This window comes from Anolis carolinensis, chromosome 3, assembly GCF_035594765.1.
Source record: "Anolis carolinensis isolate JA03-04 chromosome 3, rAnoCar3.1.pri, whole genome shotgun sequence".
In the NCBI taxonomy this organism is placed as follows: domain Eukaryota; kingdom Metazoa; phylum Chordata; class Lepidosauria; order Squamata; family Dactyloidae; genus Anolis; species Anolis carolinensis.
Genome location: NC_085843.1, coordinates 255742140 through 255851421, shown reverse-complemented (window position 1 = coordinate 255851421; position 109282 = coordinate 255742140). Strand labels below are relative to the sequence as shown.

At 40.4% G+C, this 109282-nt stretch overlaps 3 protein-coding genes across 5 annotated transcripts; all 3 read left to right on the top strand.

Annotated features, from left to right (window-relative positions):
- Positions 1-29092: 29092 nt before the first annotated feature.
- Positions 29093-62633, top strand: plscr1 (phospholipid scramblase 1). 2 transcript variants are annotated; one of them, XM_003226989.4, is made up of 9 exons: positions 29093-29363; positions 37396-37428; positions 41586-41735; positions 55155-55294; positions 56661-56703; positions 58634-58854; positions 59299-59460; positions 60569-60730; positions 62239-62633. In XM_003226989.4, exons 2-9 carry the CDS (start codon positions 37422-37424, stop codon positions 62293-62295), a joined length of 942 nt encoding a protein of 313 aa, XP_003227037.1. In that variant the 5' UTR covers positions 29093-29363; positions 37396-37421; the 3' UTR covers positions 62296-62633. The 2 variants fall into 2 exon arrangements, with proteins under 2 accessions (XP_003227037.1, XP_008118262.1); XM_008120055.3 differs by lacking the exon at positions 29093-29363 and adding an exon at positions 30076-30221.
- An 8066-nt stretch (positions 62634-70699) lies between these two features.
- On the top strand, positions 70700-87329 carry LOC100557646 (phospholipid scramblase 2). The gene is made up of 9 exons (XM_003226988.4): positions 70700-71057; positions 75173-75205; positions 76599-76727; positions 79631-79779; positions 81256-81298; positions 81977-82203; positions 83516-83677; positions 85804-85962; positions 86868-87329. Exons 2-9 carry the CDS (start codon positions 75199-75201, stop codon positions 86910-86912), a joined length of 921 nt encoding a protein of 306 aa, XP_003227036.2. The 5' UTR covers positions 70700-71057; positions 75173-75198; the 3' UTR covers positions 86913-87329.
- A 3108-nt stretch (positions 87330-90437) lies between these two features.
- LOC100557449 (phospholipid scramblase 2) lies at positions 90438-102626 on the top strand. Of its 2 annotated transcripts, none has more exons than XM_008120057.3 (9): positions 90438-90582; positions 93639-93670; positions 95728-95838; positions 96684-96808; positions 97302-97344; positions 98312-98538; positions 99042-99203; positions 100905-101066; positions 101621-102626. In XM_008120057.3, the coding sequence occupies exons 2-9, from the start codon at positions 93658-93660 to the stop codon at positions 101735-101737; spliced, it is 960 nt and encodes a 319-aa protein (XP_008118264.2). In that variant the 5' UTR covers positions 90438-90582; positions 93639-93657; the 3' UTR covers positions 101738-102626. The 2 variants fall into 2 exon arrangements, with proteins under 2 accessions (XP_008118264.2, XP_008118263.2); XM_008120056.3 differs by lacking the exon at positions 90438-90582 and adding an exon at positions 90808-91259.
- Positions 102627-109282: the final 6656 nt, after the last annotated feature.

Below are 109282 nucleotides of genomic sequence, written 5' to 3'. Positions count from 1 at the left end.
TCATTCCACAGTTACCATTGCTAAATAGGTGCTCCTAGGTGAATATGTACACAGTGAAACTACTCCAGTCTATTGTTTACATATGCAAATCCACTTATGAAGGCATAACTCTCATGCTGAATTCCTGTCAAAATCAGGAAACCTATAAAAAGCTTATTTTTGCTGTAGAAGAATCAATATGACTTCTCCCAAGCCAGATCCAATCTCATTAAAATGTTAGAATTATTTGTATAGACATAAAGATTATCTGATAGACATTATGTTCTTAGACTTTCAAAAAGCAATTGATCAACTGCCCTGTCATAATTTTGCCATAAATTCAGAAATTATGGGGTAAAAAGAGAGCCACTGTAGTGGATTGGCAATTTATTAAAAGCAGAAAGAAGAGCTTGGGAATAAGGAGACAGTCACCATGACAAAAAAAATGTGACCTTGGTTTCTGCCCAAGTATTGGGACTGCTCCTTGTTACCATGTCCATCCTTGCTCAGGAGTTAAGAGTGAGAAATGTCTTGGCTAATTTTGGTGATGACACGAAAAAGGTGGCCATCATATACGCTCTAGAACCTTATCCAAGAAAGAGATATTGGAGACTGACTGATATTTCTGTCGTATGGTGGGAGGGTTCTTTTTCAAGAATAGCCTCCTACAGCCTCTTTTAGGCAGACTAAGACCCTGAGTTAACACAATGAGACATTCACTTTATCCAGTCCCTTCTGGCTGATCTTATAGGTCAGGAAGGGCATGAGCCCAATACACACAGTGACTTTTATCTCTCCCTACCTTTCGACTACACAACTTGAAGATATGCTATCACAAAGGAGAAGCAGGAGCATCCAAATCAAAGTGAATCCTAGCAATTATGTCTGTGTGGTGTCTTGCACATTCTTTATAGTGGTTTGTCTACTGGTCTGCATTCTCTTCTTGTGGGGCAGAGCAGAAACAAGCCCCCTCCCACTATACAGACACAATGGTGGCAGATAACTATGACTTCTTCACTGCCACCAACACCATAACATGACCTTTTCAATGGGCTCTGGCTTCTGTTTGGACAGAACTGCACCAAATGTTATTCCGATCTGAAAGGTAAGTTCAGAAAAATACATATCTGGTGTTCATGAGGATTGTGATGATCAAAGTGGCTGTGTCCAGTCCCTTCCTTTAAAAATGCGGTTTTCAAGAAACTGGTGCCTCCTTCGATATTTCCTTCTCCCTGCCCCTTCCCCAATATCATCTTGTAATATTTTAAAGCAATGTCTAGAGTTCTAGACATTGGTACTCACCTACCATAGCTGTCACTGTTGTCTCTTATTTGGAGGTGGAAGCAATGGTGGAGAATATAAAGAACAAAGACCCACAGAGAATACTAGAAATGTGACCCTCCCTAATTTAATAGAATAGACACCCGGGTCACAAACAATGAGCCTCCATTGTTTTCTTAAGTATGTTGTTCCTAGAAGGCACACAAAGTCATACCTTCTTGGCTTTGATAGCTTGACTTCCCATGTCAGTAGGGAGGTGAATCCAATATGGATATTTGAGGAGTTACCCATAGTGTTGAAACTATTGTGGGGATAGGGCTCAGCACCTTGGATATGTTCTTGGAAGTTCGAACTAAAATCTAGAATGGATTCAATACCCCACTGACACAGAAGCCACCAACAATCACTGCTTCTTAAGGTCATAGAAGGTCACTTTGGACACCAAGGCTGTAAGAGCCATATGTAGAGTACCTGCTTTGTCCCTAGGTTTCAATTGTTTGGCTTCTCTCAGCAGGATTGGGAAAGACTTGCATGAAATTCAACTGTGGGGCCATCAGTCAGTATTGATTATCCTGATCTAAATCGACTACAGTCTGACAAACACAACGATGTAGTGTAAATATCTGCATGCAGACATATCCAGTGCCAGTGTTGCACAAGCCCCATGAAAAATAGCAACATTGTGTAATACATGTCAGTGACTGCTGTGCTGGCTGCTTCTGTGCAATGTTCCATGTATAGTGTGCAGTGCACAATGGTAATGTTCAATGCACAAGTACAATGAAAAATGTGTCATTGGAGTATGCAATATGGCTGTATTTGCAGCTCTGCTTCCACTATAGTCAGAAGAAAACATCTGTTGTTCAATGGTAAATGCTTGCATAGCACAATGTATATGCATGCATACATCAATAACAGGATGCAAGCCATCCTGTGCCACCAGGATGGGAAGACTGGCTCCAACTGAATTTCATGTCTCTTCACTGATTCAATAGCAAACCCATAATCCTATTGTAGTGAGTGTGGGCTCATCCAGACAGTGCCATGATCCCAGGAGCTCCCGCAGCAAACAGGAGGGTGGCCAGATGCCGTTCCCTCAAAATGCAGGAGGAAGCACTACAAATGGCAAAAACCACGAGGTTTATGAGGTAGGAATATCCCGGTTCAGAACCAAAAATGCAGATCTTCACATGTCTGTATGTCCCTGCAATCAGAAAGCATGGAATTTTTCATCTGGGTTTGTTCCTGGGTTTTAGATGCCTGTTTCTGATTGGTCAGTTCCTTAAAAAGTAGAAAGTGGAAACTTTGTCATGGGAAGAGGAATTTCATCCTTCAGCCATTTAAAGAAGTTTGTGGCAGAAAAATAAAGTTCCTGGGATGCAAGAAGTACTTTCACAGTAAGTAGTACACAATGAAACAGGAACAAATACTTTTAACCCAGGAACATCATCTAGCTGTTCCATGCCACAAGTACACCATAAAACCCATCTGCACATGGCTAAAAAGTGACAGTAATTACTGTTTCTGGCTTGAAAGTGTGTGTTCCTGTTTGATTGTGTAGTGTTGACTTGGGCAGAAATGGTCCTACCCTGCACACCTTGTTTGTGTGGTGGAAACTTCATTAAACATGTGAAGGGCAAAGTTTCTCTGGCCAGGACAAAGTTGTCACTCTCTAGTCAATGCTGTACATCTGTTCACAATAGCAGTAATGAGGAATAGACATTTATAACTCAGGAACAGCACCATGTTATTCCATGCCACAAGTACATGACCAAATCTGTCTGCACAGATAGCCAGGCAGCCTCTATAACCCAGGAACAACTTCTTCAATGATTCAGATATTCACATATTCGCATCTCAAGTTTCTTTTTAAAAAATGGCTGAAGTTTCCGGCAGCCATCTGGGGGTCTGCAAAATCCCTCAACAAAGCATAAAGTGTGGATGACGAAGGCAGAAATCCCAGGTCTGTATGTGGATCTTTTCTGAAGTCTCAGGACTGTTTGCCCCGCACAAAACCCATGATTTGGTGCTGTCTGAAAGCACCCTGTATAACTTTGCTTCTTTCTGGAGAGGTATTTCACACAGTACAGCAACTTCAAGGAAAGCAGCTAGCTGCTTTGTTCAAATATATCTTTTGGATTTAATAGATTAGCAAGTTCTGATCAATGGTCAGTTTACATTTCTTTTAAAAAAAAGTGTATCGCGTTTTTTTATTTTGATGTATTTTTTCCCTCAGAAATAAAAACCAGCCAAAGCTTTGAAAATATTACAAAACTATACTGTATAGCGTAAAGCTAACTATGACCAGCAGATGGCAGCATTGCTTCACAATTGCCACCCTAGGATTTGCTCCCTTTAAAAAAAATTACTCATATTAACTTAAAATTTATTCTTTTGAAATCAAATCTGCTTATGAACCTGAATGACATTGTTTTGGTTTTGGATACAGAGATTTTTTTCCTATTTGGAAAAAATTGCTATGTTACTCATCAGATGCAAAAGAAATATGATTAACCTGTGTTTGAAGTTTGCTGCCTCTTTCATCTTCTTTAAAGTTGTGCATTTTGCCCAAATTCAGAACTCAAGAAGGCTCATGTGTTGTTGTTTTATTTTAAAAATGCAATATAGTTAAACATATTTTAAAAGGTAATATTAAAACAGAATTAGAGCTGTAATACTATATATGAGTTATGATATGTAAGTGCATGCAGGAATTTGAACTGGGCAATTTTGTTTAGAGCCCATTTTGCTGACTTAGGGTGTTTCTACATTGTAGGAATAGTGCAGTTTGGCACCACTTTAACTACGATGGTTCAATGCTATTGAATCATGGGAGTTGTGGTTTTACAAGGTTTTTAGCCTTCCCTGCGAAAGAAAGCTAGTGTTTCACCAAACTACAAATCCCAGGCAATTAAAATGGTGTTGAACTGTGTTAACTCTTCAGTATAAATAGATGCAGATCATCTTACAAATGCCAGACTAAGGGCCCTTCCACGCAGCCATATAACCCAGAATATCAAGGCAGATAACCCACAATATCTTCTTTGACTTGGGTTATCTGAGTCCATGTTACCATATAAACCAGTTCAATGTGGATTTTGTGCAGCTGTGTGGAAGGGGCCTCAGTGAAAACTGGTTAGGAAAGATGAATAGAGAAGATCTGATCTAGGTTTTAGGGAGCTGGGAATATGAATAGAGTTTAGAGAATTTATGTAATGTTAAATAACTTTTTAATGGTTTTATTATCTACAACTGTGTCTAACTGTTTTCATTTGAAAATTTCCAAGGAAAACATGTCAAACTTTTTCCATATAAAATCCGATTTATTAGCCACTTGTTCAGAATTGTGGTCACCTTTAGGGAAGGCTTATGAGAGTAAAAAAAAGGGGAGTGATAGTATCGCAAGGGCTGGATCTGTGGGGCCATCCTGTATAGGGGTTCTGTCAAATATACTGGAACCTATCTCTTCATTTTCCAACTAGAGCAATGGTGGTGCAGTGGGTTGTGCCGGCAGAACTGCTGACCTGGATGTTGTGTTGCTCACCTGAAGGTTGCGGTTTGAATCCACGAGATTGAGTGAGCTTCTATCTGTAAGTTCTAGCTTGCAAGGACATGAGAGAAGCCACCCAGCAGGATGGTAACACCTCCAGGTGTCTCCTGGGCAACGTTTCTTTAGACAGCCAATTCTCTAACTTCAGAAGCAACTTGCCATATGTTCTCAATTTGCTTTTGACACAATTATTTTTTTTTTCCACATCTACTACTGCTCTGAATGCTCTGGCCTCTGAGAAAAATTTGTTCAGAAGATGTTTGCCATTGTCTTGCTCTGAGGTTGACTTGCAAAAGATCACCCAGTGGGTTCCATGGCTGAGTGATTTAAACTTTCTTCCAATGCTTAAACAATACAACACGTTAGGCATTTAAATGGACCTGAATAGTGCAGTGGAGCATTAAATGTGAAAAAATAAGCTTTGAGTCACCACTGGGTGGCAGTATGAGAATATAGAATATTAGGTGTTCCCAGACAGCTACAAGACATAGATTGGGGCTGAAAGATCCAAGTAATCGTTTAAAAAGGAGGGGAGAGGCATATGTATGTGTAAAAGCTTCAATAAGCACATAAACACATAATACAATGTAGATCTTTAGTCTGGATCTTCAGGTCAGTGAATTCAAGGGGCATTCATTCCTGTAAACATTTTTCATGCTGTTTTTTTCCTGTTAAGACACAGTACATCCCATAAACACTTTCTAGATGGCGGGGAAAATCCTCAACAATATGGAATGGGGATGTCAGGTTTCAAAATGGATTGATTCAAAGTCAGTTGGACTTCAGCTAGACTCCAAATGAATACTGACTAAAGACCTGAACTCTGAAAGTTGATTTTGGGCTAAAATTCCTTAAATTTTCCATACTGGGGATTCTGAGAGTTGCAATACAAAGAAGATTTTCCCCCAAGCATTGCTTTCAACATGGTAATTGGAACATCTTGAACAGCCAAGACTAGTTTGAATATCAGGGATGGCATCATCACTATTCGCTCTCCAAAGGTTTCCTTCTTACCTATGAACCGCCATGGCAACCATGGGGCTGTCCCAACTCGTATCTGGTCCCACCCACAGTGCGGGGCACACACTAGACCTGGTCTTTTGTCAGGGATGGGAGGAAGGTGGCGGTGTGGAGGAGCTCACCATCGCTCCTTTGCCATGGACCAACCATCATCTGATCAGGTTTAGACTTACTGCGCCCCCCAACCTCTGCAGGGGTGGTGGACCTAAAATGGTCCGCCCCAGGAGACTTATGGATCCAGAAGGATTCCTGACGGCTCTTGGGGAATTTCCCGCCTCCTCGGCAGGTGATCCTGTCGATGCTCTGGTCACCCTCTGGAACAAGGAGGCGGCTAGGGCAATAGACACGATCGCTCCAGAACGTCCCCTCTTGAATACCCGAGCTAAACCATCTCCTTGGTTTACTGAGGAGTTGGCAGCGATGAAGCGAAAGAAGAGGGAACTGGAGGGCGTGTGGCGTTCGGAGCCGAGCGGGCCAAACCGAACACAGCTGTGTTCCTATCTTAGGGCATATGCCGCGGCAATAGATGCTGCAAAGAACGTTTTCTTTGCAGCTAATATTGCGTCGGCAAAGAACCGTCCGGCGGAGCTGTTCCGAGTTGTCAGAGGTTTGTTATATCCCGTCCCTCAAGACAGGATCCCTGACAACTCGGCAGCCCGCTGTGAAGCATTTGCTCGGTTCTTTGCGGACAAAGTCGCTTTGATCCATTCTGGCTTTGACACCATATTAACGGCAGTCTCCGAGGATGTAACACGAGCACCTGCTTGTCCTATTTTGATGGATTCATTTCAATTGGTTCAGCCTGAGGATGTGGACAAGGTGCTTGGAGAGGTGAGGGCTACCACATGCATCCTAGACCCCTGCCCATCCTGGCTGGTGAGAGAAGCCAGAGGGGGATTGGCCGAGTGGGTGAAGGTGGTGGTGAATGCCTCCCTTCGGGAAGGCATATTTCCAGCGAGCCTGAAATTGGCTGTGATCAAACCGCTGTTGAAGAAGCCATCGCTGGACCCCACTCAATTGGAGAACTTTCGGCCTATTTCCAATCTCCCCTTTTTGGGCAAGGTCATGGAACGTGTGGTGGCTGCACAACTCCAGGCATTCTTGGTTGACACTGATTTTCTGGATCCGGCACAGTCTGGCTTCAGGCCGGGGCATGGTACCGAGACAGCCTTGGTCGCCTTAGTCGATGATCTTCGCCGGGAACTGGACAGGGGGAATGTGTCCCTGCTGGTTCTGCTGGACCTCTCAGCAGCCTTCGATACCGTCGATCACGGTATCCTTCTGGGACGCCTTGCGGGAATGGGACTTGGAGGTACTGTCCTGCAGTGGCTCCACTCATTCCTGGAGGGTCGGTCCCAGATGGTGTCATTGGGGGACGCCTGCTCGGCCCCACAACCGTTGACTTGTGGGGTCCCGCAGGGCTCTGTATTGTCTCCCATGTTGTTTAACATCTACATGAAGCCGCTGGGAGAGATCATCAGGAGTTTCGGGGTCCGGTGTCATCTGTACGCAGATGATGTCCAGCTCTGTCACTCCTTCCCACCTGTCGCTAAGGAGGCTGTTCAGGTCCTGAACCGGTGCTTGGCCGCTGTGTCGGACTGGATGAGGGCCAACAAATTGAAATTGAATCCAGACAAGACAGAGGTCCTCCTGGTCAGTCGGAAGGCCGAACAGGGTATAGGGTTACAGCCTGTGTTGGACGGGGTCGCACTCCCCCTGAAGGCGCAGGTGCGCAGTCTGGGGGTGATCCTGGACTCATCGTTGAGCCTGGAGCCCCAGGTCTCAGCGGTGGCTAGGGGAGCCTTCACACAATTAAAACTTGTGCGCCAGCTGCGACCGTACCTTGGGAAGCCAGACTTGGCCACGGTGGTCCATGCCCTTGTTACATCCCGTTTAGACTACTGCAATGCACTCTACGTGGGGCTGCCTTTGAAGACTGTTCGGAAGCTTCAGTTAGTCCAACGGGAGGCTGCCAGGTTAATAACTGGAGCGGCGTACAGGGAGCGTACCACTCCTCTGTTACATCAGCTCCACTGGCTGCCGATTAGCTACCGAGCACAATTCAAGGTGCTGGCTTTAGCCTATAAAGCTCTAAACGGTTCCGGCCCAGCTTATCTGTCCGAACGTGTCTCCCGCTATGACCCACCTCGAAGCTTAAGATCGTCGGATGAGGCCCTGCTCGCGGTCCCGTCAGCCTCACAGGTGCGGCTGGCGGGGACGAGAGACAGGGCCTTTTCAGTAGTGGCTCCCCGCCTATGGAACGCCCTCCCCATTGAAGTCAGGCAGGCTCCCTCCCTCCTATCCTTCCGTAGGAAGGTAAAAACTTGGTTGTGCGGCCAGGCTTTCGGATAAGAATCAGCAGCATTAATTACTATTATGTATGCTGGAACTCAATTGACAGACCCAGTCTTTTAAACTTGTACACGCCTATCTATATTTTATAAATGCATTTTATGAATGTTATATGTAAGTTAATTTTTTAACTGATTTATAGTGTATTGTACTGTTTTTATATGTCTGTTTTATTGTAAGCCGCCCTGAGTCCCCTGTTGGGTGAGAAGGGCAGGATATAAATATTGTAATAAATAAATAATAATAAACCTGCATAAGAGCCGAAGAAATAACAACAACAACAACAACTTTATTCTTATATCCTGGTCCCAGCTTACATAGGGACCAAAGCCAGTGGAACAAAATTAAAATACAATACCATAAAATACATGTACATTGCAAAGCATAACCAACCTAAAAACATGTAAACCATCATTAAAAGCATAAACTCAACAGCAACTGATTCCAGTAGTCAAGCCCAGTAATATGGTCAGAGCTATAAGGCGGGACAGAGCTTGTGCCGTAAACTCCAGGAATGGGGCTGGTGATAAAGTGCTAAGGCTAGATATTAAATAGGGCTCGAAAGGCCAAGATTGTTATGGATTGTCATGACCCTTTTTGTTTAATTGCAAAATATTTTGAGTTGGGTTGCACCTGGATCTGCAATCAAGACCCATTTGGTTACAAAGACTTACACCTGCCACAGATGAAAATTATTAGAAATGTTTTTTCTGATAGGAATGAACACAGCTTCCTGCTTTTCTTTATTTAGGGGGGATGCATCATGATGAACACCTGCCCTTCAAAATATAGCACAAGTACACTATTAAATATGCTGGCTGCATTTGTAGATCCTGATTAATCTGAGAAAGACTATAGCTTAAAATAACTACATGCTGACCTTGAGACAGAATGCATTATATGTGTTTATCTGAGGCCACAGTGGGTTTCTTTGCCATTTGAATCCTTTTACTGCCCTCTAACTTCTCATTATTCTCATTATTCTGATTACTCATAGCATTTTCAGAAGAAAATGTCATGGCCAGTCATAGGCTCCCCCCCCCCCCTTTTCATTTCCTTATCCAGACACTGATGTCATGTAAGAGGAAACAAGAGTGCCATTTACTATGACAAGGAAACTGTGGAGAAATCATTAGGTTAACATGGATCTCTGAAAGCTGAAACCTACAGCTAGTAAACTCACTGGGGTGTTGTTTTAAATAGAGAAATGTAGCCTTGCACTGCTGTTTCCTACTGTGCCTGGATATGCAACAGCATCTGTGTTATACCCAGTGAAGGGAGCGGGAGAGAGAAATCCTGTGTCACATACACAGAAGATAACACACGAACATCTCTGCACCATTTAATCCCCAGAGATTGCCAAGCCCTGAAAAAAAGCTTCTGAAAAGCCCTGAAAGCTAGCATGATGAAGTTTTGAGTGCTGGTCTTGGGCTCTTAGAGACCAGGGTTCAAACCTCCACTCAACCATGAAAACCCATTGGGTAACCTTGGGCAAGTCACAATCTCTCAGCCTCAGAAAAGGTTAAGCAAACTATCCTCTGAATGAATTTTGCCAAGATAACCTAAATGCTAGGGCTACTATATGTCTGAAATGACTTGAAGGCACAAAACAACAATGATGGGAGAAAGCGGGAGCAGAGGAAGAGGAAAGTGACAGAGCTATGGGGAGACCTCCCAAAACAAAGGGAAGAGGAACTAGGACCTAATTTCTCTTCATCTGTGTAGAGAACTGCGCACTGAACCTGGAGACAGTCTCTGCTGCAGGTTGCATTTCCCTTTTCACAGTTGTTCAGTGGAGTAGGACTAAGCATAAGTGACTAGTGAATAGTTTCCCATTCAAAACAAGTGTGTGTGTGTGTGTATGTATATATATACAGTAGAGTCTCGCTTATCCAACATTCGCTTATCCAACATTCCGGATTATCCAACGTAGTCTGCCTTTTAGTAGTCAATGTTTTTGTAGTCAATGTTTTCAATACTTTGTGATATTTTGGTACTAAATTCGTAAATACAGTAATTACTACGTAGCATTACTGCGTATTGAACTACTTTTTCTGTCAAATTTGTTGTTAAACATGATGTTTTGGATTCAGTTTGTAAAATCATAGCCTAATTTGATGTTTAATAGGCTTTTCCTTAACCCCTCCTTATTATCCAACATATTCACTTATCCAACGTTCTGCCAGCCCGTTTATGTTGGATAAGTGAGACTCTACTGTATGTGTGTACATCTAAACAGCCAGTATGCCATAATGAGTTTGAATTATTACTCTGGAGATCAGGGTTTGAATTTCTACTTGGCCATGAAAACCCACTAGGTGACACTGGGCAAGTCACACATCCTCAGCCCCAAAAAATCAATATAAGTTGGAAAGTACTTGAAGGTGCATAACAACAAACTTGTATATATGATTGTAAGAATTCTATTCTATTCTCTCTCTTACCCACAAACAAACACATTTCACAAATAGAGGATTAGCTCCCTTTCCTTTCTGTTTTACAGTCGAATGGGAACTTTCATACTGCTTTGGAAGTAAAATCACATTTAATTTTTATGGTCCTTGTCCTCTGTGTGACTGCAGACTGGTGTAACCTTGGATATGATAGGAAAGTTCAAATTGATGACACACACTATTAGTCCATGTGTGGAGAAAAAAGAATTGCAAAATCCTCACTACAGCCATCCTATAAATATCCAATTTCATTTGATTTTGGAAGATAAGGTGGGACAGCTCGAAGATCAGTTGGGCATTTGGCAGTGTACCCCTGAATCAGGAAGATGTGGTTCTGCCCATTTGAGGACTAGAAGAGACCCTCTCTTCAATGAGAGGTTGAAAAAGCTTCCAGAAGTCAATTTTCAGGACACTTTCTCTTCCAAAAAGTCCTCTTCTAAGCCTACACCAGCTGGGGTGATGAGCATAATGAAATTGTCCTTTTGGGACTGTTCAGCCTTTATTTTGTCATATCTGAAGGGCACATGTTGCCACTGGCCACATTTTCCCCATTGTTGGGACTATAATTTTAAGCACCTTCGTTTCAAAATTTACCCTGCTGCCATCCATCCTAATAAAGCATATGCTGGAGCATGGCCTTTGTGTGTGTGTGTGTGGAGTGACTTGAAAAACTGCCATTTGCAAGGACATTGCCCATGGGCCGCCCGGATGTTTTGATGTTTTACCATCCTTGTGGGAGGCTTCTCTCTTGTCCCCCCATGGAGCTGGAGCTGACAGGGGGAGCTCATCTGCACTCTCCCTGGGTTGGATTTGCACCGGCAGCCTTCAGGTCAGCAATCCAACCTTCAGGTCAGCAGTCTGCCGGCACAAGAGTTTAACGCATTGCACCACCAGGGGCTCCGGAGCATGGCCTGAAGGAAAATGTTGCATTCACCCTCCTGAAATGTAAGAAGTCTGGATGTGACTGGTAGAGGGTCCTACATGTATCTTCTTTAGTTTGATGATGGGCAGAAGATAAAAATGTAGCAATCAAAGAAAAAATACAATGAGATCCACTGAAGATGCAGTTTATAAGCTGAATGTAAATGACACTGCTATCCCTGCTTGTTTGCTCCCAGTGTTACTATATCATAATAGCACTTTAGGATCATGCCATACTTTATTTCAATTGGTAATTAATAGCTATATCTCTAAAAATCAAAGTAAGTGGTAGGCAGGCACCATTTGTATTGAGATCTTAGCATGGAGAGAAGGGACACATTGGAATCCACTCTGGTTGCAATCCAGAACAGTGTTCTTTGCCTGCTCTTTACATTGGCTCAGATTAATAATAATAATAATAATAATAATAATAATAATAATAATAATAATAATAATAATTTATATTCCACCCTTCTCCCCAAGGGGACTCAGGGCGGATTACAGTACATAAACAGACACAGGCAAACATTCAGTAAAGAAGACTTTGTCATCTTCAGAGTGAAGTCACTGAAACCAGAGTTAAGTTTAATATAGCTTATGTCTCATTGCTGTTCTTTTAGGTAGAATTTGAATCTAAATCCAATATTTTTCTTACCTAGTACAGACCCAATAAAATCAATAGGAATATATTAGTTTTGACTAAGAGATGAGAAGGTATAGGTGTGAGAACAACCAGAAAAACCCAGGCACTATATTCTGAGAACTCATGCTTCTTAGATAATTCTAGAAAAGTTATTTATCTTGATTCTTTAGTAAGGAACTGAGAACTCTGAGGTAACAAAAAAGGAAGGGGAGGAAGGATAAATATTTCAGTTCTCAGATTCTTTAGTTAGCCCACATTGCACACACATAGTGTAACATATATCTTGAAACACCTTTGTGAGGAAATTTAACCACAACCATATTGTCATGTGAAACATACACATTTGACAATGTAAATATGTACACACTGACTCAAACTATTACTCAATATAGTTGACTGCTGTACAAAAGGTCACTGCTCTGCTGCTTATTCTTATGACCACAATAAAATACTCAATGAGATAAGGATTTCAAGTCCCTTCTTGGTACTGATTCTTTGGCTCATTTATTGCCCTTATGAGATAAAAGAATTGAATGATATCTCTTCAAGGACAACTGAGAGGCGGCTTAGTTTTAGAGACCCGGCTTCTTTCTAAACTAGATTCCTTATTTCTAAACTAGAGCTGAGCTAAACCTTAAGGAGAATATAGCTGTTAGTGGCTACTAGTCTACATGGATATATAGTCAGTCCTCCACATTCGCTGAAGTTAGTGGCACAGGTCCCCCTGGAAGTGAAAAAACACACATTAAGAAATTGCTGTTTTCCCTCCCAAAAGAACACTTCTCTAGGAATTTCTGGGTCTTCCATCATTACTCCATGTTCACCTTCCACTAGAAGATGACCGTGGAATTGCATTGGGAGATCTTAAGATTCCTCAAGAGGTGCTTACTCTAGAAATCTTTAGGTCCTCTAGGATGGCTGGAGGAAATGGATCATTGATACACATATTTATAGAAATAACATTTTAAATCAAATTTATGAATAATCCAATCCGCAAAAGTGAAAACCATTATCAGGAACATTATGCCTCTGCCTATCCACAGGAGGGAAGTGAGAGATGAGTCATTCAGTTACACTTGGGTCCTGCCTGCAATCTTTCCATGGGCAAGATTGTCCAGTCTGATCCATAGCTTTTCATATTTTCATATATTTCACAGCAAGCATCTTTTTGAGAAATGTTTTTGTAGATTCCACCTTATTCACCATTGGGGCATCAGACCAGGAGGTTAGCAAACATGAAAGGCTGCAGTCAGTCCACAAAAGTTTGTGCTAAACAAAACCTAGACTGAATTTTGTTATCGTCAGTCCCAGCTAGAATAGACCCATACAACCAATTTTGAAGTGGTGAGACCACACACAAGTAAGTCTTCCTGGTTAAAGAAATGTACTCTACTTAAGACTATATATAGGACTCAGATCTTGGTTAACTTTCAAGAGGCCTCTGAATGTTTCACTGTTGTGTTTTCTGTAATAGACTAATATGGCTATCCTCCATACGCATATTCTGCATTCTTTCTCTGAATATACAGCTTGAAGCTAAGCTTGTTTTCACACAAAAAACAAAAACGAATGGTCAGAAGCTGGCTGTCTCTTTTACTATATATGTGCAAAATTGTCAAGAAAGTGGGAGCTGTCTGAGAATGCTTTTCTGATTGGCTGACTAAACTGTTGACTTCAGAAATGCACCTAATTTTGCCATTACACTGGTATCAGAGTGCTTGGAAGCTGTCGTGCTTAACTATTTCAGGCACTGCAGATGTGCAGTTTCAAGATTGCAGCAGCTCTGTCATTTGACGTCTTTGTTGATGATAAAGGAGGCAGAGGAGGAGGAGGGAGGAGGAGGAGGAGGAGAGGAAAGGGTGGTTCAAGAGTGGAATTTCGCATACTGATTTTAACTAAGCAACCTTTTCTACTTGGATTGTTGCTTTCTTTCTCTGTAAGATATTCCAATTTATCACAAAAAGCCTAAGGAAGGATTTACATCACATCTGATAAAAATGTTGCAATAAATAACTTGCCTAAACCAAACCAAGCACTGCTAATCAGGCCAGGCCTTCTTTTGGATGGAAAGCAGCTGGTAACACTCAATAGAAAAGATATAAAGAAGACACAAAGTCTCAGGGTGTTTGAAAAAAAAAAAGCTTTTATTCTTCCAAACTGTCCCATGCTGAGACTGGGGTCTCATCTACACTGACCATTTAATGCAGTTTCAAACTGGTATTGAAGAAGGTTGTTTCATTGTGCATATGATTACACGGGAAATCCTGAAATCAGTTTGAGGCCCAGATGGTGATTACACAAACCACAAAGCACTGGTGCACATTAAAGGCTTTCTTTCTTGCACTTTTGTGGGAATTTGGTTTTGTCTGCTACAGTCTGTCCCTACTGTCTGCTAACTGAAAATATACTTTTGCGGAATATGAGTTTAGCATTGAATTGTGTTGTCCATAAAGAGATTTAGCTTCACATATATGAACATTATATGTGTGTGTGTATATATATCTATATCTATATCTATATATATCTCCAATCTAAACACCTTTGCCAATGACTCCCCAAATCTGATATGCAATAGTGGATGTTAGTTGCACTCTAGACCAGGGGTCCCCAAACTAAGGCCCGGGGGCCGGATGAGGCCCATCGAAGCCATTTATCCCCCCATGGCACAAGGGCAGAAGAGGGTTAGACTAAATGACCCAAGGGATCTCTTCTTCTCTTACAACCCTTATTATTATTATTATTATTATTATTATTATTATTATTATATTTTATGACACAGCAAACAAGATAGATATGCTGAATTTCGTATCACAAAATCACATTATTATTATTATTATTATTATTATTATTATTATTATTATTATTATAACATTGAGGCTGGGTGGCCATCTGTCGGGGTGCTTTGCTAGTGCTTTTGATGCACAAAGGCAGAAGGGGATTGGACTCAATGGCCCAAAGGGTCTCTTCCAACCCTCTTTATTATTATTATTATTATTATTAATAATAATAATAATAAAAATTGAGGCTGGGTGGCCATCTGTCAGGGGTGCTTTGCTTGTGCTTTCGGTACACAAAGGCAGAAGGGGATTGGACTCAATGGCCCAAAGGGTCTCTTCCAACCCTCTTTTTTATTGTTGTTGTTATTGTTGTTGTTATTTTATTGTATGACACAGCAAACAAGATAGATATGCTGGAATAATAATAATAATAATAATAATAATAATAATAATAATAATTATTATTATTATTATTATTATTATTATTATTATTGCTCGGTGGCCAACTATAGTCCGGCCCTCCAACAGTCCGAAGGATCGTGAACCGCCCCCCTGTTTGAAAAGTTTGGGGACCCTTGCTCTAGACTGATATACAGGAAGTAACTATGTATACAGCAATCCAGGCGTTACATTCCAATGCTGGAGGCCTACTTACTGGGACTGCGGATGACACTGTTCAGTCTGTCTTCCTTTCCCATTTGGTTGGGCTGATGCTAAGCAGAAGGGTAGTTTATGTCCCTCAGTAATCTTGCCTTGTGAGAATGTATGGGGTTTTCAGTTCCTATGAGATTTGAACTCTCTAGAGAACACTAAGATATCATGAAAAGCCCTTCTCTCATAAACTTGAGCTGGCCTTATCAAGGAATCATTCCTTTTTCAGAAAACTTTGACTTTAGAGGAATGGTGCATCTGCTAGTGAAGCTAAACTCTAGTCATCATGACTAACAAAACCCATTGAGAGCCCAGTGCTCCATGAATTTGTTTAACCCCTGCATCCTGAAGCAAGAAAGGCCAGAATTTCCACATGTGAGAACATGGAGTTTGGAGGTGGGTTTTATCCTGATGTTTGTGAATTGGATGCTGATTTAACTACTAGTTGATCTTCCTTAATTTTGCTGAAGCTCTTGCATTCTTCCAGCTAAATTTTGGGTCCACAGGTGGCACTTTTTTCTCCCACTTTCTCCTTCTAGCTTTTTCCACAATATTTCCTCTCACTTTGTGTAATGTTTGTTTTCTTGAGGGAGAGAGGCAGAAGTAAAGCATTGCAGAATGCCCAAGTCTGGGATAAAGTTGAAGAGAGCAATGTGTTAGTCTTCAAGTTTTTTATTGTCATAATGATGTATTTTTTTTAAAAAAAAAATGTTTCCTCCTTCTAAAGACTTTTGAAATTAATTCTACTACTTTTACAGCACCATCCTATGTATGTTTGCTTAAAAATAAATTCATCTGAGCACAGTAGGACTTAATCTCTAATAAGAATCAATATGGCAGCTTGCCTGGTTTAGTCGTTTCACTGTTGGAGAAAGGGCACATCTATACTGCCCATTTAATGCAGTTTCAAATCAGTATGGAAGAAATTGGTTTTTCTGTGCAGACAATTACATAAGAAATCCTGGAACCCATTTGAAGCCCAGATGGTGATTACACAAATCACAAAGCACTGATGCACATTAAGGACTTTCTTTCACAAACATTTCTGGGAGTTTGTTGTTTTCCCACTGTGTTAAATGGTCAGTCTAGAATATTTGTTTGTCCATGACAAAACACTGAGTGGCCTCAGGTAAATTTAATGCAATTTTAGAGGAAGGCTATGGCAAACCGCTTCCTAACAAATCTTGCCAAGGAAACCACATGATAGTGTCACCTTAGGGTTTTCATAAGTCAGAAATGATTTGGAGATATACAACAACATCAACAAAAGTGTAATTATAGTACCAGCTTAAATTAAGTGATTTAAATGTCATGATGGATTCTTTACAATACCTAAAATGTTGATTAAATTGTGCCAATAATGGGATGCCATTATTCTAGCATTCCAAATTTACATAGATTTTTCATTCAAAAGTGTATTTGTTTGTATGCTCACACTTTATTGTAAAAGGCACATGCTATGTGCACATGTATGCAAGCAACTTTGCCTACCTTACAGGGTTGATTTAACTCCCAACAATCCCCTTTTATTTCAAAATCCCTTTAGAAGAAGGACATTTTATTGATTAGCTCTTAGGCCATATCAAAGAAAATCCCTTTAGAGACTGAACACAGATTTTCCCTTATGAAACTTTTCAGGGAGGAGGAGGCACAAGGTGACTTTAATGTGGACAGCCCCGGTATTCTGAAGTGAATGGAATTCTGGCAAATGTGGTTTGGGAATGGGAGGACCCCTGTGGCAGAAAATTCAAAAGGACCTGTCCTAAACTGCATTGCCCAGAATTCCATTCACTTCAGAATACCAGGGCTGCCCGCATTAAAGACTCAATCTGATAAGTGTGCCTGTCTCTCTCTGGGCTGGCCAGGTGCTGGATGGGCTTCGTCCTTGCCTGGCCAGATGGCCAGGCATCCCTCCCTCCTGCCCACCCACCCCAGGGCCCTCTTGTTGCCCTGTCTGGGGAAAGAGCAGGGCTTCTCCCTCAACTCCAGGTCTACTATCCTCCTCAGGGGCCTCTGTGAAATCAAATCCAGCCCTTTTGCAGGAGAAGCAGCACCCTCGACAGAGACCTTGAGCCACTTATGAGAGTTGCATAACTCTTCCAAAAGGTCATAGGCCCATGTTTTGAATCTTAAGTTTTGTGTGGGTGTCATTTTCAATTCAAAAAACTACTTCATAAGTACAGATCTTATGAAATAGATTTGACATACGATGCACTTTTAGCACAGCCCTACTGAATAAGCTGTGTGGTACATGAATGAAGAACGAGTTGTCATCAGTCAGTACAGGTAAAAGGAATTAGCTTGTTAATTCCTACTGTATAAATTTAGTATTTTCTCTGAACATTTGCAAAGCATATCATGTGAAGTGTGGCAGCCATATATGGAGAACTTGGACAGGGACAGAGTCTATAACAACAGAGACTTGTATGTCATTTATGTACCTTGGATAGCTTTACTTAAAATTACTATGCCAATGGCCACATACCATCCCAGTCATACCACTCAGCATATTATTTTTGTTGGCTGTGAGCCAAAGAAAAGCAGGAAACACAGTTCTGTTTGAGAAGGATTATATAACAGATCTAGACAGAGCCTTAAGAAATCATCATACCACCTGTAATGCATGCCACCCCATCTGTATTTTGGGAAGTTTGGTAGCAACAGGTTTGGTTGCTACTTGGATGAAAGACCCCCAAAGAATGCTAGAGATTTCCAGTTAGGCTAGCAAAATAATTATGCCTGAAATCCTACAGAACTGATGCCATTCAGCATTGATCATATTGGCCTAGATAGATTAATGATCAGACTCAGTCGAAGGTGGCATTCTTAAATTCAGTCTGGAAAATTATTAGGACCAGCCAATTAGGAAAAGGAAAAGGAAAAAAGCAAGTTAAATATGGATGTTTAACTAGTAGATGCACTTGGCAATGCATCATGGGACAAAGAATCAATGCCCAGTCTCCATTTGAAAAAACATAAATGCTGGTTATAACTATGGACATTCTTTCTATTTGGAAACGTATGAGCAGGTTAAAGCAGAAATATAGAGAGACACTGCCAGATACCGAACACTGGAGAAGTTACTTTTTAGAATCCTCCATACAGAAAAGTCAGGGAATTCTAATCCAAAAAGTAATTTCACCAAATTTTGCATCAAACTAGGTTTACTTCAACATTTTTCTTGACAGTCTGCCTTCCCTTATCCCTTATTTATACCAATCATAAAATGACAGAAGACATTATTAAAACCTGCAGTTCCTGCTAACCCAAATGCCAGTGCTGTGTCAGGTTCTTCTTTGTTACATCTCATTCGATTTAATCCTCACTGCACATCCTTATAACACCCTTCTTCCCTCCATCTCTACCAGTCACTGATGGAGAAAGGTAAGACACCGAGATCCTCTCTGTATGTTTGCGGCTAATTAAGCAAGTTGAAAAAATATTGACAAAGTCAAGAATAGGGTATTGCTGAATGTTCAAGGTACATAATTGTTTCCAAGCACTTCTGTCAACATCTGCCAGTTGGATAATTCAATCCTTTTAAACACTAACAGATGCACAAGCAGCAACATTCAGCAAAGCTATTTTTAACTACAGTTTCCAGAGCACTCCAGCAGCACAGCTAATGGATACTATGTATGCTCCATATCTGCAACCATGGTCAGTAAGGAATGCTTTAACATTTCCAGTCTCTGACTAGCACTGAAGATCTTAACTGTGTGGTCTGTTGCCCCTTCCATACAGCTGTATAAAATCCACATTGAACTGGATTATATGGTAGTGTGAACTCAGATAACTAAGTTCAAAGCAGATATTGTGGATTATCTGGCTTGATATTCTGGGTTATATGGTTGTGTGGAAGGGCCCTCAGATACAACTGGTGTTCCCACCTACACCACATCTGTTCAATTTAGGGATTTACAGAAGTGTTTGTCAGTCAGTCAGTCATTGATTCAGTGGGTCTACTCTTGCTGGGAAAAGTAATCTGATGTAGAGCAGAGGTGGGAATGATAAAGCCTTCCATGTTGCAACCTCCAACACTCGTCACCATTGGTTATGCTACCTAGAGCTGATGGATTTGTAATTCAATATATATTTGGAATTCAATGTGATTCCCTTTTTCTGATTCAGGCTTCAAATAGCTATATCCCAGCTTTTCTCTACTCATAAAAGAGCTAGCACAGCAGTGTTAAAAATCTCATTAGTCTCTGCTAAGATCTTGAAATTCCAAAATCAAAGTGAAAAGAATTCTTCGCTTCATTTGCATTCCCATTCCGTCATATATCAAGTGTGTTTTTATTATAATTTACATAATCTACATACCCAGAATTTGTTATACAGCTGAAAGAGGAAGCCAAGGATAATGAGATATGCATTGTAGACTTTAAGGAAGCTAACTGCAGTAAACAAGAGAAATACTAGCTGTGATTCTGTGGTAAGGAAAACTAAAAGAGAAAAGGATGCATAATAGATGGGAGTTCCCTAAAAGTGAGATATTGAATGTACAATTTCAAGCAGTTGCTATGAGGAGGAAAAATAAGTATCTAAATGGATGTTTAAAAAATTTTCAACTGGGTTAAGGGATACAGTATGTATAAGAAATAGGGGGAAAAAGGAGAAATCACTAAGGAGGAATTCAAGTGAATAACCAGCACATGTTGTGAGAAAGTCAGAAACGCTAAAGTGCAGAACAAGCTCCGGCTTGCTAGAGGGGTTATAATAAAGAAAATGTGCTGAAAGATAGAGGAATAGCCTATCAGGTCTCCTAGAAATAAAGGTGTTTAAATGGCTCAATAGAGGAAACACAATTAAAGGCAGGAGAAATAAACAAGACAATAGGAAGCCAAAATTATGAATTGTTTCCTGCTCAAATCAAACCATATGGATAGATGGGGCACAAGGGGGGTGGATTTCAGGAATGTTCAAAGATGTCTTTTAGACATTCCACAATCAGAACAGAAGGTAAAACATTCCAACAGGTAATTTCTATTTTGTCTATTAACATGCAGAAAGGAACTATGTACATACTAATGAATAAGTTTAGAAATTTTCATTAAAAAATTGACCCAGATTCAGAGGAAGGAATTGACAAAACCACCTCTGACTATGCTTTGCTTAAGAAAGCCTTATAAAATCCATGTAGTCACCGTAAGTAAACAAGTGATCTGAAGGCACATATGCACATAATGGGTTTCTTTGCCAATTTCAAAGCTGTCTTGTTTTCCCATGCTGTTAGAAGGGGTAGGAGTTTGCAGTATCCTATGGCTGTTGATCATAGGGTGACTTGCAAGTTCCTCATTCATGGGATTTCCATAAATCAAAGTCAACTTGACAATAGTTAACAACAAAACTGTTTCTTATGTAGGTGGTTCAGCATCTTATCTTCCTTTAGAAGCTGAGAGATGCAGTATAATAAATAGCTAGGGTTATTGTTTTTAACTCTATTTGCTCTATTGCAATTATTTTACACACTATAATCAATGTTACAGTAGAGTCTCACTTATCCAACGTAAATGGGCCGGCAGAACGTTGGATAAGCGAATATGTTGGATAATAAGGAGGAATTAAGGAAAAGCCTATTAAACATCAAATTATGTTATGATTTTACAAATTAAGCACCAAAACATCATGTTATACAACAAATTTGACAGAAAAAGTAGGTCAATACACAGTAATGCTATGTAGTAATTTCTTTTTTCTTTTTTACGAATTTAGCACCAAAATATCACGATGTATTGAAAACATTAACTACAAACATGCGTTGGATAATCCAGAACATTGGATAAGTGAGTGTTGGATAAGTGAGTTTTTAATCATTTTAGTTGCCCTCTTCTGGACACATTCTTACCTCTCTAAGGATCCTGTCCACGTCTTCAGGCTACACAAATTGAAAGTTATCTTTATCAATACAGGACAAGCAGGAGCCAAAGTTATATCCACTGGAACTGTATCAATAATAGCATCCAAGTCCGAATGGATTTGAGTGATGTTATCTGCAAAGTGCCATGAAAATTCTTCATGGTGGGTTGTTGTATGGTCAGAAATTTCTCCTTGAGGACCATTATGTAATAGCCCTCTGACCACTTGAAACAGCTCAGCTGGCAGCAAGGAACAATTTCTCTGCTGCCTCCATTGCTGTGGAATAGGCTTTCAAATATGCTCTAGCCCAAGCATGGGCAAACTTCGGACATCAACTCCCACAATTCCTACTGGCCGGTTAGGAACTGTGGGAGTTGAAATACAAAACTCTTGGAGGTCTGAAGTTTGCGCATGCTTGCTCTAGCCCATGCTTGGTCAGATTCGCTTCAAGTTTTCCTCCAACGTCTCTCTAGTTCCCTCCTTACTTGCTTCATTACCACCTAAGTGCAGTATCTACATTTCTTCTTGTTGAAATTCATTTTGTTAGTTTGGGCCCAGCAATTAGTTAAGGTCATTTTTAATACTGATTATGTCTCTTTTCTTCCTTTTTTGTTATCTTTTATCTTTCTGTATTGGTTACTATAGTAGTTCTTGGTTATTACAACCTGATGGACAAGTTGCTGGGTAGCTGACTCTGATCCTATTTCTATCACAGTTTATTTTCTGCTTCTTCTGTGTCCATAACTACTAAAAGAATTTCATCTGTTATCCATTAAGGCTTATCTTTCTCTTTGGCTGCAGAAAGTGACCTTTTGCATTCTCCAAGGCAATGCCCATGGCTTTTTGTTTCATTTTGGATTGGCTCATCATAGGGTTTTCATGGTAAAAAAAAACATGCAGAATGAGTTTAGGGTGCCTCCTTCTGCACATCACTACCTAGTATGAGCAATGACACTACTTCCATTGTCTCTGAGAGATCCTTCACCAATGTCATACCCCACCCCTTCTGATAACCATTAACTGTCTGGCACATTTAGCCTGACTCCTTAGCAAAAGTCTATCTGACATGGGAGACCCTACTAGCAACTCTGCTGCTATTAGCATAGCTTCTTGCTTCACAGGAGTACGCAGTCCTCCCACAACCACAGATAAATAGTGCCACAGTGAGGTATATATGCCCTAATCGTAACCTCTAGTTAAATATTATCTCCATCCAACCAGTCCAAGCTGGTTTGAAAATAACTTAAAGTTATCCAACAATGTTCCCTGGTCCAGTTATCTGGATGCCTAGCCTGATCTGGAGAAGTTGTGTGTGAGAGGATAAAGGATATGTGAAGGATAACAGTACTAGCGATGTAGGATCAAACACAATGAGCTTTGCATGATTCAGATGTTCTCATCCACTTTGTCATCTGACTATTCATTTATATTTTTACACATAGGTTGTGGATGGCAAGCAACATGCAAAACAATACACTTCTTTCTACAAGGAACGCAAATGATAAATCATGCATATGCATTTATATATGAAAAATGTGCTGCTGCTTCTTTTATTTGCATCTCTTTATCAGTATCAATCACAATATTTTCCACATACATATTTGAAATTATCACCATAATTTCCCAAGGCAACACAGCCTTCCTGTAACCAGTTTCCATTAAGACAAAACACTCTGGTGTCAGGAGAACACCACTCTTTAGGAAAAGGAAAATCTAGTAAAAGGATTCTGTGGTACATTATTTAGTCAACACCACTAGGTATAGCATGTCTCTGTCTATCAGTTTCTGTCAGCTATGTGATCAAAATCCTGGAGTAAATAGACTTTGATTTGATTCAGATGTTGTTCTTGTTTTCTTATTTCCTTCCTTGCCTGTCTTTTCAGTTTGCAATTGTTGTTATTTTTTAAAGGACGTTCTATAGTGGAATGGGTTCCTGATGCATTTGAAAGACACTTTGTATCAAATTGAACTGCCTACATAGAAGTATATGAACCATGATAACACATAAGATAGTAAATAGCATTATATAAGTAAGTACTGCCGACTTCGATCACAATACAGAGGGGTCATGCAGTTGAAGTGCTCTTTACTGGTGCATTGCTCCTTAACACACATTATCACAAATTATGCACCACAATAATAATTTTAAAAGCCACAACTGTTTCAAAATGTGTACATGCATCATATGAAAAAGATAACTTGGGAAGGACATGACGTGGAAGTGGATGTAGTTTATTGTAACATGTATTAAACATTCAGGACTTACAGTGGGCGTGTTCTATAGTCAAACACCAAAGTATTTGCTTAACACCATTAAATGTACTGAATATTACCAGAATGTATGGAGATATAGATATAGATATATCACAAAATTCCACCTTGATTAAGGTTCTTTTAACACTACAAATGCATGATGCTATTTTAGCTGCCATGGCTTCAGAATTGCACTTTTGTTGTTATTGTGTACTTTTACATTGCTTTCAGCTCATGGAACCCTAAGGAGAACCTATCACTGAGATTTCTTGGTCAATGGGCTTTGCCTTTATTTTTCTCTGAGGCTGAGAGATTGTGGTTTTCCCAATGTCGCCCAACAGGTTTCTCTGGCTGAGTGACAGGGAAATCACTACACCACCGTGGCACTGTAGTTTAAGGAGGGGTATGTATAATTTTCAGCCAGAGATTTTAATGCCTCCCCAAACTACCCGTCCCAGGATTTTATAGGATGCAGCCACACAGTGGAAGTGAGAGTATAGTGCTGTAATTGTGTAGTATGAAAGGACTCTATCACCTACTAAATATACTAGTAATCATATCCCATCTGTACAAGATGACTTAGGTTTTGTGTACTTGTATTTCTCTCTGTGTTTCCCCCCTTTTTAGGTGAGAATAATCATAAATATATAGAAACAAAAGCACATACATTTTAAACAGAGGTGGGAGGCCTGGACGAATACTTCTTTTTCATAGTGTAAACCTCAGAATGTAAGGAATCAGTTATTGTAAAATAAACCACCAGACTTCATGAAATAGTTCTGGTTTGGCAATCATAAATATGTTTGTGTGTGCATGTGCCTTCAAGTCACCTATAATAATTTTGTGTGTGTGTGTTTTCTTAAGGAATGCTCAAGAGATGGTTTTGCCAGTTCTTTCCTCTGAAAAATAGTCTATACCTTTTGCTGACATTTGTTGGTGATCTCTCACCCAAATACATTTATTGTAGAGTAATCCCCCTCCTATGTAGACAGGATAGGGACTGATGCAACTCATCCGATGTTTCTGGATTGCAACTCCCAACAAGCAAGAGAGCCAATGTTGAGTAAAGCTGGAGCTGCAGTCCAAAAATATCTGGAGAACTTCAAAAACCACAGTTCTAGATATTTTCTTCTGAATAAAAACAAACTGACCTGTATTTTCACCTAGGATAAATCACATTATTCTGCCAAGATAAACCATTATTAAACATCAGATCTAACGGGACACTTCCTTCTCTCTCTGGGTAGTTATACTACAGAGTTGTAGCACTCTCATGAGGGTTGCTGTGAGTTTTTTGGGCTGTATGGCCATATTCCAGCAGCATTCTCTCATATGATTTCAATTGATTTTTTTTCCCTGGAATCCTGCAGGTTGCAGTTTGGTGAGATAATTAAGGGCCTATCCACACTATGCAAATATAGTGCTATATTTCACTTTAATTACTATGGGTATATCCTATGGAATCCTATGGAATTGCAGTTGAAGGGGTGCAATTTGAATTGTCAGGATCTCATAACATGTTACCATGAAAGATAAAGTGAGATATAGTGGGCTTAAGCGTTGTTTCCCAGGAGAACATGAGGGACTAGAAAATTCTAAATACTCCAGCAAACTATAATCCCATCTTTCCATAGGATTCTGGCATGACTGTTGAATTGGTTTTGAACAATGGTATTTGTGAGTGTGCATACAACCCCTTTCTGTATTTCTGTACATTTGCTGGACTTTTCCAACCTGAAATTTGAGATGCCTCCTTTACTTTTAATAGTTGTGTAGAACAAGGGATTTCAAAAGGTGTGGCTTGTTGCCTAGTTCTATAATAAGCCACATCTCATCTCAACAACACTGAAGGTATCCCAGTCCTCACCCATTTCTAATGGGGCAAACTGTGGGTGTATTTTCCTAACCCAAACTCAAATTAATCTTTGTCTTGACACTATCCAGGGCTAGATTAAGACCTTTAGAGGCCCTAAACACAAACATTTAAAACATTTTGATGTCCCTATATAGATCTAGGAGCCCTGGTGGCACACTGGGTTAAACCGCTGAAGTGCTGAACTTGCTGACCGAAAGGTCAGTGGCTCAAAACTGGGGAGTGGGGTGAGCTCCTGTTCTTAGTCCCAACTTTTCCCACCTAGCAGTTCAAAAACATGCAAATGTGAGTAGATCAATAGGTACCACTCTGGCAGGAGGGTAATGGCGCTCCATGAAGTGATGATGGCCACATGACCTTGGAGGTGTCTATGGAAAACGGCTCTTCAACTTAGAAATGGAGATGAGCACCAATCCCCAGAGTTGGACACAACAAGACTTAATGTCAGGGGAAACCTTTACCTTTATATAGATCCAATTCAAAATATAAACAATGATAAACTGTAAACTAAAATGTTATTTTTAAATGAAATGAAACAAAACTTACAGCATTATAAGTTTTAATTTTGTATCCTTTCACTTTATATTTGAAAGGTTTTCTCCTACAGAAGAGTCTCACTTATCCAACATTTGCTTATCCAATGTTCTAGATTATCCAATGCAGTCTGCCTCCTGCCCGCATCTCTAGGCAGCAAGGACTGAACTTTTTATGGATTTAATTTTCGACAGTGCTGTTACTGTAAGTTCATTTTATGCAATTCTATTTTTATTTGTAGTTAATTGTTAGTAGCCAATGTTTTTGTAGTCAATGTTTTCAATACATTGCAATGTTTTGGTGTTAAATTCATAAATACAGTAATTATTACATAACATTACCATATATTGAGCTGCTTTTTCTGTCGATTTGTTGTAAAACATGATGTTTTGGTGCTTAATTTGTAAAATTTGACATAATTTGACATTCAATAGGCTTTTCCTTAATCCCTCCTTATTATCCAACATTTTCACTTATTCAATGTTCTGCTGGCCCGTTTACCTGAGACTCTACTGTACTTATTGTAAATGCAATCTTTTTATTGTCGAAGCACTTTTTTGTGGAATCTTGTTCAGCTGCACAATTTGCAGTTTTGTGCCATATGTCCCATGGTAAACCTCACAAGTTTGTATGATATCCTTTACCCTGATGCCCTGCTTAATTTGCTTAATTGTTAATCTAGCCCTAACATTACCTATATTTGGAGCCAGTGTGGTGTAATACATTGAACTACAGGATTCTGGACACCAGGCTTCAAATGTCCACTCACCTATGCAAACCCACCATGCGACCTTGGAAAGGTCACATTCTCAGCCTCAGAAGAATGCAAAGGCAATGCTTTTTGAACACATTTTGTCAATAAAATCACTGTGGTAAGTTCACATTAGATTTGCTTTTCGAATTTCTAAAAAGCATTTTAAAGCCAAGGATGGCTATCTTACTAAAGACTAAACGTAACATTTATCTATGTTTCATAAACATCTTATACAGGTAGTCTGAAGGTAATTTTCTGCACAATAGGTTTAAGTTTGTGTACAGTGAGCCGCCATAAAGCAAAGATGTGGATGATTTTGGAGCTTATACCATAAGGCCTGAATGTTTAAAACACATAGAAAAATACAAAGCTGGATACCAGGGTTTGACTCACCACTCAACCCATTGAGTAATCCTGTGCAAGTCACACTCTCTCAGCCTTGTAATGTTTTTTATATGGATATATGAAGCGTTGAATCCTTGCCATTTACTATGTTGTGAACCACTTTGAGGCCCCCCTGGGGTGAGAAAAGTGGTATAGAAATAAATAAATAAATTGTATATGTGTGTGTGTGTGTGTGTGTGTGTGTGTATATATATATATATATATATATATACACTCTCCAAGGTCATGCCAGCCACATGACCTTGGAGGTGTCTATGGACAACGCCGGCTCTTCGGCTTAGAAATGGAGATGAGCACCAACCAGGGCCGGTTGTTACTAGGCGGCCGCTGACGCGGCCGCCTCGGGCGCTGGCTGCTAGGGGCGCTGTCGAGGCGTCGACAGCGACCCGTAGCGCCACCGACGCCTCCGGTGTTGGCGCGGGCCCGCGGGGCTTCAATCCCCGCGCCCACGCCAAACCGCGACAAGCACCTAGGCCATTTTGCCCTTAGTAACAAACTAAGGGCAAAAATGGCCTATCTGTGCTGTGCGCATGCGCACAGCCAGATAAGCCATTTTTGCCCTTAGTTTGTTACTAAGGGCAAAATGGCCTAGCTGTGCTGTGCGCACGCGCACAGCACAGCTAGGCCATTCGGGCCTGACTTCCTGGTCGCGGCCAGGGCACGGGGGGCGGGGCCAACTCTGGCCCCGCCCCCCGCACTATTCGCCCTGGCCCCGCCTCCCACACAGCGTGGGAGGCGGGGCCAGGGCACGCTGGGCGGGGCCAGGGCGTGGGAGGCGGGGCCGGTGGCGGGGGCGCTTTTTAGCCCCCTGCTTAACATTTAAAAATATCTCCGGCCGGCCCTGGCACCAACCCCCAGAGTCAGACATGACTGGACTTAAGGTCAGGGGAAAACCTTTACCTTTTACCTATATATATATATATACATACACACACACACACACACACACACAGGGAGCCCCGGGGGCGAAGTGCGTTAAAGCACTGGGCTGGAGATCGAAAGGTCCCAGGTTCAAACCCCGGGAGCAGCGTGAGTGGCCGCTGTTAGCTCCAGCTCCTGCCAACCTAGCAGTTCAAAAACATGCCAATGTGAGTAGATCAATAGGTACTGCTCCGGCGGGAAGGTAACGGCGCTCCATGCAGTCATGCCGGCCACATGACCTTGGAGGTGTCTATGGACAACGCCGGTTCTTCGGTTTAGAAATGGAGATGAGCACCAACCCCCAGAGTCAGACATGACTGGACTTAACGTCAGGGGAAACCTTTACCTTTTATACACAAATACACACATACATGGCTGTATACACATGTGTGGGGATGGAGTTTAGTTGTTTTAGGGCCCTTCAACACAGTCATATAATCCAGAATATCAAGGCAGATAATTCACAATACCTTCTTTGAACTGGATTATTTGAGTCTACACTGCCATATAATCCAGTTCAATGTGGATGTTATGTAGCTATGTGGAACGGGCCTTAGCTGCTAGGGATGTAAGTGGGAATATTATAAAGTCATTTTTGAATCGGACTATTTCATTTATTTATTTTTTACTTTGGTGTCTACGTTTATTCATTTTATGTTTAATGTGTGTGAAAAATTAATAAAAATTGGAGGGGGGGGGAATAAACTCAAAGGTATGTAATCTCAAGTAGGCGAAGCGCAGCCTTTTCTTGCTCCCGCCCTGGAGTTGGCACCCGCCCTGGGATCCGAACAGGAAAACCACGTCTTCGGGCAGTCGTGTTGTTTTCACACAGACTCCATCCCTGACATCATCTCCTTGACGCCGGAATTCCTCCTTCCTCGCTGCCGGACTAATCGCATTTCTGGCTCTGCTTTGTCTGCCCTCCCAGGCGCGCTCTCTCCCCCTCTCCCTCTCCCTCGGGTCGCTTGTTGACGTCTCTTTCCTCGCTCGCCTTTCTTTCTTCCCTCGTCCCTCCCGGCTCGGTTTTTTCACCTTATCTCCACCCCCAGATCCGCCCTTCCCGTAAACCACCGAGCTCTTTCTTTTGCTTTCCTCTTGAGCAAACCAGAGGGAAGTGGAGCGGAGAAGCGACCTAAGGTAACTGAAAACCCATCTGGTGCCCATTCTGGAGAATGCTTTCCTTAGTTGTTGTTTCCGACCTAAGGCTGCGCCCCTGCCATGGGGATTTCTTGGCAATGTTTGTCTATTTGGGGGTGGGGGGTGGGGGGTACTGAAAGACTTGTCGAAGGGCACTCAAGAGGGTTTCATGGCCGAGGTTTCCAGAGCCAAAACCACGCTTCTCCCCTCCTAAGGGTACATCTACACTGCTGAATTAATAGTTTGACACCACCTGAACTGCCCTGGCTCAGTGCTGTAGAATCCTGGGATTTGCATTTTGTGGTCATTCACCAGATATGGATGATATTGATCCAATGCTGTGCTCGTGGGACTTGTTTTTGACCTCATCACACTAGAGCTTAGATCCACTTTAAATACACTTTAAAACCTTTTTAGGGAAGGGGCTTTAAACAGCTCAGCAAGACAGGTTCTGGGCCTCAACAAACTACAAACCCCAGAATTCTGTAGGAGGCAGAAACCGGGTTTTAAGTGGATTCATGCTGTAGTGTGAAGGGGCAAGTCTTTAGCCTCCTCTGGCCAAGAGCTCTGGTGCCTCGCCAAACTGCAAATCCCAGGATCCCATAGCATTGAGCCAAGGCCGTTCAAGGGGTGTCGAACAGTCTTCAATCTACAGTGTAATTGCGCCTTATGGTCATAGGTGCCTGCGTAGTACAGTATACTCAGGCGAGAAAGGTGTTAAGTGTTGAAAGTAAACAAAAACCGAGCTCTCGGGGTGCTTTCGGTTTCTCCGCTCCCCTTTCTCCCTCCCCGCTTTAGTCTGGCTTTTAAAAACAAGAGCAGCTTCCGCCTTCTAGCTTTCGCTCCGTTCACGAACAGGTGAGATCCCTTCCCATTTTCCCGCAGTCTTTCCGGTGGGCTGCTTCACTACCTGGGCTTTAGTTCGGGTGCATCAACATTGTCGAATGGAAGCGGCTCAAGGCTATGGGCGTTGTAGCTTTGCAAGGCGTGCACCTGCACTGTACAATCAATGCACCATTTTAACTTCCATGATATGACTCAATCTGGGGAGTTGTAGTTTGGTGAGGCACCAGTCCTCTTTTGCAGAGAAGGTTATAGAGCTTGTAAAACTACCAATCCCCGGATGTCATATCATTAAGTCTGGGCAGCTATTTATCTATGCTGTCAGAAGCGAACAACAACTTGGCATTATACTAAATGTCCTTTGACCAGTAGCTGGCTACTTGGGAGTGCCTCTGGTGTTGCTATAAGAAGGTCCTCCATTGTGCATGTGGCAGGGCTCAGGCTGCATTGTAATAGGTGGTCTGTGGTTTGCTCTTCTCCACACTTGCATGTCGTGGACTGCACTTTGTGGCCCCATTGCTTAAGGTTGGCTCTGCATCTCGTGGTCCCAGAGTGCAGTCTGTTGAATGCCTTCCAAGTCGTCCAGTCTTCTGTGTGCCCAAGAGGGAGTCTCACATCTGGCGTCAGCCACTGATTGAGGTTTCGGGTTTTAGCCTGCCACTTTTGGACTCCCGATTGCTGAGGTGTTCCTGCAAGTATCTCTGTTGATCTTAGAAACTATTTCTTGCTTTAAGGTGTTGTCTTGCTGGCTGATACCTGAACAGGGCAACTAAAGTGGTGTCAAACTGCATTGATTCTACAGCAGGCATGGGCAAACTTCAGCCCTTCAAGTGGTTGTACTCAAACTCCCACAATTCCTAACAGCCTCAGACCCCTTCCTTTTCCCACTCAGCTGCTTAAGCTTAAGCAGCTGTGAGGAGAGGGGAAGGGCCTGAGGCTGTTAGGAATTGTGGGAATTGGAGTCCAAAACACCTGGAGGTCCAAAGTTTCCCCATGCCTCTTCTACAGTATAGATTTGTGCCATCCAACCTTTGGCCCTCCAGCTGTTTAGGACTCCAACTCCCAGAAGGCCAGGCTGGCTTGCCCAATGATAAGGAATTCTGGGAGCTGAAGTCCAAAACACCGGAAAACCAAAGGTTGGACTCCACTAGTGTAGATCAATAATTCCCAAACATCTCCAGGTGTTTTGGACTTACAACTCCCAGAAGCATGAACTGATTGAGCCAATGATCAGGGTTTCCAGAAGCTGAAGTCCAAAATACCTGGAAGACCAGTGTTTGTAAAACACTAACGTAGATGCACCCAAGGTCTGGAAGAGCCCAGTGTTTGTTGGTGCCTCGCCCAACTACAGCCTATACAGTTCCATAGCATTGAGCTTTGGCAGCTAAAGTCATCTTAATACTTTAATACAGCAGTGTAAATGCAGCCCTTGTAAAATCACAACTCCCATGATTCCATAGCCTTGAGCTACAGTTAGTGTTGTCAAAATTGCTTCAATTAAACAGGGTAAATGTACTCATAGGTGGTTGGGATTGTATCAGGCAATTTTTCATCTGTACAAAACAAGGACTTTTATATCCAAAAGAGTTTGTAGTGGAGGAACTTGCACATACATCTCTATGTGTTCCTTTTTGAAAGTGTTGAATACCTGGGGTTTAAGGAGCAAGGCCAATGAACAAGATTATTCTTCCTGTTCTCCCCTCTCCCTGTTAATTCAAATATAGATTGAGTAATCCTTATTTGAAAATCCAAAATGCTCCAAAATCATCTAAATGGATAAGGGTGGTTTAAAAAGGGATGCAAAGTTGGCCTAATAAAAGTATGTAACAAAATTTGAAAAAAAATCTGTTCCTGGTTTGAAAGTGTTATTTCCTGTTTACTTTTCCAGGACTCATTTTGAAAGTTGTTGTTATCCTCTATAAACTTTCTTTTTGTGAGTGCCACAAACTATGTTGAATTGGCTAAGACTATGAAATAGTCATTGAAAAACCACAGCACAGATGTCCCACAAAATCAAAGCTTTTGAAGTTTAATAAACTATTTCTAGGTTTTTATGAGAGAACCAATTAGGAAATGACATGTATAACCCAGAAATAAAAATTGTGTTACATAGTGTACTAAATGGCAAGACACACCCAAGAAGAGCAAAGTTCAACAAGGAATGGGACAGCATAAACTTTTGACGTATTTCTCTCCTCATTGTTCCTTGGTTCTTTGCACAATACAGGAAATATGAGCTCTACTTCCTTATTAGTTTTTATTTATCATAGACTGGAAGTGTTAGCTTGTTGGATTACAGCTCCCCAGAATACCCAGCCAGCATGGCTATTTTGACACATTTTTCCTTAAAAAAACACAACAAAAAAACCAACTAGACGTATCACAGACAAAATATACAAAGTAACAAAAATAATATATACAAAAGCAACACCTTCTCCTGAAAATTCAGGGGGAAATCAGTGCCATCTAGTCATTTAAAAATATTCCATAAGTACACCGATTTTGGAAATATCTCAAATTTTAAAATATTCTACCATGCTCAATACAAGGTAATATCATATAAAAAGTCCTAAGTGGTTCAAGACCCAAGTATTTAAAGTAATGCTTGTTCCAGTACTGATATGTGGCCTAAACTGTGTTATATCATGTAGACTACATTATAGCGAATATATTGTAGACAAAAAAACTATCAAGCAAATTTCACATTCTTCTTCAAAGACTGCAGGATGTGAAACAATGTGAATTGTTTACATAGAGATCACAATCACTTTCTCTGCTGTTGAGTTGGTTCTTTCTTAAAAAGCAGTTTGACTTGAATAAACCCCAGCATTGTGAAATTGATCTGTATTGTTCCGAGTGAAAAACTACATTTCCTGGCAGTGCAGTGCAGGTTTACAGTAATTGTTCCTGTTTGCTCAAAACAGGAATTTTCCCTTGCAAAGCCTGCATGGAACTATGTTCACAAGACTGCTGAAAATGGAGAAATTGTGACCTTCATGCCACATGACCTAGCCTAATCTTTCCCCAGCAAACAACATTGCTTAAGAAGTTTTTAGCTGATTTCAACTTAACATGTTAGTTTTGCCAGTCAGAATTCTTATCGCTTAGGGACCAGGGCCCTATGGCTCAAATTATCTTATTGAATGATAAATTCCATCATCCTTCACTGTAGGACATGCAGGCTAGGGCTGATAGAAGTTGGAGTTCTACTATATATGCAGGGTGATAGTGTACTCTGATCTTGGAAGCAAAGTATGATTACCTCTGGTTAATATTTGGATGTGAGGCTGCTAGTGAATGCCAGGTGCTGTCAGTTACACAGCCCCATCCAAAACAATTCTTATTTTTTAGGCCTGTTACTTTTGGAAAATGGACATCTCCATAACTTTTGGAGATTTTATGATCTTTGGAAAGGCATTCATGCAAGGCAATCAGGTTTCCCAGTTGTTAGACTGATACATTTAGATATCTCATCTCTTTGTTCTGTTAGGCACAAAGATATGTCAGAGCACAAAATCACACACACACACATATACATACATACATACAAATACAGCAGAGTTTCAGAAGTGTTCTTTTAGTTGGCCAAAAACATCTACTCTCCCTTAAAACATATTTGCCTATAAATAATGCTTTTGAGAGACAAAAATAAGCAGACTCCTTTAAAAGTAACATAGTTGGTTTGCTCACAAACTTCATGTATTCAGCATACAGGTACTTTGCATATCAGTGCAGTTACAGATAGAATTTGAAGCAGTTTCTCTGTGCAGATAACACAGGGCATCTTTCTTAGAATCAACAGTCCATAGTCTGAAGCATCTCTCTGTTCTGAGAGTCTAATAGAGTTTCTGTCTGGTCTGAAAGTCCAGTGGAGTCTCTAAGCATACTGTTTCTACTGAAGTTTAAAGCATACATCTGCTGAAGTCTAAAAGCATACTGTTCTGAAATGGAGTCTGAGTCTTGAACAAACCCAGACCTGATCACATGGCCTGCAGCCCCTCCCACAACAAAGAGTTATGGTAAAATTGCATACCAGTACACACATTACAATACAGTAAGCAATCTGAATTATATACACAGCAAAAAACTAGTGGAGGTTTGAGAAGGTTGTTATTTCCAACAGTTACTGGGGCACTGATTCAGAAAATTACATTGGATAGACAGCATCAGCTCTAGTTTCTTAGATATGGTCGTCATGATTTTCTATGGGCGAGCAGATGAAAACTGGTGTCTGGCATATGTTCTGTATCTCAAAAACTAGAGCTGATAGGGGAAAACTGATGCCATTTTTGCAATCAGCAGATCAGATATACCCAGACACATGGATAATATTTGAGACACCAAAATGTGTGTTTCCCAGTGTTATTTTTCCAATGAAAACAAAAAGACCACTTATTCTTTACCTAAGTAATCCTATGAAATTCATAAGATCACCATAAGACACCAAGCAACTTGAAGGCACAAACACACATGCACTGTATATAAGGCTATCTTTGCTATGCCTGCCTCTTCTCTCCCTCCCTCTGAGGTCAGGGCAGTGACACTTGGGATGGAGAAAGAGCCGTTTTTTCATCCAATTCTGGGCCTGGATCTGGACATCATGGAACTGTGCCTGAATCATCATCTTTCTTTGTGAGGTCAAGGTAGTGGCAGTTGAAACAGACTGGGGGCCTCTGATTCTGTTCTGAAGGTTCATCTCTTTCCCTGTTTCTGGATAGATCTACACTTTTGAATGAGTGCAATTTGACAATACATTAACCACCTTAGATAAATGCTATGGACACATGGGAGTTGCAGTTTTACAAGGTCTTTAACCATCTCTACTAAATAGTGCTGGAGCTCACTAAACTACAACTCTCATGATTCCATAGCATTGAGCTGTAGCAGTTAAAGTGATGTTAAATTGCATTAATTCTACAGTGTAGATTTAGTTTCTGTCTCTCTCATTCTTTCTCTCTCTCTCTGTTGGCCTTGCCTCTCTCTAAGGGCAAAAATAGAAAAGGCCAATGAATGGATGAGGAAGAGGAATTTGAATGTAGCCAAGTGATCAATTTTTTGAAAACTAATTTAAAACTGGTTCAAATGACAGTTTAATGATTGAAAGTTACAGCCTTAATATAGGTATTAAGGTTATATCAAATATTAATGTAATTCCACAAAAATTATAATGAAATAGAATCTTCTTCATGAGTGATTTAAATAATTGAGTCATTCAGATAAGTGTTACAAATAAATTGGTTTGATTTAAATCGAATCACTGTCTTTCTTAGTTGATAGCTATATAGGACTGTACTGTCCTAATCTTTTTTCTTATTTAAACTCTCCTGAAGTAAAAAGGAATTCATTGGTGGTTTGGCATGCTCGAAAATCCTGATTGCTCATCCTAATGTTGTATTATCCAACATGGTTTTTTATTGTATTTTTATTTTATATCACCATGTATAATCATGGTGCTATATAATAAATAAATAAATAAATAGGAAGAGGAGCGAATTGGATTTGGACCATATGATAAGGGGGCTAATCCTTTAACCATCAAGATCCTACACTAAACTAGAGCTCCCAAACTTGCTATTTGCAATGCGGGAAGATCCCGCTTGACACCAATGGGTGCCTTCTTCCCACTACAAATAATGATGCACACAGTCCCCCAGTCTGGATTAGGACCATAATATAGGTAGAGGATTAAAATCTATTTCCACCCATGTACACCCCCATTTGCAAACAAGAGTAAATTTTATAATTTTGTAGATGCCAGAGTGGGCTATCTGTTTTTAAAGATCAAAAATGCAAATAATAGTTCTAGCTTGCCCGATAGAGGTATTACTTCATTATAATTATGATTTTTGATATATCACATTTTCACCACTCTTAATTACTAGTTTGTAGTTTTTCTCCATGCGATTGGGTCTCTTTTTTCTGCGTGCTTTTATCTTTCATTGATGTATTTGTTTCCACCAGGGAAGAAAATGTAGGAACATAATGTGTAGGATATACCCAATTGTTCCCATCAGAAAATTGTTCTCACATGATTGTTGTATGTCTTTTGGGCTGTGTGGCCATGTTCCAGAAGTATTCTCCCCTGGCGTTTCGCCCACATCTATGGCAGGCATCCTCAGAGGCTGCGAGGCCTCTGAGGATGTCACATGTCAAGTGTACCCAACAGCTATATAACTGATCTTATCCTGCTTTAGGTAATTCCTGAAAAATATTTTCTCCAGATTTTTAAAAATTAGAACTCAATAACTGGCCACTACTGATTATGATTGTTTCAGCTGTTGACAACATTTATGTTATCATTGTCTCATTCCAGTTCTGTTATATTATTTTAAATAGCTGGATTTCATTTGTTTCATTTGAACTGTGGTGGCATAATGGGTTAAACCCTTGTGCTGGCTGAACTGCTGACATAAAGGTTGGTGGTTCGAATTCGTGAGGCAGGGTGAGCTCCCATCTGTCAGCCCTAGCTTCTCATGCAGGGACATGAGAGAAGCCCCCCCCCCAACAAGATGGTAACACATCTGGGCACCCCCTGGGCAACGTATATGAAGATGGCCGGTTGTCTCACACCAGAAGTGACTTGCCTCAATTCACTTCTAACATGATTGAAAAAATTGTTTAATGATTGTTCCTTATTCTGGGTTTATGTACTTGCTATTTGATTGTATGGATTTTAGTAATTTTTAGTTAATGATTTTGTTAAATCTATATATAATAGTTCATCATTATATAATTTTATGTTTCCTTGATTCTTAGTGAAGTTGCGTATTTTTGGATTTGTTGTGTTCTGGTTTTGATGGTCCTTTTATGGTGATATTTAATTTCAGGCTTTACCATCTCAAAAAATATATTACAAAGCAGAACAGGATGACCAAAAGTGTGAGAAAGTTAGAGTAGCTTCTCCCCAAGCTCAGATTAAAAGGGGCATAAGAAAACTAAGGAGGGGATATGATCAGAGCTTAGAAACGTTTCTTCTTTGGACTATAACTTCTATATTCTCTCAACCATTATTCTAAGAAAGAAAGCAAGAAAATCTTTAAATATCACAGCTGCGGGAAAGAGTACTTTTCCCCAGTCGTGCAAAAGAATGGACAGAGTTTTGTTGACATTTTCTTTTTTTTTATTAATTTGCAAATACTAAACTGAGGACAAAGTACAAATAGATAAAAATACTTTTTTTTCCTTCCAGAAACGATTTGACACAGATTCATAGAAATGGATTGTAAGTATTTTTTTTTCTTCGTTGATACCTTGGAACATGCTTCAAAACATCCATCTCCAATTGGAGACTTATGGAATATATTGAACTGTGATCCATGTCATATACCAACTATTTGTTTCTTTTTCCTGGTTTACTTTGGCTGGGGCCGATTGCATATGTAATAAAATTTGAAAACAAATCTGTTCCTGGTTTGAAAGTATTATTTCCTGTTTAATTGTTTGATACTTACAGTAGAGTCTCACTTATACAAGCTAAACGGGCCGGCAGAAGCTGGGATAAGCGAATATCTTGGATAAAAAGGAGGGATTAAGGAAAAGCCTATTAAACATCAAATTAGGTTATGATTTTACAAATTAAGCACCAAAACATCATGTTATACAACAAATTTGACAGAAAAAGTAGTTCAATGCGCAGTAATGTTATGTTGTAATTACTGTATTTATGAATTTAGCACCAAAATATCACAATATATTGAAAACATTGACTACAAAAATGGCTTGGATAATGCAGAGGCTTGGATAAGCGAGGCTTGGATAAGTGAGACTCTACTGTACTTTGAAAGTAGTTAGTATATTCCAGAAACTTAATTTTTGTGGCTGGGGGAAGTACTATCATTTTCTTCAGTGTAGGCATGTTGTTTGTAATTTTCCTTAATGAAAATATGCCACTTTAACATTTCAATGTGCAGACAAAAACAAAGTTTTTGCAGTTTAATAAACTTTTCTCATGTTTTTATGATAGAACCAATTAGGAAATGTCATTTATAACGCACTAACAAAAATCATGTTACATAGTGTTGTAAGCCCAGCATTCCTTATCAATAGCTATACTGACTAGAGCTGCTGGGAATTGCAGTTCATTAGTATAGCAGGACCACACAACTCCCGGTCTATTATAATTTCTCAAATCCCTATAGCCATAGCTGATGGCCTTACTTAGAAGGCGATTCTGGGACTTAATGCCAGAAAAAATAATGTTTCCAATATTTGTTAAAGGCACATTGACTTTAGCAGAGAAAATAAGTAATTTTTGTATAAATAAACAGTCACAGTAATCTTGAGAAACAGTATGTGATACAGACATAGGAAAATGCCTTATGTTGAATCAGGTCAATAATGCTGCTAAATTGGCTCCCCAGGATATTTGACAAAGTTGTTTCCTAGTTCTATCTGTTTGTATGTTTTGTACACGTAAATATTTGTATTATGCATGCAGTCTAACAATATACATTCTGATTGATATACATATTTGCAAGTCTCTTGACTCTTATGTATGAATTTTACTGCTGTCAAAATTTCCAAAATTCATTTGGTTGTATTACTCAATTTAAAATGTAAATATATTAATTTGAAATGCTTCAATAAAAGGGAAGATCACAGGTCAGATATAATTGGGAATAATGATTTGAATGTTACTTCAGTAGAGTACATGTTGGTTCATTTATCACAATTTATCAAAAATGCCATTTTAAAAAAGTTCTCAGGGTTTCCAACTTTAAGAAATACATGAGAAAGGTCAATTTGGGTTTATTAAAAAGTGAAACCCAATCAGCATAAATATTAACCATGTCTTCATCTATATATATAAAAGGATAAAGTTGCGGGCGCAGTGACTATAACAACAAAACTAAACATCCCAGAAATACGAAACTTGGCAACACAATGCAAAAGCTTTGCTTCCCGGTTACAACAACACAACCACACCACAAAACCACAATCCGGACCCACAAAACTCACAACAACGCATCGTGACTATAACAACACAACTAAACGCCCCAGAAATACAAAATTTGACAAAACAACGCAAAAGCCTTGCCTCCCGGTTGTAACAACACAATCACACCACAAAACCACAATCCAGACCCACAAAATTCACAACAAAGCATCATGACTATAACAACACAACTAAACGCCCCAGAAATACGAAACTTAGCAAAACAACGCAAAAGCCTTGCCTCCCTGTTCTAACAACACAATCACACCACAAAATACAATCTGGACCCAAAAACTCACAACAATGCATCGTGACTATAACACCACAACTAAACACCCCAGAAATACGAAACTTGGCACACAACTAAACGCAAAAGCCTTGCCTCCTGATTGTAACAACACAATCACACCACAAAACCCCAATCTGTACCCAAAAAACGCATTGTGACTATAACAACACAACTAAACCGGATGGCCATCTGTCTGAGAGGTTTGGGTGGGTTCTTCCTCCATGACAAAAAGAAAGAAAGGGGTTGGACTGCATACAAACTACAAATTCCAGCATTCCATGGCATGGAGCCCATGCATTTCAATTAGAGGCCTCTTCCTTCTCCCTTTCCCCGCCATCCAACCCATTGACCCAGTTCCATGGATCCGCAGGCAGGAAAGGCTGGGACGGATAGAACGAAGGAAGGAGGGAGGGAAGTGAAGCGAAGGAACGCCAAGGACAAGAGCCCTCCCTCTCTGCCCGGAAGGCCAAGAGCAAAAGGGAGAGAAAGACCATTGATCCGGTTATATTTACCCTCCTTTCTGACCAGTGTGTTCTTATCAGCGAGCTCAGGATCGGAGCAGAGAAAGGGAACAGCGTAGGAATAAAGGAAACAAGGAGAGCACCCACTGTATCTATCCATCCACTCATCTATCCATCCACTCACCCACTAATAATAAAGACCTACACAGGCAAGAATCAGCCATGCACTGAGTCTACAAGGCCATTCAGTGCTCATCCACCTCCCCAATCCCTACATTCACACTTGGCCTCCAAAAAAATAATTACAATAATAACAATGACAACAACAACAACAATAAGAATCTACACCATCACAGGTAAGAAGCAGCCAGGCACTGAGGCTGAGAGGCCAGTCACTGCTACACTGGGCCTCCAAAAAAAATACAGTAACATCTAACTTATCCAGCCTTCATGACCACTACAACAACAACAATAATAAACACCTACACAGGCAAAAAAAAAAATAGACTATCGTACCACAATAAGATGTAAACCGCACTCAGCAGAATCAGACATCACGATTAACAACAAACCAAAGACAACAGGAATCTCAAGCAATTATCAATCAACACAAAAATTGAAGAAGGTAACAGACTTCAAATACTACTACTAATGTGAGTATAAAGAAGGGTGGAGGTCACAGCATAAATACAACCTAATGTAGACTGACCAACACCACCAGACTAAGCCACAGCAACGCGTGGCCGGGCACAGCTAGTAAGATTATAAGAGGTCAAGAAAGTGCAAATGTTACCTGCCTGGTGCAGACAAGCATCTGGATGATGATTTCCTCCCCCCCCCCCCCCGATAAACTACTTGTTCTTCTTTGGCAATTTCCTTTTCAAGGTTGGCTCTGCAATTCCTAGTATTGGAAGCCAGCCACTGTCACCTTGCCCTATGTCCCCCCACCACTACCACCTATAAAATCCCTCCTTGTATTTGGATCCTGGGCTTTCAGGTGACCTTGCTATGCACAAATTTATTGCAGAAATTACTTCTTTGGTGGTAAGCACGATTCCCCTTGTTTAAAGATGAATAAAGCTTGTTAAAGTCAGTAGAGTTTCAAAGTAGTTCAATTTTATTTAGTGCATTGGGCAGGGTAATTGATGGTTTGAGAAGTTCCAGTGATTAGTTGCAAAACAGCTAATAATATAAGCTAGGTATTACCAAACCCCACTCCCACTTGACTCCCATCACAGACTTTTCCAACCATCCCCAACTGACTCTTGAGCCAGAGGGGCACCCCGTTTTTCTGTCTTTCTTTCCCCAACAAAGGCCCCTTCTTCCTATCACAGAATTCTCTGTGTTAGGATAGGCTGCCTTCAGTTATTCCCAAGCATTACTTCACTCTCACACAATAACTACCAATAATGTATCTGCAAAGGGTTTTTTTCCTGCTTTCCCTCTTATCCCTCTGTAATCCCTCCAATTTTATGTGTGAGTGCACACACAAAGAGAGATTGATTTACCTATTGTTTTCTGTGGTCTGCACAAATGGAAGAAATATGGAAATGGAAATAATGAAAGCTTATATTGGCATTAGCAGGCATTTACCTTCATAAATATAATATCACACAAATGTTCTGAGAACTATCTAGGCATAGATAATGGGCTGATGTTTTACACGTGTTTGAAATATCCTTTTATTCTTCCAGCAAAGAACGCAGCACCCGGATACCCTGGACCCCCAACACAATATGGATATCCTCAGTATGCCCCTGGACCAGGCCAATATCCACCTGGGCCAGGTCAATATCCACCAGGGCCAGGTCAATATCCTCCTGGACAAGGACAAGGTTTTGCAGGTACGTACTGTGCATACAGCCAAAGAAATGGAATTATATTGTGAAAATGACTATATCATGTTTTAATTCCAATTGCACGTATCAATATTATCCCTAACTCAGAACATGTTTTCCAATTTTCAGTACTATTCAGTTATTCGGGATGAGGCCAAAAGGGGGTGCTAGACAAAAATCGATTGTCTGTTTTTGCTGGTTATTCCCCCTCCCCACTTCCCATTTCCCACCGGTTTGGTAATGCATAGTTTATATTATTAGCTGTTTTGCAACTAGTCACTGGAGCCTCCGGTGGCCCTAGGGGATAAAAGCCTTGTGACTTGAAGGTTGGGTTGCTGACCTGAAGGCTGCCAGGTTCGAATCCCAGCACGGATGAGCTCCCTCTATCAGCTCCAGCTCCATGCGGGGACATGAGAGAAGCCTCCCACAAGGAAACATTAAAACATCCGGGCGTCCCCTGGGCGACGTCCTTGCAGACGGCCAATTCTTTCACTCCAGAAGCAACTCAGGTTGCTCCTGACACGAAAAAAAACATAAATATAATAAATGAGGGTTGTTTCCACCCCCTCCCATCATACAATGGACTATCCTTCTCTGTCTAGCCCCCCCCTTTTGGCTATCTGGCTAATGGAGCAGTAACCAATTTTCTGTCATTGGAAACCACCCTGCTCATAATTCATTTCACGCATTGCACTTGTGAACCCATTAAAACTTTGCCGAAGAAGGCACCTGAAATGTCTTGTTGCAAGAGTAACTCCATGGTTGGTTAATTCTCCTTGTGGGTCAAGTGGTGCTCTGTTGCTCAAGACATTGAGCAGCTCAAAGGGGGACATGGAAGGCACTGGATGGTCTGGTAGATACCAGAAATGCCACCTGCTATTCTCAATACCATTGGATGTTTCCATTCTCCTGGGATGTAGTGTGCATATACTGCTGAGGCTTCATGCTCCTTCAGCAATATATTGGTTCCCGATGAGAGAAATTGAGTGGTAACTTCAAAATCTTTTGAATTTGATGGTAATGAAGGCACTATCTTTATATGCAGTTTATTTTGCACCCAAATTCTTAAAATATCAACTAACAAAGGAGAAAAATGTTTGCTGACCTGTTTTTTTCTCTGTGCCTGTGCCCTCATGTGGGTCATCTAGATATCTTCCCTCTCGTAGATCAGTAACCTCTCTATCTTTAAATTTACCTAAAAACCTTTAAACTTTAGCTTTCCACATTCAGCCCAAAACAGTTTGTTGGATCCATGGACCCTTTTTCTGTTCCTGAGATCATCTGGAGTCTCACAGACTGCCAAAAAAATCCCCAACAAAAAGAATTTGAAAAATTGACTTTGTAAAATTGATAAAAATTGCAAATTGTTTAAATGTGAATAAAGGTGAAACTTCTAAGAGTCCTTCATGCCACACAATTAATAGCACTATATTCCATATTAACTGTTTTTTTTCAACATTCCATGGAATCTTGGCATTTGCAGTGTAGGGACTAGCGTTTAAAATTCTCAGCCAAACTACAAACCCAGGATGTCATAGCAAGTCGCCATGGTAGTTAGAAGTGGAAAATAATACTATAGCTTTGTAGGGTAAATAGCTCCCATAAGAGGTAATTCTTCTTCCCCTTTTTGGATGAAAAATATATAAAAAGGAGGTGAAGAGCCAAAAAACTGCTTTGGAGGGTGGTATGCTACTGTGAGATGACACCTTGACCACCTCTGTGTTGATCCACAATTTAAATCATATACATACAGATATATGCTTGCACACACAGCTATAATGATGGCTAGAAGAAGCAAATATTACTCACTGATCACATAATTTTTCAGACTCTCTGAAACTGAGTCTGTTCTTTATTTTATAGAAAGGATCAAGGACATGCTTTCATTATATGGATTACTTGAAAACAGGCTATTAATTTGTAAAGAATTTCAATTCTTCTGGCATCTGCTTTCATCCAAGTTACAAAGAGAAACCTATAACCTACTTAGTACAAAATCCCAGTTGTCAAATGGAAGTTAGTAGCATGACTATTATGGAGAGGTCAGATTCAGTTCATTTCTTTCACATCTCTAGTCAGATAGATGGAAGACTAAAGAGAGAGAAGTAGCCATGAGGTGATGTGGGAGATCTAGATTATATCTTACATTCAGTGCTTGTTGAGATACAAGGACCTGCCAAAATCTGACTTTTTTGAATTTTTTGAATTGCTTGTATAATTATTCAGCGTTGAAAGTTGAATGACACTGAGATTTTCCTCGTTGCTTAGGAGAGGTTGCTCAAAATAAAAGGCAAGCAAATTGTGGCTTGCAAGTTGGATTGAAATCCCCATACACCCTTGCTTCTGGGTCCAATGACATCTGCAGAGGCCACCAGTTTCCATCTGGATGCCTTGTAATTGTAAGACTAAATAAATGTAACTATGTTGCCCTGGCATTGAAAGCCTCATGGAGCACTTAAAATGATGTGGTTGAGCTTCATTCAGCCTATACACCTTTCATTTGACATGTGTGGGTTAAAGTATTGTTTGGCTTGGAAGCCAAAACAAAAGAAAGGTAAAATAAAGTGTTTATCTAAGGCAGTGGTTCTCAAAGTGTGCTCTGTGGGGCAGCTTCACAAAGCATTCCTCTATGCCAGGGGTCCCCAAACTAAGGCCCGGGGGCCGGATGTGGCCCTCCAAGGTCATTTACCTGGCCCCTGCCCTCAGTTTTATAATATAATATTTTTATATCAGTTTTAACAATATAATATATTGTATATACATATAATATTGATAAAATATTATAATGTTATACAATATAATACTAATAATAATACCATATAATAATATTAATTATGTGTTATATATTACATATAATATTACAGTATAGTGGTATAGTTCAATATAGTAATATATAATGCTAATATTATGCTATGCTAATAATATAATATATTGTATGTACATACAGCTGCTCTGAGTCCCCTTCAGGGTGAGAAGGGTGGGATATAAATGTAGTAAATAAATAAATAAATAATTTTAGACTTAGGCTCATCCATAGTCTGAAATGACTTGAAGGCACACAACAACAACAATCCTAATTAACTTGACTATCTCATTGGCCAGTAGCAGGCCCACACTTTTCATTGAAATCCTGATAGGTTTATGTTGGTTAAAATTGTTTTCATTTTTAAATATTGTATTGTTCTTTCATTGTTGTTGCTGTTTTGCACTACAAAGAAGACATATGCAGTGTGCATAGGAATTTGTTCGTATTATTTTTTTCAAATGATAATTTGGCCCCTCAACAGTCTGAAGGATTGTGGACCGGCCCTCTGCTTTAAAAGTTTGAGGACCCCTGCTCTATGCTTTGACTGTGCTTTTCCTGCATGGTAGAACGGAGTTAAATTGGATGGCCCCTGGAGTTGCTGCTATTATTATTATTATTATTATTATTATTATTATTATTATTACAAAGATTCCTCTATGCTTTGACTGTGCTTTCCCTGCATGGTAGAGCGGAGTTAAATTGGATGGCCCCTGGAGTTGCTGCTATTATTATTATTATTATTATTATTATTATTATTATTATTATTATTATTACAAAGGCTGGGAGGCCATCTGTTAGTGGCACTTTGATTGTACTTTTCCTGCTTGGTAGAAGGGGGTTGGAATGGATGGCCCCTGGGGTGGCTCCTATTATTATTATTAGTAGTTGTAGTAGTAGTAGTAGTATTTATTTATTTATTTATTTACATTTATATTCCGCCCTTCTCACCCTGAAGGGGACTCAGGGCGAATCACATTACACATATTAGGCAAACATTCAATGCCTTTTTAACATAAGACAAGACAAACAACATAGCTCCAAGCGGGCCTCGAACTTATAACCTCCTGGTCAGTGATTCATTGCAGTTAATTGCACTGGCTTGCTCTCCCGTCTGCGCCACAGCCCCGGGCGTAGTAGTACAATGGCTGGGTGGCCATCTGTTGCCACCCAGCCATTGGGTGGTTTGAGTGTACTTTTCCTCCATGGCCAAAGGGAGTTGGTCTGGATGGCCCCTGGGGTCTTCCACTGAAATACTGTTAAGTTTATGTTGGTCACAAAGTTTGCCCATGCCTGATATATATACATTATTATATTATATATAAACATTTATTGGGACTCTGTAAGAAACCTTTGCTTCAAAAAGGGTTCTGTGGCTGAAAAAATTGAGGGCCCCTGATCTAAGTCATTTAGTAGCTTGGCAAGCTTGAGTTGCCACATGGCATCATTTTTCAGAGATCGTGACTATGTGCCTTCAAGTTCCTTTTGACTGACGACAACACCATGATTTGCATAGAGCTTGCTTAGGCAAGGGATACTCTGAAATTGCTTTGCCAATGCCAGTATGCTTTCTCAGAAGTGGTTTTGCCAGTTTCTCCCTCTAAGACACAGCCTACAGCACCTGGTATTTGTTCATGCCTTTAGGGTATTTACTATCTTGTATTTACCTTTGGACTGATGGAACTATAGGTTTGCAAGATTGAAAACAAAAGGTATCCTGTTCATTTAACAGTTGTATAGAAGCGATAGTGGTCCCCCTGGTGTTGCTTGCCACACAATCATGTAACAAGCAACGCCTGAAACTCCCACTTTACACAACCATTGAAGGTGCATGAGCGCTTGCCAGTTTTCACTGTCACAACCTTTTCACTCAGAGGTATTATGAAACAATGGAAGGTTCATAAATATTCACTTCACAACTTCCCATCGATTCAGCGAGTCTAACTGAGACTGTAACTCAATGTTAATCTAAAAGCTTTTGCTGTTTATTTGGCTCATTCAAATGGAAGAATAAGAGCCCTTCCACAGAGCCATATAATCCAGGCTATCAAGGCAGAAAAATCCCACAATATCTGCTTTGAACAGGGTTATCTGAGTCCACACTGCCATGTATTCCAGCTTGAAGTAGAAAATGTGGGATTTTATTCAGATGTGTAAGGGGCCTAAGATTGTTTTTTTTTTCTACCTTTGACATTCAAGTGCCGCTGTACTCATTTTTTATTAGGAAAATATCCCGCATTTCCAATATTCATTGAGTTAAAACCATACAGTCAATAACAAAGATACTTCACCACCACAGTAGCAAACGAATAGTAATAGTAATGGTGGAAATACAATACAATAGTATTGTATTAGATCTGAAAAGCAAGGGAGACGCAGAGATTTTTCTAGCACCTAAAATGCTGGCCCTTGAAAGAGTCAAGGAATGATGGTACTAAGTGCATCTTTGTCTGGACAGAATTTCAATACTGTAGTGCCAGGATATAAAATTGCCCCAACTCCTGTGGCTTCTGCTCTCAATTCCAACTACAAATGATGCCCTCTGATGAAAACCTTAATTGGTAGAATCCTAAAATCATAGATTTGGGAAGAGACCACAAAGGCTGGCCAGTCCAAGTACCCGCCATGCAGGAACACACTATTAAATCTAACAACAGAGCATGAGTGGATCTTCTCTAATCTCTGATTGTTTAGGATTTTAAAACCAAAGGGAGTTGTGTCAAGGACAGAACGCCACAAGATTCAAAGTAACAGAGTTTATTAGATTACAGAACTCAAAAATGCCCGTAAAACACAAGGGCCAGGCAGTTTTTGCCTTTAGGAGCAAAAAGGGGCAAAAGTAAATGTTCAAAAGATAAACCGGATTAAACCGGAGTTTAATCCGGGTAAAAACAAACTGCTTGCTTCAGCCTGGGTATAAACGAAACGAAAGCCAAGGAACAAAAGATACAAAGAATGCAACTAATTGGCAGCAGATTCCTCTCTGCTGCCAACACTGTGCTTAGAGTAACTTGCGTCGCTCCCCCACACACACAGCAGACAGGATCTCCAACACGAGTAAATCAGCCAAGGATTGTAGCAGTTGAGTAGACCAGTTCCGTTCCGTAGATCAAAGCCAGAAGCAGACGTTTGTAGTTTTTCCAAGTCCAAGAAGGGGGAAAGACAAGCCGTGGTCAGTTCAGTCCGAGTTCTCAAAGCAGGAGATGGCGTCCGTCAAGAAGACGACGGAAGGTCAAGGTCACAGCACAGGAAAGCACACAAGTCTTCAGGGAAGCGTCCCACACACACACGGATCCCAAGCGTTTGCCCAGATTACCTTGCCCAACGCAATTTGCAATTGCTCTCAAGCCCCATTTTATGCCAGTTACAAATCTTCATCACTGTCAGCTGTCCTCCTTAACCCGGGCGTTTCCTCATCACTTTCCTCGTCAGAGCTGGAACACCTCTGACTACGCCCAACAGCATCTCCAGCTGTGGATCCCGTCCCATCCCTCCAGCTAAACCATGGGTCTAATCCTGAAGGTCCCCATTCATCTTCTGTCCCATCATGGCCAGTGGCACCCACTTCCTCCCTTACCCGAGTCCAATCCATCTCATCCTCCTCTGAGCTAACCAGCCCCTCCTCCATTCTCTCCGTAAACCCTTCGAAAGACTCCTCGTCAGATGGTGCTGCAAATATGTCTCGCAGTCTTTTTCTCTCTCGCTCCTCGAGAGTATCTGACTCTCGAGGAGTCTTACGCCCACGTCTGTCAGTAACAGAGCCATGAGGCTCAATCATAACACTATCCCCTCTCACAAAGGCCTCCTCCCCCGATGGCGGAGAAGTGGCAGTGATATCCTCCGCTATAGCACCACGACGACTAGAGGTATCAAGTTTCAACAGTGAACGATGAAAGACTGGATGGACCTTTAAACTAGACGGTAAACGCAAACGAAACGCAACAGAAGAAATCTTTTTAACGATAGGAAAGGGACCCAAATACCGAGGCGCAAACTTTCCCCCAGCCTGTTTAATATGTTTGGAAGATAACCACACCAAATCCCCTTCTTCCAACTCCTCCCCTGCCTGCCTGTGGCGGTCAGCCTGAGTCTTCTGCGTTGCCTTAGCTTCCAACAGTAAGCGACGGGCAACATCATGCAATGCAGCCATTTCCGAAGAGCGGTACACAGGGTCCGAAGAGACCACATTGGTCGACGGCGCCACACCTCCCCGTGGGTGAAAACCATAAGTTAGCTCAAATGGCGTATGCTGACTAGACGTGTGCACCGCATTGTTGTAAGCAAATTCCGCCACCGGTAACCACTTTACCCAAGCCGTGGGTTGATCTAAACAAAAACAACGCAGATACTGCTCTAAGAGCCCATTAACCCGTTCCGACTGTCCATCCGTTTGCGGATGGAAAGCAGAAGACACGTTTAACTTAGTCCCCAAACACTCATGGAAGTGTTTCCAAAAGCGTGACACAAATTGCGGAGCCCTATCTGAAATAATCACCTCGGGTGCTCCGTGCAAACGATAGATGTGCTTTGTAAATAGTAAGGCCAACGTAGGGGCCGCCGGAATGGTTGAACAAGGAATAAAATGAGCCAGTTTACTAAATAAATCCACCACCACCCAAATACAAGTATAACCCCCAGACTTAGGCAAATCTGAAATAAAATCCATGGAAATGATTTGCCATGGCCTCTCCGGAACAGGTAAAGACGATAACAACCCTCTAGGGCGCCCAACAGGCGTCTTACTCTGCTGACAAACGGCGCAGCTGTCACAAAAGCGCAGAATGTCTTGCCGCATCTTTGGCCACCAGTAGCTCCTGGTGATAAGCTGTACGGTCTTGAACCTACCAAAGTGCCCAGCCATGGGTTCGTCATGGTGGGCTCTAATCACCTCCAACCTGAGGGTCCCTACTGGTACGTAAACCTGCCCCCTACGCACCAATACCCCGTCTTGATCCTGGAGATGCGGCAGTATGGTACGGTTACCTGCAGAGAGCAGCATCAGTTGCTCCTGAGTCCACACATCATCCTTCTGAGCCTCAAGGATCTGGTCATGTAACCCGAGCTCATTGTCTACAACACACAGAGAGGCAGTAGGCAAGATGGTCTGACATACTACCTGCTCATTGGTCTTAAATTCCGGCTTGCGGGATAAAGCATCGGCCCGCAAGTTTGCCTTCCCCTCCACGAACTGCACCTTGAAGTTAAACCTGGAGAAAAACAAAGCCCAGCGGATTTGACGCTGGTTTAACTTCTTTGCTGTTTGCAAGTGCTCTAAGTTCTTGTGATCAGATCTGACCACGATCTGGTGCCGTGCCCCTTCAAGCCAGTGCCGCCACACCTCAAACGCCACCTTAATCGCCAACAACTCCTTCTCCCATATGGTATAGTTCTGCTCGAAGGGTGTTAGTTGCCGCGAGTAAAATCCACAGGGACGCAAGGTCCCTGAGGAATCCTTCTGAGACAATACAGCCCCCAACGCGTAGCTAGAAGCGTCCGCTTCTACCACGAACGGTTTGTCAACATCAGGATGGGTTAGTATGTTGTCCGATTGAAAACTAGACTTTAGTTGTAGAAACGCCTCGTGAGCTTCCCGCCCCCACACAAATGGCTGTTTCTTGCGCAGAAGCTGCGTCAAAGGTACCGTGAGCTTTGCAAAATTCGGAATAAACTCCCGGTAGTAATTAGCGAAACCCAAGAACCTTTGTACATCCTTCTTAGTCTTCAGCTCCTGCCATGAGTTGACGGCGTCAACCTTATGTGGGTCCATTTTAAGTTCCCTACCTGACACTACATGACCTAGGAACTCCACTTCAGGCACATGAAAGACGCACTTGGAAGCCTTGGCGAAAAGCCCATTAGCCCGCAGTCGGTGCAGAACCTGCTTGACATGTTGACGATGTTCTTTCTCGTCCTTAGAAAAAATCAAGATATCATCCAAATAAATCACTAAAAATTGGTCAATTAGGTCCCTGAACACATCGTTCATGAACCTCTGGAAGACCACAGGAGCATTACAAAGCCCAAAAGGCATGACTCGGAACTCGTGGCATCCGAAACACGTGTTAAATGCCGTCTTCCATTCATCCCCTTCCCGTATACGGATTAAGTTATAGGCCCCCCGCAGGTCAAGCTTGGTAAAGACCTTAGCCCCTTGCACCCTTGATAACAGTTCCGAGATTAAAGGGAGCGGGTACCTATCCCGAATGGTGTATTTGTTTAGGATCCGATAGTCGCAGACCAGCCTAAGTTCCCCAGTCTTTTTGGCTACAAAGAATACTGGTGCCGCAGTTGGAGAACTAGATGGGCGAATAAACCCCTTGGCTAAATTTTCATCTAGAAACTCCCGCAAAGCTTGCCTTTCCGGTACAGTCAAGGCATACAGCCTCCCTGCTGGCAATTTCGCACCTTCTGCCAACTTGATGGCGCAATCATATGGCCTGTGCGGTGGTAATTTGTCCGCTTCTCTTTTACAAAATACATCAGAGAACTCCCCATACTCAGCAGGCACTCCCTCCATATCAGAATGAGTAACATTTAGAGTGCAACAATCCTGCCTCTTTAAGATCACTTTACGTGTCGCCCAATCTACTTGTGGGTTTACTACAGCTAGCCAATCCATCCCCAGGATCACATCATATCTAGGCAAGCTCGTAATATCCCACACAAACGTTCCCGTTACTCCCTGCACCTCCCACATTACTGCTGAGGTTTCATGGTTAACCACCCCAGTCTCCAGCAGTCTCCCATCTGCTCCTTCCACCCACACGTCGCATGCCTTGCGCACTCTAGGAATGCCATGCTTCTTAGCAAACTCAATATCTACATAAGAGACCGTAGCCCCTGAGTCCAGCAGTGCCAAAGTAGAAACAAGTTCCCTTCCCCCAACAGATAATGTAATGGGTACGAAAACATGCTTCCTCCCCTCAGTTGACTGCTTGAGGAGCCCTAGTGCGTTGGACTCACGTCGCACTAGGGCTGGCCTTTTCCCGAAAGCTGGGAAGGTTTCACATTACAATCTTTGGCAAAATGCCCAGCATTCCCACAGTACAAACACAAGCCCAGCTGCCTCCTACGGCTCTTTTCCTCTGTAGACAGCTTTTTAAAAACCCCAAGCTCCATAGGCTCTTCCCCCATCACCACAGGTGCCCTGGTTACATGCATGGGTGGCGCACACATTGCTTTTGAGTGTTTACGAGCCTCGAACCTTGCGTCTAAACGCAGCACCTTAGCTACTAAGGCGTCCCAGCTTTCAGCCGGCTCCAAGCGTGCTAATTCATCCTGGAGCATATCACTTAACCCGGCAGTAAATAAAAGCATGAATGCATTTTCCCCCCAATCCAGCTGGTGGCGATACAGGTTAAACTTATTTAAGTAATCCAAAACAGTCCCCTTTCCCTGTTTCAACCGATACAGAGCCCACCCAGCGTTCTCCGTGCGGAGAGGATCCCCAAAAGTATCAGTTAACAACTTTTTGAAATTATTCAAATTGTCCTTGACTGGGTCATTTCCCAAAATTAAATTAGTGGCCCATTGTCCTGCGGGACCGGTCAACAAACTCAAAATAAAGGCCACCTTGCTAGTGTCTGTAGGAAAAGCATGAGCACTGAGCTGAGAAAAATAAAGCTCCACTTGTGCCAAAAAGGTTGGCAACTTGCACCTGGTTCCGTCAAAGCGTTCAGGAGTCAAAACATGTCCTTTCACAGCCTGAGCTGTTTGGATAACGGTAAAAGCCGTTTGCAATTGGTCTACTTTGACCCTTAACTCATCCATCGTCTTCCTGACGGGTTTATTGCTGCAATAAACTTTTTATGGGCGTTGGGCAATCTGTCAAGGACAGAACGCCACAAGATTCAAAGTAACAGAGTTTATTAGATTACAGAACTCAAAAATGCCCGTAAAACACAAGGGCCAGGCAGTTTTTGCCTTTAGGAGCAAAAAGGGGCAAAAGTAAATGTTCAAAAGATAAACCGGATTAAACCGGAGTTTAATCCGGGTAAAAACAAACTGCTTGCTTCAGCCTGGGTATAAACGAAACGAAAGCCAAGGAACAAAAGATACAAAGAATGCAACTAATTGGCAGCAGATTCCTCTCTGCTGCCAACACTGTGCTTAGAGTAACTTGCGTCGCTCCCCCACACACACAGCAGACAGGATCTCCAACACGAGTAAATCAGCCAAGGATTGTAGCAGTTGAGTAGACCAGTTCCGTTCCGTAGATCAAAGCCAGAAGCAGACGTTTGTAGTTTTTCCAAGTCCAAGAAGGGGGAAAGACAAGCCGTGGTCAGTTCAGTCCGAGTTCTCAAAGCAGGAGATGGCGTCCGTCAAGAAGACGACGGAAGGTCAAGGTCACAGCACAGGAAAGCACACAAGTCTTCAGGGAAGCGTCCCACACACACACGGATCCCAAGCGTTTGCCCAGATTACCTTGCCCAACGCAATTTGCAATTGCTCTCAAGCCCCATTTTATGCCAGTTACAAATCTTCATCACTGTCAGCTGTCCTCCTTAACCCGGGCGTTTCCTCATCACTTTCCTCGTCAGAGCTGGAACACCTCTGACTACGCCCAACAGCATCTCCAGCTGTGGATCCCGTCCCATCCCTCCAGCTAAACCATGGGTCTAATCCTGAAGGTCCCCATTCATCTTCTGTCCCATCATGGCCAGTGGCACCCACTTCCTCCCTTACCCGAGTCCAATCCATCTCATCCTCCTCTGAGCTAACCAGCCCCTCCTCCATTCTCTCCGTAAACCCTTCGAAAGACTCCTCGTCAGATGGTGCTGCAAATATGTCTCGCAGTCTTTTTCTCTCTCGCTCCTCGAGAGTATCTGACTCTCGAGGAGTCTTACGCCCACGTCTGTCAGTAACAGAGCCATGAGGCTCAATCATAACAAGTTGTGGAAATAAATGTTGAAACACTTTTATCTCTCTCTACAATACTTAAGCCTATGACAAACTTTGGTCATATACCTACTGAAAAGTCAAGTATAACATGTCCTTTGAAGTATACCATATTTATGTAGTTACCAGATAATCGATTCAGACTGCAGTTCTACAAATCAGAGGCTTTTGGAGTTCTTACTTTGTTTTGGTTTGCTTGCTTGTTTTACTAAAACTATGAGATCCAGCATGAAGCACCTTGTGCAAATGACACTAGTTTAGAATTAAAGAATTCTGAATTGTAAGCCAGAAGTGAATGGACCTCAGAGTCTCTCCACAGTACAGTCCTGGTTGCTCTAAATGTACTTAATTTGAACAGTCTTATTTAGAGTGGAAATCATTTTGTCATAGCTGTTGAACAATTGGACATTGGAAATGTCAGGGTATTGTGTATTGTGAAATGTTAAAATCAATCTGGATTCAGCAATTATGGAGTTAATGAGAGTCTGCTATGATTGATATATCACAGGACCAATGGGGTCAAGTGTGTTTTGACCGGGACTTACTATCTTGGTTCCTGTGGAATGCAGGAGGAGTGTTTCCTGTGTAGAGCGGAGAACAGCGATGAGCAATGTGCTGTGTGTATGCATGGGTGCTTTCGGCAAGCACTCATGGAGGAAAGGACTGAATTGACTCTATTTGTATATAGATCATGTAAATAAAGTTTAATCAACAGTTGGACTTCGTCTGCTGGAGTGAGTTTATCCAGTGCTGTTTTCCACACGGGGAAACAGTCTGGAGAGAAGGAGGTGAACCGGGATGGTGAATTTTTGGATTTCACTCTGCTACCCATCATCCCTGCTGACAGGAAATCCTTACTAATCGGCCTTGTCCCCATGTAAGCCACCTGAGTCCCTTTGGGGAGATGGAGACAGGATATAAAAATAAAGTAGTAGTAGTAGTAGTAGTTGTTATTATTATTATTATTATTATTATTATTATTATCTGTCAGTCACTCAAGAACCCACCAGCAGATTCAGATGAACCTTCTACACTTTCGATTTACTGGGTCTTATTTCTGTATAAAAATACAGGAAGTCCCAAGTTACAGACATCTGACTTACATACAACTTATATACAATGGGAGTGATCCTGACCCTAATCCTTAGGAAGGGAAATTCACTCCTGAAAGAGTTATCATGGGGGAAAGGTGTCTCCACTGAAGCCTTTATTACCAATCCTTGTTTACACAATAAGCCAATTTTTTCTATCACAGGGATAGAAAGTGAGGTGAAATCTTCTGAACAGGGGCACAGACAGCAACACAAGTGCCATAGGGGTCTTACCTCTCTCTGTGCTGTATCCAAATATATATTTCATCTCACTTTATGTCCCTATAATAATTGGAGATAGATTTAGATTTATTTATTGCTGGAATTACCCTTAAAGAAGTTCCTGTTCGGACTTACTTACAAATTCAATTTAATTACAAACCTATAGAACCTATATTATCTGTAAGTTGTGAACTGCCTGTAGGGTTGTGCTATAACAATCTAAGAACTCAAAGCTCCTTCCCAGCATCTGACACTAGGAGTGAGCGGGGAGGACTACACTTCAAATTGTGCATTTTCCTATTTCTGTGTTATGGAAAGAAATAATGGACAAATTGTTAGGGAAAAGTATTACACGGTATGTGGTCATAATATTTCTTTCTCGTTTACTCTTTCTATTCATGCTTGCTCCAGGACAGCCACCCTACCAACCCATGGGCTATCAAGGGGCATATGGAGCTCCTCCAGTTCAAGGTCAGCCAAATGGTGTTATGTGGATGCCAGCACCACCTCCACCTGCCAACTGTCCACCTGGATTGGAATATTTGAGCCAGGTATCTCTCTCCCCCACCCCCATGCTCATTTTTATTCTCGTATGATAACTATAAAGTATATGACTAATAGGAGCCTCCGGTGGTGCAACAGATTAAACTGCTGAGCTGCTGAACTTGCTGACCAAAAGGTTGGCAGATTGAATCTGCGGAGTGGGGTGGGCTCCTGCTGTTAGCCCCAGCTTCTGCTAACCTAGCAGTTCAAAAACATGCAAGTGTGAGTAGATTACTAGGTACTGCTCCGGCAGGAAGGTATAACGGCATTCCATGCAGTCAAGCCGGCCACATGACCTTGGAGGTGTCAATGGACAATGCCGGCTCTTCGGCTTAGAAATGGAGATGAGCATCAGTTCTCAGAGTCGGACTCCGAGTAGACTTAATGTCAGGGGAAAACCTTTACCTTTACCTTATATGACTAATAGCTCCCATTATTCTTATTCCAAGGTCCCTTCCACACAGCTGTATAAAATCCACATTGAACTGGATTATATGGCAGTGTGGACTCAGATAATCCAGTTCAAAGCAGATATTGTGGATTATCTGCCTTGATATCCTGGGTTATATAGTTGTGTGGAAGGGCCCTAAGAGGTTGGTAATCATAAAGATCTTGGCAGAGGGATCTGTTGATTCCTCACCTTCATAGACCCATCCAACCACAAGTAGAGTGTTGTGAAAGTATTCAGAACTGGCATATTACCCGTGAAGATAGCTGCCAATATTGTAATGTGTGTTTAAAAACTTTAGGTATATTTCACTGGCTAGAGTATGTATCTGATTTTCATCCAAATTAGCAATACTTCACAGAAGTGAATTCTATGCTTCAAAAAACTATGCCAAGGCTCAATCCACAATCAGATGCTAAAACAGGATTGTCACTTCACACAATGTTTCTCGTCAAGAGTCCATGGCATTGTGTCAGTGATACTCTTTACCTGCAACTGCCAGCTACCTTTTTTTATTTGGGATGATGTCAGGTACTGGTAAAGGGTGAGAATATGGGCAATGACAACACCAAGAGGCGGGCAGAACGGGCTTTCTGTGGACAGAGATAGGAGCTGTCAGAACTGATTATTGTTGCATACAGGCTTCTCAAATATGAAGAGAACCATTCATACAAATTAGCCCAGAATGTTTCTCACTCCATATCTACTTGTAACATTTGTGAAGACACACTTTCATATTTAAACTGATAGTGAACTGGACCCTCTAATTGTAAATTATGACACATTTACCTGGAAACCAGTTGGATTGATTTTCAATTTTTTAACGCTGTTTCTAAATGTGTGCATTTCTTGAACAAAGCTTATAATTATTTTGTAACAGTTTTGTAGTTTTGCAATTTATGTATCTATTTTTAATCCTATAACAGATTGATCAGATATTGATTCATCAGCAGATTGAACTCCTGGAAAGTAAGTATCTAACACTATTTGGTATTAGTAGTAGTGTATTAAAAGATACTTCAGACAGTTGTGCCTCAAACCAGCAATGAGGAATGTGTGAATCTCCATATGTTATTGGCTGGTAGCTTCCATCTGCTGTTACTACTTGCTATTACTACTTGTATTTGCTATGCCATCTAGGTCTGATGTAAATTGCTATGTCTGGTCATATATGAAGAGCCACACATTTCTCATAACTTCTTTATAAGGTTTTGTTCTGGATTTTTAACTCTGAAATCATGTTTATTCTTATCTTGGAATAAATCTAATTTAATTCAATGAAATTTACTTCTGAGTAGACATATATAGAGCTATATTGTCAGTATGTTTAGGGCAGGGATAGAAATCATGAGATCTTCTATATGTTTTTTAAAGGCTGCTCCCAGTATTCCTCACCATTGATGATGCTGGCTAAGGCAACTGGAAGTTGCAGGCCTAACAAAATCTGAAGGATCTCATAATTTCCATCCTAATTTATAGGAGAACTCAAACTTTTATACTTTTTTCTTTTTAGTGCTGGGGAGAAATGGAATTTCTACCGTGACCCTACTGTAGGCTTTTCTTTGAGATTTTTTAAAAAAGATATTTGACATTACCTCCCACTAATTCTGAGAAAGTGACTTACTCATGGTCAACCTTGGGTTACTATGAATGAGCAGGAATGTGAATGCTGCTCTAAGAAAATCCTGCAATAAGTTCACTGTAGGTTGGAAACACCTTTAAGGCACACAACAACAGCAAATCCTTCATGAGGTTGCAAGACTGTGTTTTATTCCCACACATTGTATACAATTTTAATGTATTTCCCCCATTTATACTTTTTCATTTGCTCTGTCTTCCTGACATGTATAACTTTCCCTATTAAAGGTTGTTTATATATATTCATTTCATTCATGCATCTTTTATCTTAAATTGCTTTGTCTTTCTGGGAAGTGTCCCATAAGCCATATAAATATGCTTATTATGCTCAAGACAAGATTTACATTTTCACAAAGATATCTCGAAACCAGCAAGAGTGATCAAGGGTAACATTTCCTTTGTGGCACAAAAGAAAAGAGAACAATTTTCTCTGGAAACAAATATTTCATAGCTTTTTAATCAGAGCTTGCAAGTTACTTTTGGACTACAAATCTCTGAAACTTCCAGTAACCATACTGCCTGGGAAAATCTAGGAAGTGCGGCTAAAAAAATAACTTTGTCAAGCAATGCTGTGGAAAAAGCATTAGGTGAAGAACCTCCATCCAGCTTTTGTCTAGTGTCTTAACGCCACTGTATACGATCATATCATTCACTTTTAGAGGAATGATACTTCACATCTGTATGTGTGCCTACAATACCCTGCCTCATGCACAGAGGAAGAATTGCTTAAAGTTACAGACAGCGTAGTCACTGTTCCCTGTTTTTGATCTAAAATTATTTAATCACTTGTGCTCCCTCAATTTTATCAGTTTTATACTTCTTTATGCAATGTTTTTGACACAGAATAAATAATACTTTGAGAGGACTCTTGAATGGAGTCTCACTATAATTTAGGGTCCACAACTATGTTCCTTAATACGCAGGCTCTCTCCATGGGTCCAGCTAAAGTCTTACCTAGCACTTTCCCATATACAGATTCATTTAATGTTGTATCCCTTCTAAATTGAGATTTTGTTTCTTTTAAAATTAATCATGTTCCCTTTATCATAACATGTTCAGATATTATGATAAATTAGAAGGTTGTTAACAAATGTGACTACTGTCAAATTTGGCTGATATCTGGTAGAACACGTGTCTGCAGATGCTGTTTTTCCACTTGCCCATTGATGGACTTAGGAAGGCATTCTACTAAGAAAGAGCCTGTTAGTGAGATAGCATTTGGTTCAACCCGATTGCTATGTTTCTGTTTTCTTCTTTTTAGTTCTCACTGGCTTTGAAACTTGCAACAAATATGAAATAAAGAATTCTTTGGGGCAAAGGGTGTACTTTGCTGCTGAGGAGTCTGATTGCTGTACACGCAATTGCTGTGGATCATCGCGGCCCTTCACAATGAAAATCATGGACAATATGGGCCAGGAAGTCATAGAGCTCCTGAGACCTCTCAAATGCTCCAGTTGCTGCTTTCCTTGCTGCTTGCAAGAGGTAAATCACTTGTTGCTCCTCTAGTTCTTCTTTAGAAAAGCCCACTTTATTATCAAGATGTGACACTGTGAGATATCTGACATTCATTCCACACACTATTTGTCCTCCTCTCATTCCTTCATGTACTCCCTTCAAAACTGTCTTAGCCTATTAACACAGTAAAGATCTTAGGGATTATTTGAAAGTAGAAACACATTTAGACCTTCTTGTATTCTATTGATTTTTGTACATCTCAGGTCCAGTTGTAGATCCTCTATTATGTTTCTTTGTTTTGCCTAATCATCAGTCAACAGATTCAGTACTCCTTCAAAACTCAGCTCCCTATAAAACAAGTGCATTTGTTTTGCCTGATTGTTTTTGTACAGAATTTCAGTAAACATAGGAAAATAAATTGAAACAAAGTCTTATTTTCTGATTTAGCTGTATCTTGTTATTTTCCTCTAGCTTGAAGTTCATGCTCCACCTGGCACGCCTGTAGGATACATTAAACAGACCTGGAGTCCCTGTTTACCTAAATTCACTATCCAGAATGCAGCTCGTGAGGATGTACTTAAAATTGTTGGACCCTGCATAGTATGCAGTTGTTGTTCAGATATTGATTTTGAAGTAAGTAACACTAGAACCTTTATTCTGATCTCTATTGCAAGGATGGAAAATGTGTAATTGTCTACTTGTTGTTGAAATGCAACTCCCTTCAATGATTAGGCTACACATAGATCATAGTGGGATCACTGATGGGAGTTATAATTTTACATTTAGAGCCTTACCTGCTTCTCACTCTTTCTTTATCATTGCCCATGGCCTGTAGAATTGAGCAACTTTCCCCCTTACCTCCTACACCTATTCTGTTCTCCAGTAATGGAAAAAACTATTATGGGTGGCTTCTTGTTGTTAGCATTTGTGGAACATCATCAGTTCCTGTATTACTTGTTGTTCTTGTTCATAATATTTTACTTTTTTGGTTAAAATGCCTCTGCTGGATATAAAACAGCCAGGGAGGGTAAAAACATGACAGAATTCCTCCCCCCCCAAAATGGGGGTCAGTTTTAAAAGAATAACATAGAAATTATAGACAAATGTGTTAAGATGCTAAGGTGGGAGAAGTGAAGCTCTCTAAGTGACCTGCTGCATCCACTACACTAGTAGATTCAAATAAATTTTCATTCGGAGGAGGGGAGTATAAATAGGGCATAGACCAGTAATTAAAAATATTTTGAAAATATCATAGTGAGTCATATGCTAACTGGTGGATTACAACTTTGGAGACCATAGCTCAAGTCCCTGTTCAGCTATGGAAACCTGCTGAGAGCCTGTGGGCAAGTTACACTATCTCAGCTGCCTTTCTGAACACATCTTGCCAAGAAACTAACATGATAGGATCTCCATAGGGTTGCCCACAAGTCAGAAATGCTCGAAGGCACCCAACATCAGTACAGGAGTGAAAATACTCTTCAGAGTAAAAATACTCTGAAGGCCAAGGGTAAAAAAATGGGCTATTTAAAAAATGAGCAAATACATAAATGAAATATCTAATCTCTGCATAAGACATTTGCTTGCAACTTCCCTTTCCTACCTGTAAAAACACTTGGCACTTGCTTCATGAATGTTAAATATATGCCTTTAGTGTTACAAAATACATCTTTTCTCACACATGTACATTTTATCTCGCTCACATTCACACCCTTTTATGTTTTCCTTCCTCCTTTATTTAAAGGTGATGTCAAAGGATGAGAAGAACACAGTCGGAAAAATCTCTAAGCAGTGGACCGGTTTTGTGAGGGAGGCATTTACAGATGCTGACAATTTTGGCATCCAGTTCCCACAGGACCTCGATGTCAAAATGAAAGCTGTCATGCTTGGGGCTTGCTTCCTCATTGTAAGTGTAATGGTCTTGTCGGTTTTGCTATTCATAATCTTATGATTTACTGAGCTGAAACAGATGCCATAAAATGTAAGGCACAGATCAGGCCCATGTCTTCATACAGAGCAACACTGTCAGCCCTTTGAGTCTATCTAGTTCCTTATATCTGGAGAAAATGCTATGTAGATATCCTGAGTGATTAATTAAAAGAGATGGGGCTTGTTGACACTTGCTTAAATTACGGTAAGCAACCTAATGTTAGCATAAGTCATTAGTTGTATTGCCATAGCTCTAGAGCAGTGGTTCTCAACCTGTGGATCCCCAGGTGTTTTGGCCTACAACTCCCAGAAATCCCAGTCAGTTTACCTGCTGTTAGGATTTCTGGGAGTTGAAGGCCAAAACATCTTGAGACCCACAGGTCTAGATAATCTTTACAATTAAGCTACTAAACAGCCAGATATGGAAGGGAACCATCCAATTCCTGACTATCCAATCATACAAATGGATACAGAAAGTATGAGGAATTGATATATACACTCAGGTATAAGTCAAGGAGCAGACTTGGGGACCAAAATTGTGAATTTTGAAATTACCCATGGATGAGCAGAGGATTATTCCATTGAGAGGGGAAAGCACCAATGCTAGCCACGCCTGATCACTGCCACTAGATAGGGGAGATCCCCATACAGGCATTGAACAAAGTCAGAAGTGATGCTTTTAGGTTCTCCGTGAAAGAGACAGACTAAGCTCTTGCCTTTCATCACCCAGTGAAGGGGGTGTCTTATTTTTTATATAAGAGTTAAGTCACAGTATTCACATTGACCTGTAAATAAGGCGACTTGGGCTTTTGGGGCTGATTTTTTTACTACAATTTCTAGACTTATACATGAGTTTATAGGGTAAATGCAGTTCTTCAGATGGCAGAATTGACCACTTGCTAGATTGCACTTGGACAATACTCTTAACTCATTAGCTATGTGAGTTTTTTCCAGTAGAAATGCTTGTTTTCTGTCAAAATCATATTTGTGAGCGGAACAATCTCCAAGCCAAGCCGCTTACAATGAACTAAAAACAGCCATAATAAAAAAGCCAAAAAGCAGATAGTATGAAAGAGAGATTAACTACATAATATTTCATTTCTACACATTTGTGCCAAATCCATATTTTTTTTCCAGACTACAGAAATACTCTAAATTCTTGTACAAAAACTGGATGTTAAAAATAGACTGACAGGCATGTGAATTTGGATTTAATTGCTATTATGTCAGTACAGCTGGCCCTCGACCATATTTGTGAGAATTTTACTTTAAGATCTGCAACAAAAGTAGGAGCACACCATGCTTTAAGCATCTTTTTAAGCTTTCTGTTGTGATGGCAGCAAGTTGCATTTTGTGGGTCCCAATTTAAGATTTTGAAAAAAAAAACCATATCCCTGTGTTAAAACCATCAAAATTAAAATAGAAAAAAATGTACATTTTACTTTTATTTTCTTTAATTACTTTTTGTTGTTTCTTCTTCTGTAGGACTTTATGTTTTTTGAACATGGACAAGATCGTAACCAGAGAGCTGGCGTCTGGTAACATGTGGCCTGTACACTGCTTTAGAGGAAAACACTGTTAATTCTATCCTTGCTTATCTTAAATGACGTTTCTGATCATTTTTTCATTATAAAAATTGGTAATGTGGCTGCATCTTTTGCACCTGTAGCATTTATTTATGAAAGCTGCTGTATACTTGTTTATATAACTATTTTTTTATATGTCCAGTGTATCCATAAAAAGATGGATCCTTCCTCTTCCACGTGCAGCGCCATGGGGCAATGCCACGTATTGAAACAAATTGTGCCTTGTGACTTCAAAACCAAAGGTTATGCCTGTGTTTTATATGTACATATAACATAAAGTAAACTTTTACGGTATTGTCTCCAGCAGTTTATTGAAATCAAATAGCGCCTTACTGTACAGTGCATTTGGTGTGTATAGTATGTGAACAATAATACATCTATAAGGCTCTTTATCTCTTTCTCTACTTCATGTATGCATGCGCACGCGCGCGCACACACACACACAGAGGTAAAAATATTAAACTGAGGAAAATTGCAATAGGAATTGTATGAAGACATGTATGGCAGAAGTTGTTTATAATTATATGGCTTTGGCTTTGGCATTTTTCTCAGTGTGGGAAGGACATCCTGAAGCCAGGTCTTGTTCTTCCCACACACTCTGGTGGGAAGGCTTTTGATTATTTTTCCTTCACCTTAAATGAGAGAGGTAGCTCCTCCCCACTAGTTCCATCCTCTTTCACATATAGAGGGATTTTATTCATTTGAGAACTTAAAAAAAGTTTTTTCTAGACTTTTTGCTAGTTCCCTTCCTTCTGAACAAACTTTTTGCTAGTTCCCTTCCTTCTGAACAGGGATTCTACCCTGAGTCTGGAAATGGATAAAGTTCTGAGCACCAAGGTCTCCTTGGACAAGGAGCGCTCCATGGATGAGCCTATCATCTTTGACATGTTTTGCTCAAAAGGCAGGCTGAAGACCAGGCACTGCGCTAGTTCAGGCAGCAGAGCTGCATGTCAATGTTTTACTTCACAGAGCTTTGATTACATGGATGAGTGCTGTCAATTCCCACTAATTTATTTTTGTTGGAGGGCAAGTTCTCAATCCAGAACACTACTGGTGGGTTTATATTGATGTCCAACAGGCTGTGGCAAGTCAGGGGGGCAGAGGTGAGTAGGAAGTGGCTTGGGTAGTTCCTCAGCTAAATACAAGACCAAAGGAGTCCACTTAAAGCATACATACCTATTTCAAGCTCCAAGGAGGACACTAAATCCCACCCATGGGAGAAATGTGGGATAAAAATAAATAATATCAATAATAAAGTGTGTTCATGCAAAAAATGGTCTAGAACAGTTCATTCCTGCTTGTCTTCAGCATCATTTGATGCCCAGTAGTTCAGTTGTGCAATTGGGAGGGTGGGATCCCCTTCTTTGCCCTGCCCCCCCCCCTCCCGAAGCCTAAGAAAAAAGTAATGTTTTTGACATAACAGCAATTGCAAAGTACTCTGGTATCCACACACACACACACACCCCACACACACACACTTCCTGCTCCTCTAGGAGGTGAAGGAAGGCTCCTCTCATTTCTCTCTGGAGGCTCCTCTTAATTCTCCAATCAAGTTATTTTCTCCTGAATATTATGCTGTGTTCTTAAGGAAGGTGTTAATCACTTGAATAGGCCCCTGGAGAGTGGGTCTTTGATGAAGGTGTTGGATAAAGTTCCAGAAATCACAACCAAAATTAAACAGGGAGTGTCTTATGCCCCCTTCTTGAAGTTCTGACAGATACCATGGAGGGAGAATAGATTCACTCATGTAGCTCAGGACCGTTCCTTTCCTCTTGAGATTATAGAGAAATTAAAAGTCCCTCCTATTGACACCTTTTTTGCAGCCCTCATATCAACTGTGTTATTCCTCAGCGATAGGAATGCTAAGGATAAAAAGAGTCCTTCCTGTGTAGAAAGCATCTTGGAACAGCTTCTATAATATCATTTTGCCAGGACAAATATCAGTTGAGCCAAGGAATTAATTGTTCAAATTTCTTCTGAGAAAGACCTTTTTTGACAGGGCATTAGTAAATTGGTTAAAGCATGTTTTTATGGAGGATGCCAATACTGACTCTGCAGTTTTCATCTCAGGCCATGTTCACTGGTGCATCCAGTGTTAATTGAAGTAGCTATTTCTTTAAATGATCTAAATTGTTTGGGGAAGCTGTAGATGAGATTTTTATGGAAACTAAGGATAAGAATAAAAGCACTGCCACCTGCTTCCAAGAAGAAAAGGGAACGCTTTGGGATGCAGCCCCAACACCAAACCCATTTTGACCAATGAGCCCTATCAGAAACAACAACATTATCTGGGTTTTAATAGAAGACCAACGCACTCATGCACCCCACAATCGAAACAACCATAGACAAGAGCAGTCTCTATTGCTCTTACTGGCTGCCATTGGGAGTTAGAGGGACATCCTTCAGTTTGCCCACCATTGGGAGCTAAACCTTTCTAATGCTTCTGTTCTATAAACACAACAGATTTCTACACAAGCTCCCAGACTTGTTCATTCAGTCCCCTATATGTTTCAGATCAGGGCCATAAAACCAGTTCCTTCAGCCCAGAGATTTGTTGTTTGTTAAAAATTGGGGAAGGGGGGGATAATAGGCCCATTAGACACAACAAAACAGATTTAACTGAAGGAAGTTTTCATTTGAGGGGGGTATCATTTGTAGGATAAAACCCTCATTTCCCTGAAACTACTCTGTTGCTCTCCCCCTCTCACTCCACTCACTCATTTTTAGGAAATATTAAGTGGTTTATAAGCATATAATGTAGTCTTTATTGTGACCTACATATCCTCAAATTTAGGAGACTACAGGTTTTTACAGAATATTTTTTATTTTATTTGCACAAATCCTTTTATAAATTAGAAGTATCTAACAAATTAGCCTGTACCAACCAGATACCCTTCACCACTGTACAATTCAGACATGGCCAAGGGTTTGGACACACAACATAGAATTTATCATTTGTCTCTAAACAAAATGGGCATGCTCTTGACATAACTTGTTCTCAGTTTCAAAACCTGTTTCCTGTTTGCCTAGAATATGTGGCTGTGGGTGTATTTCTGTTTGAAAAAGTCTCCTTAAGCACACAAAGATTTGTGTAGCTCTTTGGAATCTTGTTGATAAAAGATTCTGTGGCAGACATTTTATATGTTTTCAACTAGTTAAAAATTGTGCAAAGTATAGATGAAAGGAATTACTTTCCTGAACAGATTGGTTAAAGTTGTTGTGCCTTCTAGTAATTTTGGCTTCTAGGGATAGTTCAGGCGTTACTTTTCAAACATTTTGGCAACACACTTTTAAAATATGCCTCATTTTGCAACACAGTAATTCAGTTTTACTAGCAAATTGGAGGTTAAACCAACCCCTTATAAGAGACATGGAAGCATACATAAATTCTAGTAACGAAATGTATGAGGACATAACATATCTCATGGAAAACTTAACTTTTAAAAAATGTATAATGTGTATGATAATAACCTACATTTCCAAGATTATTCTTATTTCTTGTTACATTCATATGACATGTCTACACACTGCAGCTGATGCACTAATATGTTGTGACACAGTTTGGAAAGCTCTGTTCTAGGGGCTTGTCTACACAGACTAAAAACAAATCGTATGATCCCGTCACATAACATCCATGCTAATTAATTTGCTAATCCATTTCTCTGGATTTCAATTTGATTTTTAAAAAAACCTTGCCTTTTACTCCAAGGTTTTATAGAAAATTCAAATGTTTAGGTATGTGTCTCGATCTCCAGGCAGCATTGCTTTGCTGGGTAGTTGAGAAGAGTTAGTTGGTGGTTGGTGGGAGGTTCTTTCCTGGGATGAATTTGATTCTTTTAAAGAAGGTGCATGTATGTGGATATCCATATATCAGTATATCAGTATTAGCACATCTTGGCTTTACTAGAAAATTCATGTATTCATAGGAATGCCCCTTTCCCCAAAATAATGTGAAGAATTAGAAAAGCACGTACACATCCCAAGCAGAAAGACAAATTTTGCAGCAAGAAATGTGTGGCCAATTACGTGTGTGTGTTAAGGCCAATGTGGACTGGGAAAATGCAGAACCAAACATATTTTTTTCATCAGTGTAGACAAGGCCTATGCCTTTTTTTTTTAACAAACCAAGGTATCAAGAAAACCTTAGATTTTCTTCTGATCAGTTTTCTTCACTGTCAAACACCATCGGACTATCTGCCACAGAGGCTAGTTTGATGCAAAGTGGAAGTGACGTTTGGTCTGCTGAATCCAAAGTCAGCAAACACTTTGTCTCAACTTCCAAATCTAGTTAATGTAAGTTGGCTAGATTTGAGTTTTGGTGATCTACTACTTTATTTCCTTGAATCAACTAGAGTGGTTCTGCCCAAAACATGTTTGAAAGTGTACACCACTCTCCTAAATTGATTCTGTCGATGTTACTGCAGTATGCGGTTTTCCTCTTTGATTTGTTTTGATTTAAGACTACCATTCTTAATTCTTCAGCGTGCATGGATGGGGAGATTCTGGAGGTTCTTGTTCAGTAAATGACATTTCATTGATTCTGGGTTAAATTCACATTTTTACATAGTTTGTTGTTCCACCTGATTGGGTCATTGTTGGGAGGAAGCTGGATTGCCTCAGTGAACAATCTGATTTGCAGTTTCCAAATACTTTCAAAGGCAGCTTTGCATACAGCATGTTACTGTTACACTGGCAAAATCCAATATCACTAGAAATGCACGTGTGCAAAAGTAAGCCTTGCTTATCTTGTCTCTCTACCAAATGTTGCTCCAGAAGGCTACCAGTAATAATAATGTATCAATCAGAAACACAGTGAAGCAACAACAAAATACAAAGTAAAATATAGTCTAAAGATACACGAGTACTAAAACAACGTAGCAGTGTAGTCTGGCTCTGTATCGAAAAGGATCATTGAGAAAAAGATGTTGGTAGCAAAAGCTTTCATTGCCTTAGGTCTACTTTATTAAATGCATCATTCTGTGCATCCAATGAAGTAGACTTAGAATCATAGAGTTGGAAGAGACCTCCTGGACCATCCAGTCCAACCCCTGCCAAGAAGCAGGAAAATTGCATTCAAGACATCCCCGACAGATGGCCATCCAACCTCTGCTAAAAAACCTCCAAAAAGGGACCCTTCACCGCTCTCCAGGGCAGAGAGTTCCACTGCTGAACAGCTCTTACAGTTAGGAAGTTCTTCCTAATGTTCAGGTGGAATCTCCTTTCCTGTAGTTTGAAGCCATTGTTCTGCGTCCTAGTCTCCAAGGCTGCAGAAAACAAGCTTGCTCCCTCCTCCCGATGACTTCCTCTCACATATTTATACATGGCCCTCATCATGTCTCCTCTAAGCCTTCTCTTCTGCAGGCTAAACATGCCCAGCTCTTTAAGCCGTTCCTCATAGGGCTTGTTCTCCAGACCTTTGATCATTTTAGTTGCCCTCCTCTGGACACATTCCAGCTTGTCAACATCTCCCTTCAATTGTGGTGTCCAGAATTGGACACAGTATTCCAGGTGTGGTCTGACCAAGGCAGAATAGAGGGGTACCATGACTTCCCTGGATCTAGGCATTATACTCATATTTAGGCAGGCCAAAATCCCACATCACATTGTTGGCTCATGTTTAACTTGTTGTCCACAAGGACTCCAAGATCTTTTTCACATGTACTGTTATCAAGCCAGGCGTCCAGCATTTTGTATCTTTGCATTTTATTTTATTTGTCTAAATGGAGTATCTTGCATTTGTCCCCATTGAAGTAAATTTTGTTAGTTTCAGCCCATCTTTCTAATCTGTTAAGATTGTTTCAAATTCTGCTCCTGTCTTCTGAAGTATTAGCTATCCCTCCCAATTTGGTGTCATCTGCAAACTTGATGATCATGCCTTCTAACCCTTCATCTAAGTCATTAATAAAAACTTTTTTATTGTTTTTATTGTTGTGTTGCAGCAGACAGCGGACAGTCCGTTTAGGGCGCAGATGGTAGGGGAAGAACAACACCAGACCAGCAGGGTTCTGAGTTCAGAGATTTACTGTTTCCATTGGAAAAGGGTGCGAAGCATCAGCTCTGAGGCTGATTTAAGGTAGCTTCCACACCCTATGCTCAGTACAGACCTTTTATACAGATATTGTTACATAAGTTGTTGATCACAATTAATTATTAATACATTGAAAAACATCTTTATGATCAATAGGAAAAACCCACATCAGTTGGGGTATGTGTCTTGGTCCTGTTCCAGTGTCCCTTATAACCACCAGGTTGGTCAGCAGTTTCTGGGCTTTCTGCAGAGGTGTCTGGATTGGGATCTATTTCTTGCATTGTAGTTGCCTTAAGACACCTGTGGACTTCAGCATTTTAGGTGTTTTCCTGAACTGTGTAATTTTTGGTTGGGTTCATAGTGTAATTGTTTATTGCATATTTATTACTCTATATCTATGTCATTGGCTGGTTACTTGGTATGAATATGTTCAAGGTACGCCGTATGTGTCTACCTTTATCTTATTTATATATATCTGGTTTATATTTATATCTGGTTTATCTGATAAACCCAATATATTAAAATGTATCATTGTAGGCTAGATAAATCTTGTGCAATATATTCAGGCCCAGAGATCGGCGGTACAGTAGAGTCTCACTTATCCAAGCTAAACGGGCCGGCAGAAGCTTGGATAAGCGAATATCTTGGATTATAAAGACGGATTAAGGAAAAGCCTATTAAACATCAAATTAGGTTATGATATTACAAATTAACCACTGAAACTTCATGTTATACAACAAATTTGACAGAAAAAATAGTTCAGTACGCAGTAATGTTATGTTGTAATTACTGTATTTACGAATTTAGCACCAAAATATCATGATATATTGAAAACATTGACTACAAAAATGGCTTGGATTATCCAGAGGCTTGGATAAGCGAGGCTTGGATTAGTGAGACTCTACTGTATTTCAATGTAATTATTCAAAAACCTGCCGACACCACCAGGTCTTCAGTTCCTTACAAAAATTAGATAATGTAGGGGATTGCCTGATCTCTTTTGGCAGTGCATTCCAGAGCGGGGGGGGGGGGGGGGGACACTGCCAAGAAGGCTCGTTTCCTCGTCCCCACCAGCCGCACTTGAGACGGTGGTGGGAACGAGAAGAGAGCCTCCCCGGATGATCTCAAGGTCCACACTGGCTCATAGGAGGAGATGCGATCACGGAGATAGGTAGGGCCCAAGCTCAGGGCAAGTGAACGGGTTTTTAGATCCCCCCTTCCTTTTATGACTCTGAATTCCTCTATGTGAAATTTAGAGAATAAATAAAGTATGGGAAGATTTTTTTAAAAGCCTGTCTGCTTCCTTCCTAGGGTAAGCCTTTGTTGGGAGGTGTTAGCTGGCCCTGATTGTTTCCTGTCTGGAATTCCCCTGTTTTCTGAGTGTTGTTCTTTATTTACTGCAAAGTACATGAAAATGAACAAAATCTGGCTACCAGTATTAAAAAAACTTTAAAATCAGGACAACAGATAAAGAACAAGAAGATAAAGAATTCCAGACATGAAACAATCTGCGCCAGCTAACACCTCTCAACAAAGGATTCCCCAGCCAGGAAACAGCCAAGCTTTGAAGCTGCAAGGCCATTCAATGCTAATCAAGGTGGCCAGTTGCAACACTCACACTTGCCTCAAGCAGACAAGACTTCTTTCTGCCATCCTGGACGTTCCACAGGTATATACTGTAAACCCCAATTGCCTAGTTTCCAGCAGACCTCACAACCTCTGAGGATGCCTGCCATAGGTAAAAGTTTCCCCTGACGTTAAGTCCAGTCATGTCTGACTCTGGGAGTTGGTGCTCATCTCCATTTCTAAGCCAAAGAGTCGGCATTGTCCATAGACACCTCCAAGGTCATGTGGCCGAGTGCCGTTATCTTCCCGCCTGAGCGGTACCTATTGATCTACTCACATTGGCATGTTTTCGAACTGCTAGGTTGGCAGGAGCTGCGGCTAACAGCGGGCGCTCATTCCGCTCCCGGAACCTGGAACCTTTTGGTCCGCAAGTTCAGCAGCTCAGCGCTTTAACACACTTCGCCATCGGGGCTCCCTATGCCTGCCATAGTTGTGGGAAAAACGTCAGGAAAGAATGCTTCTGGAACATAATAATAATAAAACTTTATTTATACCCCGCCACCATCTCCCCGCGGGGACTCGGGGCGGCTTACATGGGGCAGAGGCCCAAACAACATAAGGACAAAATAAAAACAACATGGCCATACAGCCCGGAAAACTCACAGCCACCCCTTGATTCCAGCCCCTTCGGTGTTAATTCTACGATGCAGCCTTGCCTAACCGCTCCATTTCTTCATCCGCTTCAAAAAAAAGGACAACACCACCGAGGCGAGGCTTCAACCGCGATGGTCGCGTTTCCAGAGCTTGGAAAGCTCCAGCCCTCCTTTCTGTTTCATGTCGTGGGGTTTTCACGTGGATATTTGGCAAGAGGAATATGCATGAAGGAAAGCGGACAAAGGGGACGGAAACCCCTTCCTGCAAGGCTCCCTCTCAGCTCTTGGGGAGTGGGCGTCTGGGCCTGGGAAAGAGGGCGGCTCCTCTCTCTCTGGTGCTGCCTTCGGGTCCCGCCTCTCGCGTCCTGAGCAGCCTTCGTCACTCGGTCGTCGCCCTTCGCCTCCGGAGGCTCCGTTTTCTACACCCGCGGGGAGGCTGAGCATTCAAGGCGAGCCTTAGGGGCTGAGGAGGTACTTCTTTGACTCCAGGGAGGGAAGGGGCAAACCACATTTGGGGGAGTTGAGCATTAGGAAGAGCTTCCTGACGGTGGAGGCTGTAAAGCAGGCATGGGCAAATTTGGGCCCTCCAGGTGTTTTGGACTTCAACTCCCACAATTCCTAACAGCCGTAGGCTGTTAGGAATTGTGGGAGTTGAAGTCCAAAACACCTGGAGGGCCCAAGTTTGCTCATGCCTGCTTTAAAGCCAAAACCGGGTGGCCACCCGTTGACTGTGTGGATCCTCCGCCTCCACATGGTTTCTTTCTTGGATTATAAGGATTGTGGACCCCGCCTGGCTGTAGAATGGATGCAATTTGACACCGCTGTACATGCTGTGCCTGACTGCATCAGAGGCCTGGGAACTGTAGCTTGTTGATGCAGCAGCTCCCTTTGGCAGAGCAGAGGAAAGACCTCTCAAACTACGAGCCCTGTTATTCCACAACATTGAGCAGCTGAAGTGGTGCCAAAAGGCATTCATTCTACTGTGTAGATGCCTCTTCTGATCATCTGAAATGTATCTAAATAATGTGTTGTCAAAGGCTTTCGTGGCCAGAGTCATTGGGTTGCTGTGAGTTTTCCAGGCTGTACCCTGGGTTAAACCCCCAGCTGTGGTGGAGGCTCTTTCTTTGGAGGCTTTTAAGCAGAGGCTGGATGGCCAATTGTCAGGGGTGCTTTGAATGCGATTTCCTGCTTCTTAGCAGGGGGTTGGACTGGATGGCCCATGAGGTCTCTTCCAACTCTACTATTCTATGATTCTAAACCGCTGAGCTGCTGAATTTAGAATCATAGAGTTGGAAGAGATCGCCTAGACCATCCAGTCCAACCCCCTGCCAAGAAGCAGGAAAATCACATTCAAAGCACCCCTGACAGATGGCCATCCAGTCTCTGCTTAAAACCTTCCAAAGGGCCCGGGCTGTGGCGCAGGCTGGTGAGCAGCCAGCTGCAACAAATCACTCTGACCAAGAGGTCATGAGTTCGAGGCCAGCTCGTAGCCTGCGTTTGTCTTTGTTCTATGTTAAGGCATTGAATGTTTGCCTTATATGTGTAATGTGATCCGCCCTGAGTCCCCTTCGGGGTGAGAAGGACGGAATATAAATACTGTAAATAATAATAAATAAATAATAAAGAAGGCGCCTCCGCCACACTATGGGGCAGAGAGTTCCACTGCTGAACAGCTCTCACAGTTAGGAAGTTCTTCCTAATGTTCAGGTGGAATCTCCTTGCGGAACAAAAGGTCGGAATTCAGATCCAGGGAGTGGGGTGAGCTCTCGCTGTTAACCCCAGCTTCTGCCAACCTAGCAGTTCGAAAACATGCAAATATGAGTAGATGAATAGGTACCACCCCTGCTCTCCATGCAGTCATGCCGACCACATGGCCTTGAAGGTGTCTACAGACAATGCCAGCTCTTCAGTTTAGAAATGGAGATGAGCACCAACCCCCAGAGTCCGACACGACTAGACTTCATGTCAGGAGAAAACCTTTACCTTTACCCATGACTATGTTCCAGAAGGATGACCGCATAGGGATGCTGATGAAGAAACATGACCTAAAACTATCTCGAGACCCACAAAGAAAACCCCACTCTCATCAAAGGACAAGCGAGATCCTATCACCTCTGCAGTATATACCATGCAGCTGCAGACAAGTCTACATAGGGACCACCAAAAGCAGCATTGCCGAAACACGAATCAAGGAACATGAAAGGCACTGCAGACTAACTCAACCAGAGAAGTCAACCACAGCAGAGCACTTGATGAACCAACCTGGACACAGTATATTATTTGAGGACACAGAAATGCTTGACCACTCTAACAACCACCATGTCAGATTACACATACACAGAGAAGCCACTGAAATCCACAAGCATGTAGACAATTTCAACAGAAAGGAGGAAACAATGAAAATGAACAAAATCTGGTTAAAATCAGGACAGTGAATAAAGAGCAACACTCAGAAGACGGGAATTCCAGACAAGAAATAATCAGGGCCAGTTAATACCTCCCAACAAAGGATTCCGCCAGGCAGGAAACAGCCAGGCTTTGAAGCTGCCAGGCTATTCAATGCTAACCAAGCTAGCCAATTTCAACATTCACACTTGCCTCAGGCAGACAAGAGTTCTTTCTCTATCCTGGACGTTCCACTAATATATAAACCCCACTTACCTTGTTCTCAACAGATGTCACAACCTGTAAAGATGCCTGCCATAGATGTGGGTGAAACATCTGGAGAGAATGCTCCTGGAACATGGCCATTCACCCCAGAAAACTCACAGCAACCCAGTATCTAAATAATCAATCAAATTAAAACAACTGGATCTGTGAATCCAACTTGAAAGCAATCTATAACAATGTTGTCATGAATGTAGCAATGCACTGTTCCTGCTCCTTTTTTTCTCTGGCCCCTTCAACACTGCCATACAATCCATATTATCAAAGCAGACAATACACATTATCTGCTTTGAATTGGATTAGATGAATCTACACTGCCATATTATCCAGTTCAAAGCAGATAATCTGGATTTTATATGGCAGTGTGGAAGGGTCTTCTTTCTCCTCTTCTTGTCGCTGTCTGTCATGCCTCTCCCCAGTTTCTGTGTCTTCTGCTGAAACACACCAAACAGTGAAAACTTTGGTGCGGTGGCAAGAGAGATGCAAAAGTGTGTATTCAATGAAACATACTCAATGGAAATGCTAACACCCCCTTCCTTTTATTTACAGGGTTGTTTCCTACATTTACATGGAATTATACTTGTGAAATGATACTTCACTTTTGGTTCTGGTATAATGTTTATGCTTCTCAGGCCCCTTCTACACTGCCATATAAAATCCAGATTATCTGCTTTGAAATGAATTATACGGCAGTGTAGACCATATAACGCAGTTTAAAGCAGATAATGTAGATTTTCTGCTTTGATAATCTGGATTATATGGCAGTGTAGAAGGGGCCTAGATTCAGAGGCTTGTTCTCATAGATGGTTGTAGTTTTTGTAGCCACTGGGGCCCCTTCTACACTGCCATATAATCCAGATTATGAAAGCAGATAATTCACATTATCTACTTTGAACTGGATTAGATGAGCCTACACTGCCATATAATCCAGTTCAAAGCAGATAATCTGGATTTTATATGGCAGTGTAGAAGGGGATTGAGTCTGGCAATGTCAGTCTCAATGGCTATGGTTCTGTCGGTGCTACATCTTTTACCAAATACAGATGATATATTTTATGTCCCTTTTCTGAGCAACCAGTGTAGAACTATGATCAGTACTGTTGTTTTCAGCCACTCTACTTTAATGGACTTCTAAAAAGGGCATATTACTCAAAGTATAATGGAAATAGACCAATTTTTCAAATTGTTCTCAGAAACATGATGTCCCTTGGCCTGTCTGCTTTAAAAGCAAACCTTGGCTTCATTCTTAGTTTGCAGAGGAAATGCATGTGATATTGTACTGTACTGAATCAAACACATTCGTTTGATTTAGTGCACTGGATGTAGTCTTTTTTGTGCTCAGATTAAAATATCATTGGCCTCTGATGGGCTGCAATGCAGTATAACCAGTGGAATGAAATCTTCACAGAGAAGTTTAGAAAATAGTTACTTGCTCTGATAATTCCAACTTTTTAAACTTTTTCTCAGAGACTTCAGAGAGTCCACCAAAAGATTTGGGATCATTAATAGAAAATGAATTACCATATTGTAAGATTTCAGTACTGGAACACAAGATCTTTAATGCCTGAAGCTGATATTTACCTCATTTCTTACTTTGCCACTTATCTACTTAGATAGTTGGGATATTCTTTGGTTGATCCACAAGCTCCCCGAACTTAACTAGAAAAACACTAGAAGATGTAACTAAAATTAAGGTGTGTACCCAAATTAGGTATTTTAGGCATATATTAAAAACCCAGCTTCTAGCATACTATTTTTGTTGTTCAATTTGTTGTTGGTTCTTCTTCTACATGTAGTTATTTTACTGTTTTATACTGCATTTTATTGTACTTTTGTACTGCTCACCACATTGGTAAGCATTTTTTGTAACTGATGTATAAATTAATATAGATTAATAAATACATATTTTTATTTTTCAGAAACAAGAGAAAATAAGACAAAGAAAATGGAGTGTGAGTAACATTATGTTTTTGTGTATCAGTTGTATACATTGTTTCCCCAGTGGATCATCAGTTTGTCCAACCTACTTTGGCTCTATTGTTCGTCTGAAACAAGAAGGTGGTTAGCTTAAGTCTCAAGAGTCAACATGGTTGTAGTGGTTTGAGTATTGGATTCTGGAGAACAAAGTTCAATTCCCCATTTGGTCATAGAAACCAATAGAAACTGTGGGTGAGTTACACCCTCCTAGCCTCAGAAAACCTCACGATAGACTCTCCCAAGGCTCATCAGACAGAAATGACTTGAAGCCATTCATCGACAATGAGCAGAGAGCAGAAGCAGCAGCAGTTCATCTAGTTTTCCCATAGAAGTAGTAGTTATATATACCTGTATCTCTCCAGCTCTGTGGGTCCCCAGGTAATTTGGCCGACAACTCCCAGAAATCACAGCCAGTTTACCAGTTGTTAGGATTTTTGGAAATTGAAGGCCAGACATCTGGGGGACCCAAAGGTTGAGAACCACTCCTCTAGATGATGTTAAGAGTATGACTTCTGTTATTGCTCAAGAGCACAGCCAATGGTGAGAACCCTCTGGAGCTGTGATTCAATGTCATAGGGAGAGCCACACTTTCCCAGTTCCTGGTACAGTATGATAAAATCCACCTGTACATCACAAAATTGTAGAGATCTACTTAATAGAGTGACAGGCACTAAGCCAATTTTTCTTGGTAACAGATGTCACAGGTCCCTATGCAATAGCGTCCTTCAATCTATTAACCTGCTTAACCTTTGCTATCTTTTTATTGCTATTTTCTATCTATTTATTTATATCTTAACACTGCAGTGCTATACATCCTTTTCCTAGATTAGCACCATCAAACTCAGTAGTACTCCCATCAAAGTAGACATGAGCAGGATTGCATTGTAGCAGGAATTATGCTTTTGCCTATCCCAGTAACCTCCAGTTGCTTTGGTCTACAGTTAACATAATCTCAAATTGGTGTGTCACCAAGTTGGACTTCCCTAGTTTTTTCATAGCTTTATATTTGTAAGGTAGTAGAAAGAGAGAAACAAGGTGAAATCATCTCCTAAAATAAAAATTAATGGCTTGTCTGGACTCCATTGTTTCAATTCCTGTTCAGTGAGCTAAATTTATGAAATACGTGTACATTCCAGTGTCACTATTGCTGAACTTTTTCATCTGAGCAAGTAGCACTGAATTAAGATTTGGTGGTATATACACTGAAAATGGCTATCCACATAACTTTGAATATCCCTATACGCACATGATGACTTATGAGTTCCATTCATTTCATTGGGTCTACTCTAGTTAGGGCAAATGTTTTATTTAACCTTATGGGGACACCTGATGTTTAAGAATAATACATCATTTTTCTTATTCTTCTAGCCGACAAATCTCCACCTGAACCACCACCTCCAGCATATTCAGGACCAGCGCCAGTTCCCCCGAACCAACAAGGATTTCCACTATATTCATCTAACACAACTCAGTATATATCAGGATCTTCTATTCCAGGTGGACAGTTGGAAGGAGGGGGATATGTAGGGTTTCTAATTTAATAAGAGAAACACAGATTTATGACATAGGCTTGCTAAGGTTGTACAGTAGACTCTCAGTTAAGTGGCACCCATGGGAATCGGTAGATGGTGGATAATGTGGTTTCTGGTTGCTTGAGAGTTACTATTAAAAACAGGCCTAACTAATACTATACCCCATACTATTCCATACTATAAACTCTGTATTGAACTGATGTTATTACTTAAATAAAGCAATTAAAGAAAATAAAGACAAACTTAATGTAACACAGTTTTATTAGAAAAACAACTTCCTAATTTTATTTTTTCATTAAAAGTATTACTTTTTAATTTTTTGCTGATTGCTTGAGAGTGTGAGTTGCTTGAGTTCTGGTTAACTGAGAGTGTAGTGCATTTTTTAATTTACATTAAATCATTATAAAAATATGTAAAGAATCTGGAGATATGAGGCAAACCCAGTATTGAGAACCAACACAGGTAAACCTAAATTACATTATTGGAGAATAACTTGCAGATGTAATAATCATCTCCTTTTAGAGTAAATGGTGAAATGATTTTGATGTAAAAAAAATAGATTAGAATCTGAACTAGTTTGGGATGTGAGACTGAACTTTATGTGTACGATGAGGCAGTGACTGCATTTCTACTTCAAACTGAGCATTTTGATCTATCAGTACTGCACAAAGGGGCTCTTTAGTTCCTGTGGTTACAAGTAGAAAAGACTGAATGACCAGAGATTTACCAGTCAGAAAAGCCTAGTGTTCCTTCCAAATATATGTTCCTAACTTATTTTTAACAGGTCAGAATTTGAAGCTATGTTCTAAAATCCTGACTAGTCTAAAAGAGTCACTAGCCAATTTCCAGATTGGGTCATTTAAAAAACCACTTCTCCTTTAAGAGTTTGTGCCTCATGTAGCCCAGAGTTTGGCATTTCTAATATAAGCCCTAGGATAAACAGCCATTTTTGAAGTGTTGAGGGATGATGGGTATATATGCAGGCCAAGAACAAGTCACTATAACTTGTCAGGGAATCCTCTGGGCAGACATAGTCAGTCTAACATTACTGATAAATGGAAATTTCCAGCAACATTTCTTTCACACTTTGTACAAACAATAGATTGTGTTTTTATAACACATCCATCTGTTGCATAACAGAATGAAATCAATTACTTTATTTTTGCAGGTTCTTCTGAACTATAATTTTATTTATATGCCCACTAGTGGATCTTTCAGCCTTTCTTGAAATACTAGAAACTTGTGGATGTTTGTATGGTTGTCTGTGTGTGCATATACATATATTTATGTAGGCTGAAATGTGCCTATTATTTCTCTTTTTCTGCATTTGCTTTAAACCTTTAAATGAGTCAGTTTGAAATACAGAAATATTGTGCACAAATATTTAGAAAAGAGGCTTCTCTCTATTTGTATATGTGGAACATTTATGTTACGTTTTATCAGGCCATCTCTTCAAGTCCAATATTGGCCTTACAACAGTTCCAGAATTACCTGAATGAAATTGAAGAATGCTAATTTGCTTAAATCCATATTACGTAAATCCATATTCTTAGAGCAAAATCCACATCACCTAAACCAAAGATAGACAACCCTAGTCCTCCAGACATTGTTGAGCTGTAGATTGAACTAGATTCCATAATCTCACATAATTGTCTGTTCTGTGATGCTGCTCAAATTGCCACTAAAGCATATAGTTTTTATAGACATATAGTAGTTAAACAAAATTGAAACTTAAGTATACCACATGGAAATTTGACAGTATAGTCCTTGGACTATGTTTCCTCAGTATGAACCAAGAAGAACAACAACACAATATAAGAAAATGAACTGTGTATTCTTAGAAGCTGAATATAAGTACCGTATGTGATAATATATGATAGGCTGTAGGTTGATATGCTGTAGGTATATATCTGCACTTTAGATATATATATATTAACATATGGAGATAGTGGAAAAGAATGATTTCCTCCATGGGTTACTGTTAGACATTTAGCATATTCTAATTCAAAATATACTATAATCTAAATATATTATATTTGATATATATAGGTGTGTGTGTGTAATTCCTCAACAGGTGATTAAGAAAGTGTTATGTAAAATACTAAATTATTTTCTGATCACTTTTACTTTCTGTTCTGTAACAGAAGAATACTGAATTCAAAAACATCTTTGTCTTCAATATGCGAAGAGATTTTGCAGCACCTTAGAGAATGAAGGTAGAATGAAGTTGGCAGTACTGTTATAAATGCATCTGAGAAAGTAGATTTAGTCTATCAAAATGTATTTCATTAACTTTTTTCTTATTTAGTCTCTAAGGTGCTACAAGATCCCTTTGCATACTGAAATGACACTTCATTCCTTATAAAGATGAAGTAGTACAATTACTGACTGTGAGCTACACTTGAGGAATTCGGAAGGCTTTCAACAAGTACCTTTCAGCTTTATTCTTCCCATCTGCAATCTGGGGAAATAAGAGTGCTGAATATCCTTATAGGTCTGTTGTAAGGATGACATGAAATACCTGGAAGACATGAAATTACTATTCAAGTGTCTCATTATCGCTGTTCAGTGTTGTCTTCATGCAAAAAAAAATGTGTTCATCATCCCCAGCCATTTACTCAGTGAGGGGAATAGTTGCTCTAGATTGTATCAGTACAGTACTTTATATATTCTTATCTAAAGCTTCCAGTGAAGTGACAGGGCAGAGATACATGGTGAAGTGTTGTCCTTAAGCTATAAACAGACCTTAATAAGACTCTCAGTAAGCTGTGTTCAATAATGTCTCCTCGGTAATATATATCAGAATCATGTCCTCACATTTGTTTTGTGTTCTCTCTTCCTGTCCTCCTCCTCCTTCTCTTTTGATAGCACAAAGTACTACAACTTTCCGAGGCAACCCAGTAGCATATGGAGCTATTCCATATCAAAATCAGCCTGCTGTCACTTCAGCTATAACTTGGATGCCAGCTCCACCTATACTTCCCAAATGCCCTCCTGGCTTGGAATATTTAACTCAGGTATCTTCTTTTTTCCTATCTTTTTCTTCCTGGATAAACAAATATAGAAAGAATATGCAGTGTAACTCTACACAAATCTAATCAGAATAAAGTTCTATTGAATACAGTCAGACTTTCCCCCAAATCTGCAAGACCTGAGCAGGGCTGCTGATGAAAATGTGACTTGAGGGTCTCTTATTCATGGGATTGCTATAAGTTGACTTGACAGAAGTTAACTGCAACAACAACAATGTGTGTATAGGTAAAAGGTAAAGGTTTTCCCTGACGTTAAGTCCAGTCATGTCCAACACTGGGAGTTGGTGCTCATCTCCATTTCTAAGCCGAAGAGCCGGCATTGTCCGTAGACACCTCCAAGGTCATGTGGCTGGCATGATGCCATGGAGCGCCATTACCTTTCCGCCAGAGCGGTACCTATTGATCTACTCACATTGGCATGTTTTTGAACTGTTAGGTTGGCAGAAGCTGGAGCTAACAGCGGGTGCTCACTCCGGTCCCCAGATTTGAACTTGCATCCTTTCGGTCTGCAAGTTCAACAGCTCAGCTCTTTAACACACTGTGCCACTGGGTGTGTGTGTGTAGAGGCTCAATATAAAAATCAAGTTAATATTTTAGCAGTGGAAACAACAAATAAGTTACCTTCCATGAACCGATTGCTTTCAAGGAAATGCTTATATCTTTGTTGATCAGGGCCGTAGCCAGAAAAAAAATTCAGGGGCAAAACTTTTTTTTAGTGAATCACAAAGAGTAGTTCCATAACGTAAAATGATTTAGAAATCAAGCTCCATTGATAAACTTCAGTGGACACTCAAGACAGATAAATTTCAGTTGATACTCATAGGGATTTGGTTAACCAGTTAAAATACACGAGTAAACCAGGTTTAAAAAAAAAACTGAAAAAATTCGAGGAGGGAGGGGTTCAACCCCTAACCCCCCCCCCCTTGTCTACAGCCCTGTTGTTGATTTCTGAAGCTCTCACCTGCATGAACCTGCAGATACTTTGTTATTTTTCTTAAAATGTCTTTAAGTCAGTGTTTCTCAAACTGTGCTCCTCCAGATGTTTTGGACTTCAGCTCCCACAATTCCTAACAGCTGGCAAGCTGGCTGGGATTTCTGGGAGCTGAAGTTCAAAACACCTGGAGAAACTGGTGTTTGAGAAACTCTGCTTTAAATCATTTTTGACCTATGTCAACCCTAATTTGAAATATCACAGGTTTTTCTTGGCATGGTTCCATTAGTTCACAATGTTATGTTATATGTTATGCTATGTTATAATGAGTTAAGTGGCACTAAAGGTTATCTACCTTTCTGACACTAGCATTCCAGTATAAAATCCAGTTAAAAATACAAATTATTGACTATTCTATTTCATGTGCCTTATGAAAATATATTAAATCAAAAACATTAAAGAATTATTTATATGTAATTATTTGTTTCAATTTTAGCATCTAAAAATTATTTTTAAAACTATTTTAACAGGTTGATCGGATATCAGTTCAACAGCAGATTGAGCTTCTGGAACGTATGTGTCTTCATATCTTACATATGGTATTTCCGGTTCTCCATAATCATTGGGGTTAGGGATGCATGACCCTGCAAAAGTGAGGAAAAACATGAATGAAATCACTATATTTTTGACTGAGAAAATCCCTCTAGAAATTTCTAGGTTTGGTGGAACTTGACCATAGAGTCATACTGGAGGATCTATAGATTCCTAGAGAGTGTGCTTTTATCAGTGAATAACAAAATCCTCAAAAGTTAAACCTGCTAATGTGGAGGGCCGCCTGTATATGGTTTTTAGGCCCATGTAAACGTTAGACTTTATTATAAAAATTATGTCTAGAAAATGTATGCATTTGTTCTGCTTCTCTCTTATATATATGCTAGATAGTTGTGTTGGTTAGAGAAGTATGAACTGCATTTTTATAGCACTTCATTACAGGAATTCAATGATTATGATATCTGGTCAATTAACTGGATTCTTCAAAATGCTGATAACGCTGTAGGCATCTACACAACTATGTTTTCATGTACAATTGAAAACAGATAGTATTCTACAACCTTTAAACATGAAGCTGAATACTCTGAATGGCAGATTAGGGGTTGATGCTTGTAATTCTGATCTGAGTTGACATTATTGGCATTCATGAGACGCATTTTGAATAACTAACTAGTTGTATGTAACTGTCTTCCTTTTCAGTATTAAGTGGCCTTGAAACCTGCAACCGATATGAAGTCAAAAACTCTGTGGGGCAGTGGATGTACTTGGCAGTTGAAGAAAATGATGCCTACACTCTGAACTGTCATAAGTCATTGCGGTCATTCATCATAAAGCTCTTTGATGGTGCAAACCAACCAGTTATGCAGTTGTCAAGAGACTGCCACTGTTCCATTTGCTGCTTCCCTTGTATTTGCTGCTTGCAAGAGGTATAAAGCTTATCTCTGGTATCCTTTGCTTGTTTTATTTGAAGAACTAGTTGTTATTTTCCAGATAAAGAACTTCAGGAATACTTTCTGTCAGTATATAAACTTGGATGTCAACATTGCTATTGAGGTAGTTTTTGTTGCTAGAGTCTTCTGACCATGGAAGTAGTTCAGAACCTGTTATAGTAAGACACCCTCCCCCATTTGTCATATAACTACAGTTTATGGCTGTATTTGTACAACCCTTTTCATAGAATTTAAATGTCATGACTTATTTGCTAAGGAGTCCTTGAATTTGAAGTTTGTGATAACTCTGTACTCCCCTGAATTTTATTTCATGTACCCCAGCTGTCTGAAACCATGGATAGCAAATGGTATATTTTGATTATACTTAGGCAGGGGCACCATTTTTATGGAGTGTGAGAGTGTGAAACCACTGATACCAAGTCCATGGATAAGGGGGATATATTCTATTTTAGATTATTTTATATTTTCTTTACTGAGCCATTAGTTCAGAGTAGGAAATATTTATGATTCCAGGCTCACCATCAATAAAAAAGAGTTCTCAGAATCACTGAGAAACAACATTGCAGTCTGGGTTTGGAGAAGTGAGCATTCATTTTCAAGTCCTGATGGCATTATCTTGAAGTCTGGTCCACTGAAGGAGTATGAAATCATCTTGTTGGACCTGAGCCCTTTTCAGGATCCAACCTTTCTCATTTCACCTTCCCATTTACTGTTATGTATAGGATATGATTTTGTGAGTGTGGATCAGTATGGTATGTTCCAAAACCATTCAACTTTTTTTGTAATTATACATGGGAACAGGCCCAGCTTGGGGTAAACTAGAACTGGAAGACCATCAGATCCACTTGTGAATTCCCATATGGGAATTCGGTAGTGTAGGCTAGTCAGGGCTGAGAGGCCTTGCCTCATTCTCAGGTGGCAGAAGATCCACATAATGGGTTTTTCTCATGTGGAATCCATGTTTGCCATTCCAGTTGTTTCCCAGCAATCAGTCTGAACTGTAAATCATCAGCCAATAGACAGGTTGCCTCATATGGGCATCTAGACATATGTATGACTGAGCCTTTCACAGCTGTAACTGGACAAACTTTTTCAATCCACCATTGTGCCATTTTATGTGTGTTATTGCAACAAGTAGCCCATCTTAACTTAGTTGCTGGACCTGCAGGGCAGATCAGATCGTTTCAGGTGTTTTCAATTTTATTACAACACAATTTTGTAAATTCCTTTATTCATATTTGTGTACCTCATCAAGGTAATTGTGCTAATTATATGATTTCTTTTAAAGCTGGAAGTTCAAGCCCCTCTAGGCACAGTCATTGGCTACATTAAGCAGAATTGGCATCCATGTCTGCCTAGATTTGCTATCCAAAATGAGGCCAGCGAAAATGTACTTAAAATAGCAGGTCCTTGTGCTCCATGCACCTGTTTCCAGGATATTGATTTTGAGGTGAGATAATTCAATTTTTTTACAAGTTAGATTTATTAGCTAGACATTTTAAGATATATAGTTTGTAACATAATATATTATATATCTGCATACATGTGCGTGTGTTGTGGATCTTCTTTCTGCCTAAATTTGCTATCCAAAATAATATCAGAAAAAGATATGTATAACATTGCAGGGACTTGTGTACAATGCAACAGCTAGAAGTATGTTCATGTTGAGGTAAGCAAAAGCAAATTCTTCTCTTAGGGAGCTTCCTGCCCCTGCTGCCATTTATGTTTTCCAGAAACCTGTATAATAAGACCCCCTCCCAAAGAGGAGCCACGGTGCGATGTTTCTGTGATCAGGAGAAGCCCTTAAACATTGTTAAATGGTAAATGGTCTGGTGCTGACTTCATTGTCATGGTTAACATGCTCCTTCAGCCTTTAAATCACAAATGTTAGCATTGTCGATGGTAGAGTAACTGCTTAGGATTTTCTGGCTCCAAAACTCTGGTTTTTAAAAGTATATTTGACATTTGAGCAATAATGGTATGAGTCAGTATGGGTACACAGAAAGCTTCTATATGTTGAATTAACATGGTTGGTTTCTTTATCTTAGTACTATCTATCAGGCTGTGAGGTCGTTCCACTGCCAGTTGAATTCCAAGGATTTTTGGTCTTCTGATTGTGATGTCTCTGTGTGTTTGCTGTATACATAAAATGCCACATGAAATGTCCTCAGACACTTTGGCCAGTAGCTCTTCCTTAGCAAGTGATAAACCTTCTATATTAATAGACATAATCATCAGCAATGGTCTTGATGAAGACTTTTGGTGTTCATCCATTTATGGAGAAAAGAAACACCTCCAATTTAAAATGTTTAAAAGCAATGCTTTTAGGTTGGAAAGATTAGCAGTTTACATGAAACGCCCAGGGAATGCCCGACTGTATTTACTCAGTCTTTGAGGAGGCTCTTGCCACGTACAAGCTAGTTGGCTTTGCTTCCCCTGATGTGCGATGGGATGTGCTGCTAATTGGGAGAGAAATAAGGTTGAACATGGTGAAAGCCATCCACTGCATGGCTATCAGCCTCCTAGTAGACTCAAATCAAGGAAAAGCTTCATGAGAACCACCACTCCTCTTAATGTCCCCCCAGCAACAGCATCCCTCTGGGCAGCTAAACCAAGAGATCCCAAATGGATGGCCCCCCATGAGAGTCTGCCTCCAGGGGCAAACCAAGAATGGGCAACTTGGAAGTCCCTGAATAGACTCAGAAGCAGAGCAGGCAGATCAAAAGACAACTTGGCAAAATGACACAATCTAGAAGAATCCTCCACCTTGTGTGACTCTGGAGCAGAACAACAACTCAGCATTTGTATGCTTGCCCACAATGCCCTGCCTCATGCACAAAGGAAGAACTGTTGAAAACTACTGATATTGCAGTCGCTGTTGCCTGTTTTTGGTCAAAAATTATTTAGCCACTTGTATTTTCTCTATTTCTATCAGTTTTATACCTATTTATGCAATGCTTTTGGCTTGAAATAAATAACATCTGTTAGGCTCTGCTGCACATGCAAAGTGCAAGGAAGCTTTCCACTCAGTCTCTAAGTTCTTTACATATTCAGGAGGTACCTGAAGAAATAGCAAACACAGCAGACAGCAAAGGTTCATTCCAAATCAGGAAGGCTTTTATATTGAAGTTCGGCAACACAGACACCAACATCTAAATACAAAAATACACACACTATCTCCTCTCCTTTTCCACAGCAAGTTTCTTTATGCAGATCTTTTCTCTTCAGCACGTACTGACAAACACCATTCAGGAGTCTCATCAATCAACACATGCTTTTATACATATTCACATGATGCAGTGATACATTCATGGTTTCATCATTCAATACCTGATGCAGGCATACATTTCTGGTTGCACCAGACACTTGCTTTGTCATCCTGACTCAGCAATTTATCACCTGGATACGCTTTCAAATCCTGACATTATCAACACTGGCTGGCAGCAGAAGCCCTCAGTGATATTAAATAGCCATGAACCTTTCTTGAGATTCTAGGGACAGAACCTAAGGAATTCCTCATTCATTGTACACACTGTGTCTATGAGCTCTGATCTTTTACTATTTGCCCAAAATTAGGTGAGTACACAAGATGAGAAACCAATTGGAAGGATTTCTAAGCAGTGGACTGGCTACATAAGGGAGATGGCTACAACAGCCAGCAATTTTGAAATCTTGTTCCCATTTGATCTTGATGTTAAAATGAAAGCCCTTATACTTGGAGCATCAATCCTTCTGGTAAGTCTAATGATGTATAGACTTTACTGGTGGCACAGTGCTAAGATTCACTGGAGATGAATCTTAGCATTGTCACTTGCACAATCTAGTGCTGGAAATGTAACATAAATTCTAGTCTTCCTACCTCTGCTTTTTCTTTGGGGAGCATTTTTACATTTGGCTGTCCATATCCATGGGTTCTGGCTTTCTCAAATTTAACCACCCATGGCTTGAAAAGGTTTTTTTTTAAGCAGACCTTGATTTTTTTCCATTTTACATGAGCCACCATTTTACTACACTGTTGTATGTAATAGAACCTGATCATAGATTTGGGTATCTCAGGGGACTCTTAAAACAAAACCCCAGTGGATACTGAGGGCAACCGTATAATCCTGTAGGGCTTTTTTTTATATTCAACCAATAGAAAGCACAGGAAATGAATGCCAAACAGCTAGTTCATGATTAAAGCAGCAGAATCTGGGTAACACCTTTTAAAATGGCAATGAACATATTAACAGAGCAAGTTGTTTCTTACCTCAAAATTGTGATGCCAACCTGGTATTAACCAAAGATGCTGAATGATGTGTGGTGGAAAGAGGAAAATATGAAAATATAATTTCGGACGTGCTGTGGTTCATGGTATGGTGGAAAACATGAAAAAGATGTCAGAAAAATAGCCTTGGTAGCTACCTCCGAAATGTAGTGTTGTTTATGGCAAGTAAAAGACTGCTTAGCAGAATGGAAAATACCAATGCTTCATTTTCTTGCTGTTCACTTGCCCATAATCCTACCTTCTCTGGGTATCATCCTCAGATTTCCCCCTTCTGCCAGCTTTTAAAAAAGATATTGGGTAAAATAATATCAATATATGGGACCTGCATTTCTGTTGGATTTCATCTAATTTCTGCTTCTTTTCCCCTATGTAGGATTACATGTATTTTGAACACAAACGAAGAAGGTCAGACCGTTAGAATAGCTGACTTTCGCCTTGCTGGCTTCAGAAAAATTCTCCAGTTGCTTCTGTTCTTCTTTGGCTGACAAGGAATGTCAAGCCTTCTGAAAAGAGATCTTCATGAAAAGAACTTATTCTGACAGACTGTGTTTACTGCTACAGCTTTCTTGGTGAAGGTGGTGCTGGAATTCAATAATTCTCTGCACAAGCAACAGTGCCTTGGAGCAGTGGTGGGAAAATTAGTAGACAGGGTTTTAAAAGTTTCTGGGCTGTCTTGGATCCTTTGTTCCTTAAACTATAGCTGCGGTAGCCCTTGCTCTTTGAATGCCTTCTCACATTTTTTTCAGTTGTTGGGCTTTTAAATTTACTCTGCTAATAGGTGGCGGTGTGGGATTTGTGCCAATTGCCTTAGAATAAACTCTATACTGAACTGTAACCTGATATTTATAATTCCTTTCTTTGTTCGGGCAAACAGAATACTCAAGAATGTATGAGCTTTTGGGATCCTCAGATCTTTTCACTATACAACAGGCATGGGCAAACTTGGGCCCTTCAGGTGTTTTGGACTTCAACTCCCACAATTCCTAACAACCGGTAGGAGTTGAAGTCCAAAGCATCTGGAGGGCCCACGTTCGCCCATGCCTGCTATACAAGCTAGTGTCACAGTTTTTTTTAAAAAGTGTGGCATATATAAAATGGTACATTATGAGGCCTTTATGCCTGTTCACATGGCAGAGTCACTCATATGTAGGTCTCGGACACTCTGTTGAGTAGGAGAATCACTTGACTGAGCCTGTGACTCAAGAGAGAGGGTAAAGAAGCTGGCACCTCCATTTGTTCTCTGAGTGTAGGCTGTTGGAGCTGTGGAGAGTGGATGGAGAACAAAGGAGTTGTGATAGAGAGAGAGTGTGTGTGTGTATTGGCTATATAGTTTTGTATATATCTTCTTAAGTAACTGAAGATAAGGCCTTCCTGCATATTGCAGTGAAAGAATATCTCTGTGTGGTCTCTTTATTCTTACACATTGAAGTTCCTGCATTGCTCCAATGAATCTGAGGCCTAGCTGGTTTGTGGCTTGCGGATGCTTCCAGTATCTGCTGAAGTAGAGGAAAATACCTGACAGCAAGGAGGGGTGGTAAGAAGAGGGACGAAAATGTTGAGGGTGGAGTTTTCCACATAGTCCATGTTAAAATGGAGTCTGAGGGGTGTGCAAACCAATAAGCCAATAGGTTGTTGTGAGTTTTTCGGGTTGTATGACCATGTTCCAGCAGCATTCTCTCCTAACGGTTTGCCTGCATCTATGGCAGGCATTCTCCAAGGTTTGATCAGAGTCTACCGTATACCATGCAGCTCTGGACAAGGCTACATAGAGATCACCAAACTCAGCACCCAAACACAAATCAAAGAACATGAAAGGCACTGCAGACTAATTCAACCAGAAAAGTCAGCTATAGCTTATGGAGCTGTAGAGCTTTTTTTCTTCCAAACCTGATCTCCCTCGGACTCCATAATTTACTTTCATATCATGCCATTCCACAAAATTATGCTCAAGTAGGCTACCAGCAAAAAATGCATCTTAGCAGAAATACAGTGAAGCAACAATAAGATACAAAGTAAAATACAATATAAACAAATAATTGGGTGAAACATGACTATAAAACAAAGTAGCCATGTTAGTGTGGAAAAGGATTGTCTACCATTTTTGAGATTCATTGAGAGGAAGAAGTTGGTAGCATCAGCTTTCAGAGCCTTAAGTCTACTTGATCAGATGCAGCTTAGAATTAAGGCAGTTTGACACCACAATAACTGCCATGAAACAATACTATGGAATTGTCAAAAGCTTCGGAGCCTCCGGTGGCCTAGGGGAGAAAAGCCTTGTGACCTGAAGGTTGGGTTGCTGACCTGAAGGCTGCCAGGTTCGAATCCCACCCGGGGAGAGCGCAGATGAGCTCCTTCTATCAGCTCCAGCTCCATGCAGGGACATGAGAGAAGCCTCCCACAAGGATGGTAAAAACATCCGGGCGTCCCCTGGGCAACGTCCCTGCAGACGGCCAATTCTCTCACTCCAGAAGCAACTACAGTTGCTTCTCCAGAAGCAACTACGGTTGCTTCTGACACAAAAAAAAAAAGTCAAAAGATTTCATGGCTGGAAACTGTGGAGGACCTCTGAAGATGCCAGTCTTTCAGTGCAGTGAGGCACCAGCACTCTTTGGCAAATAAGGCTCAAAATCGTATAAAACCACAACTCCCTGAGTTCATAGCACTGGGCCATGACAGTTAGTGTTGCTAAACTGTAATAATTGTAGTGTAGATGTATCCATAGATGATTTGAAGGCAGCTTGAGAGCTTGATGTTTAAATGATGCACACAGAAACACATATTTTAAACTGTGTAGTCTGGCTGTGTATGGAAAAAGTTCTTGAAGTACCTCTGAGGCCCCTTCCACACAGCTGTAAAAATCCACATTGATCTGGATTATATGGCAGTGTGGACTCAAGGCCCTTCCAGACAAGCCCTATATTCCAGAATCTGATCTCAGGTTTTCTGTTTATTACAGATTATCTGGCAGTGGGGACTGATATAATCCAGTTTAATGCAAAAAATCTGGGATATAGGGCCTGTCTGGAAGGGCTCTCAGATAACCCAATTCAAAGTAGATATTGTAGATTATTTGCCTTGATATTCTGAGGCCCTGAGGCCTCTTCTACAGAGTTGTATAAAACCACACATTATCTGCTTTGAACTGGGTTATATGGCAGTGTGGACTCAGATTACCAAGTTCAAAGCAGATATTGTGCACTATCTGCCTTGATATTTTGGGTTATATGGCTGAGGACATATATGACAGGAAGCCCTGATGTGGACTGGTCCATGAGGTCACGAAGAGTCGGAAACAACTGAATGAATAAACAGCAACAAATGGCCGAGGAAGGGCCCTGACACTCACTGAGAAGTTGGTAGCATCAGCTTGCATAGCCTTATGTCTGCTTCATCAGGTGTATCACTCAATGTATCTACTGAAGTAGACTTCAGTCTAGGGAAGCTCTCCACTTCAAAGATGCTACAAAATCCCTTTGCATATTAAACGTATGTTGGAAAAAGTATTGTTGAAGCCAGAACTTTCTGTAAACGAGAGCCATTTGCCTGCGATGAGAACACTGCTACGGGTGGAGTCAGCTCCAGTGGTTCTCAACCTGGGGTCCCCAGTTGTTTTTGGCTTTCAACTCCCAAAAAAACTGGCTGGGATTTCTAGGAGCCGGAGGCCAAAAACATATGGAGACCCCAGGTTGAGAACCACTAAGCTAGGCCATGTTCTCCTCCATGAGAAATTGCGAAGACAAAGGAAACGTGCAAAGGGGAGCGCGTGAGTTTCTTTTCTGGGCAGGAGGCGGGCTTATTATCTGATGCTCAAAGTTGGGGAGGGTGTTCTTAGAAATGGGCCGGGGAAAGCCGTAGCCAGGCCCCCGCCTCTCGGGAGGAGCGTCTCTGTCTGTAAACAAAGGGCGGGCTCGTCCCTCTGACGCTTCGGGCCCCTTTCGCTTTGCCTTCTCGCCTCCTCCCCCCCCCCCCCCCGCCCCCGGTGCCCACGCCTCGGCCCTTCCCTTGGAGTCCGGAGGCTCTGCAGTCACAGCTGCCTGCAAGTGGGTCGAAAAAGGGCGAACTCTTGCACAGCCACATTCGCCCCCAAGGTACTCCTTGAAGACTCCAGAGATGGAGGGAAAGGGGCCAAATGCGGTGGGAAGGTGGGGTCACGCAGGAGCAGCGACTCCGCAGGCAACTTCTGGCAGACCAGCTTCATGTATTTTTGTGGCCAAGTCTCTTTCTTGGCAGGGTTTCACCCTCGAGGGAGGCACCAGTTTGGAGGGAGTAAAGTTTGGAGTGACACCAGAGATCTTGTCAAACTCTCCGGCTTCCATAGCATTAGGCTATGCCAGTTAAAGTGGTGTCGAGTTGCGTTACTTTTCCAGTGTAGAGATCCGCCCTAGACTAGCCTTTCAACTCCCCATCCCCCTTTCCCCGCCCTCCAAAATTCAGGCAAACCGAAAGGCCTCCGACGGGGAAAACATTCCCAGGGATTGGCTGCCCTTTCTCTTGCGCCGCCCCCCACCCCGCGCTCTTCTCCGCGGCAAACAAACTTCGCTCGCGATGGCTGTATTTCCAAGGCGGGGGAAACCCAAGTCTCCGGCCTCAGCTGCCAAATCCCAAGTTTATATCTTTTGGAGTTTTCTAATTTCCAAATAGATATTTAGCAGGAGGGGTTGGGAAGTTAAGGAACATCGAGGACCAGATGTTTACTCCAAATTAAGACCCATTTAGAACCCCCGGTGGCGAAACGGATTAAACCGCTGAACTTGCTGACCGAAAGGTAGGTGGTTCGAATCTGGGGAGCGGGGTGAGCTCCCACAGTAAGCCCCAGCTTCTGTCAACCTAACAGTTCAAAAACATGCAAATGTGAGTAGATCAATAGGTACAGCTCTGGCAGGAAGGTAACCGTGCTCCATGCAGTCATGCCGGCCACATGACCTTGGAGGGGTCTACGGACAACACCGGCTCTTCGGGTTAGAAATGGAGACGAGCAACAACCTCCAGAGTCAGAAATAATTAGACTTCATGTCAGGGGAAAACCTTTACCTTTACTAAGCCCCATTTAAAATAAATCTAGACTACAAATGTTTGCCACATACAGTAGAGTCTCACTTATCCAAGACTCGCTTATCCAAGGTTCTGGATTATCCAAGGCATTTTTGTAGTCAATGTTTTCAATATATCGTGATATTTTGGTGCTAAATTCGTAAATACAGTAATTACAACATAACATTACTGTGTATTGAACTACTTTATCTGTCAAATTTGTTGTATAACATGATGTTTTGGTGCTTAATTTGTAAAATCATAACCTAATTTGATGTTTAATAGGCTTTTCCTTAATCCCTCCTTATTATCCAAGATATTTGCTTATCCAAGGTTCTGCCAGCCCGTTTAGCTTGGATAAGTGAGACTCTACTGTATGTATGTTCTGTGATCTTCCCTGAGTCCTTTTCAGGGTGAGAAGGGCGGAATATAAATGCTGTAAATAAATAAATAAATAAATAAATAAATAAAAATGCAGTTTGACACCACTTTAACTGCCATGGCTTAGTGCTATAGATCCTGATGCTTACACGCTGTAGGGATCCAGTTGTTACATGTGAGTTATGATTGGAAAGCTCTGCACCAAAGAGTTGCTGTGACAGCAGAGAAAAAAATGGATTGGTTTGTTCATTTTGGGGGCGGGGATCCAGCTTCTTTATAGGTAATAACCTGCACTTTGAATTGAGCCCAGAAACTTGTCAGAAGCCAGTGGAGCTGCTTCAGCAGGGGCGTGGTATGTTCCCTGTAGCTAGCTCCAGTTAGTAATCTGACAGCTGACCATTGCACTAGCTGCAGTTTCAAACCGTCTTCAAAGGTAGCCCCATGTAGAGTGCATTACAGTAGTCCATTCTGGATGTAACTAAGGGCAAGTCAGGCTTTTCGAGGTACGGTTGCAGCTGGTGCACAAGTTTTCATTGTGCGAAGGCCCTCCCAGTCACTGTCAACACCTGAGCCTCAAGCGGTGAGTCCAGGAGGGACCCCCAGACTGCAGACCTGTGTTCCCAGGGGGAGTGTAACACCATCAAGCTCATGTTGCCACTCTATAACCCGATCGGCCTCGCGACTGACCATGAGGACCTCTGTTTTGTCTGGATTAACTCTCCGCTTGTTGGCCCTCATCTAGTCCATCACATCTTCCAGGCACTGGTTTAGGACTGGGGAGCTTCTCTGGAATTCGGAGGAAATAGTAGTAGAGGGTTGTTGTATGTTTTCCAGGCTGTATGGCCATGTTCCAGAAGTATACTTCTGGAACATGGACATACAGCCCGGAAAACATACAACAACCCTGTGATCCTGGCTATGAAAGCCTTCGACAACACAATAGTAGTAGAGTTGTGTGTCATCTGCATAGAGATGACACCCATCTTCAAAACACCGGATGATCTTGACCAATGGTTTCATGTAGATGTTGAAGAGTATGGGGAAAAGAATGGAACCTTATGGGTCCCAACAGGTCAAGGGCCAGGGAGCTTAAGAACAAAAATGGAACAATAGTCACTTATGATTGGAGGGATATTGATGGATATTTGGAATACAAAATATATTGATACCAAATAAAGTTCCAAATGCAGTTTGGAGCTTTTGTACAAAAGAGCTAATTTTTTTTTGAAGGGCTGAGTACTTCTGAATAATCTGTATGCTTTAATCCATGGGCTGCTATTGTTCAGATTTCTATTCTCGGAAGTATAGTTTCCTTTGGCCTGCAATCTTGTAATGGAAATGAATAGTTAATAATGCTAAAAGAGTGGCAATAACATGGAATTAAACAGGATATAAACTGGGGAAATTCATTTTCCAGTCATGCTAGGATTTGGAAGAAAAAAAACTGAACTGAAATTGGAACTTTATCTACAGCTCTATATGATTCAGTATAGTTCAGTCTGTCTTTCTGTGACAGAAGAGTCATTTATTTTGCAAAACATGGAACTGCCATCATATAATGTTTGTTCAGGCTGCCGTTTCAATTCCAAAAATTCCAAAAATATGGAGTGTATTGTTTTTGCATAACAGTTGGGTAGAAACATTCTCTTTTTTGTCAATGTTATCTGAACTATCTGAAATTACAATTGTGGAAAATATATTCATATTATACAACTGGTATCTTATTTTTCAGTAACATTTTATACGCAATCATGGAAATGGAATGTGAGTAAAATATTATATCTCTTTTAGGTCTCCCCCTCATCTTCTCTTTTCTGCTTGGACCTGGAATGCACTTTTTTTACAGTGAAAAGTTTGCCTGCATGCATATTTTGTGTTCCCACTTTAATGTACTGTTTTTCATTGGGTCTGGCTGTCGTCTCATTTAGAGAATTCATTGATTATCTTGCTTTCTTTCACTCCTTTTCATTTTGCATGTATCTGGGAAAAAATGCCTATTGCCCACTGCTGAATAATATGAGCTTTTTCCCAAGCTTATAACATGTTGCAAACCATCACCTATTCCAAGAGTGAACAACCTGTCTTTCCAATACTATTGAACCTCAAGTCCCATCAGCCCTAGCTAGTATAGCAAAGGTTGAAGGATTATGAGAGCTATAGTCACTGAAATGGACATTACCTATCCCCTGATCTGTTTTCTTCTAAATGATTCTTGATAAGGACTGAGTGACTACCCACTCTAAAACATTGTCAGGATATTGTAGATAAAAAGGATAGTCTAAGCAATTTTAGAAGACTCAAACCCAAATCCAGTTGCTCGTCTCATGTAGAGAAGATGAATTGCTGAATGGTAAGTCACCATTTATGTAAATATTGATTCAGTGGAGTAGCCATGGTGAGTCTGACTGAAGTCATAAAAATTCATTGTGAAAGGTGTATGTGCATATAAATGTTAATTATTTTCTACCATTAGAAGAACAGGGGTAAATGGAATGCGAAAAACCATCTGTGGTAAGGCAATAAATGTATGACTCGACACTTATGGTTATACCATGTTCCTCATTCATGCTGCCTGTGTAGTAGGAAGAAAACAGGTATTTCTTATATTGTAGTTTCATTAAACACTATTCTGAACAGTGAAAAGGCACCAAAGAGATCATCCTACTGGTTGGCAAAATTACTAGTCTCGTGAAATATGAATGATGGTTGGCTAAGGTGCCTGCAGAGTCTGTGGTCAATATCCACTTGAAGCTGGCCATAGAATCACATTTGAAGACCTAGAGATGCCCAGAGAGGTATTCTCTCTAGCAATCTCTAGGTTTTTCAAGATGATTGGAGGAAGTTGACCACAGAGTGACCTGGAAAGAACATTTTAAATCAAATCTGCTAATAATTAAATCCACAAAAGTTAAATCCACAGATGTGGTGAGATGACTGTTACGATCACATTTCAGGATATAAGACCCATGCCCTTATGATATATAAGAAGATATTCAATCCGTCCAGTTGAGATGTTTTGAATTTGTCATCTTGACACGGGCCAGTTTTGATTTTCTTTTACATCGAACAAATTTCCAACTACAGTAGAGTCTCACTTATCCAACACTCGCTTATCCAACGTTCTGGATTATCCAACACATTTTTGTGGTTAATGTTTTCAATATATCATGATATTTTGGTGCTAAATTCGTAAATACAGTAATTACTACATAGCATTGTGTATTGAACTACTTTTTCTTTCAAATTTGTTGTATAACATGATGTTTTGGTGCTTAATTTGTAAAATCATAACCTAATTTAATGTTTAATAGGCTTTTCCTTAATCTCTCCTTATTATCCAACATACTCGCTTATCCAATGTTCTGCTGGCCCGTTTACGTTGGATAAGCGAGAGACTACTGTACTTTCAGTACTCTCTGGTAAACATGGGAATTTGACAAATTAAATATGTTATAAGTGTTTGTAGAAATTTTAACCTAGTTAATACTAATTATTACAGTGAGTGACAATTTTTAAAGTTTGGATGTCAAAATCTTTGGAAGTTAACAATTAAATTTAAATCTGTATCCATTATCTTGATGATTTTAGTTCTGTTCATGAATAAATAGATAAGTGAAAGACAATTTAGTCCTTACCAGTCTGCTCAGAAGAAATCTCTACCAAGTTCAATGGAACTTACAGACGTGTGTGCAGTTCTGCATTGTTAAAAAAAACCCATTGTGTTTCACATGCAGGCAAAGATATAATATTTCCATAGATCATAGAAATGTAGGGGATGGAAACACCACAGACAAAAACTGAATGTTTTAATCTTCTTCCAGCACAAGACTCTAAATCTGTACCACCACCTCCAGCATATTCTGGCCCTGGCTATCCAGCTGCCCAAGCCCAGTATGGATTTCCTCAATATGTACCTGGATCTGCTATTCCAGGTAAGGAACAGGGTAGAATTTAGTTGAAGACATTCATATTTATATGATAAACATATTCAGAATGTTGGTATGTAATTCTTTAGTTACCTGTAACACTTACCACCTTATCTCTCTTCCAGTGGTTCTCTCCTTTCCCCATTTGACTTCTGTCCAAGTCAGAGAAATAGGTTAGGCTGAGAGATGGTGACTGAGTCACACTGTCACCTCTTCCTGTCCTCATCTCTTACACATGGGATGGAATGCATTGCCTTTTGTTCCCAAGTCACCATTTCACAAAACCCAACACATCACGCTAGCCACCACATCACATATGCTCTCAGCTTGCTGATGTTTGTAACTGGGAAATACTCTGTGCACCCTCTTAAAGCACTTTGCTGAAAGAAAAAGTCAGACAATGTGACAGGTTGAGAACCACTGCTCTAGACCAGTGATTCCCAAACTCTAGTCCAGTGGTTCTCAACCTGTGGTCCCCAGCTGTTTTGGCCTACAACTCCCAGAAATCCCAGGTAGCTTACCAGCTGTTGGGATTTCTGGGAGTTGAAAGCCAAAACATCTGGGAACCCACAGGTTGAGAACCACTGCTCTGGTCCTTCAGATAATTTGAACTCCAACACTCAGAAGTCTCAGCTGCTTAGGCCAATGATCAGTGATTCTGGAAGCTGAAGTCCAAAATACCTGGAAGACCAGAGTTTGGGAAACACTACTCTAGACTTTCAATTACTACTGTTAGGTGTGGTGTCATCAAAATTGTAAATATTAAAAAAAAATTGACCGTTGTTTTCAGGATGTTAATGGATTTTCCTTTCTATCTTTCATACTCAACTATTTTTTTTCAATTTCCCCAGGTCAGCCAGTTGCCAATGAAGGTGTCACAGTCCAAGGTCAGCTGACTACACCAGGGCCAATAATTTGGATGCCAACACCACCTCCAGTTCCTAAATGTCCACCAGGGTTGGAATATTTGTGCCAGGTAATTGATTGCCCTTTTGTTTTCATTTTGTTCTGATCAGCAGGTAAGGCCAGGAGACTGCAAAGATAGCCATCACAGTTGCTACAGCATATGTTAATTCTGGCATTCCAGGACTGTGATACTTCCACTGAGGAATTGTGTCGATACAATGGAGAAAAGAGTTGAATGGGAAAGCAAACCTATTACTTGTGTTTAATCGATCCAGGAAGTAATATGTTGATAAATTTGTTATTGGTTTATTTTTACCCATTTTAAAGGCATTTAGTTAAAAATTCACTTTTCATGATGGAAAAATAATTCGCTCTCTATCTTCTTATGGAATTTGAATATGAAATGTAGTGACAAGTATAGTATAAAAACAATTGAGCATTTGATTTCATGCAGATTATAGAAAGAGACATCGGACATAAAATAATGACATTTCTGTAATGTTCCTATCATTTGTTTCAGCTTTAACATTTACGACTTTTCTCTTTTTAAAACATTGTAACAGATTGATCAGATATCAATTCAGCAGCAGATTGAGCTGATGGAAAGTATGTATCAAGCTACAGCATTTTCACAGTTGGGGAAATAGAGAAATATTCCATTTCTGGGTTTTGTTTGTAAATTAGGGGCATTCTTCTGTATTATTTTATAATACTTATTAAAACTGTTACATCTGTAAAGTAGCTTCACTTCAACCTGGGAGAAGATCCCATTCTCATCCTGAAATGTTTTCCCTTCCCCATGTGTTTACATTTTGCACATGTTTTGAATGCATTTTTCTAAATAGCCTACTATTAAAATGTGTTCATTTTCCCTGTTGGGCAAGCACTTAAAATGTGATTGTGCAGACCCACCCACCCCGCGCCCAAATGAAGTGGCAAACCCAGTACATTTGTGTTGTCAAAGGCTTTCATGGCCGGAATCACAGGGTTGCTGTGTGTTTTCCGGGCTATATGGCCATGTTCCAGAAACATTCTCTCCTGACGTTTCACCCACATCTATGGCAGGCATCCTCACAGGTTGTGAGGTATATTGGAAAAAACTAAGCAAGGAAAGTTTATATATCTGTGAAAGGTTCAGGGTGGGAGAAGGAACTCTTGTCTGTTGGAGGCCAGTGTGAATGTTGTATTACCGTGGACCTTCCACAGATATATAAATCTTCCTTGCTTATTTTTTCCAATATATCTCACAACTCTGAGGATGCCTGCCATAGATGTGGGCGAAACGTCTGGAGAGAATGCTTCTGGAACATGGCCATATAGCCCAGAAAACACACAACAACCCAGTACATTTGTTTTCAATCTCTGATCATTATTCTTCCTAGTCTACTGTTTTGTTCCTGAGAAACTGCAGAAGCAATCTTGTCAATTGCTTTCTAAACTTATTTTATAGAATGGAGAGATATAATTTTAGAATGGAAATCTGAGACTGATGTTAATGGCTCTGATTAGAATTTTCCAAATATTTTTACAAGTATCTGCCTCAATAACTATATTGTTGTGGTTTCATTTTCAGTGATAAGTGGCTATGAAACCTGTAACAGATATGAAGTCAAAAACTCTATGGGGCAGTGGATTTACTTTGCAGCCGAGGAAAACGATGACTTCACTTTGAATATGTATGGAGCATTGCGGTCATTCACCATAAAACTCTTTGACAGCAGAAACCAACCCGTCATGCAGTTGTCGAGAGCGTTTCACTGTGCGATTTGCTGCTGCCCTTGTGTTTGCTGTTTACAAGAGGTAAACAACTGATCTATCTTTGGGTCCATCTGAAGGTTCCTTTCCCCTTTACATTATTTTTATGAATCTCAAGACATTTGGCTTTTGGGATTCTGTCTTGTTGAGCGCCCTAGATGTTCTTCATTGTTTGCTTACAAGTCTGCAATCATTTTAATAGACCAGAGCCTCTTATTTATTCTGAATGAAGGCAGATTGATACCACTTTACCTGTGGAGTCCTGGCATTTCTCATTTGATATACTATTTGGATTTCTTTTACAGACCATTCTCATGTGTTCTTATGCAATTAGAGTTCTCTAGCAGAGAATTCTAGGTACATTAACAAACTACAAAACCCCACATCACACAGGATAGATCAATGACTTCTTTGTCAAAGTGCTGTAACAGTACAATGGAAATGTGCTCTAAAACTAAGTGGAAAAAGAATGTGCTTTGTATATTTCTGTGCTAGGTAAAAGCATAAGGTTGATTTTAATTCTTAATTATGTTGTCTTTTTCTTGAAGCTGGAAGTTCAGGCCCCACCAGGCACAGTTATTGGCTACGTTAAGCAGAAGTGGCACCCCTGTCTGCCTAAGTTTGCCATCCAAAATGAAGCCAGAGAAAATGTGCTTAAAATGGCCGGCCCTTGTGTTCCATGCCGCTGTTATTCAGATATTCATTTTGAGGTAAGGTAATCTTAAAATAAAAAGTTAGATTACTTTGTTTTCACACACATACATACAGCCATGTGTGCACATGGATCATGCTGAGACAGAGAGGGTCCAAAACAGTATTCTAGCTAATTGGCTGACTTACCTACCTACCTTCCTTCCTCCCACCCTCCCTCTTTTAATAATTAGTTAGAAGCTTGAATAAAACAGATTTCCCCCTACATGTTATGCAGCTTTTAAGATCAAATTAAATATAATAGAACTTTTACAATTTTAACATACAACTTTAAAAAAACCCCAACACGGCAAAACCAAACACAAAAGCACAATTAACTGTACAATAGTGAATATAGTAGCCTCAGAAGCCAAGCCCACAGAAACAAGTAACATGAGGTAAACCTGCCACCAGTACCACATGGACTAAAATGCTAAATTCCTTGCAAATATTGCTAGTCTGATAACAATTTAGACATCCAAGAGACAGTGACATTTATAGTTTGGGATCATTATACAGGGTGTTTGAAAAAGAACTCCCTAGTTTCAGTGTAAATTACATTGAAACTAGAAAGTCTTTTTCAAACACCCTGTACATTTACTGGGATTAAGGGCATAGGATGAATGTAAAAACCTACAAATAAAAAAATTGGGGAAGTGTTAGGGTTAGGGGAATTTTTCTTTGGGAATTTCTAGGTCTTCCAGCAGAACTCTGGTTATCTTCTGCTGGAAGCTTGCTATACAGTCACACTGGAGAACTAAGAGATTCCTAGACAGATGCTTTTATTCAAATCAGTGAATAATCAAATCTTGAAAAATCAATCACAAATGTGGAAGGACCAATGTGATTGGATTTCAGCCTCATGCACTCATGTAAGCATTGGGTAAATTTTATATGACCTCTTCTTTTGTTCCTCTACACATTGCAGCTGTAAGATAAAGTAATATTTCTTGGCCTTTATGTAGAGGAGGGTTCTGTTTACTTTTCAGTGAGAATTGGAGCCTGTACAGTTTTTCTTTGTGACTAGCAACAGAGTATGTGTTAGTATTGGCACTTTGGAATTCATGCAAGTCTAAATATCTCAAAATCTTTTTTGGAGTGGGAAGATACTCTCTATTATGTTGCACTGTTCATTACTCTAAGATCCACTGAGCTATCAGAAGATAAAAGAAGTGGAGATCAATGTGAATATTTTCAAAGTTGGCTATTTTAATTGCGAAAAAAAATCAGATTCCCTATCACTTCCTGCATTAATTAACCAAAAGAGGAAGCAAGTGGGTTCACAATAGCTTGCAGTTTGTTTACAGAGTACAGATTGATTGTCCCTTATTGAAAATGCTTCAGATTTTGGAACACATGTACTTGCATATACTGCACATGCATAATAAGATAGTTTAGAAATGAGGGCTGGAAATCATGAAACTCCAGATATTATTGGATGGAAGTTTTTAGCTTTCTTCGCCATGACTGTGTTGCTTGAATATATAGATAGCTGCACAATGTCAGCACCTGTTTTAAATAATGGTGACAAATGATTTACACTAGTAGTACCATATAGGAAGAAATTTGGGTCTTTTATTCCAATTGTGTGGTTCTTGTATATCAATAGTTGTCATTATTAGTGTTCTTTCTTATTCACTGTATCTTTTTATGTGCTTTCTAACCTAATTTATAAAAAAAAGAAGGAAGTCAATTTGTTCTTACTTTTATTTGAAAATTAGGTGAAGGCGCTGGATGAAATATCCACAGTTGGAACCATTTCAAGACAATGGGGAGGATGGGCAAGAGAAGCTGCTACAGATGCAAGCAGCTTTCAAGTCCAATTTCCAATGGATCTTGATGTTAAAATGAAAGCAATCATTCTTGGGTCTTGCTTTCTTCTGGTATGTATTAAATTAGTGGTGGGATTTTATAGTCTGTTTGCTCTGTGTTTTAGAAGACTTGACAGAAGGACCTTCACATGAATACCTCTTCCCAACTGGTAATCTTTTAATTGACAAGGGACCAAGATGGTGTTATCAGTGTGTTAAAGATACAGGATAGGGTGGCTCCTTGAAGGAAAACTTGAAGAAGTTCCTTTTTGGACTAAAACTGCCAGAATATCTCAGCCAAGATGACTACAAACTTTTCCAAACTCTGCATGCAACTTTGGATGGTTGTAGTGCCTTAAGACCTCCAAGTGTTGTTGTGTTCCTGTGGAGGAAGTAGGAAAGAGTGAGTAGTATCTCCTGTCCACAAAATAATGCCAAGCAAGGGTCTCAGTCTTCTGTAATCTTTCATGCCATTAGCTTCTATGGGTCACACTTTAGTTGTGTCTAGCTGTGCATTCTGTTGTGGACTCATTTGAATAATATGTGTGTGGTGGGTAACTATTGTGAGGTATATGTGAAGGTATTTCTGAATTTCAGTCTTGCTAATGCATGTAATTGCTCCTTAGGACTTCATGTTTTTTGAAAGGAGTGGAAACAGGAACAGACAAAGGAGGACAACTGGGATGCACAGAGCTCACAGACATCATGGTGTTCATGCAAGGCATGGGCATCACAGGCGTTAATTCTGACCAAGTTTACTTTATGAATACTTCAGGATACCCATATTATTCTGTGGTGTTACATATGTACTTTTTTTTTAAAGGAGCTTATTTTTAAACTGTATAAATATGGCTGCAGTCTTGAACACCACTTCTATTATTGCATTCCTCATAACTCTTCACAAATAACTTAACTGAGCAAACTATAGACATATAGGCACATTTATTCATAAAGTATATGAATTATGCTAATATTCTAAAAGTTAAACTGATTGCAAAAGAGAAAGAGGCAAATACTGACCCTCCATTTACCACTATTGTTTCCATCTGTGTTAAAAGGATTTGAAGGAGAGTTGTTCTATGCTTTGTTGATGATTTGTGGCAACCTGAAAGCATTTTTAAATTTTTTCCCTACAATATTTGTTTGGAGGAGGGTTCTCACTGATTTCCTCTCAGGATGTAAGAATGATTTGCATAAAGACATTAGAGATGGACTTTCATAGTCAAGCAGGGGTTCAGACTCTTCTAGTATGTGAGTCATTCACTCAAGCTACCACACAGAAATAGCTCTTGATGGTGTACTAGCTAAGATGAATGCCCATGTTTCAATTTCCCCAAATCTAAATTGTGTGAAATCAGACCCAATGGAATCAATGAATAACCAAGTAGACCAATGGATTTACTCTTGGTGGAAATGACTTTAAGATTTTTTATCCCATATAATTATTTTTGCCACTTCTATCATGATTCTTTTTTACTAACTTGTTTTAATTATCACATTCAATTGTAGTTGTGTTAGCCACATTGAATGTTTTCTCTGTCATACTAAAATGGTTGGCATGCAAAGCAAATGGCAATGATACTGCTTAGGCTTTGAGCAATTTCTTCAAAGAAATAACACATTCCAATGAAACACATTTGCAACCTGCAAAGTCTGTCTCTAATTGTAGTACATTTTCATGTTCAGATTGTCTTTCTAGATCTGAGTGAGTGTAAAAAGGTTGCTGGCATGGAGAAAAGAAATAAACAGCAGTTCTGTATTCAAGATGGCATAGAAAGGGCTGAACCTAACTGTCTGTTTCCATGATGGTTTGCAGTGTCACAGGTGGGGAAGACTGGAGCGTGAACAAGCCATTGCTAAATGCAAGGCTTTTCATACTGCTTCAGTTGCTTGAAAGTGATACAAATAAGATTGAAAATTCTCTTAGAATTTCTCACCAAAATCTGTGCATTCACGCTTTATTAACAATTAGCATTCTAAAGATATTAGAGCTTAAGGATTGGTTCTTTCAATAGGAAAAATTACTTAGGTTTAAATAGCAAATAATGATTTAAATAGCAAACCAAAATTTTCAGGAGGAATATAAGGAGGTTTTCTCTTGAGTACTTTAAAAAGTGTCCTGAAATTTTAAGTCTAAATTATTTTACCAGAATATGCCTGCTAGTGTTTTTCCATATGGGTTGCATTTCTGGTTCAACATCACTTCTGTATGCTGTATGTCCATAGATGTTATCAACTATGGCAGTCAGCTGTGGTCAACACTAGTATTAAAAATGACCTTATTACCATGTTTCCCCGAAAATAAGACAGTGTCTTATATTATTTTTTACTCCCAAAGATGCGCTAGGTCTTATTTTCAGGGGATTCATATTTTTCCATGAAGAATAATTCATATTCATTGTTGAACAAAAAAAATGAACATTGATTCCATACTGTACAATAGTTGTCATCACAAACCAACATAACTAAACCAGACAAACTGTAACAAATTTCTTGTTACTACCATTATTTCCATATACAACTGGTATGTAAGCTGCCCCGAGTCCCTCTGGGGAGAGGGAGGTGGGGTATAAAAATAAAATTATTATTATTATTATTATTATTATTATTATTATTATTATTATTTACATTTACCAATCCTGCATGCTATGGTCTTTTGTTTGGTGGGTGCCGGGCATGCTTCCAAACAAAAACTTTGCTAGGTCTTACTTTCGGGGGAGGCCTTATATTTAGCAATTCAGCAAAACTTCTACTAGGTCTTATTTTTGGGGGATGTCTTATTTTCAGGGAAACAGGGTAATAAAAATATTATGGAACTGCAATGCAAGTGAAAAGAAAAAAACATTTTAAAATTTTTGTATTAATATTACTTCAAAAAATATTACTTTCAGTATTTGTGTGTGTGTGTGTGTGTGTGTGTGTGTGTGTGTTTAAAGGCAAAACTTTGCAACACTCAAAAAGATTAAGTGTCTTGACATGTTTCTGACTGATTGTGGCCCTAAAACAAACCTGTCATGGAGGTTTCTGTATAAGATTTTTTTCAGAAGAGGTTGCCATTGCCTTCCATTGAGACACAGAGAGTGTGACTTGCCCAAGGTCACCCATAGTGTTTCCATAGCCAAACAAGGGTTCAAAACCTGGCCTCCAGAGTTCTAGTCCAATGCTCAGATAACTATTACATCACACTGATGACACTCAAGTCAGTATTTCATCACACTGATACTCTGGCTACTGATAATAGAAAATTCATCCTGAGAATGTAAATAATTATGTTAAGTCAATGTCCATGTTCCTACACAACAAGGAAGTCTTAGTTAGCTTTGGTGGAAACTAAGGTTTGTAGAAATGCATCCTTAGCACAATATATTTCATAAAAAAGAGACATCCCTCTTATTTTTTTAAAAAAATTAAGAAGATCATCATAGAGTTCTTTGACCTGAATCACATTATCTGGATCCAACTAGAGTAGATCCATTGTCCAACTGTTGAATATTGAGTCAATACATAGCTCATTTAGTTCACACTAACAATACGATCTAATTTACATTAACAAGGATTATACTCTAGTTCACATTAAAAATATAATTTGGATTTTACTATTTTTTTAGAGGAATTAAGTGGAAGAAAGGAAAGATGAATGGAATGGAGTATCCTGGGAGTGGTCAAGTCTGACTAACAACAGTGAACTACAGTAATGTTCTATTACTGGCCCTACTCATTTTCTATAGGTCAGGCTAGAATATGTTGTTCACACTGTTGGAGTAGTTTACTTTGTCTGTATACCTCATTGTTCTTAGCAATAACATAATCTGACAGCTAAAGTAAATAAGTCCAGTAAAGAAAATATATATTCATAACTATAATGAAGTACAGTAATTGCTATCTCTCAAGAATATATATTTTCTTTATTGGACTTATTTACTTTGTCTTCTAAGTAATTTATGACACAAGATTTGTTCAGATCACTTTCTAAGGTTGAGAAAATGTGCCATGCCCATAGTAAAGTAATATCCAATATCACAGTACTGAGATATAATAGTAAGATAATATATATAAGGAGAAATCAAAGTAAGGGTATTGAATGAATACTACTACAGTAGAGTCTCACTTATCTAACATTCGCTTATCCAACATTCTGGATTATCCAACGCATTTTCGTAGTCAATGTTTTCAATACATCGTGATATTTTGGAGCTAAATTCCTAAATACAGTAATTACCATGTAGCATTATTGCATATTGAACTACTTTTTCTGCCAAATTTGTTGTATAACATGATGTTTTGGTGCTTAATTTGTAAAATCATAACCTAATTTGATGTTTAATAGACTTCTCCTTAATCATAGAATCATAGAATCATAGAATCATAGAATAGTAGAGTTGGAAGAGACCACATGGGCCATCTAGTCCAACCCCCTGCTAAGAAGCAGGAAATCGCATTCAAAGCACCCCCGACAGATGGCCATCCAGCCTCTGCTTAAAAGCCTCCAAAGAAGGAGCCTCTACCACGGCCCCGGGGAGAGAGTTCCACTGTCGAACAGCTCTCACAGTGAGGAAGTTCTTCCTGATGTTCAAGTGGAATCTCCTTTCCTGTAGTTTGAAGCCATTGTTCCGTGTCCTAGTCTGCAGGGCAGCAGAAAACAAGCTTGCTCCCTCTTCCCTATGACTTCCCTTCACGTATTTGTACATGGCTATCATGTCTCCTCTCAGCCTTCTCTTCTGCAGGCTAAACATGCCCAGCTCTTTAAGCCGCTCCTCATAGGGCTTGTTCTCCAGACCCTTAATCATTTTAGTCGCCCTCCTCTGGACGCTTTCCAGTTTGTCAACATCTCCCTTCAACTGTGGTGCCCAAAATTGGACACAGTATTCCAGGTGTGGTCTGACCAAGGCAGAATAGAGGGGGAGCATGACTTCCCTGGATCTAGACGCTATTCCCCTATTGATGCAGGCCAGAATCCCATTGGCTTTTTTAGCAGCCGCATCACATTGTTGGCTCATGTTTAACTTGTTGTCCACGAGGACTCCAAGGTCTTTTTCGCACACACTGCTGTCAAGCCAGGCGTCCCCCATTCTGTATCTTTGATTTCCATTTTTTCTGCCGAAGTGAAGTATCTTGCATTTGTCCCTGTTGAACTTCATTTTGTTAGTTTTGGCCCATCTCTCTAGTCTGTCAAGATCGTTTTGAATTCTGCTCCTGTCTTCTGGAGTGTTAGCTATCCCTCCCAGTTTTGTGTCGTCTGCAAACTTGATGATCGTGCCTTCTAACCCTTCGTCTAAGTCGTTAATAAAGATGTTGAACAGAACCGGGCCCTCTCCTTATTATCCAACATATTCGCTTATCCAACATTCTGCCTGCCCGATTATGTTGGATAAGTGAGACTCTACTGTATCTGCAAAAATTTTTAATTCCATATTCATAATACCATATGGACAACAGAGGGCAGTGCTGTCATAGTTTATTTCATATTACCTCAACTAGATTGGAATTTCAAGAGTTACTAGCCTCATCTCTTCACTGACAGAATTATATATACCTTATTGAACACTCTGACTATATTTCTAGAGTGACATGATACAAAGAACTGTTCTGCCTAGTGAAGCAACAAAGGTAACATTTCTAGATGTCAAGGCCTTCAAAAACATTTTAAAATATGAACACATAATGATTGTACAAATAAAGTATCAACTCAGTGCACTGGGAGCACTTTACATTGAGGCTGTTGTGATAAACACTTGCTTTTGTTAAACTCAAGGGTGGGGATTATGCAAATATTGGACCCCAGATGTAGGCATGCATATCTCAGCATTCCTAACCAATGGTATGCTGGCTAAGAGTGCTGGGATATGCAATCCAACAACAGAGAATCAGAGAATTGGAAGTGAACCCAAGCTGTATCTGGTCCAACTCCTTGCCATGCGGGAATAGACAAAGCATTCATAGCAGAAGGCCATCCAGCTTCTGTTTAAAAACCTCAGAGAAGACTACCACACTCCAAGGCAGTGTTTTTCACTGTCAAACAGTTCTTACCATCAGAAATTTCTTTTTGTATCCAAATGGAATCTCTTTGCTGTAGTTTCCTTTCATTGCTCCGTGTCCCATTTCTCTGAAGAAACAGAAAACAAACCAGGTCCATCTTTGTTATCCTTTCAACTATTTATACATGGCTATTATGTCTCCTCTTAACCTTTCCTTCTCCAGGCTAAACATACCCTAAGCTGCTCTCCATAGGGCTTGGCTTCGAGACCCTTTATAATTTTGGTCACCCTCCTCTGGACATAGAACACTGCTTCTTAAACTCTGGGTTCTGAGTTCAATGTTGGAATCCTTAAAAAATTAGGAACAGTAAAAGTTTTCTGAACTTCACCTCGTGGATGTTTTAGACATTTACACAAATCTGTTGTGCAGTGTTCACAGTGGATTCTGCAAAAGATGCTTCAACTGTACTTCATAAAAGAGGAAAATCAGCTTGTTTAGCAAGCCTTGCAAATACTGGTTTGTTTTCCAAACTGACACTTCAGAAGACAGGAGCAGAATTCAAAATGATCTTAACAGACTAGAGAGATGGGCCGAAACTAACAAAATGAAGTTCAACAGGGACAAATGCAAGATACTTCACTTCGGCAGAAAAAATGGAATGCAGAATGGGGGACGCCTGGCTTGACAGAAGTATGTGTGAAAAAGACCTTGGAGTCCTTGTGAACAACAAGTTAAACATGAGCCAACAATGTGATGCGGCAGCTAAAAAAGCCAATGGGATTTTGGCCTACATCAATAGGAGTATAGTGTCTAGATCCAGGGAAGACATGCTACCCTTCTATTCTGCCTTGGTCAGACCATACCTGGAATACTGGCATGTTTAGCCTGCAGAAGAGAAGGCTGAGATGAGACATGATGAGGGCCATATATAAATATGTGAGGGGAAGTCATGGGGAGGAGGGAGCAGGCTTGTTTTCTGCGGCCTTGGAGACTAGGACGCGTAACAATGGCTTTAAACTACAGGAAAGGATATTCTACCTGAACATCAGGAAGAACTTCCTGACTGTGAGAGCTGTTCAGCAGTGGAACTCTCTGCCCCGGACTGTGGTAGAGGCTCTCTCTTTGGAGGTTTATAAGCAGAGGCTGGATGGCCATCTGTCAAAGGTGCTTTGAATGCGATTTTCTGCTTCTTGGCAGGGGATTGGACTAGATGGCCCATGAGGTCTCTTCTAACTCTATTATTCTATGATTATATGATTCTATGATTCAGTACATGTTTCATTTTTATACCTATTTTATTTACTGGCATCACATGAACATTTGTCAGGCCAAAAGGGATTGTGAAGAGAAAAGTTTAAGAAGCCCTGTTCTACAGGACTACATGATCCCTGCTTTAGTTAAGCCAAAGGTATGCATATGATCATTACTGCATTTTAATTACTTCTCAATTTTAATTCTTTATGATTACCATATAAAAGGACAACAGTTTGGGCTTGCTTTTAAAAAGTCAGGAAAGGTCAGACATGAAAGATGTGTAGCTGAGCTAGCTATTTGCCATTGCATGCGATACTATACTTGCTAAAAATTCCTTCTGCCATATCAGGGTGTAAGAACAGGGAGGAGGGGAATGAAAATATCATCCCATAAGAATTCTGTACCCACATGAATTTTGCTGCAGTTCCCAAGTCTCTATCACTGCAATATCTTAACACTTCAGTTGAATATTTTAAAATTACCATTTAGGCAGCCAAAGAAAAGGAACAGACACAGTTACCATGGGAATGTAAAAACAGCAAATAAAAGCATTCTAGGTGTGAACCTTTTCAATGTTTCATTTTCTGAAATGCGGGAAATTTGGGAACTATTGGAGAAATTCATTTCGGGGAACAGAATTCTTATTTGAGTCAGTAACGTTACTCACCTCCCCCCACCCTTCAAAGCTACATCTCTGTGCTGGATTACTATTAAAGGTTCAAGAACCAATCCTTTGTTTATAGTGGCTACCCTACTGCCCACATACTATGCAAATAAATATTTGAACTGAATGAGGCAAATGCATACAATATATTACCATATTTTCAGTATCTAAACTTCTGGTGCCCCTGGTGGTGCAATGGGTTAAACCACTGAGCTGCTGAATGAAAGGTCAGCAGTTCGAATCTAGGGAGTGGGGTGAGCTTCTGCTGTTAGCCCCAGCTTCTGCCAACCTAGGAGTTCGAAAACATGCAAATTTGAGTAGATCAACAAGTACCGCTCCAGCGGGAAGGTAATGGCGCTCCATGCAGTCATGCCGGCCACATGACCTTGGAGGT

Coding starts and splice junctions, on each gene's coding strand:
- LOC100557449 (XM_008120057.3), top strand. Junction 95,839..96,683: donor ACCTGGATCTGCTATTCCAG/GTAAGGAACAGG, acceptor CAATTTCCCCAG/GTCAGCCAGTTGCCAATGAA. Junction 97,345..98,311: donor GCAGATTGAGCTGATGGAAA/GTATGTATCAAG, acceptor TTTCATTTTCAG/TGATAAGTGGCTATGAAACC.
- LOC100557646 (XM_003226988.4), top strand. Junction 76,728..79,630: donor ATCAGGATCTTCTATTCCAG/GTGGACAGTTGG, acceptor CTCTTTTGATAG/CACAAAGTACTACAACTTTC. Junction 83,678..85,803: donor TCCAGGATATTGATTTTGAG/GTGAGATAATTC, acceptor GCCCAAAATTAG/GTGAGTACACAAGATGAGAA.
- plscr1 (XM_003226989.4), top strand. Junction 55,295..56,660: donor GATTGGAATATTTGAGCCAG/GTATCTCTCTCC, acceptor ATCCTATAACAG/ATTGATCAGATATTGATTCA. Junction 60,731..62,238: donor TTGGGGCTTGCTTCCTCATT/GTAAGTGTAATG, acceptor CTTCTTCTGTAG/GACTTTATGTTTTTTGAACA.